Below are 144,179 nucleotides of genomic sequence, written 5' to 3' on the forward strand. Positions count from 1 at the left end.
GCTGAGGCTCAACTTGCTCCACCTGCAGAATGTCAGTAATCTCACCTCTCATGGGCTGGCTGTGATTAGACGCCCCCGTGACTGACACCTGGGCACCAGAGCTGCCTGATTAAGCTTGTGGGCTCCACGTGTGTTTGTTTATTCAGCATGTCACAGGCACAAACGCACTGCACTGAGCATCAAGGGGAGTTAAAACCCACACAGGACCCGGGGCAGCACATGGCTCAGTCTCCAAAGGGAGGTGCACTGAGAGGTGCTTGGACTTGAGGGAGCCGGGAGGGAGGGGAGTTGCCCTTGGTCTCAATGAGTCTGTGGTCAGGATCGTGATGACCCAGTAACTTTCCTCCAAGATCAGTGTTCTCAGGATTAAGTCCTAACCATCCATCCATCCATCCATCCACCCATCCATCCATTGCTGGAACATTGTTGAAGATCTACTATGTGTCTGCACTCTGTGAAAGAGCTGGGGACTACACAGGCCTTTCTCAGCCCCACCCCCGTCATCTCTGCTTCCATCCTCTCCTTGGGAGAATCCCTGTCCCGGGAGACCCGGGGACTAGGAGGAGCTGCGGGAGGCTGCGTCAGAGCTTCACGGTGTCTCTCTGCAGAGGTCCTGGCCCCTCTCAGCACGTGGAAAAGGTGAAAACCTGCACTTGCTTCCCAAGCCTGAGGCCAGTGGGGCTGGGCTCCTGGGACACTGAAGGTAAAAACATGGGTGGTGAAAACATTTCCTCTGGCACCTTCCTGGTGGGAGTGAACAGCAGAGGGTCCCAACCAGACCCCAGCCTCCTGTCTGCCCAAGGGGCTGCCCGGGCCCCTCCTCTGGGTGGAAAATTCCCACAGGTAGAGTCAGTGGTGGGTTCCGATCCCACTGTTGTGCATGGGGTTCCCCGGGAATGTGTCCTGCAACCCCGTCTTCCTCCCACTACCCCATCCTCCAGGGAGCAGATACTCTGTAGTCTATTTAGCCTCTGGACTCTCCCCAGTGGAAGGACTTTCTGATCACAGTTCCTGATTACTGAGCCCCAGCTACATCCTAGGCGACTGTAATTTGTCATTTTGTATCACCACCAACGCCCTTGGGTGGTAGATACCCATGCTGTCTCCATTTTACAGACTTGGAAACTGAGGCACAGAAAGGCTAAGCCCCTTGTTCAAGTTCACACAGCAGGTAAGCAGTGAGTGTGGGACTCCAGAGCCACATGTCACCAGAATCTTAGTGGAAAGTCAGTGCCTGGAGAGGGTTGGGTCTCAGCGAAGTGTCCATGATGGTCACAGGAAGAGGAAGGGGGACCTCAGGGCTCGAGCCTCAAGCCATCGTTCCATGGGAAGCAGCTCCAGCATCACCTCCTCCCTCCTGGGCCTGCCACCCCCCTGCTCATCTACCTTTCTCCTGGAATTCCAGGTTTTCCTGGTTGATCGCTGTGGCTCCAGGAATTACATCAGCCCATGAAGCCAGGACCTGGTCTGTCCAGTTCAGGGCCATGGCCCCGGCCCGTGTCAGTACTTAATACATTTTGGCGAAAGATCTTTGGGATCAGTTGTCAATCATTTGTGGCTCAGATGCAACCTCAATGCCGACTCCGTGAGCCTAGTAAACCACAGTCCCCCCTTCCCTGATCTTCACTTCCCTCGTCTGTAAAACGGGCTTGTCAGGCTTCTCTCGTAGGTCCTACACATACTAAATGCTCAAGGAATAGCTGTTGAGTGAACGAAATTGGAGCTGGAAGGGCCGCAGCATCCAGGGCTGTAAACTCAGACATCCCAGCATCTCAACACACAAGTCAGAAATGACGGAGTGGGTGGGGCGCTGACCATGATAGCCCAGAGTCAGCTCCAGGCACCACCTGCCAGACCTTCTCATTTCTTAAAAGAAGCCAGGAATCTGGAGTTTACGAGAAGTTTCTCAACTCTGAAGTGCTGACCATTAATCTAGAACACGTAAACACGTCTGTGGGCAGGATGTGGCTACAGGCTGTCAGCTCAAGACCCCTGATTAATCCGATCTCTTTTGCCCTTGGATGTGGAGACTGGGGCCCAGAGAGGGTGAGCCACCAGCCCCAGGTCATGGAGCACAGACAGTGGAGGGGAGGTGGCTGGTGACTCTCATCCTCTGATCGCCAGCCCAGCTGCTCAAGCCCAGGGCACAGGTGGTCCTGCTTGGCCTTGATCCCAAGGGAGGCAATGCAGCCGTCTCCTCCCAGGCCTGGCAGTTCTAGGGTGAGATGGAGGTCACGGTGTCTCTGCCCACCCCGCCTAGACCAGGCTGTATCAGGCACTGAGATTCAGAGAAGGATTCCAAGCAACAGGCTGACCTAGGAAGCAAGACCTGGGATGGGATGATGGAATAGGGGGTGGGCACGTTCCTTCTTCACTTTAGTGAGTGGAAAATCATGGCAGCAGCCTGGGCAGAACTGGGAGAGAGGCTGATCTTTTCTTTTTAATTAATTAATTCATTATTTTTGGCTGTGCTGGGTCTTTGTTGCTGCTCACGGACTTCCTCTAGTTGCCACAAGCTGACGCTGCTCTTGGTTGTGGGGCACAGGCTCTAGGGCATGCAGGCTTCGGTAGTAGCAGCTCCTGGGCCAGAGCACAGGCTTAATAGTTGCAGCCAACAGGCTTAGTTACTCTGTGTCATGTGGGATCTTTTCAAACCAGGGAGGGCGGCTCCTACATGCCAAGCCCCCTCACCAGAGGTCACTTGGCCGCCCACAATCCCCCTGACCTCCCCTACCTCCATCCCCCCAGCTCACTCTGCCACCTTCACGGTGGCTGCCCTGCTGTGCCTCGAACATACCAAGCTCACTCCCACCTCAGGGCCTTTGCACCTGCCTGTCCCTCCAGCTGGTACCATTTACCCCATTAACCGCCTGGCTCACGTCCTTACCTCCTTCAGGCCTCCGTGAAGTGTGACCTTTTCAGGGAGGCCCCGCCTGCCTGTTCCCTCTGCTCAAAACTGCAAACCATGCTGACATCCCCTGTCCTCCACCTGGCTTTATTTTTCCCCACAGCACTTACCACCATCTCATGTATCAGATGCCTCACGTGTTTGTTGGGTATGAGTTTCCTTTTGCAGCTGTAACGCATCACAATTTGGTTGCTTAAAACAATACAAATTTATCTTATTTATTTATCTTATTCTGGAGGTCAGAAGTTCAAGTGAGATCTTCTTTGGCCACCATTAAGGGGCAGGGTTGAGCTCCTCGGGGAGATTCAGAGAGAAACGTCTGCTTCTGTGTTTTTTCCGGCTTCTCCAGGCTGCCTGCGTTCCTGGGCTCGTGGCCCCACCTCCGTCCTCAGAGCTCAGAGGCGGGTCCGGTCTGTCTCCTGCTGCGTCCCTCTGGCTCTGACTCTCCTCCTTCCTTCTTGGATTACAAGGACTCTTGCAATTAAATTGGGCCCAGTAGGGATTTCCCTTGGTCCGTGGCTAGGACTCCACGCTCCCAACGCAGGGGATCAGGGTTTGATGCCTGGTCAGGGAACTAGACGCCACGTGCTGCAACTAAAGATCCCGCACGCTGCAGCAAAGATCGAAGATCTCATGTGCAGCAACTAAGACCTGGCACAGCCAAATACAGAAATATTTAAAGTAAATAAATAAAAACAGGGCCCAGTAGATAATCCAGGACCATCTCCCAGCTCAAGGTGAGCTGCACAACAACCTTAATTCTGCCTGCCGCCTTAACTCCCCCTGTGACCTCACGTATTTGCTGGTTCCAGGGATTAGGACATGGATGGGGGTGAGATGACTATTGGTCTACCTACTACACACACACGCACACACACACACATGCACACACACACACGCAGCAGAGCTCCAGGAGGACACAGATTGCTGCCCATCTGGTTTACTACTTTATGCCCAGTGTGCGGTGCTTAATCAGAGCTCAATAACATTTGGTGAGTAGATGGCCGAATGGAGCAGACTATGGGGAAATGAAGGAAAGGGAGGCGGGGGAGGCGACTCGGACACCCAGGGGTCCTCCCTATCTTACTCAGGAGACCTTGGTCCAGAGGAAGCCCACGCACTTAGGGCTGGGCACCGTGACTTAGCCCCTGGCCTCGCGATACCCACCAGAGCGCGTCCCGCGAAGTCATCCCGACCCTACAAAGAGGGGATGGGTGTGCGTGGTCTCCCTCCCTCACCGCTTGGCTCTGCCCATTCCTGGACCGGCTGCTCGTGGCTCTGCCAGGCCCAGAGAGAAGGCCGGAGGTCTGGGCAGCTCTGAGGGCGGATTGTCCCGGCCCTGACCCCATCTCTGCTTGACCCCATAATCCTCCCGAAGCCCCCTCCCACGGCCTCCAGCGGGTGCAGACAGCTGCCCTGGCCCAGCAGGACGCCATTAGTCACGTAGCAGCTGGAGATTTCTCCTCCTCCCAGCGATGCGCGCCCTCCTGGCTTCAAAGGAGGCAGGCTCAGGGCCCAGGTTTTCTCATGACAAAAAAATGTTCTGCGCCAAAGGACATGAGCAAAGGAAGGAAGCAGAAATAAATGACTTTTCAGCATAGCAGCACGCAGAGATCTTGGAGACAGAATGTTGAATGAAAGAGGAGAGAAAACAGAAGAACTTGTCTCTAAATTAAAGACACCCATGCATAAAATAATGCTCCTTGTTTTACAAAAGCACATACACGACCAGAGACAGCTGTCATGGTCCTGGGCTTTAAGGATGAGGGGAGAAAACACAACAAAACAAAGTAAAGCCATGGAGATCCCTGCTACAAACCAATAATAGCATGTTTAACTCAACAAATAAAAGGTGTCTGCCTCACTCTCAATTTAAAAACAGAAAAGTAAAAGTCGCTCAGTCATGTCTGACTCTTTGTGACCCCATGGACTAGACAGTCCATGGAATTCTCCAGGCCAGAATACTGGAGTGGGTAGCTGTTCCCTTCTCCAGGGGATCTTCCCAACCCAGGGATGGAACCCAGGTCTCCTGCATTGTAGGCAGATTCTTTAGCAGCTGAGCCTCCAGGGAAGCCCAAGAATACTGGAGTGGGTAACCTATCCCTTCTTCAGTGGATCTTCCTGACCCAGGCATCAAACCGGGGTCTCCTGCATTATAGGCAGATTCTTTACCAGCTGAGTTATCAGGGAACCCCTGGTCAAAACAGAAGTTTACTATAATAGCCAGGACATGGAAGCAACCTTAATGTCCATCAACGGATGAATGGATAAAGAAGGTGCAGCACATATACACAATGGAATATTACTCAGCCATAAAAAAGAATGGGGTCATGCCACTTGCAGTGATGTGGATGGGCCTAAAGACTGTCATACTGGGTGAAGTAAGTTTACATGGGATTTAAGACAAAGACGAACATATGATACCGCTTACGCATGGAACCTAAAAAAGATGATACACGTTGACACAAGAGCAAAAAGTGGCAGCCTGACCAAGATTCCAGTAAAGGAGGACCTCCTCATGTCTCTTGACCCCTATTTGGGCTCTGGAAATTAAGTGGGAAAGTGGAATCATAGGAAAATATATGCATGTACCTCCCCACCTTGCACACACACACACATCACTACCGTTAATGACTTTTCAGATTTAATATATGATCTTAAATTGTGATGTTGGAGAAGACCCTTGAAAATCCCCTGGACTGCAAGGATATCAAACCAGTCGATCCTAGAGGAAATCAGTCCTGAATATTCATTGGAGGGACTGATGCTGAAACTGAATCTCCAATACTTTGGCCACCTGATGCAAAGAGCTGACTCGGAAAAGACCCTGATGCCGGGAAAGATTAAAGGCAGGAGGAGAAGGGGACAACAGAGGATGAGATGTTGGATGGCATCATGGACTCGACGGACATGAATTTGAGCAAACTCTGGGAGATGGTGAAGGACAGGGAAGCCTGGCGAGCTGCAGTCCATGGGGTCACAAAGAGTCGGACACGATGCGGCAAATGAACGACAACTTAAATGCTGACATGCTTCTGTATGAGAGGTACCATGACTTGAAGTTAAACATACAACCACTTTCTTTTTAACTCAAGATAATGGGCAAGGAACTGTTTGTAGTAATAAAGGTGAGGAAAGATGTTGACCTGGACAGGCCGTGGAGACAGTGAAGTGGCCGGTGGCGGAAGACAAGTATCAGGGACAAGTGTGCAGGCGGGTAGGGACAGAAGGGAAGACGTGCCGTGATCCCATGTCCAGTGGACACCAACGCGCTGGTCTCTGTCAGGACACAGGAGACTGGAGTCAGGGTCAGAAGCTCAGTGATGGGGGTCACGGGGCTCGAGGAGTCCTGGATTTAGGGGCTGGGACCTTCAGGGTCAGAGCAAGTTTCATGGATGAGAAACTCAGTTTCAAGAGTTAAACTCCAGGTTTACACGGAGTTCTGGAGGCTGAATTCGCAGCTGGGATGTTGGAGGGAGATGATAAGATTCTAATAATGAGTAACAGCAGCGGACACTTCCTAGCACTTACTAGAAGCCACGTGCTTTAGATGTGTTAATAACCGCCTCTAGAGAGGTGCCATCATCCCCATTTCACAGATGAGAAAACTAAGTCACAGAAGAAGTAACTTGCCCAACTCACAGCTTATGGGAGATGCAGGGGGCAGGCAGGATGCACCCCTGAGCCCAAAGGAGGTCCCTTCCCCCAGAGTCCCAAATCTAACCTTCCTCAGTCCCTGCACCTCTCCTGCCACCACTGCATGGACAACTTCCATAAGCTTCCTCTTCAGCCTCCCTGCTTCCACCCTCAGCACCCTCACCAGCCATCAGCTGATCAAACTGAACATCACTAGTAAATGTTAATGATGGTTAATAATTATTTCAATAACTGGCCTGTACTCCTCAAAAACTATCAAGATTAAGGACAGAATCTCTCAGATGAAAAGGGATGAAATGAACAAGGTCTGTGTAGCACAGGGAATTATACCCTGTAGAAGAAAATGGCTACCCACTTCAGTATTCTTGCCGAGGAAATCCCATGGACAGAGGAGCCTGGCTGGCTACAGTCCACGGGGTCAAGAGTCAGGCTCAACCTAGCTACTAGACCCCCCCCAGCCAGTAGCCCCTGAGGAGGTATTTCCCTTCATTTCTGCCAGCCTAGTCATCCCCTTACAAGGCTCCGTACAATGTTTTATCCAGAATCTCCGGGTGTCCTGGTGGGAGAGACTCCTGATCGGCCCCACTGCTCATCCTCCCAGTGCTGGGAGGTGGGAGCGCCTCTCTCTCACCCCCAGGCCCCGGCACAGACCTTTGGATTACAGGCTGGGTTCCGATCTCAGGTCTCTACTCACCCCTGGGAAAGCCACTCCACTCTGCCAAGCCTCCCTTCCTTGATCTGCATGGGGACATTTCCATTAAAAAAAAAAAAAATTTTTTTTTTTCAGTTCAGTCGCTCAGTCGTGTCCGACTCTTTGCGACCCCATGGACTGCAGCACGCCAGGCCTCCCTGTCCATCATCAACTCCCGGAGTCCAGCCAAACCCATGTCCACTGAGTCGGTGATGCCATCCAACCACCTCATCCTCTGTTGTCCCCTTCTCCTCCTGCCTTCAGTCTTTCCCTTCAATCTTTTTTTTTAAATAAAACACAGATACAGAAAAGCACACGGTGCAAACACGTACCTGCGTGATTCTGATAAGGCAGCTGGACGTCCCTGTGACCACCTCCAGGGGAAGAGCAGAACTTGGGCAGTTACCCCAGAAGCCCCCACAGGAGCCCTGTCCCACTCAGGGACAGCCCCTCCCTCCTTCCAGAAGGACCCTGACTTCTAGAGTCAACGTTTGTGTTTCTTTATAGTTTTATCACTTCCGCATGTATCCCTAGACTATATTTTGTCTTGCCCATTAAAAAAATTTTTTGATGAGGAATTCCCTGGTGGTTAGGAGTCTGTACTTTCACAGCTGAGGGCCCTGGTTCGATCCCTGCTGGGGGAAACTACAATGCCACAAGCCAGCGAGGCCAAAACAAAACTGATATCTGTTCAGTCTTTCAATGTCTGCTTCCCCTGCCATTCGTTCCTTTTCCCTGTGGTTTATCTGTGGCAGAGCCTGGGCCGTCTGACTCGTCAGTTTCCCTGGGGCTGATGGCAACACCCTCTAGCCTTGGCATTTGCTGCAAAATGGCAGTCAAGTGCAGATGTTTAGGGATGTTCGTGAGGAATAAGGATGGGTGAGGAGCCTGGCGTGGGTGGAAGGTTCCCCAAGGTGCCCCTGTGACCAGACCACAGCTCCCCCAGGCTCAGCCATCCACCCTCCCTTCTCTCCGCAGCTCAGACCCAGCCGCCCCACCTCCGGAAAGTTCCAGGGCCAAGGCTGGCTCGTCCCGGTGGGAGCTGGCAGCAAACTGGCCCGTAATTTTAGCCGTTCCTCTCCCCTAAAATTATTCCCCATCTGGAGATGGTTTCCAAACCCTGCCCAGGAAAGAGTTGGTGGTGCAGGGAACATTTTTCTATTAAAAACAACAAAACGAGACCAAACACTGGATGCTGAGTTCCTGCCAGCCAGGCTCTGGAGGTCTGGCTGAGTGCCAGCTGTATATCCTCCTTGGGGGACTCTGCTCGGAAGGCGCAGACGGTGAGGACAGTTGGGCCCTGTCCCCTGCATCACCCATCCCACCCTGGATGCGTGGCCTCTGGCTGCAGGGCCCGGGGAGGGGCAGGTTGGATGAACAGTGGAGAAGGCTTTGGGGCTGGGGCTGAGCCGCAGGGAGACTTGACGCCTGTGGGCTGTTCTAGGTCACGTGGGGCGTCGAGTCCCAGAAAGGCAGGAGTTTTCTCCACAAGGATCCTCTTCAATCAGCTGCTCTGAGCACTTCAGGGAAAAGCTCCCTTGCTGCTCCCGGCTCCTCATCACCTCGGAGCCTCAGCTTCCCATCTGTCAAAGGGGGCCACTGGCAGTCCCTTGAGGTTCCTGCAGGAAGTGGGAGGTGCCTTCAGGGACCCCACGGCACCCTGCATGTCCTGGGTCCATCCCTGCCTCTCGGCCTCAGTGAATTGCACCCCAACATCTCTCCACCTGTTTCTGACTCCCCACACCCCACCTTCTTGATGCTCTTTCAGCCAAACTTGGCTGTTGAGGTTCCTTGAGCCACTCTGGGGCTTTTGTGTACACGGTTCCTTCAGTCTGAAATATCCTACTGCTTCCAGGTAGGTACCTTTGCTTCTCCTGGGAAAATCAGGTAGGCTTCCTGCCCTCCCTGAAGCATCCCCTGAGGCCGGGCCAAGCTTCCTCTCTCAGGGCCATCCCAGCTCCTCCATTTTCTCATATGGAGGACCCATGAACGCTGCAAACAAGTAATTCTCTCTTGGGCATAATATCGGCCTCCCTTTCCTCAGCAGAAGCCCTCACCCCTTCCCCAAAGGAGACCATGCAAATATCTGATACACACAGTCACGGCTCATGATCCAGAGGCGTGTGATCTGCCTCCACGCACCAAATACACATTGTGGGACAGCACTGCCTCTGGCCAATGGCCTCAGCTCTCTGGTCTCAGTTCTGAATAACGAGGCGATAACCGTAGCCACTTCATTCTGACTGCCGCGAGGGTTAATGTGTGTGGGAAGCTCTGAGCACACTGCTCAACGCAGGGCAGGAGAAAGATATCTCTCAGTAGAAGGGACCTCTCAGATCAGGGCTGGGACTAGGGCGAGGCTAGTGAGGTGCTTAGGGTATGAAATGTAAGGAGGGCTCCATCTCAGGACGGTGCAGACCAAGAGATGCTGGGAGTTGCAAAGGAACCCGGATGTCTGCTGCCCCCTGCTGATCACTCCTCAGAATGACACTTCTTTCCTCTGCCCTCAAAGGTCCCTGACTTCACCCAGGTGGCCCAGTAGTAAAGAATCTGCCTGCAATGCGGGGCACCCAGGTTCAATCCCTGGGTCGGGAAGATCCCCTGGAGAAGGGAATGGCTACCCACTTCAGGATTCCTGCCTGGAGAATCCCACGGACAGAGGAGCCTGGCGGACTACACTCCATGGGGTTGCCAAGAGTCGGACACGACTGAGCAACTAACACTGCACCCTCAGAGCTGGATGGAAGGAAGTCACTTCGCCAGCTTTGAGGGACAGGTCCTGCTTCTGCTGCTGTGGAAGCCTCAGTTTCTTCACCCATAAACCAGGGCAGGAGAGCTTGTCTCATAGTGCATGGCAAACAGGAGGCCCTCCTCAATCGTCAGCGTCCTTCTCTCAATGCAGGATTTAATGAGCACCTACTGCGCAGAGGACTAAGGAAGGGGACTGAGACTCGGGCCTTTCCCTTTGGGGTGGACAGGGGAGGGGGATGCAGGCCAGGAATGGGGTCGGAGGTACAGGACTGCCCCCTTATTAAGCGCCCACTGGGCGCCACACTGTTGTAAACCCTTGTGGAGGAATGCACCTCAGGCTTTCAGAATGCAGTGAGGAGGGTACTGTTTTTATTCTTAGGAAGCTGAGGCCCAGAGTGGTTAATGAGCCTGATCAAGGTGACACAGCCTTGGTGATGGAGGTGAGATTAAAACCCACAAAGTTCCAAGTGCCAGGCGGGAAAGGTTGGGCAGATCCATCCCCGTCCATTCAACAAATGTTTGTTGCACACCTACTGTGTACCAGGTGTGGGGCTGAGTGCCAGAGAGAGACCAGTGAACAAACAGACAGCTCCTGCCCCCAGGGAGCTGTTCACCTAGAGGAGATGAGCAAGATACTGCTACTGCTAAGTCACGTCAGTCGTGTCCGACTCTGTGCGACCCCATAGACGGCTGCCCAACAGGCTCCTCTGTCCCTGGGATTCTCCAGGCAAGAATACTGGAGTAGGTTGCCATTTCCTTCTCCAATGCATGAAAGTGAAAAGTGAAAGTGAAGTCGCTCAGTCGTGTCCGACTCTTAGCGACCCCATGGACTGCAGCCTACCAGGCTCCTCCGTCCATGGGATTCTCCAGGCAAGAGCACTGCAGTGGGGTGCCATTGCCTTCTCCAAGATAAATAAGCCAAATATATGCCGCTTGGTGATTCTCGTTGTATATAAAAAAGTAAGAGTGAGAAGGAGGGGAAAGCAGGCTGCAGTGTGTTTTGACTTTCAGTAGGAGGGCAGGGGCCTTTGGAGCCATCTAGGGACTTTGGTTTTTTCTGTGAATGAGAAGTGGGAGCCATGTTCTGAGCAGGAGAGGGACGCAGGGGTGACAGACAGAGAGGGGCTGGGTATGACGGACTCCCTGCGCTTCTGGGGCAGGCTCAGGGAGTGGGGATGTGGAGTCTGAGCTCATCGGAGTAAAATATCCTGCACTGACCTGGCACACTGCGAGTCACTGGCAAGCACTGCACGGATGTTACTGGTGTCACTGTGGCCGGGAGGCTCAGCGCCGCCGCAAGCTGGTGCAGTGTGTCATGAGACCACCAGGTGGCACCAGCACACAGCAGGCAGACCCGAGGCTGCCTTCGGGGGACACAGTGGGCTCCGCCTTCACCCCTGAGGCCAGCCTCTCTTAGCTAGCCACTTCTGGACAAGGCCTCTGTGGCCAGAGGTGTCCAGTGCACTGAGGCATCTCTGGCCTCCACTCACTCAATGTCAGCCGCATACCCTCACTCCCTAGTGAAAGTGAAAGTTGTGTCCGACTCTTTGCGACCCCATGGCCTATACAGTCCATGGAATTCTCCAGGCCAGAATACTGGAGTGGGTAGCCTTACCCTTCTCCAGGGGATCTTCCCCACCCAGGGATCGAATCCAGGTCTCCTGCATTGCAGGTGGATTCTTTGCCAGCTGAGCCACAAGGGAATATTAACTCCCTTGTGTGACCACCAAAATTGTCTTCAGACATTGCCAGGTCATGCCCTAGAGGGAAAAATCCAGCCCTGCTCTTCTCTTAGCCACTCTGTGCTGGAGACACTGGCCTCCTCGAAGCTCCTCCCACTCATCTGCATATCCCTGCCACAGAACCTTCGCACTTGCTGTTTCCCCCAGATATCAGCAGGGCTGCTCCTTTCCTTCCAGTCTCTGCTCAGCTATCACCACCTCAGAGACTCCCTGTTCCAGACACTCTCTACCCAATTGCCTGAATATTTTTACCCCATGTATCACTAGCAGAAAAGATCTTATCAAAATGTTAATTTCTTTGCATAGCGAATCCCTGCCCTCTTAGAGAGCATGTTCTGGTGAGCCAGATGGTCGGGAAGGGCCTCTCTTTGGAATGGTGGCTTTGAGTTGTGACTTGAAGGACGAGAAGGGGCTGGTTCCTGACAGAGGCAATAGCATTTGCGAAGACCCCTGGGGCGCTGCTCAGGCCCTAGTGCCTGACTTCAAGCAGGCCTGTCTGCTCGTTTGGGGTGTGGGCTCCCGGGCCAGGCACAGCTGCTGGCTAGGAGCCCTTGAGTCATCAGGAAGCTGTGTCCTGTAGACAGGGGCTGGGCTGGACCTGCCACACAAAGGCTCATTCACGGCCAGATGGGAAGGACCCAGGGCAGCCCAAGAAGGCAGCTCCCTCTTATCAGCTCCCAGGAAGCACTGGCCGGCAACATTTGAAAGTCGGGAGCTTCCCAGGAGACTTAAGTTTCCCCGGATGGGGGAGAGAAATGCATGCGGCCCAGGCACCTGGACACACAGGGCAGTCATGTGAAGGCTTTGAGGTCCCATGGCCCCACTGTAAGTCCAGCCCCCACCCCCCGCCCCCAGCTGAGTGACCTTGGCCACAGCATCCCACTCTCCGAGCTTCAGTTCCCTCACCTCTAACATGGGGTGAACCACCAGAACTTCCCTGCTGACCCAGTGGCTAAGACTCTGAGCTCTTAATGCAGGTGCCTTGGGTTCCATCCCTGGTCAGGGAACTAGATCTCGCATCCTGCAACTAAAAGTTTGAATGCCGCCACTATGACCCGGTGCAAACAAACAAATAAATGAATAAAATAGGGTGAAATACAGGACCGACCTTACAGTGAGGCGCTGGGGAACCCGGGTGTTGATAGCAGGCCGGCCATGGTAGGACGAAGTATGAAGACCAGTACGGGAGCATGGTTTTCTGGATCAGACAGCCTGAGTTTGACCCAGATCTCCGGCTTTCCAGCCTGGGGCAGGTGTGATCGCCCTGCTCCTTGCCTCAGTTTCCCCACCTGCAGCACCGGGATAATGAGAGCAGCACACAGGACGATTGACTGTGAAGTCCCAAGGATGGGGGCCTCTGGTTACAGAAGTGGGTTCAGAGGGAAGCCTCCGGAGGGCAGGTGGGAAGGGTAAAGGATGTCCCCCGATAACGGGAAGGGTTTCTGGAAAGGACCGGCTAAATGGCTGATATGGCAGAAGAAAGCATCTGGGTCAGTCTGCTGGGTTCAAGTCCTCTACATTAGCTGTGTATCCTTCAACAAGTTACCAAACCCCTCTGTGCTTTGGTGTCTTCTGTGAAATAGGGATAAAATCACCCCCACTAGGCCATGGGGTAGATGCAGCCTCAGTTTCCCCCCCTCCCAGGACCTCTTGCGTTAAAAAGCATAAAGTGTCTTCCCTCGACCCCAGCATCTTCCCGTGAGCGCCCCCTCCCCCATCCCCATCCCCACACCTGAGAAGCATCCGCACTCCCTGCCCACGTCCACAGCCCCTCCTTGTTGTCCCCCAGCCAGGCTCCCAGCCTCCGTGCCCCCAAAAGGGTCCTTGACGTCACGACCCCTGCTGCCAAGTCTGAGCATGGCATCCATGCTCCCGGATCCCCTGCCAGCGATGCTCTGCCCCCTGCCTGGGTGACCTCACCCGTTCCACAGCCTTTGGTAAACACACGTGATGAATCTCACATTTCCGTAGGCACCCTGATGCCTCCCAGGCTCTGGACTTGCATATCTAATTGCCAGCCTGAAATATCCTAAAAAGACATCGTGCGTCTCTCCAAACACTGTTCCTCTGCCATCCCCGCCCCCAACCTGCAGTCTCTGCTCCTCAAACACCCCCCGGATGGCTGAGGCTCCAAAGTTAGACATCGCTCTGGATCCCTCCCCACCCCTCACCACCACCACCTCCAAAAGGGGTCCTGAATCGTCCTCTTCTGTCCACCTCCGCGGCCACCGCCTTGCTCCAAGCCACGACCACACTCACCTGCAGCCTCCTTGCTGGCCTCTCCTGGCCGCTCTGCTCCCCATAGTAAGCCAGAGGAACTTGTATTTTAAAAAAAAACATTTTTGGCCATGCTGCACAGCCTGTGGGATGTTAGTTCCCTAACCAGGGATTGAACCTGGGCCCTCAGCACTGAAACTACAGAGTCCTAACCACTGGGCCGCCAGGGAATCCCCGAGAGGGAACTTTCAGAAATGTAAATCCAGACGTGTCACCCGCCTGCCGAAACCTTCCAATGGCTCCTGGCTGGCCTTTGGCATCGTCCCAGCTCTCGCTGCGGCTGGCAAGGCCCCGCCTTTGCCTCCCCCGCTCCCCTTCAGCTACTCTGGCTTCCTTCTACTTTTTCCAACAAGCCAAATTCTCTGCTGCCTCAGAGCCTTTGCACTTCCTCTTTTCTCTTCCTGAGACTCTCTTTCCTGGGTCTTGTCATTAACTGCCTTTCTTTTAAACCCCAGGGGAATCACCACTTTCCCAGGGGTCTCTTTCCTGACCATCCAATCGAAACAGCCCCACCGGGCGTCCTGCTCATTCTCAACCCCACCTCCCTGTCATTTCCTTCCCAGCTCTTAGCAGATCCAGAACTCAGTCATTTATTTGCTCACTTGTTAATTGTCCACTCGTCCTTCCCAGAAAGTTGGTTCCGTGAAGGCAGGGATTCATCTGCCTTGTTTGCTGTTGTAGATGGAAGCCGGGTACCCAGAGCCGTGTGTAGCACAGAGTAGATGCTTAGCAAACATCTGTTGCACGGGTGGAGGGATGGATGAATTCATACGTAGCGAGACAAATCAACCTAGAAAATGAAAGTGAGAGAAAGTGAAGTCGCTCAGTCATGTCTGACTCTGTGACCACATGGTCTGTAGCCCACCAGGCTCCTCCATCCATGGGATTTTCTAGGCAAGAGTACTGGAGTGGGTTACCATTTCCTTCTCCAGGGGATCTTCCTGAACCAGGATCGAACCCATTGCAGGGTCTCCCGCATTGTAAGCAGCTGCTTTTACTGTCTGAGCCACCAGGGAAGTCATAATCCTGCCACTCTCCTGCTCAAGAATCTTCCTTGGCTTCCCACCATCTATAGAAAAGAGAGCAAACTCTTCTTTGTGACTTTCAAGGGTTTCTGAACTGGTCCCAGACTGGGTGCTCACTGCACACCCAGAAATCATTCATATTGACCCATTAGGAAGTGGACTGGCTGGCTGTCTGCCTGCCTCCCCCACCCGGCCACAAGCCAACTGGGGTCTTGGGAGTCTTCATCTTGGTCTATTGGCATTTAGCCCCTGGTCAGCCGCATCAGAGATGTTTGATGAAGAAATGCAAGAAATAGAGACTGAGTGAGCGTGACTCGAGAAGCCAGCAAGTGAGAGGGCTCAGGACCTAGAGGCTTCAGACTGAGAACTGCACTTTTCCAAATTTAGAATACAGGAGGAGTTTCACTGTTTCAGGTCCTGGTCGGGGTTTCAGAAGTGTTTGTCAAGGTAGGGCTCTGTGATAACAGAGAAAATTTGAAACCTACCAGCAATCAGCCAGCAGTGTCTCTCAGGAAGGGCTGATTTGAATGATAACGATCAGATCCTTCAATTCTAAGAGCTGTGCAGCATCAGATTAGTAAAAACACACTCTCACGTGATTTTGACCCAAACCACGAAGACCCATAGCCTGTATGTATGTACGCAGGTCAGGAAGCAACAGTTAAAACTGGACACGGAACAACAGACTGGTTCCAAATAGGAAAAGGAGTACGTCAAGGCTGTAATTGTCACCCTGCTTATTTAACTTATATGCAGAGCACATCATGAGAAACGTTGGGCTGGAAGAAGCACAAGCTGGAATCAAGATTGCCAGGAGAAATATCAATAACCTCAGATATGCAGATGACACCACCCTCATGACAGAAAGCAAAGAAGAACTAAAGAGCCTCTTGATGAAAGTGAAAGAGGAGAGTGAAAAAGTAGGCATAAACCTCAACATTCAGAAAACGAAGATCATGGCATCTGGTCCCATCACTTCATAGCAAATAGATGGGGAAACAGTGGAAACAGTGGCTGACTTTATTTTGGGGGGGCTCCAAAATCACAGCAGATGGCGACTGCAGCCATGAAATTAAAAGAGGCTTCCTCTGGCAGGAAAGTTATGACCAACCTAGACAGCATATTAAAAAGCAGAGATGTTACTTTGCCAACCAAGGTCCGTCTAGTCAAGGCTATGGTTTTTCCTGTGGTCATGTATGGATGTGAGAGTTGGACTGTGAAGAAGGCTGAGCACTGAAGAATTGATGCTTTTGAACTGTGGTGTTGGAGAAGACTCTTGAGAGTCCCTTGGACTGCAAGGAGATCCAACCCGTCCATCCTAAAGGAGATGGGAATTGGAAAGCATTTGAAGCTGACACTGGAATGTTAGTTTTGAAGGGTTGCTCCTCCCTCTGCTGGGAGCACACCCTCAATCTCAGCTGTCATCCCTGAACGCCCTGCTCGGAGCAGCCGACTGTCCCAGTTCTGTGTTATCTTTCTTTACGTCACATCACTAGATGAATCCGTATGTTCACTGGTTTACTGTCTTCCTTCCCTCTCTACACTGTAAACTTCTCGAGGGCAAGACTCTCAGGTCTCCTTGCCCTCCAGGGAAGGGTGTGGCAGTAGATTGTTTTAAAATATGTGTTGACTGAGAGAGAGAGAGGCCTATCCAGCTATCCAGACTTCTTGACTTTTCAATTTGTCCTTCTTATAAAAATATGGGCACTTTCCTGGGGCTCCAGTGGCCAAGACTCCCTGCTCCCCATGCAGGGGGCCTGAGTTTGATCCCTGGTTAGGGAACTAGATCCCACATGCTGCGACTAAGACCTAGCACACACACACGTGTGTGAGTGTGTGCATGTGTGCACGCACATGCACTAAACCACTTCAGTTGTGTCTCCTTTGTGATTCCATGGGTCATAGCCCGCCAGGCTCCTCTGTCCATGGGATTCCCCAGGCAAGAGCATGGGAGTGGGTTGACATTTCCTCCTCCAAGGGATCTTCCAGACCCAGGGATCAAACCCACGTCTCTTGTGTCTCCTGCATTGGCATCCCCTGCATTGGCAGGCAGGTTCTTTACCACTAGCGCCACCTGGGAAGCCCTACATCGATCTATCTATCTATGAACCTGTTAAGGAAATGGAGTCTCACGGGAGTTCACAGGCTGCGGAGTTCTGTAGAAGCGGGATCCAGGTATAGAGCCTCTCTCCTCACCCTTCTTTCTAGAATGAAGAGCAGCAGATTTAAGTCTCTTTCTCCGCCACCCACCCCTCCCAGCCTCCCCACAAAGCAGGAGCTGCGATGGCCAAGAAGGAGAGAAGAACGCAGACCTGTGCTGTCTGGAGCTGCACAGCTCATAACCTCCCAGGGAAGTGTTCTGCCAGAACGAGGAGCAGAATTCATTTCACAAGAGGCATAGATTACCCGCAACAGTCTTTCCTCGAGAGACTAATTAACAGGTGACAGTGAATATGAATCATTACTCAGCCATCAGGGTCACTAAAGAAACAGCTTGTCCCTACTATAGTGTTGGGTCCTGGGGCCAGGTTAGGAGAAAGCGTTGGCATCTGTCACTTCAGGCCCGGGGTGTTATCACGGTTAGTGAGAGCGTCAGGGCTGTGAGAAGTGCCTTGTCTCTTCCCTGTAACTTCAACACCCTCAAAGCCACTCCAGATAAACACTCAACATAACATAGCAAGTTTGCTGAGCCAAGGCAGCTTCACAGAGCTGCTTCTCCTCCATCACAGCTCTGCTCTCATCTCGCCTGCACACCAAGAGATTTGAAAGGGCCTGAGAGGTCTGCAAAGACCAGAAGGCCAGCAAGACCGTCCCAACAAGCTTCGCTGCCAGGGCTATGGGTCTTTGTTCAGTTCAGTTCAGTTGCTCAGTTGTGTCCGACTCTGCAACCCCATGAACCGCAGCATGCCAAGCCTCCCTGTCCATCACCAACTCCCGGAGTCCACCCAAACTCATGTCCACTGAATCGGTGATGCCATCCAGCCATCTCATCCTCTGTCATCCCCTTCTCCTCCTGCCTTCAATCTTTCCCAGCATCAGGGTCTTTTCAAATGAGTCAGCTCTTCGAATCAGGTGGCTCAAGTATTGGAGTTTCAGCTTCAACATCAGTCCTTCCAATGGATACTCAGGACTGATTTCCTTTAGGATGGACTGGTTGCATCTCCTTGCAGTCCAAGGGACTCTCAAGAGTCTTCTCCAACACCACAGTTCAAAAGTAACAATTCTTCAGCGCTCAGCTTTCTTCACAGTCCAACTCTCACATCTATACATGACTATTGGAAAAACCATAGCCTTGACTAGATGGACGTTTGTTGGCAAAGTAACGTCTCTGCTTTTTAATATGCTGTCTAGGTTGGTCATAACTTTCCTGCCTAGGAGGAAGCCTCTTTTAATTTCATGGCTGCAGTCACCATCTGCTGTGATTTTGGAGCCCCCAAAAGTAAAGTCAGCCACTGTTTCCACTGTTTCCCCATCTACTTGCCATGAAGTGATGGGACCGGATGCCATGATCTTCGTTTTCTGAATGTTGAGCTTTACGCCTACTTTTTCACTCTCCTCTTTCACTTTCATCAAGAGGCTCTTTAGTTCTTCTTCGCTTTCTGCCATAAGGGTGGTGTCATCTGCATATCTGAGGTTATTGATACCTAAGATATGCCAGACTCACCTACTAAATGTAATTTTTTTTAACTGAATTAATTAGGCGTGAGACTGGCAAAATGTTTCCTGTAAAGGGTTAGATAGTAAATATTTTAGACTTTGCCATACGTAGTCCCTGTTGCAATTCAACCACTCAGTTCTGTCTTTGTAACCAATGGGCATGACTATGTGCCAATAAAACTTTATTTATAAAAACCGGAGGCTGGCCAGCTGGCCAGAGTTTGCCAACCCTTGAAGTAGGGTAAATATGAATGATGAAGGAGGATCACAGAATACAAAAGGAGTGCGGGAAAAATAAAGCCAACAACGTGTGCTGGCCGGTTTTTCACCAGGTCACAATAGCAATCCCGTGGAAGGAAGTCAGCAAGAGCAGCCAGACACACTAGGCTCTGTCTCCACAAAGGAAGAGGAAGTGACAGTGAAGACTGACAGATAACACAGAAACGGAAAAGCAAGCCTGACAGCGGAGAAAGGGCACACCGCAGGAAGGCCTGCCCATCACAGTGAGACCGCCCTTTCTTCCGTCCTGGCCGGCGGCTGGGGAGAGCTAAGCAGAGCTTCAGACCATGGGGGCCATGGCATTTTTGTGTCTGTCATTCGATGTCTGACAAACGTTTATGTTTCTCATCTGAACAGATGATCAAAAACAGAACACAGCCCAAGCAGTCTTTCTTTTTTAACTTACGACTCAATAAATATTTAACAAGGACCTACTATGTTAAGGGCTACCATGACTTGGAGTGGGGAATAGTCGCAGTTCCCATGGGATGAGGTTAAAGAGAAGCAGAATTTGATAATTATTTTAAAAAATTTTTAATTGTGGTAAAATATACATAATGTAAAAATTACCATCTAACCATTTTCCCATGAAGAGTTCAGTACTGTTGAGTAGATCCAGAGTGTTGGGCCACCATGTCCAGAACTTTTCATCTTGTGAAAATGAAAAGTCTGTTATCACTGAACAACAAAATTTCATTTTCCCATCCCCTCAATCTCTGGGAACTACCCCTGGTCTCTGATTTTGTCTACTCCAGGAAGCTCATATACATGGAGTATTTGTCTTTTTGTGACTGGCTTCTTTTTTTTTTTTTAACTTTTTATTTTGTATTGGGGTGTAGCCAGTTAACAAACAATGTTGTGATGGTTTCAGGTGGTGAAGGGATTCAGCCGTACATACACACGAATCCATTCTCCCCCAAACTCCCCTTCCAATCCAGGGGGCCACATAACAATGAACAGAGTTCCATATGCTATACAGCAGGTCCTTGTTGGTCATCCATGTTAAATACAGCAGTGTGTACATGCCCATCCCAAACCCCTTAATCATCCCTTCCCACTCCTCTTCCCCACCAGCAACCATAAGCTCATTCTCAAAATCTGCGACATGACTGGCTTATTTCACTTAGCATAACATCCTCAAGATTCATCCATTTTGTAGCATGTGTCAGAATTTCCTTTCTTTTTCAGGCTGAATAATATTCCGTTATACATACCACAGTTTACTAATCCAGTCCTCTGTCGAGGGACATGGGTTTCTTCCACCTTTTGGCTACTGTGAACAAAACTGCTATGAGCACGGGCGTACAACTCTTTCTCTGAGACTGTCAATTCTTCCGGCTATGTATACCCAGAAGTGGAATTGCTGGATTACGTGGGAATCTATTTTTAATTTTTCAAAGAAAGACTGTTGTCCACACCATTTGCTCCATTTACATTCCCACCAACGCCCAAGGGCTGCAGGTTTCTCCACATCCCTGTTAGCACTTAGTGGAGGCAGAACAGCTTAGAACTGAAACCTCAGCTGCACCCTGGCACTCCCTGACATGATATATTGATATATATATATACACCATGGGGTTGCAAAGAGTCAGACACGACTGAGCGACTGAACTGAACTGATACTATGAAGTAGGTTCTGTTTGTGTTTGTCTTTCTTCCCAACTGTACTGGAGAATAAGGATTCTGTTTTTCACACTGTTCGATCCCCAGTACTCAGTCCAGGACGTGTATACGGCAGGACCTAAGGTATTGTGTAGGTGCTCAAATATTTGCTGAGTGAACAAAAAAAAAATGAACCATCTCAATTTGACAGAGAAAGAACGAGGTGAGATAGGCTGGATGTAGAAAGAGCCTGACACGCTTAGCACTGAATCCCACTCAGTAGGGCCCTAAGTGAAGTCACATATCTATGATCGTTTTCTCTTTTGCAAAAGGAGAGGACAGTACTTTCCATATGAGGTCATTTTGAAGAGTAAGTGCAAAGATGTAGCTGAGTTACTTAGCACAGCGCTTGGCACATAGTCGGTGGTCAGCCCACAGAGCCTCCTTCATCACGGCAGCTTCACTATAAAGCGGATATATAAATGTAAGGCACTCTTACGATTAGTAAAGCCTGCTTCTTAAGACCAACTCACCTACAAGAGAAGTACTTGGAGCCGGGATTTCTAGTTGGTGACAAGATCGTGGACATTTTTGTCAAAAGAGTAATTGGAATGGAATGAAATAGAATATAATACAACAAAATAGAAAGATGCCATCAGATTTGCTTTCCTATCATTTAGGAATTTTTCTTTTTTAAAAATATTTTTATTTATTTACTTGGCCACGCCGGGTCTTCGGTGCGGCACGTGGGCTCTAGTTTCCCAACCAGGGATCAAACCTGGGCCCCCTGCACTGGAAACGCACAGTCTCGGCAAGTGGACCAGCAGGGAAGTCCTGGGGGCTTTTTTCTTTCACGGGATTTTGGTTGTGAATCCACCGACTAGTAAAAACGCAGTTGTGGGATCATGACTTGGTCACAGCTAGAGGGAATAGTTCATGTTTCCTCTGAGCAAAAGGATTTAGTAATTCTGGAGATTAGATTTAATATTGTAAAGATACTAAGTCTTCCCGAATTAATACTTCAATGTCAGGTCAGTTGTAATCCCACAATAATTTTTTAATAGAATTTGACAAAATGAATCTAAATTTCACTGAATTAAGAAAATGCAAGTATGGAGGCTCCTTAAAAAACTAAAAACAGACCTAGCATATGACCCTGTAATCCCACTCCTGGGCGTATATCTAGAGAAAAACATGATCTGAAAGGATTCAGGCACCCCAATATTCATTGCAACAGTGTTTACAGCAGCCAAAGCATGGAAGCAACCTAAGTGTCCATCAACAGAGGAATGCATAAAGAAGATGTGGTACATACACACAGTGGGATATTATTCGGCCATAAAAAGAATGAAATAATGCCATTTGCAGCAACATGAATGGGCCTAGAGAGTGTCATACTGAGTGAAGTAAGTCAGACAGAGAAAGAGAAGTATCACATGACATCCCTTATATATGGAATCTGAAAAGACAGGATACAATGAACTTACTTACAATACACAGACTAACAGACTTAGAAAACAAACTTGTGATTTTGCCAGGAAGAAGGATAGGGGGAAAGGATAGTTAGGGAGTCCGGGATGGACATGTACACGCTGTTATATTTAAGATGGATGACCAACAAAGACCTATTATATAGCACAGGGAATTCCGCTCAAGGTTACATGGCAGCCTGGATGGGAGGAGGACTTGGGGAGGATGGATTCATGTATATGTATGGCTGAGTCCCTTTGCTGTTAGCCTGAAACTATGACAACATCGTTTGTTAGTTGGCTATACCCCAATCCAAAATAAAAATATACATAAAAATAGCCAAGAAATGTTTAGTAATTAACAATGATGAGGTTATATGGTTATGGTCACTCTAACAATTCAAAGAGTTATTCACATATATTTATGGACTTCTCTGTATGTATATTCCACTTCTAGAAAGCTTACATCTAAAAGTTTGGAGGAGCGAATGGAAAATGAGAGGCACTTGTCTCATTAAAATATATTGTAGGGATAAATATAACCATGTAAAGCAGAATGAGACAAAGAGCTTGGTGGAATGCAAGAATCTTGCTAATGAATTTAATGTCTGAGACATATTTCAAAAAATGAGGAAATTACATATTATAACAAATGTTATGGGGACAATTAACAGTCCATTCAGAAAAAGAAAAAAAAACCTGGCCCTTCCCCCCATCTCATCTCACACACAAAATCAGCTTCACGGGATTACGATCTTCCCAGGTGGTGCTAGTGCGAAGGCTAACACCCACCAACGCAGGAGAGGCAAGAGACACAGGCTGGATCCCTGGGTCGGGGAGATACCAGAGGAGGGCATGGTAGCCCACTGCAGTGTTCTGGTCTGGAGAACCCCATGGGTAACAGCCCATGGGGTTGCAAAGAGTCAGACACAACTGAAGCGACTTAGCACGCACACACCAAGATACAAAGGGCATGGTCATGCACAGATGGTAGAAGGATTAATCCAAAATGCCTTTAAGAATATATTCATTTATTTGGCTGCGTCAGGTCTTGGTTACAACACGTGGGCTTTTCAATCTCGTTGTGGCATGCAGGGTCTCTCGTTGTGGCACGCAGGATCTAGTTCCCTGTCCAGGGATTGAACCCAGGCCCCCTGCATTGAGAGCTTGGAGTCTTGGCCACTTGGACCACCAGGGGAGTCCCCAAGCTGCCTTTTTGTAGGACAATTTGGTGTGTTCCATCAACATCTAAAATATGCAAACCCTTCACCTAGCAATTTCACTTTTTGGACTCTCAAGTTGACCTGCTTACATCAGTTCAGTTCAGTCGCTCAGTCGTGTCCGACTCTTCGCAATCCCATGAATCGCAGCACGCCAGGCCTCCCTGTCCATCACCAACTCCCGGAGTTCACCCAGACTCATGTCCATCGAGTCAGTGATGCCATCCAGCCATCTCATCCTCTGTCATCCCCTTCTCCTCCTGCCCCCAATCCCTCCCAGCATCAGAATCTTTTCCAATGAGTCAACTCTTCGCATGAGGTGGCCAAAGTACTGGAGTTTCAGCTTTAGCATCATTCCTTCCAAAGAACACCCAGGGCTGATCTCCTTTAGAATGGACTGGTTGGATCTCCTTGCAGTCCAAGGGACTCTCAAGAGTCTTCTCCAACACCACAGTTCAAAAGCATCAATTCTTCGGCTCTCAGCCTTCTTCACAGTCCAACTCTCACATCCATACATGACCACTGGAAAAACCATAGCCTTGACTAGACGGACCTTTGTTGGCAAAGTAATGTCTCTGCTTTTCAATATGCTATCTAGCTTGGTCATAACTTTCCTTCCAAGGAGTAAGTCTCTTTTAATTTCATGGCTACAGTCACCATCTGCAGTGATTTTGGAGCCCAGAAAAATAAAGTCTGACACTGTTTCCACTGTTTCCCCATCTATTTGCCATGAAGTGATGGGACTGGATGCCATGATCTTTGTTTTCTGAATGTTGAGCTTTAAGCCAACTTTTTCACTCTCCTCTTTCACTTTCATCAAGAGGCTTTTGAGTTCCTTTTCACTTTCTGCCATAAGGGTGGTGTCATCTGCATATCTGAGGTTATTGATATTTCTCCCGGCAATCTTGATTCCAGCTTGTGTTTCTTCCAGTCCAGCGTTTCTCATGATGTACTCTGCATATAAGTTAAATAAACAGGGTGACAATATACAGCCTTGACGTACTCCTTTTCCTATTTGGAACCAGTCTGTTGTTCCATGTCCAGTTCTAACTGTTGCTTCCTGATCTGCATACAAATTTCTCAAGAGGTAGGTCAGGTGGTCTGGTATTCCCATCTTTCAGAATTTTCCACAGTTTATTGTGATCCACACAGTCAAAGGCTTTGGCATAGTCAATAAAGCAGAAATAGATGTTTTTCTGGAACTCTCTTGCTTTTTCCATGATCCAGCAGATGTTGGCAATTTGATCTCTGGTTCCTCTGCCTTTTCTAAAACCAGCTTGAACATCAGGAAGTTCACGGTTCACATATTGCTGAAGCCTGGCTTGGAGAATTTTGAGCATTACTTTACTAGCGTGTGAGATGAGTGCAATTGTGCGGTAGTTTGAGCATTCTTTGGCTTTGCTTACATAGGTGCACCCAAATTTACATGTGGCTGTTCACTGTGGTATATAATGTGACCATGGAAAACTGGACACAGCTGCCACGTCCATCAGGAGCAGAAGAGCTAAATAAATCACACCCATCCATATGATAGGTTACCACATGCAACCATTCAAAGAGATAATACGGATGTATTCATTCATTCCTTCAACAGGTATTCATTGAGCACCTACTATGTGCCAGGCCTGGGCTAGAGCAGGGAACAACAGTCTCTACCTTCACGGAGATTACATTGGAATGGGGTCGACAGTCAGTGAACAAAGCGTGAACAAGCACACAGTACGATTCAGAGGAAATTTGAGAAGCAAAAGAAAGGTGAGTGAGGCCCGAGGCACTGCAGACTGGGTGCCCATGCACCGCTTCCTGGAGGAGGTGGTATTTGAACTTTACGTGCGAAAGCTCTTCATTATAGAGACAAGATCTCCAGGAAATAGTAAGGTAGAAAGCCCAAAGTAATTACAATTTATATTTCTTTAAAAATATACCTGTCTTTATCTCCCTATACTTGCACATAGGTATCTAGGTGCATACAGACATGAGCTAAACTGCTAACCTAAAGGGAGTTTCTAAGACTTTTCAGCAAACATGTGTTCAGGCATTACTTTTACAATAAAAATATCTGTGAGGTGTGTTTGTGAACAAAAGCTAGTAAGAGTATTTAGGCAAGAACTAAAAAAAGAAGTTGCATCAGAAATAGCCTGGGGGTTCAGAGCAATTACCTTGGGGTAAAAACCACACGGGGTTGAAATGCTGGGGGCTCCATTGGCTAGTTTTGTGACCTTAGGCAAGTGGTGGCTTTAGTGGCTTTCATTCCTCAACTCTAGAGCAGGGGTTCAAAGCTGGGGGATTTTGCTCTCCCTGTGGTCTCCTCGAAATGTCTGGTGACATTTTTGGTTGTCACAATTGGGAGCAGGGCATGCTATGCCACGAGCCTCTAAACAGTAGAGGCCACAGTGCGGCTACATTGCAGAGAGGACGCCAACCCTCCTTCCCTGCTCCATCAAGCCCAAGGAATTATCTGGCCCCAAAGGTCAGGGTCCAGAGGCGAGATTGAGAAACCGCGTTCTGAAAAAGGGCAGAGTTCACCTTGGAGGTCTGAAGACTGAGAGGGCAAAAGGCACTTAATTAGCACAGACCCTGGCACAGAAGCGGTGCTCAATAAATGGGAACTACTATTTTTACAACTGGACTTCCCCTAAATTAAAAAAAAACTTTCAGTGGGGAGGAAGTGGTAGAACCAGAGATCAATTCAGCTGAATTCCGATTCTGGTGACTCACTGGACTGGACCCTGGACCCTTGTTAATAGCAATAGGTCTTCACAGGAGACCTTATTGGGGATGCCTTGGAAGGACTTCTAATTCCTCCTGGTTTGGGCTTTTGCTTTGGTCTCACTCACCTGTTACTAGTTCAGGAGCATTCCTGCTGCATTATTCTCTGTCTCATATATTCAACTACCTTTCTTAGGTGGGCATCTTCCTAGGGTTCAAAGACACACTCAAGTTTCTCTTGGAAAATCAAAGCCTGCCCTGAGCCTCACATACTTCCTCCAGCCCCCAGCCTTCTTTTTTCACCCCCATACATGAAATTCAAGAAATGCCTGCATTTGCTGGTACTCCATCTCCTCCTTTCTTGGTCTTCTCCAGGGTGGCGTCCCTCACAGACTCGATTCAGCAAGTTGGCTCTGGCCTGGACCAGCATTCTCCCCACTGATAATCATTCATCTTCACGCCTCATCTTGCTTCACTTCTTTGCTTCATGCAGTGCTGCTGACCACTGCCTTGAACATCTCCCTTGACCTTCCTGTCTTGGCCACTCCTGTTTTCCTCCTACCACTCTTCCTGTCTGCCTTGCTCATTCAATCTCTTCTTCCCAACTGTTATTAATGGAGATCTTAGAGGCCTGGGTCAAGGCCACACTATTCTCCCTCTGCCCATCCTGTTCTACTCCTTCGCTAAGCAGTCTCACCCACTCCTTGCACGCATGCTCAGTAGTGATCGACTCTTTGCAGCCCCGTGGACGGTAGTCTGCCAGGATCTTCACTTACCTCCTAGTCCAGAGACGCAAAAATCCATCTGTGGTCCTGACTATTCCTTCGAGCCACCCAAACCAGCAAATGTAGAACAGCCTATTAGCTGTTTTGGTTTGGTTTTCTCAAAACTCCCTGAAGTCAACACACTCGTGATTGATCTTGTGATCTTCGTCATGAAACTGGTCCAATTCCAGTGCCCTTGTCTCAAGAAAACGGCCTTGCCATCCATACAAGCGGGGAAGCCAGAGGTGGATCCCTCCACCCCAACAGCAACGTGCGCCTGGATCCTGGATGACGTCAGCATCCTTCCATCCCACACACCCCGCCCCCACCAGGACGGCATTCTCCTGTCGGTCCCCTTATGTCTCCTTTGTTCCTCTATAATATGCCATTCTCCCTGCTGCCAGCCATCTGTTCAAATTACCCTCTACTTACATCACATCAGCTTCCCTGGTGGATCAGACGGTAAAGAGTCCGCCTGCAATGCGGGAAATGCGGGTTCGATCCCTGGGTGGGGTAGACCCCCTGGAGAAGGAAATGTCTACCCACGCCAGTATTCTTGGCCTGGGACATCTCATGAACAGATGACCCTGGCGGGTTACAGTCCATGGGGTCGCAAAGAGTCCAACACGACTGAGTGTCTAACACTTTCCCTGGTTTTCTTTTTCACTTTACATCACACAGCCTTGCTTACTGGAAATGCTTGAACCCACTGCTGTAAAGATCAAACCCAAATGCTTCACCTTGGCTCCCAGGGCCTGCACTGCAGTCTGGCCCTGTCCACTGCCCCAGCCCAACACTGACCGCTGTGCCCTTTGCTCTCTCTGCCCTCTCCTCACCAGGGTACCTGTTCACCTCGGCTCAGCTCACCTGCTGCACCTCAGGGATGCCTTCCCTACCATGCACTCACGGTCTGCAGTTACCTCCCTTATGGCACTTACTGTGTTGTCATTTAAATCCTACCTTCCATCAGGAGTGCAGGAGGAGAAATGGACAGGTAAGCTTTATGAGGCCGCTGACCTATTATTTTGCTAATCGTTATATCCCTAGGACCTGAACACAGAACTTTCCACAGAATATTAGTCAGCGGTAAACCTTCAACAAAAAAAAGCTACGATTACAACCTCCAAGTAGGCACAGACAGACGGCAAACTCTGGACTGGCCCGAGGACCTTCTGGAGGCAAACTCCATCGACCCTCCCCTATCCCTCCAGGTGTCTGATTTGACTTAATGGGCATTACCTGGGCCAATTCCTTTTTTTTTTTTTTTTTTGGCCACACCTCTGGGCACATAGGATTTTAGTTCCCTGACCAGGGATCAGGGAACTGTGCTCCCTGCAGAGGAAGTGTGGAGTCAACAACTAGATCACCAGGGAAAATAAAAGCGTTAAGTTGCTCAGTTGTGTCCGACTCTTTTCGAACCCATGGACTCCTTTGTCTGTGGGATTCTGTAGGCAAGAATACCGGAGTGGGTTGCCATTCCCTTCTCCAAGAGATCTTCCCAACCCAGGGATCAAACCCAGGGTTACCATCTGAGCCACCAGGGAAGCTCAGGCCTCCAGAGAAGCCCCTTTTTAAATCTTTTGCTGTTGTGGTCACTTGGCACACAGGATATTAGCTCTGCAACCAGGGATTGGACCTGTGGCCCCTTCAGTGGAAACATGAAATCCTAACCAAGGAATCCCCTTCCTGGGCCAGTTCTTGAATGAAGACCCAAGTGTGGGCAGATGCCCCATAGCACAGGGGGTTCAATGCTTTGGTTACATCAGCAGCATTTTTCACTCAACTGGCCTGACTGCAGGGCTTGGGTTGCAGTATTCCTCTCAGGACCACCTTGAGGTCAGCTCGGCTAAAGCAGAAGCCAAGACTCTAAGAAGTCAAACTGTCCTGGACAAAGAGAGACAACCACCAAGGTTTGGTTCTTGAATATGTATTTTTTACTGAAAAAATCATTCATAAATTAACATACAAAAATGTACAAACACATGAGTAAATAATGTAATGACAAAGGACTATATTCTTGTGAAAAGTGTTTTTTAAAACATCTTTAGATTTCAGTGCAAAAATGTACCCCTGGCACCTCTTAAAACATAAGAGCAAGCTCAAAAATCGTAGTGATGGAAACAAGCTAGTTCAATGTCATCGTCATTGGTGAGTGGATACCATCAGTCCACGTGGCTGTCGTTCAGCTATAGGTGTCCGTGGTGGAGCGGCTCTTAGGGGAGGCCCTGTGTTGTCAATATGAATAGCTTTGTGGACACTCCCTCCCAGCCAAAAAAATCAGCGTGAAAGAAGACTTTTCCTTGCACACTGCAATCGAAAGACAAGGCTGATTTAAGGGGTCATCCGTTTGGTAGCCTTAAGGAATTTCAGCTGCCAAAATACGCGCAAGGTCACACTTGGTTCTTGTTGTTTAACATGATAATTTCACGCTATCAACACGCCATCAACAGCACGTGGGGCTGGCTGCGGTTTTTCATTTTTTCTTTTACGTTTCCCCACTCAGTTTAGTGGATAAATGATTTAACAGTGCACAGTAAGAGACTTCACACAGATAAAACAAACTCACACATGATTGCAAGATGATTTAAGTCACCCAACTTCCAGCCCTGGAAAGACTTTTTCCTTTTGTCCTCAAGCCAGCATTTTCTTTGTCAAATGAGGTGTTGTTAGCTTTCTGCCAGCATTTGTTCTTACGGCAAATACGCTAATGAAAGGCTTCAAACATGGGCCATCCCTGACCAATGATCAGTCTGCCCTGGCAAATTCTTCCAAAGGACATCGTAATTTTGTCACACTGAAAGCAGCTCACAGCTCTCAGAGAAAGAAGAGGCCAGGCCAGCACGAGGCCTGGGGGCGCATGGAGGAAGGGAGAAAGAAATTTTTATTGCTTTATGCACCTTACGTCAAAGGAAAACCAAAAGAATTTCGTGTGTCATATTCCCTGTGAAGGTCTTTTAAAGCATGAAATGCTCAAAACTCTTTTAAAACATTTATGATAACAACTTACCAGCGTGCTCAAGGGCAGGAATCTGCTCTCTCATACGAGCTGGTAAGAGCTTTGCAATGCGGTTTCTTTTCTAAATAGCATCCTCTTCTTCGAAAGAACAAAAACACACATTAAAAAAACAAGGCCTGGCCAATCACTCCCACAGCTTGTGGGGATCATACGTCCATGGAACCCACACATGCAAAAACCCCAACCCACGTGTATATACACAAATACAGCCCCTACACACACATCCATGTAAACCATGAAAATTAAGGAAACTGAAGGCAAACAAGGCAATTAAAAAAAAAAACTATGAAGTACTCCTCAGAAAGTACTCTTTAGTATGGATACATAAATATGTTTTATGGAAAAGGATGGGGGAAACCTGGTATTTCTCAGAATTCTGCAGGAGCCAAAGGGAACTATGAGGTGAGGGATTTGGTTCAAGGGAAACAGAGGCACAAATTCAAATGCAATTTAGAATCTGACTTCAAAAAAGCACATGGGGGTGTGAAAGGAGCATGTGGGCTCCTGTGTCTGTCTGTCCGGCAGCTTTGTTAAGCTAATCCCAAAGCTCTGATTTGGTCTAGCCTGGATCCCAGTTGACCCGCAGCACACAAGTGTCACCTGCTCCCTGGTTAAGTTCCACATCATTCAGTTGCTCATGATTCTATATATTGGGCTGGCCAAGAAGTTCATTTGGGCTTTCCCGTATGATGGTACAGAATGACCCAAGCAAGCTTTTTGGCCAACCCAACACTAGTTAATAATGTTAACCAAAAAAAAAAAAAAACCTTTCCAGAAACCAAAAAGGGGAATATTCAGAGGAATCATTGAAGCTGGTTGGTAATTTAGGCACAGATTTCAAAAACTGTGGCCACGGTCCACAAGAGCAAGCGAAAGAAAGAGGGAGAAACAGAAAGTAGGAAAAACCAACACCCCCACTCTCTCCTGATGCCGAGGAAAGGATGAGACACCAAGGTGAGAGACCCAGTGGTGTGCACTGGGCCCACCTGAAGGGTTTGCTTCAAGCAGGACAGCACTATCCTAACACAGCTTCCTGTTCAGCACAAGGCTGGGACCGGGAAGGACTGCCCAACAGGGAAGAGAAAACCAAAGCCAAAGTCAAGAGCAACGCTTTTGGAAAAGGGGACGGGAGGTGAGGCAGAAGCAGCTGGCCACTGGTGATAATGACTGGGCTGTTTTGTTCTGCTGTGACATGCTCTATGTCCACTCCCTTCCACAGTGACAGCAACCGGGGAGATGGCTGTCGTTCCCTTTTAGCCGAGTTCCTGCATCTGCCAAACCAATACAGGATCTGATATATAAACCCTCGGTTTGAGTTGGAGCCAGCTAGAAAATTAAAAAAAAAAAAAAAAAAAGGCATTTTACATGGCTTATTTACAATTATACTTCTTCAAGAAGTGATTGTTGCATGTCTATTTCTCTTCCCCAAGCCCTCCCCCTCCACCCTCAATCCCCACCCAAAGCAGGTAATTTAGAAAAAAGAGAGAGAGAGAGGGAACACCAGATATGTAGAAGGATGGTTGTGTGGAGTTTCCTTTTGCTCTTCCTAAAACACAGCTGCCCTGCGCGGGTCTGCCTCTCTGCTCTGGAGGCCAAGAAGCTGCCCAGGCCGTTCTCGCGGGGGAAGAGGCTCCGGGGCGGCTCCGGTTCCGCTTGCGGAGGCCCGTGGCTGAGACGGGGCGGGAGGCCGGGGAGGAGGGCAGCAGGACAGACGTCGGTCAGTTCCCGGGCGCCTCCCTCCACCCCGGCGGGTCCGGACGGGGAAGGCGTTTTTGTGCGTGTGCTCTGTTCACATTTTTTTTTTCCTTGAACCCTGTGATCCTTCAGGGGGCGCTGGGTTTCCTGTTCTCTTCCTCTGCGGCGCGCCCCCCGAGACGCGTCGGCGGGCTGCTGTCCCGGGGGCGGTGGGGGAAGCCAACGACTGTTCCCTCCTCCTCTCAGTACTCAGTCACCTGAGCCAGCTCGGGTGTCAAGTTGACGGTAATGTTTTTATACAAGGCGTCGTACGTGACGTTCGCGAAGTACTTCAAGTTGTTGAGGCCGTCCACCGCTTGCCGCTCCTTGGACTTCCTCAGCAGAGCGTACCTGTGAAGCGGGGGCACAGGGGCGGCTCTGAGCCAGGGGCCGAGCAGCACGACCCGGGGAGACCACGCTCCTGCCCGGCCCCGCAGGGCGGGTCATCTGCCGTTCGGCTCCTCCAGGCTGCGCGCCATTATCAGACCTGGAAACACCTCCTATTTCACGCGAGCTGCTGGACTTTATTTAACGCGCCTGCCCCTCGGCAGAGGAGGAAACCGAGGTTCACCGTCCTAACTGGCTCGCTCGAGATCACTCACTGAGCGGGGAAGCGGAGGTAAGACGTTAAATGGCGGGACGAGAAAGTTCCGTCTGTATTCAGTGCCCTCTTACTCCCCAGGAAAACAGTTCATGCAGTCAGATCGACTGTCGTGAGGACAGTCCTCCCAACAATTAACAAAAGACAGAAAGAGCCACTCCCGAGGACCTGGAGATGCACGCCATGCACTCGCCTCTGCTCAGCCTGACCTGGAGTTCTTTTCCTTGAAGGTGTACAGGGTGATACAGCAGCTGCAGCCGCACAGAGGCTCAGGGACACCCTTCCAGAACTGAGCTCGCAGAGAGGGTGCCAAACTCTGTCACATGAGCGTCAGTTACACAGACTTTGACCCGAATGGGTTTTTCTCCAACTCCCTGAAGGGCTACAGCGCAGACAACTACAAAGCTTAAGGAGAAGGAGTGATTTCCTTAAAAGATCTGACAATCACATTTTTCACCAATAGTATCATTTTGCCCCCAAACACCTGCCTCACACTTCAGTGAGTGATAAACAGGAACTCTCAAACAGCTGTCTGAACAAGACCTTGGAAGGGGTGAGGAGCAAGCCCGGGGACTGCAATGCTTGAGGACCCTGGAAATACAGGACTTTTGTATGAGGAATAAACAAACTGCACCAACCTTCCAAGAAACTGGACCTCTCCTCGATGGTGATGAGGAATGGACTTGTACTTCCCTGTGTCACCTTCTGGCCGACTCACAGAATAGCCTGCATTCTGGACTCTGTCCAAGACAAAGAAGATGGGTAAAATGATCAAGTCTGACAGGTGAGACCAAACCTATCCCAAGGCTGAGGAACGCCAAGCTGAACAACAGTGCTTCTTTTGCATCTATATATTCAAGTCACTTTCCCTCTGGATAAGTTCATGGTTTTAGAAAAGAAGTCTACAATATGAAAAGTTTTGAAAAAGAGAAATTAAAAATTCCCGAGGTTTGACATGGGGTCTCAGTGACAGGTGCAACCATGTGTGCACACATGCCCCGCCCCCCGGTCAGCTTGTTTGTTGTTTAGTCGCTGAGTCGTGTCTGACTCATTTGTGACCCCATGGACTGTAACCCACCAGGCTCCTCTGTCCACACACTTTCCCAGGCAAGAGTACTGGAGTGGGTTGCCATTTCCTTCTCCAGGGGATCTTCCTGACCCAGGGATGGAACCTGTGTCTCTTACGTCTCCTGAATTGGCAGGTGGATTCTTTACCCTCTGAGCCACCTGGGAAGCCCAAAGTGGCACAGTATCTGCATATGACCCCCACATCCTCCAGCAGACCTTACATCACCTCTAGCGTCAACGCTATGTAAATAGTTGCTTATGGGGAGCAAGCAAGTTTTGATTTTTGGAACTTTTCGGAATTCCGCACCCCACCCCCCAATCCACAGTTGGTTGAATCCTCAAATTCAGAACCCGCGGGTGTGGACAGCTGACAGGGTGAAGATGTGTTCTCCCTCTCATTTGATAACCATGTATGAGATGCCTACTGTGTGCCTGGAATTGTGTGGGGTGCTGGGGAAACAGTCACACATTCCTGGCCTGAGGGACTCCTTGCTGAGCTGGAGAAAGAACAGGATGAGCCGGCAGAACAGATGTCCTGCTGCTGCTGCTGCGTCGCTTCAGTCGTGTCTGACTCTGTGCGACCCCATAGACGGCAGCCCACCAGGCTCCTCTGTCCATGGGATTCTCTAGGCAAGAACACTGGAGTGGGTTGCCATTTCCTCCTCCAATGCATGAAAGTGAAAAGTTAAAGTGAAGTCGCTCAGTCATGTCCAACTCTTAGCGACCCCATAGACTGCAGCCTACCAGGCTCCTCTGTCCATGGGATTTTCCAGGCAAGAGTACTGGAGTGGGGTGCCACTGCCTTCTCCAACAGATGTCCTAGGGGAGCCCAACTAGATTCAGAAACCAGTCAAACCAGTATGGAAAGGCTGCTCATCCTCACCAGGTTCCTAAGAAACCCAAATTAAAAGGATGAGATGCCATTTTTACCTAACAGACCGAGAAAGAATTGTCCAGGAGCTGCTGTGCTGAAATGGGCACAAATTTCAATGGTCGTTTATATCCAAAAGCAGGTGGTGTGCTAAGAAAATTTGTACGCTTATGTACTGTTGGTCACAATACTTTTGCAATCTTTTCTGAAGGAAAATCAGACAATACCTATCAAAATTTTTAAAGTGCGTTTACTTCTTGACTCTGCAGTTCTGCGACCAGGAAATTAACCTACAGAAATATTTGCACATGTGAACAGAAGATGCTCAAAATTAAACAACACTGTTCATCAACAGGACAGGATTAAAAATAAATTGCTGTCTGTCTACACAAGGAAATACCACATAATTGTAATAACAATGAAATGGCTCTCTGTACTGACATGATTAGAAGGGGAGAAGGGATGTGTCTGGGCTGTTTATGTATGAATAGAAAGAACTATAAAGAAACTGCTTGTTGAAATGGCTACTTCCTGGGAAGGAAACAGGGTATCAATGGGGATTAGGACTTACACTCTTTTGTTTATATGCGTGCGTGCATGCTAAGTCACTTCAGTTGTGTCCAATTCTTGGCGACCCTATGGACTGTAGCCCACCAAGCTCCTCTGTCCATGGAGTGGGTCACCATGCCCTCCTCCAGGGGATCTTCTCGACCCAGGGGTCAAACCTGCATTTCCTACGACTCCTGCATTGCAGGTGGATTCTTTACCGTTGAGCCACCAGGGAAGCCCCTTTTGTTTATACACTTCTGTATTATCTGAATTTTTACCAGCCTCCTCTGAATCCAACTTATACTCTCATTGTGATATATAGTCGTTCCTCAGTTTCCACGTGGGGGAACTGGTTCCAGCACCCGCCCTGCAGTTACTAAAATCCGAGAATGCCCAAATCCCTTATGTAAAAATGGCATAGTTGCTGGGCTGCTATTTAGTGGCTCAGTTGTGTCCAACTCTTTGTGACCCCATGGACTGTAGCCCATCAGGCTCCTCTGTTTACGGAATTTCCCAGGCAAGAACACTGGAGTGGGTTACCTTTTCCTTCTCCAGGGGATCTTCCCGACCCACGGATTGAACTGGCATCTCCTGCACTGGCAGGTGGATTCTTTACTGCTGAGCCACCAGGGAAGCCCCTACTATTTACTTACTGTACAAAAATACTGTTTGACACTACTCACACATGAGATTGTTCCTACAAACTTAAAATACGAGCCGTACCTGATGGCATGGATAAATCTGTATAACTCATATCTGACCTCTGGTTTGGGAAGGTTTCAGTGCAATGGGCTATGTGTGTAAAGTACACACCAGATTTCTAAGATTTAGTAAGAAAAAAAAAGGAATGCAGAATATCTCATTAATATTTTATATTAAAATAAATTTTATATGGATTGCATGTTGAAATGGTATTGTTTTGGATATACTGCAGTAAGTATAATTGTTAAAATATTTTTATTAATATAATAAATTAATTTCACCTTTTTCCTTTTTTAAAATCTTTCTAAATAGAGCTACTAGAACATTGAAAATTAAATACATGGCTTAATGCGTCATATTCCTACTAGACGGTGCTGGTCTGGAGAGCCTAAGGGAGTGTTTCTAGAAGACATCAGAAGAAGGGCAATACCTGTTCCACAGGTCGTCATCTTCTCCACCCCACCCCCAGAACGCGTTAGGAAAGCCGTTGATCTTCCGAAACTGTTCCACTGTTAAGCCGCTCACTCCGCCAAAGAACTCAGTATAAGGAAGCCTAAAAGGAGATGTATGGCATCAATTATCCGTGCATGAAAGGGTGTTCTCCTTTTCCCCCTAGAACAGGCCATCTCATGGGAGAACTAAGTCTTAAGTAAAGCAATACTCGCTGTGCTACTGCCCCAAACCACCTGAAATGGTTTCCTCGGGCCAAATGCATCCACCCAAGTAGCTAATTAAATTTCTTTTCTCATTTTTTTTTTAAATCACAGCTTTATTGAGACAGAATTGACATACCATACAACTTACCCATTTATTATTTAAAAAAAAATATTTATTGATTGATTGGTTTGGTCTGAGTGTGGCAGGTGGGGTCTCTGATCTTTGTTGAAGTATGCGGAATCTAGTCTCCTGACCAGGGATCAAACCTTGGTCCCCCACATTGGGGGCATGGAGTCTTAGCCACTAGACCACCAGAGAAGTCCCTAATTTACTTATGTACGGTGTAAATTCAATGGGGTTTTTTTTATATATATTCATGGAGATTTGCAACCATGGCCACAATCAGTGTTAATCAATTTCATCACCGCCCCCCACCAAGCAGCCTTGCACCCGTCATCAGTCACTCATTTCTCCCTACTCTCCTCAACCCTATGCAACCACTGTTCTTCCTTCTGTCTCTGCAGATTTGCCTATTCTGGACATTTCATACAAACTGAATCATATAATACTCGGTCTTTTGTAGCTAGTTTTCTTTCACTGAGCATATAGGTTCATCTAGACTGTCACATGTATCAGTACTTCATTTCTTCTTATTGCCAAATAGCATTCCATCATATGAATGGATATACTACATTTCGTTTATCCATTCATCAGTAGATTGCGATTCACGTTGGAGCTAATTTGATTTGGTCATCCTTGGATCTTTCATCATCCTTCTAAATTTAACCTCTTTAATTAAAAGGAAATGAAACTCACAGATACATATACTTATCCAGTTTAGTCGCAAAATGCCTTGGCATCTGTCCACATCCGTAATAGTTACGATCACTTTCTGGTATGTGATCCACGTCGTGAAAAATTAGGCAGTCCCAGTCCAAGTCCTTCATTGCTTCTTGAAAACCCACATTAAAAAGCATGGCTCGATTAAAGGGTTGGGTGCCAACCTAAAAGAAGCAGAACTTTATTTTTAAAAGGACTCTTGAAGAAGAATCTTTGCTGCCTCAGCCCTGCCTAAAGGAGACCTTATTGAGAGATCACTAGGCCGGAAGGGAGGTGGGTCCTGCCTGGTTCATCACTGACTCACCATCACTTGACCTCTGGCCTCAACTTCCTCAGGAATAAAAAAGGGTGATAAGGATAAACCTAAGCCTCTCTCTCCAAGGCCGTTTGAAGGCACAGTCAGCTGTGCAACGGCATTTAGAAGGGTACCCAGCCCCCTACACGAAAGGAAGAACAACACGGCCATTTCTACCTGCAGCCCCTTATCTCCTGGGTCTGAAATGTGAAGACAATACCCAAAGCAGTTCCAGGAAAAGCAGCCCACAAGAGGCCTCTGTTCAAGCGCAAACGAGGTTCCAGGCAGCACGCAGACCTGCTGGTACTGAACGTCTCCACGGAGGAGCGCAGGACGCCCTCTGCTCCCTGCCCCCACAGGGCCACTCAATCGTGAGTTTTCCATCTTATGGGCTCTTAACCCCAAGGATGGATCAGCCTGAAGCTCTCTCAACTGTAGTCTTGGAAAAGAAAGAAGAGGGAAGAAAGAGCCACTCACTTGCTCCACCACATAAAACGCAAACCGCAGGCGCTGGCGCTGGAGCATGGGAATGAGGTGTCGGAGCAGGACCGGGAGGTGCTCGTGGCGGTTCCGGAAGGGGACAAGGATGGCCACCTGCAGCGGGTCACAGTGACAGAGGCCGCCCAGTCAGCGAGCTCCCTCGACTACTCCCACAGCACTGGGGCCCGGCCCGCTTGGGGGGCTCCGGCGAGCTGCCTTACCCTCCGCTTCTCTGCAGTCGCCCTTTTGTCAATAGTATCTCCTGTCTCTCTATTCTAGCGCAGCTTGTTTTAGAACAACGTGGGTGTGCTTGTCCCAACCACTAACTAAGAGATTAGGAGGGGAGGTGAGATGTCTTAACACTCCTTTACATCAGAGCAAAGCCTTGTTCTGTGTCTTGTATATTCTCCAGGCAAGAATACTGGAGTGGGTAGCCATTCCCTTCTCTAGGGCATCTTCCCAACCCAGGGGTTGTCCCACATTGCAGGTGGATTCTTTACCATCTGAGCCACCTGGGAAGCCCCATATTATCAACACATGTACTAAATGAATACTTTTAACCGACATAAAAAAACACTTATATATATATATTTAACGTTGATCATTAAATTGACTTTACATCCCAGTGATGGGGTGGAAACACTGCTTTGTTCCAGATCCGCTTTGATCACTGCTGCGCTATAGCATCTCACAGGGCTGGCACGGAATAAGCACTTTACGCAACACTTGTTCAAAGAATTGACTTAAGCCACTGTCATAAGCTTGAGCCACACTACTGATGTCTCCTGATTACAGTCATGCAGAAAAAAACTAAACAATTCTCATAGTCAGGCTAGATAGTTCTGCTTTTTACTCCACTAAATTCATGGCAACAATGCCAAATAAAGCATAAAGCGCTGAATTTGTGAAGATGGCTTCTGCAAATCTATCAGGAGAGACCCACCACCCGCCTCCCCCCACTGCTTAGCCAATATTCCTGGAAGGAAGAAAAAGGGTCCTGGTTCAGTGACCAGAACAATGCGTATGTCTGCGGCTACAGCAAAGTCCTCAGGGAAACCCACTCCTCCAATATGTTTCCATCAGATGCAAATCCTTTGCAATAAGTGGTAAGTAGGGTACAAATTACCAAATGTCAGAGTGAAATCCATGGTGATTCACATGACAGCAAGTGCCAGGTAGGCTTCCCAGCACCTGGGGTCTGACCCCACCCTACCTTCCACCGAGGCACACAATCTGATGGCTTCCAGTGACCGCCAAGCTTGATGGTTGGGTCTTTAGAGAAGAGTTCATGGATGGCATCCATTCCAATCTCACTCATGTTTATGTCTATCGGGCCCTCTGAACAGAGATGGGGGAAAAAAATTAGTAAGAGGCCACGAAATTCCTACATTCAGGGCTGTAATCTCTGGAGTGGTTCAGTGCTTCTTCAGTGGGCTGTGTTTTTTAACAAGGATTGGGGGGTCCCTACGTCTGCTTCCCAACCCAGTGGGTTTCAGTTCATCCCTATTACTGGGTAAAGCGGCAAATCAGGAAATAAAGACTTGGGAGTTCTGCTTCTGCCAAGGATGTAGAAAGAAATGAAGACCAAGTACAACAGCAGCTGAACTTCTCAAAGAGGAAGGAGAAAAGCAGCTGAGCTTGGTAGCATCTCTGTGTGCTCCTGAGCCGAGTGCAGACATGCTGCCCGATTCACTGATCAGTGACCCTAACTGGTCATGGCCAAACTCAGAACATGCATCATCTCGAACTCAAGTCAGGAAGAAGATAGTCCAAGAAGCCCCAAAGCACAGGAAAGGTGTAACAGTACACTGTCATTGCTTTAGGTTACACACGAGATTCTGAAGGAAAGAGGAAGGGAAGGGGAAGAGGAAAAAGGAAGAGAAAAAAAAGATGCAAGAATTTTTCTTAACCAGCACTTTGTTAAGAAAATAACTTCCCTCATATTAAATGAGTTATACAATCAGTGTGAGATTTATAGTAAAAGACAAAGCTGGTTGCCTACACTTTCTCAAGGATATCTTAACAGACCTCAAGTTACAAAGCAAAGAGTGAAAAATGTGGTGGGAAATGGCACCAGGAACATAGGCGGCCCTGCAGAAGGGCTGGAGAGGAGCCAGGACACATGCAACCTTCATAGTTCCTATTTCCAAGGGCCAGGAGTTTATAATCTCTCTGTAAGTAGACATATCGAGAGACCAGGAACACTCTCCCTTTTATTTTAATCAAACAGAAGGACATCGGTTTTAAACGCAGAGGAAGATAAGCAAGCACTCTACTCACTCATGGAAGGGAGCCTTTCGGGACAGGTATGGTTTGCAAAGTAGGTGAAGTCTTCAGGAAGAAAAGTCGTGGTCTGTAGGAAGGATTCGCTGTGGTTCAAGTCGAGAGGATAATCTAGAGAGGAAAGAAAAGAAAAGGCAGCTCCGATTGGTACAAGTCATCATCTCTGCAATTCTCAGATGTCCACCAAACAAGGATTTTTCTAAGTCATTATCTTTCGGTGAGGCAGGATGCTGACTTAGCCCTTCAGCTAAAATTTCAATACATCAATAGAAATGTTAATCAGATGATACTATTTCACCAGTGTTTCTATTCTTACTGTTATTATAGTTTTATATGCAGTCAGTTCATAGTCAAACAACCTTGCAACATAAATAAAAAAGAGAAACCAGCATCACCTCCCATGTCTTTCTGAAAGGAAATGTCCTCACTTCTCTTCATCAACTACCTTAGTATTTGGGGCTTCCTTGATGGCTCAGATGGTAAAGAATCTGCCTGCAATGCAAGAGACTTGGGTTCGATCCCTGGGTTGGGAAGATTCCCTGGAGAAGAGAATGGCTACTCACTCTAGTATTCTTGCCTGGAGGATCCCACGGACAGAGGAGCCTGGTGGGCTACAGTCTATGGGGTCACAAACAGTCGGACACAGCTGAGCAACCAACATGTACGTATATGCATACCTTAGTATTTATCTCCATCAGCCTATACAGCCAATCTTTTCTTTTTTGGGCAGTGTCCTTTTTTTCTTTATTGCGGTATACTTGCTTTACAAAGTTGTGTTAGTTTCTGCTGAACAGCAAAGTCAACCAGGTACCCATTTACATATATCCCTTCTTTTTTTGGATTCCTTCCCATTTAGTTCAGCACAGAGCACTGAGCAGTGCTCCCTGTGCTTCACAGTCATCCATTTCATGCCTAGTTATCAGCAGTGTGTACGTGGCAATCCCGGGTCTCTCAGTCCACCCACACCCACCTTGGTGTGTATGTATATCACTCACCTAGAGCCAGACATCCTGGAACGTGAAGTCAGTGCGCCTTAGAAAGCCTCACTACGAACAAAGCTAGTGGAGGTGATGGAATTCCAGTTGAGCTATTCCAAATCCTGAACGATGATGCTGTGAAAGTGCTGCACTCAATATGCCAGCAAATTTGGAAAACTCAGCAGTGGCCACAGGACTGGAAAAGGTCAGTGTTCATTCCAATCCCAAAGAAAGGCAATGCCAAAGAATGCTCAAACTACTGCACAATTGCACTCATCTCACACGCTAGTAAAGTAATGCTCAAAATTCTCCAAGCCAGGCTTCAGCAATATGTGAACCGTGAACTTCCTGATGTTCAAGCTGGTTTTAGAAAAGGCAGAGGAACCAGAGATCAAATTGCCAACATCTGCTGAATCATCAAAAAAGCAACAGAGTTCCAGAAAAACATCTATTTCTACTTTATTGACTATGCCAAAGCCTTTGACTGTGTGGATCACAATAAACTGTAGAAAATTCTTCAAGAGATGGGAATACCAGACCACCTGATCTGCCTCTTGAGAAATTTGTATGCAGGTCAGGAAGCAACAGTTAGAACTGGACAGGGAACAACAGACTGGTTCCAAATAGGAAAAGGAGTTCGTCAAGGCTGTATATTGTCACCCTGTTTATTTAACTTATATGCAGAGTACATCATGAGAAACGCTGGGCTGGAAGAAACACAAGCTGGAATCAAGATTGCCAGGAGAAATATCAATAACCTCAGATATGCAGATGACACCACCCTTATGGCAGAAAGTGAAGAGGAACTAAAAAGCCTCTTGATGAAGGTGAAAATGGAGAGTGAAAAAGTTGGCTTAAAGCTCAACATTCAGAAAACAAAGATCATGGCATCTGGTCCCACCACTTCATGGGAAATAGATGGGGAAACAGTGTCAGACTTTATTTTTCTGGGCTCCAGAATCACTGAAGATGGTGACTGCAGCCATGAAATTAAAAGACACTTACTCCTTGGAAGGAAAGTTATGACCAACCTAGATAGCATATTCAAAAGCAGAGACATTACTTTGCCAACAAAGGTTCGTCTAGTCAAGGCTATGGTTTTTCCAGTGGTCATGTATGGATGTGAGAGTTGGACTGTGAAGAAGGCTGAGCGTCGAAGAATTGATGCTTTTGAACTGTGGTGTTGGAGAAGACTCTTGAGAGTCCCTTGGACTGCAAGGACATCCAACCAGTCCATCCTAAAGGAGATCAGCCCTGGGATTTCTTTGGAAGGAATGATACTAAAGCTGAAACTCCAGTACTTTGGCTACCTCCTGTGAAGAGTTGATTCATTGGAAAAGACCCTGATGCTGGGAGGGATTGGGGGCAGGAGGAGAAGGGGACAACAGAGGATGAGATGGCTGGATGGCATCACTGACTCGATGGACGTGAGTCTGGGTGAACTCCGGGAGTTGGTGATGGACAGGGAGGCCTGGCGTGCTGCGATTCATGGGGTCGAAAAGAGTCGGACACGACTGAGCGACTCATCTGAGATATATTTATTTATTTATTTATTTATTCTATGTCTCTATTTCTGCTTTGCAAATAAGATGATCAGTACCATTCTTTTCTAGATTCCACATATATGTGTTCATAACGTACAATACTTGTTTATTTTCTGCCTGACTTCACTTTGTATGACAGTCTCTAGGTCTATCCACATCTCTACAAATGGCACAGTTCTGTTCTTTTTTATGGTATACAGTTGATCTCGATGCTTTGTTTTTAGGTCTGTTAACTTCTCACTATGGGGGATGAAGATTTCGTACCCTTCCTCCCCTGCCGCCACCACACACATGCCCTTCCTATCCTCCAGTATCCCTGCAGTCAGACATGCTGATTGTGGTTAGGACAATCTTCAGTATTTCTATTATGATGATTCAATACGCATTCTCTGTTGCTGAGAAATGTGGAAAGGATGATTACATTTCCTTTCCTGCAGTTCCCCCCCCCCCCCCGGACTGTCTTGTTTTCCTGTTTGCTCCGTTTTACGTGGAATGATGACAGTGGGTGTCTTGCCCTTCGCCACTTCACTTCCCCTCAAGACACAGGCATCGGGTCTTCCTCTTGCTATGAAGGTCCAGCGCCTCCCAACCCACTCCAACGTGGACGGGTGTTCCTGGGAGCGTGATTCACTCGGGCTACTCTGGGATCTCCCTTCATCAGTGGCCAGGGGAGTCCATTCATCTCCCTAGAGTGTCGAACCTCAGTTTTCCTAACTTCAACTTCTTTGTTTTCACTTGGTAAAGCACAGTCTTCCAGTGGCTTCCTAAAAGCGGGGAAACGGAAGTGATTTTGAAACCTTGGATATCTGATTATTTTTATTCTTCCTCACTTGATACATGGGTTTTACAGAATTCTAGGCTGGAGATAAATTTTCCTTTGGAATTGTAAAGGTGCTGTTCCACTTCCTTCTACAGTCCCCTGGGCCTGTAAGTCCAAAGTCATTCCAATTCCCATTCTTTGTAAAAGGTAACAGTAATTTCTTTCTGGAAGCGTGAAGAACTTTCTCTTTGTTCAGGAAATTTGATATTGGTGTGCCTGCCCCACTGCGTTGGCAATGTAGTGGCCTCTGAAGTCTGGGGATTCAAGTCCTGTGCAAGAATTTTTCGGAGGTATCACTGTGGTGACGATTTCCTGCCTTCTGTACTCTGGGCTCTCTTTCTAGAAACAGAAATATGACTTAGATGTTGGGCCTCCTGGCCCTAAAATTTCTCATCTTTTCTACCTGACTTTCTATCCTGCCATTTTTCTGCTCTACCTTCAGAGAGATTTCCTCAATTTTATCTAGTCCTTTTAATTATCATTTCCTGCTTTTTTTTTTTATTTCCAAGTGTCCTTTTAATTTTCCGAAGGTACATCTTTTTCTATATCTTGTTCCATGTTTACAATCCTTTTCCTCTGACCCTTGAGAACATGTGTGCTGGTTAAGTTTTCTCCTCCCAGCAAATTGTTTCTTCCAATTTGTTACTTGTTTTGATCGCCAGCACAGTGACGCTTGGCCATCTGCTAACATTTAAGAGTGGGGCTCGGAATCAGCTAACTGGAAGCGTCTGGATGGAGGTTCTTCTTTGGAGGGTGTTCTGGTCAGAGGTTTGGATGGGAAACCTCCAGGGTCAGTATCTTTGGATCTTTCTTCTTGGTCCGGTCAGGTTTCCCAGAGAAGTCATTCTAATCTCCTGCCAGAATGGTACAGTCTTTGTTACAAGCATCCTGAAACAGGAGGAGGAAAAGCTGGGGGCACCCTGAAAAAAGCCAGGTGCCCCAGCTGACAGGCCCTCTGTTTTATGATCTCTGGCTGGGGGTTATCAAGTCTCCAGTACTTTGCCAGGCTGGGGGATAGAATATCGGGCTGCTTTTTAAACAGCTTTCAACCCATCTTTAACTTAGTTGCCACCTTTATTTTTATCTCCAGAAATACCTGATATTCTAACTTCTGAGCTTCTGAGCGATTCTGCGGTATCAACTATGGGGTGGTTGGCTTTCCTTGTTGCACATTAGCAGTGAGTCTTCTCAGGTCTGTTAAGCCCTTTATCACTGGTCCATCTGCTTTCCAACTTCCATCATTTTTTGAGGTGGTCTCCTTTCTTGCGCTTCTCATTTTTAAGGGTTTACAGCACTAAACACACATACATACACACAATATCTACTGTTATTTCAGTGATGTCTTTATTGCAAATGCCTTTTTTCTAGAGGGAGGTATGAAGGGGGTCCTCCAATCTCTTATCTTTTTACAGATAAGGAAAGTGAGGCACTGTATACAGAACTCCTATGAGGAGACGTGCCTGGTGCGAGTCTGAGACCTGATTAAACTATAGGTTGATGACCTTGACATTTGTCCCTATTGTTTAGTTGCTCGCTGTGTCTGACAATTTTGTGACCCCTGTGGACTGTAGCCCACCAGGCCCCTCTGTTCATAGGGTTTCCCAGGCAAGAATACTGGAGTGCGTTGCCATTTCCTTCTCCAAGAGATCTTCCCAACCCAGGGACTGAACTTGCACCTTCTACATTCTTTACCAGTGAGCCACCAGGCAAGTCCCATCTCAGAAGATGAGAGGCCCCAAAATACGTGGTGGTTAGTTTTTACGGGCTTGGTATTTCATGGGCTAATGAATGGGAGGATTATTGCAACTATTTTCGGGAAGGGGTGGAGATTTTCAGGAACTGGGTCACTGCCTACTTTTTGACCTTTTATGCTCAGCCCCAGAACTGTCATGGTACCCATGGTTTGTCATTCAGCTTGCTGATGAGTTACAATGAACCACACTGAGGCTCAAAGTCTAGCGCAAGTCGACTCATCCACCATCTTGGATCCAGTTGGTTCTAACCAGTTTGTGTCGTATTCAACAGCTACGTCATTCTTTTAAAGGCTGTGCCCTGCCCCCTTTCCTCCTGTTTCATCAGCAGCAAGCAGGAAACAAAAGACCACTTATTTTTTTTCTTCCAGCTACTAAATTAATAATGTCATTGTTAAGAAAGCCTCAAATATACAAGTCCTGATTGAAAGTCCATAACCTTGCCCTACACCTTGGAGAACCCCCACCCCACCAACCCTAATTCCATCAATTCTCATTTTCAATTCTTTACGTAAAAATTTAAACAAAATCTACCTTCCCACTAGCAGTAGAAGCCTTTTAAAGTGGAAGAGGCAGAGAAAATTAATTGCTCATGACATGGCAAAGAATCAGACATGACTGAAGCCACTTCACACGCACGCACGCACGCACGCCATGGTAAAAACTGTGTCTGCTTACTGTGGGGCCCTAGTTCTCTTCCTCCAGCTGCCTGGAAATGGGAGGACTGTATTGCCTACTCTCCTCAGGGGTTCCAAACACCAATTTCTTGGTCTTCTAAAGTACAACCCAACTGAATGAGGGAATCGTTGAGAGAAAAAGCCAGCCTGCTGAATTTCTATGACCATGATTTTACTTTTTAATTTAAATCTAAACCATATTGAACCAAAACATGTTCTTCAAGCAAGGGAGGTAGGCACCAAAGAAGGCAACTGTTTTTATAACAGAGGACATGCTTCCTACCTGTAGATTCAAACAGCCTACTTGGTCAACTCTGCTTTACATCAGTGGTTTGGCAGTCCTGGCTGAATATTAGAATCATCTAGGAAGCTTTTTACCCACTCCAGTACTCTTGCCTGGAAAATCCCATGGACGGAGGAGCCTGGTAGGCTGCAGTCCATGGGGTCGCTCAGAGTCAGACACGACTGAGCGACTTCACTTTCACTTTTCACTTTCATGCATTGGAGAAGGAAATGGCAACCCACTCCAGTGTTCTTGCCTGGAGAATCCCAGGGACAGAGGAGCCTGGTGGGCTGCCGTCTATGGGGTCGCACAGAGTCGGACTTGACTGAAGTGACTTAGCAGCTTAGCAGCAGGAAGCTTCTTAAATATCCTTGTGCCCAGGCTATACCCTAGACTTATTAAATAAGAACTCTGGGCATGAGGTGCAGACATCGGTATTTTGTAAAGCCCCCAGGGAAGTCCAATATGCACTCAGGTTTATGTGGCTACCCCAATATGTGGGGGTGCTAAAATTCTGCTTTCTCCCTCAAACTACCAAATCCAGCTGAGTGGGGACTTCACAGTGCTAACCAACAGATCCAGGAGGAATCACTACTTTCTCTTCCCATTTGCGAAAAGGCCAAGCACCTGCCTCTCTGTTTGAAAAAAGTTGGGGGGGGGTTGGAATACACATACACTCACACTTAGAAAGATGTCATCCGGACATCTTTAAAAGTACTTGTAATATACAAAGAATCTGCATTCTTTGGGATTTAGCCCACTTAAGAATGACTACCTGCTGGGACAGGAGACATTACGACTATGGATTGACCACCCAAAACCAGAGAGAAGGAAGTTAAGAACATCCACCTCCTTGAATACAGTACAAAACATCCTGGCAATGACTTTATCTGTCTACAACAACAGACCTGTTTTGAAGGATGTGGGCAAGAGGACGTTTTTCTGAGTATGTAACCAGAAGGGGACTCAGGTCATCAGTGTGGGGACTCAGGTCATCAGTGTGGGGAGGCTGGTGTGTATGTGCTCGTGTATACAAAGGGAAGAACTGTCTCTCTGGGTAGAATGGTGCTTGGGAATTTGTATTTAAGAATGAGAAATGCCAGGCCACCCCACCACTCACCTCAAACACATGAGTAAAGTGGCTGGCCTGGATGAACCCAGAGAATTCTCTCCTGATGCCAACAGTCTCCTGAGCATCTCTCTCAACCACCCAGAGCAAACCGTGCCAGACTCGCAGTCTCACATACCCATGGCTTTCGGTGACAAGAAGCTTCTCCACGTCATTCTGTGCATACGCAGTCGTTTTAGTCGTGCCCCATCTTCTGCGACCCCATAGACTCCAGCCCACCAGGCTCCTCTGTCTGTGGAATTCTCCAGGCAAGAATACTGGGGCAGTGGCCACTCCCACCTCTAGGGGATCTTCCCGACCCAGGGATAGAATCCGGGTCTCCTGCATTGCAGGTGGGTTCTTTACCCACTGAGCCACCAGGGAAGCCCTATTTCAGGCTATTTCCAGGTAACGGTCCTGATCTCTTAAGGTATGTTCTTTTTTGGCAGCAGCCTTGTTTGCTTTCAAGGGTGAAGAAAGCTGGCATTACTTCAACGATACACTAAGCTTTTCAGCCACACTTGGCCTCCTGAAGACCTCTGAACGTGGAAGTGTTCAACAGCACTTTTTTCGGGGTGGGTCAACACAGTTCACAACTATCTCAGCCAGGCCACTCTCACCAAGCCCCTGGTGAGAGTGGCCGGGTCAGCAGTGATGGTCATCTGGCTATCTCAGCAGCTTTAGGTCCCAAACGCTCTCTCTGACTGTGCTAGGCAGAAAACGACTTTGAAATGAATTTTAAAAAAGAGTTGGTTTTTACTGGATAAGCTGCAATGAAATGATATTGCCTCTTCAACATTTAGTCACCAAGGATGTGCCAATAACGCAGAGGCCAATCAAGATGGTAATCTCAGATCTAGGTTACAACATTTAAAGGTGGGTTTCCTTGTTAAATCTATCCACTTGTGCACTCAAAAATCATTTACTCTGTGCCTCCTGTGTGTGAGGCAGGGTACCAGGCACAGGGGGCACAAAGACGACACAGGCAAGGAGGGCGCTGCTGGGGTTCAGAGGTCAGTGAGTCCCAACCCCGCCATGGCGCGGAGTCCTAAAACTCATGTGCTCTGACCCCTTTGCCCCTAAAACGGGGACACGGCGGTTATCTTCCTGAGCTCTCGTGAGGAGGCCATGAGATAATGCAAACAAAGTGTGAACCCCATCATAATCAGGTCCCAACGACAAAGACTTACAATTTACGAGGAAAAGAGACACGTTAAACTCAAAATGGATGCTTACCTAGTCTGACCCAAGTGATGCCGGGAAGAGTGATTTTAGCGGATGGTTCTTTAGAAGGAATGATGCTGAAGCTGAAGCTCCAGAACTTTGGCCACCTCATGTGAAGAGCTGACTCACTGGAAAAGACCCTGATGCTGGGAGGGATTGGGGGCGGGAGGAGAAGGGGACGACAGAGGATGAGATGGCTGGATGGCATCACTGACTCGATGGACATGAGTTTGAGTGAACTCCGGGAGTTGGTGATGGACAGGGAGGCCTGGTGTGCTGCGATTCATGGGGTCGCAAAGAGTCGGACACGACTGAGCGACTGAACTGAACTGAATTTGAAGATAAACACGTGCAAGTTCAAATAATAATGGGTCCCTGGATAAGCCTTCCAAGAGGCTAACTCACTCTCTGCTCAGCTTCTAGGGTGACAAGCCCTCAGGGAATTAACATGAGCTTGTGTTGCAAGACCGGCAGTGGCGGGGGGACAGAGACCTGCTCCACGCCCTCTAACTTTGAGAGAAAGCAGACCAGCTCGTCAATGGCCCAGCGAGAAGCCCCAGCACGCTCTGACCTTGGAGAGGCCTGAATACTCGGACAGAGTAAAGGTCAGGATACCATACTCACTTCGTTATCCAGAGTGACATGGGGAAAGAGCTCTGAATGGCTTCATTCTTCAGTCAAAAGAGTCATCACACAACCAGAAGCAGGTTTGGGGCGGGATTTAGGGACAGTCACGTGACCAAACCACACCAACACCCCCAAGATTACGTGTACATGGGAAAAATGGAAGTAAAATCCTGCCTACCCAAGGGAACCATACGCAAATCAAGCGAGACGATGAGTGTGGGATCTTTTTCACACTGAGTGCCACAAACGATGAACCGTGCTCAGCTTTTCCCTTGACTTCAGGAGCTACAGTGACTCCTCTTCTAGGCACGGGGCAGGCCTCAGGCCATTCGTCCTGAGGCCATAACGTGGCTGGAAAGTTCTGAAAAGTTGACGGCCTGCTCTTTGCAAACTTTTAAGAAGAAAGAAGGGCTTCCCAGGTGGTGGTTAGTGGTAAAGAACCCACCTGCCAGCGTAGGAGACCTAAGAACCACAGGTTGGATCCCTGGGTTGGGAAGACCCCCTGAAGGAGGGCATGGCAACCCACTCCAGTATCCTTGCCTGGAGAATCCCCATGGACAGAGGAGCCTGATGGGCTAGAGTCCGTGGGGTTGCAAAGAGTCGGACATCTCTAAAGCGACTTTCAGCATGCACGCCAGAAGAAAGGAAGTATCGAAGCTTATCAGTTTACTAATCTGTGGTGCTTGGTCACTGCTAAACCGGCCAGCAGGGCAGACTGATACATTAGGACGTGGTCAGTTCTCAGGACTGAACTTCCCTTTCAGAGGCAGTGCTTCCTCTTGAGATCCCAACACCACAGAATTCTCATTTGCAACATTTGCAAAGCAATTACACATTCTTCAGTGAGTTCCGGATAATCTTAGAACTTACTAGAGAGGAACAAAGGGTTGAGTTGGAGCAAAGTATTTTGAAAAATGTATGTGTTTTATAATTCTAGGCTTGAGTGAGATCAGTAAGAAGCCGCAGGGAAAGCACATTAGTCCTCAGTTAAAGAAATAAGAGGTAAATCATGAATTCGAAGTAAACTGAAATTTCAAAATCCATTTTCTAAATAAAAACCATCCCTGGCTGGAGATTGGAGATGCTTCACGAAGACCCATTTAACCATCTGGAAATACTTCCTCTGTTCAATTTTTGGAAGAGTTAAAAAGACATAAAAAAAGACAGCTTTCTCTCAAAAAGAACTTGCTATGTATAGTCTTTTGTAAAAAATAGCTAAAGTCAAACCTACAATTCAGGTTCAAGTTCTAACAATATAATGTTAGGCAAGCCATCTAACCTTGGTGTTCTTTTTCTCTCATTACATAATTAGCACTTAAAAGATAATAAAAGCTACAGGTCCAAGTTCCAAAAACTGAGGCGGAAATGTTCAGTCTGGGGTCTGTCACTGCTGCTAAGCTGAATAATCTGAAAAGCCTTCTTCAAAGCTAAATGAGTCTGACCACCAAACACGGGCATGCAACTGGCATTCAACCACCAGGTGAAAATCACACCTGACCAAGGAAGGCAAACTAGGTGATCCATTCAATTTCTCTTCCTGAAGTCACTTTTATAATTTGTGGAACCTGTCCCAGACTGCCTGATGATTACGAAATGGAAGTTTGTTAAGTTTCAACTAAAGCATTTAGACACAACAAGGTGAACCGGGCCTACTGGGCTGGCCAAGTTCGAGGAGCATCTGAAGGAAGGGACGAGATGGTGCAATTCTTCCTGTGTGGCCGCCAGGACCAGACTAGCTCTGAAAGCACCGTGGGCACACCAGCACCACATGGAGTGCGAAAACAAAACCAACGAACCCCGCAGCGCTAACCCGTAAAATAACTGCAGGTCAAGTCCAACCAACAAACCCCGCAACGCTAACCCGTAAGATAACTGCAGGTCAAGTCCAACCAACGAACCCCACGATGCTAACCCATAAAATATGTGCAGGTCAAGTCCAACCAACCTATTTTTCCTCACAGGCTGTATGGATATATTTTTTGAAATCAAATTATTTTCTAAATATTTTTGGTGCTCCTGCCTTTCTGGTGCCCTAAAGATTCATGCTTAATCTGCCTACTTAGGGCAACTACACAAAAAGGGGGGCTCTTGAAAGATACTCTTCACGAAGTTAAAGTGGAGTCAACCGGTCACCCTTAACATACTGTCCACAGAACAAACAAGGACTCCTTTGGCAACAGCTTCTTTTGATGATAACCTAAGACTCAGTCAAACCTTCCCCTCCTCCACAATGCACGTTTTTTCCATCGAAGAGAATTATTTGACGCACATGTCCCTCTTCTGGGAGGAGACATTCTGAGCAGACCCCCTTTACTGAAACGCACCTGAGTCATTCACACTGCTGTTCCTCTTGGCGTAGGCGCTTCGGACCACCTGCTCGTACACCTGCGCGCCGATGGTCCGCATGTTGTCCCGGATGAGGATGCCTTGGGCCTGCATCATGAAGAGGTAGGTGTTCACTGTGGAAACAGAAGGGGACGAAAGGGGGTTAATTCAGAAGCAGTCAGTAACAGAAAACACACCAAAAAACCGCATTACTCTGAGTTTCTTTCCTTTTCCCCCTTTTCTTTCTGAAACGTCTTTAGGCGCTAAGGTTCTACAAGGCCATAACTTCTCTTTTCCATACTGGGTTCTAAGTTTTCAGGGCACTGATCTTCCTTGGGTAGCTAGTAGGACTTAGGGGAATATCTATCCATATTCGACAGCTTTAAAAAATTATATTCTACCTGAACTTCAAATACCCAAGCAGTATTCTAGCCCTGATATGATCAGAAAGACCTTTTGGATCAATTAAAACATTCTGAAAAAGATCTCTGCTCTTTTTAAATTCACATTCTCAGACTCACTGGTTATCCTCAGAGAAAGGAAACCACCAACTGCCCTGCCTTCTGGAATCACTTAGATGTAGGTCTGGTCCTGGCTATCTTTTAAAAGCAGTGATGAAGGCTCCAGCTACTTTTTTTTTTTTTTTTTGCACTATTTGGAGAGAAAGAAGATAATGAAAGAATGCTAGCAAATGCTAGCAGTCCTCACTATCCATCCGCCTCAGCCCCAAAGTTCACAGCAATGGAAAAGGAGCAAGTGGCTTGATCTGGGTGTCAATTAAAACAGATTTCCTTCATGATACATAAAAACATCCATCATGTTGTGCATCTGAAACTAAAAGAATGTTATATGCAAGTTACAGCTCAATAAAAACAAGGCGAAACAAACAAAAACATATACTCAACAGATTAACTGCCCAATCACCATCATCTTTGGAAAGCAACCTCCCCTCGGGTTTTCCTGAAGTCTCTCTACAGCATGAAATTAGCCCATCTCTAGTATAATTCCTGCACTCTGTCTGCAATCTCAAATGCTATGTATTTGAAAGAAACTGTAAGGTTTATAAACATAGCTTCTTCACCAGCCATTCTAATTTATTCACGTTTCCCTCACCAGTCACTGTGAAAGGGGCTGAGGGGACGGCATGTTTCTAAGTCTGGACTCTGGCGTGTGCTAGGGCTCGTCTGAACACTTGGCTGACCTCCAACCAGGCTCCAGGCAGGTACGCAACAGACAGCCCCGGCCTCTCCTCCAGACTCAATCCACACGGCCTCAGGCGGTCCTGGCTCTTCAGCAAGACATGTTTTGTGGACACTGTCTCATTATTATCACAGTGTCCTGCACATAATGGGCAGTAAATAAGGACTAAGTGGATGAAGCTTAGAAGTCAATTTATTTCCAGCTACGTGGTCGGTGCTTGTGCTGGCGATGGGGGGCGGGGACGGACAAGTCATCCGGCACAACGCTGGATGTGGAAAGCCCCAGGCGGCCCACTGTAACCGGGATGTAAAAGCTTTTGATCTTCTCTAAGGTAAACCCAGAGCCGTCGAATAATTAACAAGAGAAGTCAATGTTCAGAAATGAGGGAGCAGTTTCACATGAGGCCTGGCAGTGACCGGAAGACAAGGGCATGCTTAACTCTTGGCGTGGCCAGAGAGATCAGACACAGTGTTAACTCTCTTGTAGCATAAAAAAGTTTCCCGGGTCGGGGCGGCAGGGGGTGGGAGAGTGGGGGGAGGAACAGCTTCAAATCCTCAAAGAAAGTACAATGCTGTGAAGCCTCAGCAAACAAAGAGCAGCACCTCACTTTCTATTTACGAGAGAGCAGCTTGCCTGGCCACAGTAGGCAGGCAGTTAAATCTAAGATTTAAACTTCATCCAGTATCGTATTTCTCATGTGGTTCTGCAGTAAATATATATTTTTTCATCACTTAGGCTATATGTTATGTATATTATACATATTACACCAAATCTTCCTTCCATCCCCAGCATACTATTAAACCAGCTGTCTTCAATAATATAAAGACAAATATTTATTGAACACCTGTGTAAAGCTGTCAGGCACTGCAAAAAATACACACTACCTCTTTTCCCCCAAATTTCATCTTCTCTGAGCTTTTTATCCTCTCCACTGTAAAGAATACCATTGTTAGCCCTTCTTTAAAAAACTCTAAACCTATGACTGATCCATGTTGATGTATGGCAGAGAACAATACAATATAAAAATAAATAAATGAGGGGGGAAAAACAACAACAACTCCCTCCCTATCTAGTTCTGTTCGATTCCCCTAGGGCTGTTCTCAAACCTTTCCCTGCCTATCGCCTGGAGAGCCGGTTCCTACACCTCCCACCCACCCCCAGACCCTAATTCCCTAAGTCTGAGTGGCGCCCATGAACTTGCGCCTGTAACAAGCTCACAGGTGACACCCATGTGGCTGGGCAGACGAGCACGTTTCCAGAATCACCGCTCTAGGTAGGGAACTTCAGCTACATAATCAGTAATAGTGAGTAACACATATTGAGCACTTAAGTCTTTATCTCACTTAATCCTCATAACCTAAGAGGCAAGTAATACTATCCGACTCAGGGTTGACTTCTAGGCTTCAGTTTCTCCACCTTGCTTCTCCAAGGTCACTGAGGGATGGATCTGAACCAGGTCTAACTATGCTCTAACCGCTAAGCTTAAGAACTTGCTCATCCGTGTTCTAGCCACCTGTCCTTCAGAGATTTCACACCCACATGACTTAAACTATAGCTCTTAAGAAGATGGCAATCAAGTCTTTATCTCCTACACAAAGCTGCCGGGCGGATCTTTCTTAATTACAGATATACCCACACAGCTCCTCCTCAAAAGCCTTCTGCGTCTCTGGCCTTCGTGCCTGGGCTTCTGCTGATCTCATTAATCCTTCAAACCCCAGTGTAGCTACTTCTCCAGGCTTCCCCTTCTAGGATTTCTGTGGTATTCAAAAATGTGCCTTTTGTTTATATTTTGTCTTAGTTTGCTAACAACTGTCTCATGTGTTCATCTTGTCATTCAATTAACAAATTACACAAACCACATATTATTGATGCTTTTTGTAAACTCTCCACAGGAATTAGCAAAAGGCTAAAAAAAAAAAAGCCAGAGAAGCAAATTTTTGCCAAAGAAAATAATCACAGATTCATAGACTCAGGGTTGGATGGGATTTTAAAGAACACTTTTCAATACCTCCTCAGACACACCACCCAAAAACTGTGTCTTCTGAGAACGCAGTCAGTCTGTACATTAGAGCCATCTTCAGAAAAAACTCCACCTTGGGTTGGGTCCAAAATGTTTTCCAGCCGCTTTTAAGCACTGGTTCTCATCCTGCCCTCTGACGGAAGAGTCAAGTTCCTTTCCTACCCTTCAGATATCGGAAAACAGACACTGTTAACCAGGCTCACACCCACCCCGCCTAACCTGTAACTTCATGCTAAACAGCCCCGCTTCCTCTGTTAACCACCCTACCCGCTCTCTTCCTGGAATCACCATGACTTCACTCACTGTCCTGGGCTGCTCTGGATTTCAGCCCAGGGGTCCACACTTGACGAAGAGTGTGTGGCCCATGCCGACAGTGAGCCAGGTGCAGTCTGATGGGCCCAGAGCCATCTGTTACCAAAGCGCTGTCAACAATTCGAGCCCCCTCTTGGAGATGCAAATATGCAACAGCTCAGAGCCAAAGAAATCCTACGACAGAGATGCTGAATTACCTAATCCACCGTTGCCCAGGGCAGCTCCCTTGCCCTGTGATACATGCTAAAATAACATTTACTACAAATTCAGGCTTACTTGTAGCTTTTTTACACTTTCATGAGAAATGGTAATTACTGTCCTGCCCCCGCTTCTAGATTGAGGTATCTCCTGTGATCATAACTCAGCTGAGAGAATAAGCCCCTTTCAGGTTTACATAATCGGAAATTTCCATCCAGGTGCCCATGGAGGCAGCCTTGGGCCACGGTTTTAACTGGAGAGCTTCCGGGAGCAGAGCAGTGGGCACCCTAATGGAAAGGCATCCTCTCCTCCCTCCATCAGAATTCCAGGCGGCCTCCACATCCTTAAGAGTCAGGGAACACCGTTTTCACTTGAACACACAGGTTAATAAATGACTCTGACTCATAAAAAATTCCTCACTAGATAATGAAATCTGACATTTCGGCTTAAAAGCAAAATAAATTGACACAATGAACCCAAGAGGAATTGACACAATTAGAGGAGTCTATATACTGGAGTCTATATACTTAAAAAGCTCATAATTTTAACCTAAATGTGTATCGTTAATGTTCATTACATCTGGCTGGGTAAGGTAAACAGAATTAAGAAAGCCATCCCTTTTTCTTGACTACCCTTTAAAATCTGTGTCTTAACGCCAACACCCAACACGTGTGTGTGTGCACCCCCCATTCCTTTCCGGCTTTATTCTTTTATTTAACATATGACACCTTTTCTTAATCTGTCGTGTTATCTCCCTCTAGAATGTGAGCTCGGTGAGGGCAGGATCTATGCCGCTGGTGGCAGGAACAGTGTGTCTGGAACACAGAGGATGGAGAATAAGTACTTGAATACATGAATATCTAAGTTGGGACAACGAACAGTGGAGCCTTCTGAACTCAGCTGTGCATGGATATGGGATTTCAAGCTTTTCTCTTGTGATTAGCTCCCTACTCCACTATGAGAGGAACTTAAAATGTTTTGAGTTAACCAGCTTCATTACATGAACCTGGTCACGAAGAAAAGTTCAGCAATTCCTTTGTACCAACCGAGCAGAGCTGCCAAACAGATAACATTTTCCCTAAAAATGTTCTCTGGTACTCTTGCTCCTGGTAGCTCAGCTGGTAAAGAATCCGCCTAAAATGCAGGAGACCCCGCTTCAATTCCTGGGTCAGGAAGATCCCCTGGGGAAGGGATAGGCTACCCACTCCAGTATTCTTAGGCTTCTCTGGTGGCTCAGCTGGTAAAGAATCTACCTGCAATGTGGGAGACCTGGGTTCGATCCCTGGGTTGGGAAGATCCCCTGGAGAAGGGAACGGCTACCCACTCCAGTAATCTGGCCCCAGAATTTCAAGGACCGTATAGCCAAGAGTCGGACACAACTGAGAGACTTCACTTACGCTTGGTCCCCACTAAGTTGCTTGGTTTTGTAATGCTCCTTAACACACTGCACTGCTGCTACTGCTAAGTCGCTTCAGTCGTGTCCGACTCTGTGCAACCCCAGAGACGGCAGCCCACCAGGCTCCCCCATCCCTGGGATTCTCCAGGCAAGAACACTGGAGTGGGTTGCCATTTCCTTCTCCAATGCATGAAAGTGAAAAGTGAAAGTGAAGTCGCTCAGTCGTGTCCGACTCTTTGTGACCCCATGGACTGCAGCCCACCAGGCTCCTCCGTCCATGGGATTTTCCAGGCAAGAGTACTGGAGTGGGGTGCCATTGCCTTCTCTGACACAGCCACTAGAAGAGATCAACTACAACTATATGCAACCACACGGATGCGTCTCTCATGCAACACATGAATTCTATGTACACAGGGCCTGAAAGAGGCATGACTAATCTGTAGTGTCAGAAGCCTGGGAAGAGGTATCTAGGGCAGGAGTGGGGGTGTGTTGGGGGGGTGGTTTGGGAGGGGGCTTCTGGTCGCCTTTTATTTCCTGACCTGGATACTGGTTTCACAGGTATACTCCTTTTGGAAAAAGTCATCAAGCTGTTCATTTATTTGTGCACAATTTAATATGTATGCTATACTTTGATAAATTTACGAAAAAAAAAAAAAAGGATTGAGGAAAACCCATGAACTAATTTCTAGGATATATTGTTACCTGGAAAAAAGCAAAGAGCAACAGCGTGTACGTATGTGTGTGCAGGTGCGTGCACATGCGTGTATGTCTTATGCTGATACAGAAATACGGTGAACTTTTAGGCACATACATATTTTATAGGAAGAAAGAGATGAAAGGCAAACCAGGTAAACATTATACCCCTGCCACATGCCAGGAACCGCCCTCTACTATGTGAAAAGAATGGTAATTATAAATAAGATGCAGTCCTTGCCAGAATCTTGAGTGACAGCCAGACAAGGAAACTGCAACCGGTGCTCACTGTGAGGGAGCCCGGGTGAGGAGCTATAGCTCACACCGTGAGGGTGGCGGGGTGTCAGAAAACACTCCCGAGGAGAGGTGACCTCTAGGAGATGATCTAGAAGTATGAACGCTGAAACAGGGAAGGGAAGGGCACAGATGCAGGGGCACACAGCGAGAAAGAGGCATCTGAGGGACGAAAAGCAGTTGGGTATGGCAGGAATGAAGGGTACGTATGGCAAAAACAGGAGGCTGGGGTAGGCGGGGTGGAGAGGAAAGCAGAGGGGAGCGGATCACAAAGGGCTTTGGCACTGTACTTAGGGGCCTGGCATTGAAGAAATAGTCCAGGATCAGATTTCAGGGGGGCCAACTAGTAGGAATCAGTCAAAACCAGCAAATACACACTCCCTGCTCAAACTCACGGCTCTGAATCAAAGACTGAGCTTTTCAGCAGACAGAACTCAGCTCCTTAACAGGAGGAACCGCTTTGGAAGAACTGAACAAGGCACCGTACGCAGAGTCCCATTTGGTTACTACAAGTTGGGTGCCAAATCTCACCAAAAATATATTTTCTCTCTAGATGAAGCAGCAGGAGGAATCATTCCTCTGTCTGCCAAATCTTGAAGTGGGCAGATGGAGGGAAGACGTCAGGATATAAAGCCAGTACTACTGATACCGGTCCCATTGCTTCATGGAAAACAGGGAAAAAGTGGAAGCAGTGACAGATTTTATTCTCTTGGGCTCCAAAATCACTGAGGACGGTGACTGCAGCCACAAAATTAAAAGACGCTTGCTCCTTAGAATGAACTCTATGACAAACTTAGACAGCGTATTAAAAAGCAGACACATCAGTTTGCCGACAAAGGTCCATCTAGTCAAAGCTATGATTTTTCCCGTAGTCACGTGCAGATGTGAGAGTTGGACCATAAAGACACTTTGGCTGAGTGCCAAAGAATTTATGCTTTGGAACTGTGGTGCTGGAGAAGACTCTTGAGAGCCCCTTGGACTGCAAGGAGATCAAACCAGTCAATCTTAAAGGAAATCAACCCTGAATATTCACTGGAAGGACTGATGCTGAAGCTCCAATACTTTGGCCACCTGATGTGCAGAGCTGATTCATTGGGAAAGATCCTGCTGCTGGCAAAGACTGAGGGCAAAAGGAGAAGCAGGCAGCAGAGAGCAGAGGATGAGATGGTAGAGAGCATCACTGACTCAATGTACATGAATCTGAGCAAACTCCAGGAGATAGTGAAGGACAGAGGAGCCTGGCATGCTGCAGTCCACGGGCTCACAGAGTCAGACACGACTGAACAACAACTCCTGATACACAGCTGGGGAGAGCTCGTGGGGGCGGGGCGCAAAGGTGAGTCTGGTGTCCAGTGTGGGCCCATCAGACTAGGCGTTTTCTGGGGATTGGCTCACGTCTGGCATCTTTCTTCTGAACACCTCCTACAGCCCACCCAATGTGTGATTTCTAACAGGGTCGAGTACATTCCAGGAAAAGAACGGAACAGATCTATGAACCAAGGCTTGTACCCCATTCACATTCATGTGACTTCAAAATAAAGGATGGGGAAAGGGAGAGAATATAAAGGGAACAGAGCAGAAAAGGAGTACATAGAAGAAGACAGGAAGGCCGCTCACTCCCTCTTCCTGCCCCGTCCATAAAATACCCAAAGGAGACACAACAAAAATCAAGGGGAAACAAGGACTGAATATGTCACGGGAGCGCTGACGTCTGATTTCTGTCATGCTAGACCAGCTGCAGAACTCGCACAGCCTTTCTGGACCACGATTTTCTGAGATAAACCAGAACCTGAAAAATAAACTGACTGCTCCCCCCAGATCAGACGGTCAGTGCCCACTGCTCCACACACAGGTGTTCTGTGAAGAATGAGCCAACTTATTCTGCTCATAAAGAGATGGATTCCTGTAAAAAGCAATTCGTGTCTTGAGTCTCTGTGTGCCAGTGCCTTTCTAAACGCTTCATGCCTTATCTCATCTCATCCTCACAGTAAACGGAGAAATAGGTTATTACTCTCATTTCATAGATGGAGGGACTGAGGTGTGGATAAGTAACTTGACAATTTGGAGCCAAGACTTCCCAACAGCTCTTTGCCTCCAGAATCCAGGTTTTTAGCAAATATGTTCCCTTGTCTCCCAGGTTCTAGACGCCCAGGGACGCTGCTGTCATCACACTTTGCTCACTGATTCTTTCCATCTGAATCTTTACGTCAAACTCTTATAAGTGACTCGCCTCCAATATTCCACTTCAGTGGTGATACCATTGACTATGGCATAGTATGGTACATCCCCTAACATTTTATTAAAATTGTTACCAGTTTGAGGCTCAAGAATGAATCCCAAATTTCTGCTTTTCAGATCTACTTAAAATGCTGGATAATCATACTATACAGACAGAGATGAAGATCCAAAATTGTGGGTACAGTGACAAGCACTGAAGAAGGAAAAGAAAGCTGTTTTTTTAAGACACAAGGAATTTTTTTTTTGACAATAAATTTACACCCTTTGGCACATCTATTTTAATGTTCTGGAGCAACTGTGTGACAATTTTCACACATAAAGTATTTAAAGAAAATGGGGGGCTGGCAGCGAGACACATTAACCGTAAGGAATCCCAACAGTTATTTGAGGAGAAAAATTTCATTTGACGAATTTTTTGCTTTCCCGGTTGTTCCCACTTGAGGCAGACAAACCACCAAATCAAACACAGGTTTTGTTTTCCACCCTCTCTAATTATTATCCCCAGCTATTCAAAAAAAAAAAAAAAAAAGTCCAAGTGGTAAAAATTAACAGCTTTGAAATACCCTGTAAACATTTCCACTGACCTGTTAGTCTGTTAGCTGTTAAATTATTAAACTGTACATGAGATTAGAAATGAAAGTGCTGCCTGAGAGATATTAGCTAGCTGAGTAGCCTACGGTGGTCGCTTAACTTCAGCTTCCCACCCCCAATTTTTCTTCTAAAATTTTAAGTTCTTAAAAAATAAAAAAAAAGAGTATTTATTTATGTTACGGCTGTGCTGGGTCTTTGTTGCTGCGAGTTTTCTCTAGTTGTGGCGACCTGCTACTAGCACAGCTACTCGAGCTGTGGGGCATGGGCTTCTCGTGGCCACAGCGCCCCTTGCTGCAGCTCACGGCTCTGGAGCACAGGCTCAGTAGTTGTGACACATGCACTTAGTGCCAAAGCACGGGGGATGCTTCCCAGAGCAGGGATCGAACCCGTGTCCCCTGTGTTAGCAGGCAGATGCTTAACCACTGGACCACCAGGGAAGTCCCTCCCCCCATATTCTCAACAGCATGGTGAGTTAGCAACCTCCAGAAACACACACATGCAGGAGAGGCTGAGCAAACAAGGATGTCCAAATTTGTCTCAGAGACGATCAAAAATGACCTTTCTGGGGCCGTTGGCACTGGGTTGCCTGCACAGACTGTGGCCGTGCCCTGGGGGTAAATGTGCAGAGTGAGTAGACGTGTCCCGGGTGGGAGCCTGACTCTGCCCACCTCCTGGGCCTGAACAAGGCTCTCTGGCCTCAGTCCCACCGGCCAGAGAGCAGAGCGCCTCCTGTGGCTACTGACGCCTGGCCTCTGTACGAATGCGCTTGGGTGACACCTGTTCACACAAAGAAGCTTTAATGGCGCTTTTCATTTTTAATGGTGCTTTTAATGGTACGTTTTCCTGGTACCATCCCACCCCCAAGACTAGTCTTGGGTGGTCTGGATTCTTTCCCAACTGATATATATAAACTCTTACCATGATCCCTATAAATGTGAGCTTATCTCTTCCAGCAGGCTATAAATTCCTTACCAGTACAGACTGTCTTACTTCTTCTCCATCTACAATGTCTGATAAATAGGAGACACTTATCTGTTTATTAAATTAATGAATTACAGCTCAGCACACAGCTTGCTGCTGTGGCCATTTGGTGGAGGAGCCTTGTTTTCTCAAGTTAGAAGCAGACTGGTTTTTCTGCAACCATACAAGAAAGATTCTCTAAGCCAGGAGATGACATAATGAAACTGATACCTGACAAACTTTGCTGGTGTGAGTGTAAATCAGTATAACCCTTTGGGAAAACTATTTGCAAGTTCAACAAAAAGCCGTAAAAATACTCATATTCTCTGATCTAGCAATTTTAAGGCAATTATCTGAAATACAAGGACATTCTACGCACAAAGGTTTTAATTCTGTTATTCCTAAAAACAAAAACTTGGAAAACTCAAAAACTCAAAAGCAACAACTAAAGAACAGACATATATACCTGGTAGAATCTTGTACAACCTTAAAAGTAAAAGCTATGAAATGTTATAAACAGAATAAAGGTAGAAATTCTTGCAGTAACCAAATCTGTTCAAATTGATCCAAAATTACGAAGTTTCCAGAAGTACTGAGAATGCCTTTTTCACACAGCACCTATGTAATGTCTAGGAACAGCCTCTAGGAATGAATGCTGCCTTGGGACATGGTCTTTTTCTTTCTTTTCATTTTTGTAAACAATGATCGTACATTTATATGGGGTGAGGCGCACAAAAACAGAACCAAGCTTTTGCCTTATTAAGGATCCCCCCCTTTTTCCTGCTCCAGACCCAAATTATCTTCCCAGTTGCTGCTACTGCTGCTAAGTCGCTTCAGTTGTGTCCGACTCTGTGCGACCCCATAGACGGCAGCCCACCATGCTCCGCCGTCCCTGAGATTCTCCAGGCAAGAACACTGGAGTGGGTTGCCATTTCCTTCTCCAATGCATGAAAGGGAAAGGTGAAAGTCAAGTCGCTCAGTCGTGTCCGACTCTTCGTGACACCATGGACTGCAGCCTACCAGGCTCCTCCATCCGTGGGATTTTCCAGGCAAGAGCACTGGAGTGGGGTGCCATTGCCTTCTCCAGTACCAAACCATTATTCTACTTTCGCCTACCTCCAAATGATTTTTTATCATCCTAAAACTTCTGGGGCTTCCAGTCATAACTTGACCAAGCAAGTTCTCTCTATCAAGCCCACGACCCCAAAGTATTTTCCCGCAGACAGCCCTTTGGTCCCCCCTCCTGATCCTCTTTTGGAAAGGAGATTATTCTCCATGTCCCATGGGGATAATATACGATAATCATATTATTTTTAGCCTAGAAGATTGTAATAGACTAATAGGGTTATCTACTCTTTGGGAATTTAAGTGTTTCCAGAAGGCAACGTTCTAGCTGAAATGAGCACCCCGGTTGTCAAATACATGGAATCAGAGCCGTGGTTTCTACAGAAGGTCAAAAATTATCAAAGAAAGCACATGGAAATGCCTTGACTCGGAGGCATAAACATTCAGCAGAATAAGGTCTTTCCTTAACACCCTGTGGGTATGACGCCCTTCCTCCAGACCAGATGGTCCGTCTTTAGCAAACTCAAACTGTAGTGCTAGAAAGGGGTCTTCTGAGCACTCATTTTCTGTCATCTGTAATAGCGGCTTTGTCTTTCGCTTGACCCAGGATGAGCAGACGTTAACTCTTCTTTCTCCAGCTAAGTGACGCTCACGTGCTACAGCAATGCAAGGCCCACCAAGCCCACAGAAACATGAGGGCCAACCCACTCCATGAGGGAATGCTGTAGAGTGTCAACTGCGGTCAAAGCTCGAGAGACTACTCTGGAACATTACACACACTTCCCACAGGTCACCTGATGGCTAAGGGCAAAAATACACGTTTACAATGGGGAGAGCCGACCGGCATTCTTGACCAAGAGATCAAAGTGGGCACCGCTAACATTAAAACAAGGTAACATTACCTTTAAGAGTATTCCTGCCAAAAACTTTTAACCTACATCTAATCAAGAGTTCCGATCTTCCGGTTTATAAAAAATACAAAGGATTAAGGAACACATCAAATGGACACCAGGCAGTTCCAGATTGTAGGACATTCTATGAAACAATTGGCCTAGACTCTTCAAAAATGTACTGGAGGTTGAGGAGGGGACAGGCAGCTACAGACTGAGACCAAAAAGACATAATCAAATATGAAAATACGCGACTGGGGGGGCAGCTGTAAATAATCGAATATGAAAATACGCGACTGGGGGGGGCAGCTGTAAATAATCGAATATGAAAATACGCGACTGGGGGGCAGCTGTAAATAATCGAATATGAAAATACGCGACTGGGGGGGGCAGCTGTAAATAATCGAATATGAAAATATGCGACTGAGGGGGGCAGCTGTAAATAATCGAATATGAAAATACGCGACTTGGGGGGGCAGCTGTAAATAATCGAATATGAAAATACGCGACGGGGGGGGCAGCTGTAAATAATCAAATATGAAAATACGCGACGGGGGGGGGGCAGCTGTAAATAATCAAATATGAAAATACGCGACTGGGGGGGGTAGCTGTAAATAATCAAATATGAAAATACGCGACGGGGGGGGGGTAGCTGTAAATAATCAAATATGAAAATACGCGACTGGGGGGGAGGGCAGCTGTAAATAATCAAATATGAAAATACGCGACTGGGGGGGCAGCTGTAAATAATCAAATATAAAAATACGCGACTGGGGGGGCAGCTGTAAATAATCAAATATGAAAATACGCGACTGGGGGGGGCAGCTGTAAATAATCAAATATGAAAATACGCGACTGGGGGGGCAGCTGTAAATAATCAAATATGAAAATACGCGACTGGGGGAGGGCAGCTGTAAATAATCAAATATGAAAATACGCGACTGGGGGAGGGCAGCTGTAAATAATCAAATATGAAAATACGCGACTGGGGGGGGCAGCTGTAAATAATCGAATATGAAAATACGCGACTGGGGGGGGCAGCTGTAAATAATAGAATATGAAAATACGCAACTGGGGGGGGCAGCTGTAAATAATCAAATATGAAAATACGCGACTGGGGGGGGGGGCAGCTATAAATAACGCTTTCAGCACCACTGGGGCAGTTGGGATATGGGTTAGACACTGGAAGACATTATGAAAGTACTGTTAATTGTGTTAGTTGCAGTAACAGTAGTGTGGTTATATAGGAGAATATCCTTATTTTTTAAAGAGATGTCTGCTGAGGTATTTAAATATCTTGATGTCTACTTACAATTTAATTTTACATGGTTCAGAGGAAAAAGAAAGCCAGACTTAAATAAAAGCAAAGTGGTAAAAACTGTAGACTCTAGATGGAGGGTCATGTGTTCACTGTGTGATTCTTTTAACTTTCCTGCATGCTTGAATTTTTTTCATAATAAAAATTTGGGGGCAAAGTCTGATTTTGGATGTACCTAAAATGCCAACTAAATCTAAGTTATAGTAATACTGCACTAAGAATTCTCTAAACGTGTCATAAACTATAATACAGGGATAAGTACCTTGGTAATGGTCACATACAAACTTAGAGCATTCAGTGGCTATTCTATGCCCCTCACTCCCCAATTCTTTATTTTTGGAACCCAAAATTGCACTTATTCTTTATCTCAGGAGAACCGAAGAGAAATTATACGTAAATCTTCCTGTTGCTCCCTCACTTAATCTCTGAATGGCTTTCCACAGCCTTTAAGGTAAGTTCTAAATTCCTTATGCTTAGGTGACTCAGTGTTCATAAAACCTGTCCCCTGTTGCTGCAATTTCAGATCTTGCCACGCCCCAATTCCAGCCACAAGGGACATCAGCAGTCCTCCAGGATCTCAGACAGGGCTGCTTCCACTGCCTGGACCTTCACTGAGAAAAAGCATGTGTTTGGGGTGAATAGGGAGGGGAGGAGAAAAGATTTCAGGGAAGACCAAACCCAGCTGTGCCTCCCCTCTCCCTTCACACATTGTGGCTCTCTTCAGTTACATTTGAAGGTTCACCAAATGAAAAATTGACTAATTTCTGAGATCGGATTTATTCTCTAGGCCAATCGCTACGCGTGCACACCCCACAATAAAAAAACTGCAGTTTTCCCCAAAGACCTTAAGACACTGACTCTCTGCTGTGAGAGTTGGATCATAAAGAAGGCTGAGCGCCAAAGAATTGATGCTTTTGAATGGTAGTGCCGGAGAAGATTCTTGAGAGTCCCTTGGACTGCATGGAGATCAAACCAGTCAATCCTAAAGGAAGTCAAACCTGAATATTCACCGGAAGGACTGATGTTGAAGCTAAGCTGCAATACTCTGGCCACCTGATGCAAAGAGCCGACTCGTTGGAAAAGACTCTGATACTGACAAAGATTGAAGGCAAAAGGAGAAGGGGGCATCAGAGGGTGAGATGATTAGACAGTATCACCGACTCTGTGGACATGAATCTGAGCAAACTCTGGGAGATAGTGGAGGACAGAGGAGTCTGGCGTGCTACAGTCTCTGGGGTTGCAAAGAGTCAGACACGACTTAGCGACTGAAAGACAGCAATAGTTCTGCTTGGCAACCATATAGGACTGAAATGTCATGAAAATTAAATTAAATTAAATTGTCCTCTGTAATAGATTTAGCACTTTAAGTATTAACAAGACTGCCAGAGGGAGTAAGTTTATCAAGGGATAGGAATCCTAGCAGAGGCCAATTACCATTTCCCACCACGCCCAACTACACAGGCTCTCCAGGCCTTCGGAGTTGCTTATGACCCTGTGGATTTGTTAGTAGGTGCCTCTGATGACCCTGTGGATTTGTTAGTAGGTGCCTCTGACCAAAAACTATTACAGTGGATGCACTAGGGGTTCAGCGTACCGGGAGGAAAACCTGAACCGTGAGCGAGAACTAACTGAGCGAACAGTACTGCCTGGGTTTTCTTTTTTGGTCTTTTGCTGTCTGACAATCCAAAGCCTAATGTGCCCACTTGGTTTTCTGTCTCTCTTCTCACCTTGGTTTTCCCTTCTCACAGTTATTTTTTAAATCAGCAAATGCCCAACATTTGTAAACCGTCAGTGGCCATCTGTGCTTTTCACAATTAGATCCCTGTTAAAAGGAGCATAATTTTCAGCTCCAGACTTGACTTCAGCAATCAGGCAGATCATTAAAGGAGTGAGCGAGTGACTTCATCTTAAGAGTAGGGTCGCTGTACTCTGAGGCCACCCTGAAACAAACCTAGTTCTTGAACTCAACCGTAGGCCCTGGATCTTTTGACTGAAGTTTTATTACTGCCTTGCCTCCTCCTACCCCAACTCTAGCTCCCCAGACAAAGTCTTGCACTTTCTGGATCCCTGCTCATAAAATGACTCAAGTCTACAGATGGGGTCACTGGCAAATTTTTAAGGAATTGAAATATTATCAGGTAAGAAGTGGGTTAAAAAAAAAAAACACTGTTCTAGTAGAGCAATGAATTACATAAGAATAAAAGAAAAACTCACCCAAAAGAAAAAAAAAAAAAATGCAGGAGTTCCAATGGTCACCTTCTACCCATATGACCTCTCCAAGTGGATCCACAGAAGAATTTCTTAAAGTGTCTTCTGCTAATCTGTGGTTAGAGCACAACATGAGAATATGATGCTCACAGCAGGATACTAATGCTAAGTAATTTTATGAGATTATGCCTGCCTTTGCATTAAATAATTTATGCTGGGAGTGGTAATAAAAGCAGAGATGAAGTTAAGCTACTGACTGGAGATCGTACCAACTTTATCACCTTCGCCCGCCACCAAAAAAAAAAAAAAGAGAGAGAGAAAGAGAGAAGGATGAATGAGTCCCTTCAAGACCCAGTGTTGACTGTACATGCGAACTGATCTCCTCCTTTAAAAAGCCCCGCTGCTCTCCTGAGCACACTGTTTGCCCCTGGCAGCTGCGCGGGGCTGTGAGGTCTGTGAAGGCCCTCTGTACTAGCGCTAGGGCTGCCACACGCAGAACGAGTAGGAAGCTGGCTGGAGGGGAGGCAGGTGAAGGGACACAAGGCTGTGACCAGCCTGTCCTGGCCCCATCTCAAAGGAAGGAGAGACAAAAAAGCCAAGTAACAATAGTCTTCACCCTTTAAAGGAACCACGATGGCATTCATTCTCCAAGATGACTAGTCCCTGCTGCTTTCTGGTGAGTAAGGAGGGAAAGTCATCCAGGAAAGCAGAGAATTATAATACTTCCATGTTCCTCTACAACACAAAGGCATCATCGCTCTAATTCTGGGGCTGTGCCCTTCTAATAGCAACCTACGAGGTGTGTGCGTGCCTATTTTTTTAAAAAAGATGCTTCAGTTTTGACGACGTCTTTTTTCCCAGGGGCATTTACGCAATCTTTTCAGAGGCACTTTGAAGAGTATCAGCCAGAAAACGCTATACCTTTCTGATGTCAGTCAGGGAGCGTGGGCTAGAAAGGGAACCACCGGCTTCAAAGATGACCACAACCACACCACCTATCGTGCGAAGATGATCCACACTCAGCTCCAGCACACGTTCGTCCTGGGTATGAGAACTCTTCGAGTAGTCTCCCTCCCCAGAGTCTGGCCCTGAGGTCACACGGTAGGCCCTCCTGGAAAAAGGTTCTCGAGGTCCTTCCACCCCTCCCCACCCCCCAGCACGGCGACTCCACTCTAGTTTCCCCAAAGCAGTGTTTCCGACAACACAAATCTTCAATCCACCAGCAACTTCAACACTAACTAAAGTGCACTAACATTTCTACCTTTTTCTGAATCCCATTTCACACCGTTTAGACCGTAAACACACAAATCTCTAATCCTAAATGCTAGGTGGAAACCCTTGGTGATTATGTTAAAGTCAAGCTTTTTTAATTTTATTTGATCCTTGTCTGATTTCTGAAGTGGAACTGTCTACTGAGGAAAAGAGTTGAAACTTTTTTTTATTGTTATGCAGCCTTTTATCGTTTATTATGCACAAAGAATAAAATATAACCAGAACACGATACAAAATAAGTCACACTCTCCAAAATTACATACGGATTTGATGACAGGAGAAATATCTTTTAAAACAAATGTGATCATGTGCTTTAAAGACCGTTTCCACCCTAGGACTCAGAATAAACAAATTTTATTTCTTCAGAGCCAAGAACGGCCCGGTAGAGAATCAGACGGCACTGGAAGAGAGCCTAGATCTTACCCCTGCCCAGATGCCAATCAGATAGAGCTGAGGGCTCCTGGGCTAAATTAGAAGATGAAGGTCAACTTGGTTACTCATTTCCCAGAGACAGCCCAAGGGAAGCAAGAAAGAAAAGCAGAACCTGGAACTCAGACAGGATGGAAGGCATGTCATGGCATTAATTAGAGCCCAGGACAGGTGGAATATAATTGGGCTGAAAAAGAGTTTACGCCCTTTCTGAGTTTCTTCGCCTACTGTTCTAAGGAGGCACGTGCGTTCCCAGTGTAGCCACCAGCTAGACGCCAGCGGGGCATCCTTAATGGATACACCCTTTGGTACTGGCGGGCATGCCTCTGAAGGGCAAGACTTATAATCAGCTGACCACGAGGTCCTGAAAAATGCCTCCCAACGTAAGGCTGCTAAAACACATAATCGCTGAGCCCTGGAAGCCATCCAGGAGCTCCCCAGGTCTTTGGAAGGGTGAAGTGATACAGATGCAACAGGGTCAGAAGGACACGCTCCCTCCCAAATCCCTCCTTGCACAAGCCTTGATCGAGAAGAAAATGAAGGGACCAGAGGGTTTCATTTCATTTTGATCAAGTAAGTATTATTATTTCCATTTTATAGAAAAGCAACCTGGGAGTCCATCACTGCTCTGACCTGGCTTAAAAGTTCCCATTCATCATGCTACTAAGACGGTGGAGACCCTTGGCCTCCATATATTCTTCAACACACGCTGTTACTGCTGTTACTGCCAACAGGGGTAAAAATGAAAAGTTCTTGGGTTCCTGGAGCCCCAAGCAAAGGCCCCTCCAACCTGCCAGATACAATAATTTCATCCTTTGCCCACTTGATAAAAGAAGAAAAAAAAGAATTTAAAACCTAGGGCCAAGACCCTACTGGAGAAGGCAATGGCCTGGAAAATCCCACAGACGGAGGAGCCTGGTGGGCTGCAGTCCATGGGGTCGCCAAGAGTCAGACACGACTGAGCGACTTCACTTTCACTTTTCACTTTCATGCATTGGAAAAGGAAATGGCAACCCACTCTAGTGTTCTTGCCTGGAGAATCCCAGGGATGGGGGAGCCTGGTGGGCTGCCGTCTCTGGGGTCGCAGAGAGTTGGACACGACTGAAGAGACTTAGCAGCAGCAGCAGCAGCAGGGCCAAGACCCAAAGCCAACTACGATTCAAAAGGAAAGAACAATGGATACTTCGATCATCCTTTTCACCTCTCATCATAGCTGACTGTTTTCAGCACTGCTGGGATGAATTATGGGAAATGACCTGAAAGATCCGCTGTAGCCACTAAACTGGGACTGTGTCTTGAAAAAGACCTCGTCTCCAATTTTGTTCTTCAATTTTTTTTTTAAACTAATCTGTTCTTAAGGCTTTTCTGCAATTGCCAATTCTGAAGTCAAGGTGAACATTCATTTTCATTCTATCCTTCATTGTTCTCTTCTATCTGTCATTCTCTGCTGCTACAGGCAGGAACATCACTGAGCCTTACCAGTGAGACCTGCTGCTGCTGTTGCTGCTGGCTGCTGCTAAGTCGCTTCAGTCGTGTCTGACTCTGTACGACCCCATAAACGGCAGCCCACCAGGCTCCTCTGTCCATGGGATTTTCCAGGCAGGAGTACTGGAGTGGGGTGCCATTGCCTTCTCCGAGTGAGACCTAATGCTGGTTAAACAAATATCACCTTGCTCACATGTGGGCTGAGCTCGCAGTGGACTTAACCCCCAAGCTCAAAGGACAGCCAGATTCTTCCTCAATGCACACAGTGCCATAAACACTGCTGTCATCAGGCAAACAGTGAGGAGGTAACTCAGGAGACGCGGCAAATGACACTGTAACTGCTTTGACGGGAGGGGCAGGCTTACAGGACCTGCCCCCAAGCTCAGCAATTTGTCAGAGGAGCCAGTTGAAGAATTCCACTCCCTCAAATACCTCTCCACCCTCTTCCAGAAGGAATCTTGACCATTTCCTTTATAGTGCCACTTTTTCAGGTTTTCTATCTATTCCAAATGAGACAAGCTTAACCTGTGATTAAACATGCCATACAATATCATCAAGTCATGTTGGCCAGAGAGAAACCGTCTCTATGCACTGCCATGGTCACTGTCCTTCCTCTAGCACAAATAAAGAGGGCTGCACAGGCTGCAGAAGTCACTCACCAACCCTCCAAGTTCCAGACACAGGGACCCTGGGTGTTCTGGATGGTAAGGATGGGTTTCGAGACTGCTGTGCAGCAAAGAACTCCTCTTAGAAATAAGACTCAGTACAAGAAGTCTGTATTAACTATTCCAAGAAGTTTCAAAAAGTAATAACAGCACTGACACATGCTATGACAAGGATAAACCTGGAAAACATTCCGCTAAGTCAGAGACAAAAGCACAAACGCCGTATGATCTGCTTACATGCGGTACCTGGGATAGACAAACTCAGAGGAACAGAGTGGAAATGTGACGACCAAGGGCCCGCAGAAAGTGGGGCTGCGGACTTGTTTTAAGAGTGGAGTCTCTGGGATGATGAAAAGGTTCTGGATATGGACAGTGGTGGTGTCTGCACAATACTGTGAAGGTACTTAATGCTGCTGGATTTTATACTTAAGGAGGTTACAACAGTAAATTTTAACTTTGCTTGTATCACAATTTTTAAAAAGCCGTATGTAAAAAAACAGAATTATAACAATAAAATTATAGGTGATAAATAATAAACCGAATCAAAGGGGCACAAGTTTTCTCTAAAATTCATTTAAGGTCAATGAAGGACCCTCCCTACTGTATACCACAGGGAAATATACTCAGTATTAGGTAACAACCTATAAGGGAAAAGAATCTGAAAAAGCACACACACACACACACACACACACACACAATTGAATCACTGTGCTATACACCTGAAACCTACAAGATACTGTAAATCAACTACACCTCAATAAAAAAAAAATTTTAAACAATATTAAAATCAAATCATTTAAGAGTTGAAAGAGTCAAAACTCCCAAAGTGTCGAAGCAGTGCAGACAAAGCTAACTGCTGCTACCATGCTGCTTTCCTTATCCAGCCTCAGGACCTCACATACCACATGTAAGTTCAGCCTGGAACGCTCCCTGAACACCTTGTTCGTATACCAATCGCATCGTCCACGTCTCCACCTGGATGTCCAAACTCAACTGGTCCAAAGCCAAAGCACGGTCGTTCCCCCACGAACCTGCTCCACTGTGGTCCTCCTATCCTGGTTAATGGTAACTCTACCCTTTCACCCTCATCACCCCTTCATAGGCAGGGATGTCAAGGCAGGCAGCAGGATCCTTTTGAAACAGCAGTCAAATGATCTCACTCCTCTATTCAAAGCCCTCCAGTGAATTCTCATTTCACTGAGAAGAAGTCCAACTCCGGACAATGGTCTCCAAGGCTCTAAACCAGGAGTCAGCAAATGTTGGGGGCCACTGCCTGTTTCTATAAATGAAGTATTACTGGCACGTGGCCAGCTGGTTTCTGTATTGTCTATGGCTGCTTCAGTGCTACAAGCTGCAAGGCGGAGCGTGGCTACCATAGGGACCACAAGGCCTAAAACTCACACACTTGGCCCTTCACTGAGTCGGTCGGCCCATCCCGGCTCGCAAAGATCTGCATCTCATCGTCACCCTTCTGCCACCATCTCTTTTCACTCTCTGCCTCACTCACCGCGGCTTCCTTGCTGTTTCAAGGGTACCAGGCAAGCTGGCCCCTTGAAGCCCTGCCCACGTGGCTCTCTGGTGGGGCTGCTCTGCAGCAACCACACGGCTTGCTCATCCAACTCGGGCAGGACCTGCCTGAACCAAACTTCATTTCAAATGGCAACCCTCCCCCGTCTCAAAAAACCCCCACATACCCACGCCTTCCCCCCACCAATTATCTTTCTCCATATCACTAATCATCTGATTCATGATTTTCTTTTTTTGTCTGATTTGACCAACTACACATTAGAATATTAGCTCCATGAGGGCAGAGATTTTTTTTTTTTGTATGTTTTGTTTATTATCCCAATGTCTACAACAGTGCCTGGCATACCGTAGCAACCCAATAAAGATTTTGTTAAATATGGTTCAAAGAGCAGGTGTGGTACAGTTTGTTAGCCTATGGCCAAATTCAAGATTTCTGTTCTAATCGTTGGGGGTAAAAATCAAATAATTAACAAAAGAGATGGGGGGAAATTAGGATCCATACTTTAAAAGAATCTGAAACACAACATTGGCTTCTAACATTTCAAACAGAGACAAATACTTCTAAAGCTAAATTTCTCAATAATCGAAACACCAGCCTAGAGTTTCAATTAAGTAATAAATACCATATGTGCTCACAATTCAAAACCTGTTTTAAGCTGTAAATCTTCAATTTATTCATATCCTATTAAACAATTTTTAAACTTCAAAAATCAACATTTTAACTTATACATTTCTGGTTATTCTATTCCAATAGCCCATTAACATTTCCTTCCATTATCACCCTTTTAGCTGAAATGACCAGAACTAGAGGAAGAAAAATCCTGTTTTAAAGAAGTAAAGAAATGACGTTTGCCAAAAAAAAAAAAAGAAAAAGAAAACCAACAAAAAAATCGACCAACCCTGTGCTAACAAAATTGGAAACTCTAGTTTTTATAAGCAATATTTTAAAGAAGAAAAATGCATCCTGCAAGTAAAGTTTAAAATGTTAGAAAGATGGTAACTTTTTTCCCCCACTATCAAAAATACCAAGGAAACCTGAAATCTGTAAGAACGCCAGGTTTTGAATTTATCCAGTAGCAAACCAGCCCTACTGGTAGAGGGTTTAACAAACAGTTTTGATATTTAACAACACTAGCATACCTGAAATGACTTAGAAGTAAGTTTGTATACAACAGATAAAAATTGCCAACTAAGAATGATTAAGGAAAGCAATTATCTTAGAAATAAATTGTTTTCATCTCACAAAAAGCTAAGGTTCAGATGAGAAGCTGCAAATTATCTACACGCAGATGTGTTGTCTGGCTGATCAGACTTCTGGTTTTCCTTTCACTTTCGAACGTGATTTAACTGCCAGACAATTTAGTGGTTAAAAGTAACAATTTCAGAAGAAAACTACCTAGGGATAATTCCCAGTCAGCTAAATGACCTTGGGCAAATTAAAAAAAAAAAAAAACCATTCTGTGCCTCAGTTTCTTCATCTATAAAATAAGGATAATAATACTCCTATCTCATTTAGGATTAAATGAGTTAACATTTGTCACATACTAAGAATAAAGCCCAGAACATAATAAACACTAGATTTATTTAAATATTTGCTATTATTATTATTCAATCCAGATTTCTAGATTCTCTTGAAATTTCAGTGCTGCGTAGCCTATTGGCTGTCCCCTTTCAACAGAATACATCTTCTAAATTGACTCTAATCCTCCTCAGGGCCTGTCCAGTCCTTACCAGCATTTATACCCTCTCATCTACCTGAAAAAGGAAAATATGTTCTAAAATCAGAGTTTCATTCTCCCCAGCCTCCAAGGAGTTGCTTTTATATTCATTAACGTTTTAATCTAACCACTCATCAATATTTAAGCTTCTACTACAAAGCAATGGGGATCCAAACACATTAAAATGGGACTATATCTTAGCATTTAAGAGCCTGGCCTCCAGAATAAGATAACCTGGGCTTGCGTGCTGACTTTAATCAAGGACTCCTCTGCCTGCCAATGCAGAGGACACAGGTTCGATCCCTGGTCCAGGAAGATCCCACATGCTGTGGGCAACTCAGCCCGTGAGTCACAGCCACTGAAGCCCGAGAACCCTGGAGCCCGTGACCCGTGACAAGAGAAGTCCACAACTGCAACAAGAGCCCGGCGCACGGCAATGAAGACCCAGCACAGCCAAAAATAAAATCAACCAATTAAAGAAAAAAGAACCACGGTCAAGTCACCTAGACTCTCTATACCTCAGTTTCCTCACCTGTAAAATGAAGGAAATAACACCTACCCCATCAGGTAAGGAAGAGGAGTAACACCCACAAAGCTCGAAGAGCAGGACCTTGTGTATGGTTGGCACTCACATGCTAGCTTAGAATTTCTTTTAATTAAAAAAAAAATTGGTCCCTGAACTGATGGAGGCCACATACAACACCAAGAACATGAGCGTGCAAATTAATGATGTGCTGTGCAATATTATCGGTGCTATAACAGAAAGCGGTCAAGGCTTCCGTGTAGACTTAAATGACACACTGAAGAGCCGCTTGTTCAAATAACGCTATCTCCTTTCTCTGTGAACAGAGAGGAAGCGAAATGGGGTAGGATTAGCCTTCCATTCAGCTAAGACCAATGGCTGAGTCTGCACCCAGCTCGGCCGTGTGGTCTGCAGCTCAAGACTGGGCATCTCACAGGCCTGCTGAAGGTTGGAAAGAACAAATCTCAGACTCCAAAGTTAGCGATTAGAACGGAGTGGGCCTTCCGCATGAGTCCCAGTTGTTATTTTCGTAAGCCTTTTGTTTTAGGATAATCTTCCAGAAAAAAAAAAAAAAACTGTGATGATTATTTGTGAGTTTACACTCGAGTATTCTTTTTATCCATATTGTTATTTCTGATTGTGAAGAGAGGTAAATAACTTCTAAGCTACCTTTAAAACCCGGGGTAACAAAGAGGACGATCATTCTGGGGAAATCAGCATTTAAAAACGCACCGCAGCGGGTCAATAAACTGATTTAACGAGTTTGTTCAGATGTGTCGTGGTTTAAAGGCTGACTTGAGAAAGAGGCTGCAGGGCATGTCCAAGCCCTCGCCAGCCCTTCCCCACGTGACTGCCTGCACCAGAGCGGCAGCAGGTGTGCACCCTCGCTCTCCCCTCCACCTGCACCACAAACCCCGAAGCTTCCACAGTTTCTCTGTTCGCAGAGCCCATACCAACACGGCCACTTCCTAACCGACCAGAAATAAAACTGTGGCCCGGACAGACCTGCCTTTGACAACCACAGGCACAGCAGTGGCTGGGCTCTCAAAGGTCAGGCTCTGAGTGGCCATCCAGAAGGCCGTGGGCTGGCAAAGGGCGGGGAGGAAAATGTTGGCTCCAAGCCTGCACCCGAGTGCTCCCCGGGCAATTAATTACTTGTCCCGTTCTTTTACGTCTGTCTGACTCCTAGCAGCTGCCTATAAAAAGGTTAGGCGAAAATATCATTTTAAATCGTACAAAACAGATATCAGGGATCTCAGGATCGACGTATCCAGGCAACAGCTAGAAAAGTGCTGAAATAAAGGACAGTATTGTCCCAGAAATCAAATGCAGTTCACATTAACATTCAGACCAATTTTTTTTTCTTTTTCAGACCCAGCTTTTTAAGAGCTCTCAAAAACCTTCTGTCATAGACATTTCCGGATAGTTCTGAAAGCCTTTAAGAGAAAGAAAAGAGCAACCTCTGAACAGGAGGTTTAGAGTAATTAAGGTGAGAGCGGCTTCAGGGAAGAGGGCAGCCTTTGAGCACTGCCTCGGGGCTTCTCTCCATGGCGCTGAGCTGCCGCAACAATCTTCTCTGACTCAGCACCTAAGAGGCTCGATGGGCAGGGAGTACCAGAAAAAAAGCCATGCATTATTAATAAGAGCCTTGGCATCAAAGCAGAATGAACTGGAAAACAGTAAAATGTCTGCAAGTAAGAGAAAGAGAAGCAAAAAGCTTAAGTCATTTTTGCCAGTGTCAGAAAGTCCACTCCAGCTCACTTTTCTTCTAAGCTGTCTTTTCTACTTTTACCCCTTAGTTTCAGCCTTAATTCTGATCTCTTTGTGCCCTTTGTCCCTTAGATTCTAAAGGGCTGTTTACATTCTGAGCAGACTTCTCCCTGTTAATTTGCTCCTGTCAGATTAGACTGGCCACGTGTGAGATCACAGTTAAAACCACGTGTGAGATCACAGTTAAAACAGATGGCCACAGTACTGTTCTGCAGAAGCCCAAGGAGCCACCACACACAGGCTGGACCCCTTACCATCACCTGCAAGTCAAGAGTCTGTCTTCAAGAGTGACCTATGCTCCCAAGTCACAACAGGCAAGCCAAGGGTGATAAAATCTATATATTCTTTTTCTTTTTTAGGTGGATGTTCTTATTTTTTATATTTATTTTTAATTGGAGGATAACTGCTTTACAATGTTGTGTTGGTTTCTGCCACATCAGGACCTAAACCAGCCATCAAGTATACTTATACCCCCTCCCTCTTGAACATATTTCTTCTTATAACCATTTAAGGGCCCCAGGGTCTACCACTGAATGATTAGGCAAGAATGCAGCTGGAAAACAGTTCAGTGGTGAAAGACAATAACTCCAGTAAATCAAAATTCAATTCCACTTCTCTGGCAAAATATCAAATTAGGATAACTAAGCCCTCCTCTTAGACCAGTGGCTCCCAACCAGGAGTGACTTTGCTCTCCAGGGGACACCTGGCAGAATCTGGAGACATTCTGGGTTGTCCAAGCTGGGGGAGGAGGTTGCTAGGGGATCTTACTAAGTAAAACGCCAGAGACGCTGCTATACATTCCAAACTGCACAGAACAGCCCCCAGCAACAAAGAATTACCCAACCCAGTATGTCACTGGTGCAGGTATTGAGAAACTCTGCCTTACATAAACCATTTAACTTGTTTGTGCCTAAGACTAATGTTTCGGAGAAGGCAATGGCAACCCACTCCAATATTCTTGCCTGAAAAATCCCATGGATGGAGGAGCCTGGTAGGCTGCAGTCCATGGGGTCGCTACGAGTCTGACACAACTGAGCGACTTCACTTTCATTTTTCACTTTCATGCATTGGAGAAGGAAATGGCAACCCACTCCAGTGTTCTTGCCTTGAGAATCCCACGGACAGGGGAGCCTGGTGGACTGCTGTCTATGGGGTCGAACAGAGTCGGACACGACTGAAGTGACTTAGCAGCAGCAGCAGCAGCAAGACTAATGCTTATAAGTGTTATAAAACATTTATTTTCTTTTTTTATAGTCAAAACTATGGTTTTTCCGGCAGTCATGCAGAGATGTGAGAGTTGGACCCTAAAGAAGGCGGAGCACCAAAGAATTGATGCTTTTGAATTGTGGTGCTGGATTAGACTCTTGAGAGTCCCTTGGACTGCAAGGAGATCAAACTGGTCAATCCTAAAGGAAATCAACCTGAATATTCATTGGAAGGTCTGATACTGAAGCTGAAGCTCCAGTACTTTGGCCACCTAATGAGAAGAGCTGATTCACTAGAAAACACCCTGATGCTGGGAAAGACTGAGGGCAAAAGGAAAAGTGGGAGGCAGAGCATGAGATGGTTAGACAGCATCACTGACTCAATGGACATGAATCTGAGCAAACTCTGGGAAATAGAAGAGGACAGAAGGGGCTGGCATGCTCCACTCCCTAGGGTCACAAAGAGCCAGACAGGACTTAGCAACTGAAATAAAACACTTTTAAATTAACCATTAATACTGTTAGACAAAAAGCACGCTAGTGATGAGAACTTACTTATATATTCACTTTTAGATTAATCAACAGGTCATATTTCTTTTCAATTCCCTTTGAACTGGACATGTCTTCCTTAAACGGAGCAAAGACTAATACCATCTTTTCTACAAAATAAAGAAAAACCACTTGAGCAAGATTTATATAAACAAGTGTCTGCTTCCAACTATTACTAAGTAGCTACTTCAGACCAGGAATTCCTCAGAGAACAGCTAGAAAAGTCAAAAGAAAAAAAGAAAAAAAAGTTGAAAACTTCAGAGAGTTGCTGAGGTAACCAGGACTCAAGGAGACAAAATCCTGGAAAGGGGAGAACCCCTTGGCAGTGTGAGCCCAACAGAGTGAAGCTGGTTTGTTCTTCAGGGTATTTGCCAATTCTGGGTACCAAGAACACGGCTGAAAAAGGAGGCAGACAGTCTGGGCAAAGGAACGAAGACACCACGAAGAGGCAGAGGAATCAGCAGAGCTCCTGGCTGTTATCTCAGATCTAAAGAATCGAGTCTTAAGGGGCCAGGATCCCAGTGAAAAAGACTGCACCAGTTTTCCCTTTAAGAGATTTGCACAGTAGAATCCCAAAGGTGCACAGGTCCAGAGGCTGAGAGAGCAGAAAGCTTCTGAAGAGCACAGCTGGGTTTTTATCCATCCCCTCTGCTGAGGATTCAAAGATCAAAGTTCAGGCCACATCGTGGAGGACGGGCCAAGGTAAACAGCCCAGGTTCTCAGCTGGAACTCCTGCAGGGCTACGACCTAAGAGCAGGTGAGCAGAAGTAAACCCCACCCTAGCTGTGGTCAGCTAGGCACCCGGCAGGATAGTGGGATCAGCTCCCATCCGCTTTGCCTAGCAAATGAAGCGAGCCTTCTCTGCTGCTGCTAAGTCACTTCAGTCGTGTCCGACTCTGTGCGACCCTATAGACGGCAGCCCACCAGGCTCCTCCATCCCTGGGATTCTCCAGGCAAGAACACTGGAGTGGGTTGCCATTTCCTTCTCCAATGCATGAAAGTGAAGTCGTTCAGTCGTGTCTGACTCTTAGTGACTACATGGACTGCAGCCTGCCAGGCTCCTCTGTCCATGGGATTTTCCAGGCAGGAGTACTGGAGTTGGGTGCCATTTCCTTCTCCGGAGCCTTCTCTGCTGCTGCTGCTGCTAAGTCGCTTCAGTCGTGTCCGACTCCGTGCGACCCCAGAGACGGCAGCCCACCAGGCTCCCCTATCCGTGGGATTCTCCAGGCAAGAACACTAGAGTGGGTTGCCATTTCCTTCTCCAATGCATGAAAGTGAAAAGTGAAAGTGAAGTCGCTCAGTCGTGTCCGACTCCTAGGGACCCCATGGACTGCAGCCTACCAGGCTCCTCCGTCCATGAGATTTGCCAGGCATAGGATAAATCATGTAAGGCCAACTACAGTTTTTTACACACAACAACCAATTTTCAATTGAAATTATCAGGCATGCCAAGAGACAGGACACCAGATGATTGAATATCAGAAGAACCAGACAACAGGAAAAATAATCCACAGGGGATACAGGTATTGGAATCATCAGTCATGAGTTTTCAAAATAAGTACATTTGAGAAAAGAGAGAAAAAAAAATTAAGAAAAAAGATGGGGAGAAAAAAGAATTTCACCATAAATTGGAATCTTTTTTTTTTTTAAGTATAAAAATTCAAAAACTAAGAAATTAAGAATTTACTATGTGAGTTTAATATTGGATTCAGTTCAGTTCGGTCGCTCAGTTGTGTCCGACTCTTTGCAACCCCATGAATTGCAGCACGCCAGGCCTCCCTGTCCATCACCAACTCCCGGAGTTCACTCAGACTCACGTCCATCAAGTCGGTGATGCCATCCAACCATCTCATCCTCTGTCGTCCCCTTCTCCTCCTGCCCCCAATCCCTCCCAGCATAGACACAGCAAAAACAAAAGGAGAATTAATGAACTAGAAGTCATGACAACTGAAAACATCCAGACTGAAGCTTGCAAAGTAGGGGAAGAGACTAGAAAAATATAGGTTTGAACTGAGCACTAGCCTTAGAAAGTGCCTTAGCAAAGTAGTGTTTATGAACCCACTGGATATTATATGTAGAAATGAACACTGGTGCTACCTTTGACAATTATACAGCGTTTATGTTACTTGGCCATTTCCAGGACAGTAGGATAATCAGAAAAATAATCTGTGGACTCAGTGAGAGAGACTGTGAGTGCTTTCATGTGGTGAAGACACAGAGGTTAACAATTCTTCACTTGCTCTCCGTCGGTCTCAAAATTAAAATCATCAAGTCAGTGGTCAGATTCAAATGGCTCCACTTCTGCCCTATGGTAACTACAACCTTAAAAATACCAATTTATAACATTTCCAACCAATATTTACTGCAAAAAATTTCAAACATGCAGCAAAGTTGAACTTTACAGTGAACACCCAGATACTCACCATCTTGATTCTACTTTTTTTTCTTTTGAAGTATATAGTTGATTTACAATGTTACATTAGTTTCTGGTGTACAGCAAAGTGATTCAGTCATACACATATACATGCATATATTCCTTTCCGTTATGCTTTATTACAGGGTATTGAAGATAGTTCCCTGTGATATACAACAAGGTCTTGCTGTTTATCCATTCTCCATATTATAGTTTGCATCTGCTAATCCCAAATGCTCAGTTCATCTCTCCCCTGCCCTCCCTTACTCTTAACTTTCTCATCACAAATACATCCATCTACCTATTCATCAATTCATCTTATTTTTCCATGCATTTCCAAGCAAATTACACAAATCAGTATACTGCCCTCTAAATACTTCAGCATACATATCATTAATAAGAGATCAATATCAACATAAATATTCCATAAAATGAGCACACGTCACTTGCTGAGTTCTCACAGATGCACATACCTGTGTAACCCAAATCCCTATTAAGATATGAAACACAACCATCACCCTTCAAGTTTCCCTGAGACCCTCCTAGTCAGTCCCCATGCTCACTCCCCAATCCCAGAACAACTGCTACTTTTAACCCACTATTTTTCAGAACTGCATTTAAAACATCTTCAAAAGCTTCTAGTGTAAAGAGTCAATCTTAGAACAGTAATGTTTTAAGGACAAAAATTAAAAGGATGAATATTTTAATTATACAATATTAAATGGAAGCACATTCCTGAAGTTAAATGTATCTACACAAGTAGGAAAGAAAGTGATATCTTTCAATTCCAATAAACTAAAGTGTGATATTAATAATAGCTAATTTACTGCCAGTATCTCTCAGTATGATCATATTTAGCTCCAAAGAAGACACATTGATTGCCAAGTCCAACGTATATAGCCATTATTTAACAACCGTTCTTGTTTTCTAAAATTCTACTTTTATGAATCTAGGGAAGCACAAAATATTCTAGGGAAGAATCCTTACCATCAGACTTCCATTGTATCTATAATGTACATTCCATGAATATTTGGCTTTCCTTTCTGCATGTGACCAAAATGAATTTCTTGTGGCAAGAACTGATTGCTCTCTCTGCTGTGAACTGGCGTTACCTGGCGGTATCTGGCAACCAGTTAATTTAACATAAATTAACAGATTATGCTTGTACTCTGGTCCTGGAATATTATTAGACAGATAGCAGACAAGAGCTGAGCAAGTAAGTGACCAAATGGTGCCTGTTGAACCAGGCAAAACTTCCTTGAGGATGATTATCTTTTTCATTTCTGAGCCTTCCAATCAGATCAGATCAGATCAGTCGCTCAGTCGTGTCCGACTCTTTGCGATCCCATAAATCGCAGCACGCCAGGCCTCCCTGTCCATCACCAACTCCCGGAGTTCACCCAGACTCATGTCCATCGAGTCAGTGATGCCATCCAGCCATCTCATCCTCTGTCGTCCCCTTCTCCTCTTGCCCCCAATCCCTCCCAGCATCAGGGTCTTTTCCAATGAGTCAGTTCTTCCCATCAGGTGGCCAAAGTATTGGAGTTTCAGCTTTAGCATCATTCCTTCCAAAGAAATCCCAGGACTGATCTCCTTCAGGATGGACTGGTTGGATCTCCTTGCAGTCCAAGTGACTCTCAAGAGTCTTCTCCAACACCACAGTTCAAAAGCATCAATTCTTCGGCGCTCAGCTTTCTTCACAGTCCAACTCTCACATCCATACATGACCACAGGAAAAACCGTAGCCTTGACTAGACGGACCTTTTTTGGCAAAGTAATGTCTCTGCTTTTGAATATGCTACCTAGGTTGGTCATAACTTTCCTTCCAACAAGTAAGCGTCTTTTAATTTCATGGCTGCAGTCACCATCTGTAGTGATTTTGGAGCCCAGAATAATAAAGTCTGACACTATTTCCACTGTTTCCCCATCTATTTCCGGAGGAAATACGAGTCGTTCGGATAAAGGCGAAGGTGCAGTACAGACAGGCCACTTCAGACGTCGCTACTGTATGCAGCACCCAATAAAGAATGTTCTTCCACGCCAGGTGGTGAAGTCCAGATTTCCTCACAGGACTGAGACACGACAGCCACTTTGCTTCTGGATTGTTTTAATACTTGAAGTTAGTATATCAAACTGTACATATCATATGAGGTCGAATATGTTTTTAAAATATTACACACATACAAAAAAAAAAGAGAGAGAGAAAGAATAGCACAAAATGTTAATAGCATTTTATCTTTGGGTTGAGATCTTAGGCTGTCTTTATTTTCTTTGTGCTTTGCTGTATCTTCCAGATTTAAACAGTGAATGTATTAGTTTTACAATCCAAAATAAATACATACTTAAAAAAATAAAACAAGCAAAAACTATAGCAGCAACTGACCTGTAACAATGCCCCATCTCACCCTGGTTACAGATCTACAATGCCCTTTGTATCTGTTTTATCTTTCTGCTCACCTGCATATAGCCTGGTTCTCCCAGCAGCAAACCAGTATGACGCCCTACCTAGCCCATGTCTGTAGGGGCAGCAGCGATGCACCTGTTTTACCCATGTCCCCCTGCAGTCACGCTTTCTATCTTTGGTGCAGTCCCACCTGCCAAGTTTTTTTTGTTTTTTTTTTTTAACTTATTCACTGTAGTCTGCATTATAAAAAACAATAGGTATGTTGAGTGTGCTTTTTCTATTTATACACAAACCTCTCTGCCTCATCCCCCACCAAAAAAGAAAAAGGAAAAAAAAAAATCCTGGTATCATCATAGCACCATCATTCAATGCCATGTTTATGAGACTCCCTGATAAAACTGATGAAAAGTCCCCAGAATTAAGAGACTGAGAATCAGCTCTAGTCTTGGTATCGCACAGAGACTGAGTCAACCCTGTAACGTCTCTCAGATTCCATCCCCCACTTGTGCAACACAGAGGCTGCTGCAGTGACCTTGAACGTCCTCTCCCACTCTTTCACGCTGTGACCCTGTGACTGTGACTTAGTCCAGAAAACACATCCAAGATTACAATCTCCCAACAGGCAGACTATCCACCATCGTAGCCGGTTAACATTTATTGGGCATGTTCACCATCGCCAAGGACCTCACTAAGCGCTTCACTGTGAGGTAGGAAACTGACATTATCCGGCGAGGAAACTGAAGGAGGTACAGAATGTTCAATAAACTGGCCTGAAGTCACAAAACCAGCAGACTGCAGAGGTGGGGCAAGAGCTTAGAAGGTGTGACTCCAGAACTCATTGTGGGTTTGTATCTCCCGGGGCAGGCAAATTCTCGTCCTCCTAAACAGGACACAACGGCAGGCGGAACAGTGTTACTCTGTTTCTAAAGGCCTGTGAGAAAGATGACTGACTGGCTGATGGAGACAGACAGGAAGGCGGGAGGGAGGAGCAGTAGAGTGAAAGAGGGGGAGAGAGAGGAGAGAACGAATTCTGTACCTGATTGCCAGCGCTCTAGGAATTCTAAGTATAAACATCCTCACTAGTCTCATGGTTATACATTATCAAGAAACAAGCTTCCTTTCCTCACCGTCTTCCAAAAGCCTGACTGACTTGACTGTGCTTGTGCTCTGCCGTTAGACAGCAGTGCAAACGAGGTTACGGTGCCAGTCTGACCCCCAGGGCAGGCCTGCAGCTTTGCGGACAGAAAAACTCTGAGCAGGAGGAGGAGCCTGGGGTGCAGCGCTGTGCTGTGCTGAGTTGCTCAGTCGTGTCCGACTCTTTGCAATGCCACGGACTGCAGCCCGCCAGGGGATTCTCCAGGCAAAAACACTGAAGTGAGTGGCCATGCCCTCCTCCAGGGGATCTTCCCCACCCAGGGATCGAACCCAGGCCTCCCTCACGGCAGGCAGATTCTTTACTATCTGAGCCACCAGGGAAGCCCTAAGGGAAGTCCCCCAGTTCCTGATGTGTTCCTCATACTTAACACCAGTCACGAGGGAGAGCTAGAGTAATGGGGACAAAGGCACAAAACAGTCTCTGTACCTGGAAAATAACTCAAAACCACAGGATGGAAACCCACTGTCAACCTGACAATTAGCCACATCATTCCATTCGCCAAGAAATGACGGCACAGAGATGGCCTGATAAGTAAGAAGTCTAAGCTGCTCTTCCTTAAAAAGCAACAGACAGTTTAAAGTATACTTTGAAGACCTTAATTTTCACATTAGTTTCCAAAGAGAAGTTCAAGAAGTTTTGATCCTCCTACTTCAAAGTCCCTTTCTAAGTACAAAGAGATGAATTGTGCCCAGATCAGGGGAAAAAAAAAAAAAGAGGGCTTATCTAGGCTTCACACCCACCACTTCTGTGGGCCTATTCCAGTAATACAGTCATTTAAGTGTCAGTATTTCCACACAGCTAATGACATCTATTTCTCTTCTTCGAACTATAAAAAGTTCATACTTCCTCCTCCTAAATCAAAAGGAATGAAAAACGATGCCTGGAGAACTCAGTATAATCAAGTTCATCTTCCTCCTCTAGGGGCAGCGTCACGGCTGCTGGGTATGTCGGACTCTGGGACCCCACGGACAGCGGCGCGCTGGGCTCCTCTGTCCTCCACTATCTCCAGGGGTTTGCTCAAATTCATGTCCACTGGCAGCATGGGATTATCCAAGAGCATCACCTCTAAAGAAAAAGCAGGCGTGACCTCAAAACAAGTTCTATGACCTTGAACAGATTATTTAACCTCTCCAAGCCTTGGTCTCCTCATTTCTAAAACATCTATGTCTCATGGAGCTAGAGTGTCAATTAAGAGGACAATAAATGCAAAACACTTTTAGAAAGGCTCAACAAATGGAAGTGGCACCTGCTGCCATGTGGCTGGGAGACAGAGAAAGACGGACTGCTGAGCTGGGAGACAGTGAGCCAGAAACACAAGCTACTGCAGAGATAGTCACTTCTGCAGAAGACGGTTTCTCCAACACCCAGCCCCTCAGTCAGAAGAAACACTCAAGAGGGAAAGAAGAGTCATCACAATTACATGGGCTAAATGTCATTTCGTCAGCCTCTAGTTAGCTACATATGTGGAGTCTATAGGAAGAAATCAAGAGTAGCTTGTGCGTCAAGAGACATAGAAAATAGTCTAAAAAGAAATCCAGACAGGTATAGTGACACCATTTTCAGTATGCAAAACTCAGGTGACATGGTCAAGGCAAATAATTTTTTCCAAAAAAATGTGAATTTACTTATCAAGAAGTTTTATACAGTGCCGTCTCCTTTCCCTTTCCTTCTAAAAAATAAAAATAAAAAATATTTCCGTCCTAAGGGAAGCCATTAGATGGGGCCAAGCTAAATGGGACTTCCCAGAAGCACCGTGGTGAAGAATCCACCTGCCAGCGCAGGAGATGCAGGTTCCAATCCCTGGGTCAGGAAGACCCCTGGAGAAGGAAACAGCACCGTACTCCAGTATTCTTGCCTGGAAAATTCCATGGACGGAGGAGCCTGGTGGGCTGCAGTCCCCGGGGTCACACAGTCAGACACGACTGAGCACCACCACCACACCGAGCTACGTAGATGCCTGTATCAGGGACAGACAGGGGAGACGCAGAGGGATGTCTGAGCCGAGCAGGGTGCGGACACTGCCCTGAACGGAGTGTCAGAGCCAGGAAGGGTGAGAAAAGCATCCAACAGAGGAGAGGGGATGCCAGGGTGCGGTTCCAGAGTCCAAGCAGGGCTGGAGGGAGTAGCCTGGGGCAGGCTTGTAGAGAACCCAAGTGCGATGATGAGGGAAGACAGCCCAGCCAAGAGAGAGAATTGAACTATGTTCAGGGTGAGAAACATGTCCAAACAGGGACTGGACACAGAGGAATATAGGGTTACATAGTGATAGTGAAGTCGCTCAGTCGTGTCCGACTCTTTGCGACCCCATGGACAGTAGCCAACCAAGCTCCTCCATCCATGGGATTTTCCAGGCAAGAATACTGGAGTGGGTTGCCATTTCCTTCTCCAGGGGATCTTCCCGACCCAGGGATCGAACCCAGGTCTCCAGCATTGTAGGCAGACGCTTTACCGTCTGAGCCACCAGGGAAGGCCAGGGTTACATACAGGGGATTAATCAAATAAGTAAATTTTAATAACAGCAAGGAAAACGGGAGTTAGGACTCTCACTGTTAGAGAAAGGAGTTACAAATATAGAAAGAAAAAAAACAAAACAAAACTAAAATGAACCCTGAGATGTTAGGTTTAAATTGTGGATACTGCTGTGAACTCACCATTTTATACACACACACACACACACACACACGCACACACAGAAATAAATACAGATGTAGTGTGTGGGTGTGTAACAGTGTGTGTGTACCTACATATATTCCAGAGCTCTATGCATTGATAAGAAAACCTAGAGGTCACAACACTCCAACAGCAATGAGTGCATCCAGAAGCAGGATCCTGGCTTCTAAGAACCCATTCTCCATTAAAAAGCACCATGTTTTAGATAAATAGCTGATTCCAGGTCTGGGATAAAGAAAGCACAAAGTGTGCCTAGAACAACTTGTTATTCCGGAAAGTAAGGAAGTACTCGAGAATGAGAGAGACAGAAGGACCGACACCAGGGCAAGGGAGCCCCCCTGGCCTGATCAGACAAATGAGCATGAATACAAATAATAAGAGTAAACAGATTAAAGCCACACGTCCATGCTGATAACACATTTTTCATATATATATTTCATATATATTTATATAAATAAATACATGGAGAAGTCTGATGAAGAACAATATTTATATAGTTTTTTTCCTTTCTTTTCCTTTAAATTTATTAAGGACCTTCCCACAAAATACATACTGAATACTGAATACAGAAGGGAAGAGAGTCACTTTATGGTGGAAACCCTCCTCAGAAACCTCCTCAGTCGAGGGATAAGAGCAAACATCCTCGGCGATGGGGCAAATCACATTCCTGTGTCCTCCGACACCCATCACAGGGACATTCACACCACTTCTGCGATTTTACCGCCAAAGATGCAGACCCTGGATCTAACCACAAGGAAACATCAGACAAAGTAAGAGACAGGCTACAAAAGAGCTGGCTTGTCATCCTCAGAAGTGTCAAGGTCATGAAATTCAAGGAGAAACTGAGGAAGCCTTCCAGATCTTCCTGAAGGAGACCAAGGCAACGCTGCGTGGACACAGTGGGTGATGCTGAACTGCACCCTTTCGACACAAGGGACACGACTGGGGCCGCCTGGCAAAGCCTGAGTGGGGTCAAGGAGTCGATGGCCACGGAGGTAGAGCGTCAGTGTTCACGGGTGGACTGTCCTTGGCTGGAATATCCTTCTTTGTTGAAAAACACACTCTGATATTTGGGAGTGAGGGGACATAATGTCACCAGATGGTTCAAGAAAAAGTCACTAAACTACACATGCAACTCTTTTGGAAGCTTGAGATTTCAAAACGTTTTTAAAACCATATTTTTAAAGAATGTCTGTATGTGTATAACTGAGTCACTCTGCTGTGCAACAGAGACTGGCACAACATTGCAAATCAACCGTACTTCAATAAAAAATCTTTTTTTATTTCACATATTTATTCAAATCCCATCGTTATTTTGTCTTACAGTCGGTTCCGCTATCAGACTTATTTTGAAAGTACACATTTGTTCCAACACAACCGACGTATTTGGGAACAACCTGAGGAAAGCTGGAATTTTGTGTTGCTTGTGTGCGATTTAGTCCATGAGCGATACCCAGAAAACGACAGCCGACTGAACAGACACACACCTATGTCTAACATCGGCCAGCGACCTTGGTTCATCTCGAGCGAGCATCCCATACACGCTGGATGTTACACCATCCGATGCTCTTTCAGCACACTTCACAGGAACTCTGGAGCTGCAATTCTTCGGATTGCCCACTTCCACCAGCAAATTTCAGGTCTTTTTCAAAACAAAGTGTCCTATTTTTCGGTGTTTCTTAACCATTTAACCTGTGTAAAACTGCTGGTTTCATTAGGTTCCGTATTTTTTTTGTTAATACGACACTAATTTAGTTTTTAAGTGTTGTGTGCCTAACCCTATCTTGCCCATAAGCTCTATGGTTTTTATTCAACAGTTTTGTACAGCATAGTGATTTTTAGGAACATGTAAGTCATGTTACAACAGAACTAACTGCATTTGATATAATCATCTTTACCAAAAAGAATAAATTGCGTGACATCAATGGTGTTCCCCTTATGTACATATAGGAATGGGGGAAAAAGAGGGTGGAGAAAGAAAGTTTGGTTACTCTTGACAAACTGGAGAAAAAAACATCAGACTGGAGAAAAATAACCAAGTACAAGTAGGGTTTTTCTATATTTCTTTTACTTATTTATTTAGTTGGCTGCACTGGGTCTCAGTTGCAGCACTCGGGATCTAGCGCCCCGACCAGGGACTGAACCAGGGCCCCCTTCATTAATGAAGAGTGTCTGGACCACCAGGGAAGTCCGTTAATAGGTTTTTAAGAAAGATTTTATTTCTGTTTTGTAGAACCCAATCAAAGGAGGAGATATAGCAAATATTACGCTTTTTCATTAAATTAGCCACATTATAACATTTAATAAAATGTGAGGTCCTTCTATTTTAACTTTATTAATAGTGTTTAGGAATGAGACCACACTGATGTGACGTCACAAGGGCTAGGACTTCCCATCAAGTTTTCCACACGTTTTCTTCAGAGCTTTCAAGAGTCATCTGCCAGAAATAATCTTATATAAAGACGTTATGTTTAGTTAAAATGAGAGAAACAGAACTAACCAGGAAAAGATATTACAGCAAAGAGATGGTACAAGATTATTCCAACACAAACACTCAAAGCATTCATTTAACTGCCGCCACCCTTATAACGTCAATTCTCTCAGCCTAGCAACTCCTAAGGTATAAAATTTTTAAATACCTGTTCGTGTATATAAAGAGAAGGAAACAATGACATGAAAACACTTGGGATGAAAAGATGATTATGAATAAATTACGGTAAACTTCTTTATCATCCTTAAAGTTGATTAAATAGCTCAAAAATATTGCTCAACAGAACAAGGGTGGTAACGTTTGTTAGATCCTAAAAAACATGATTCATTCTGGAATGCTTCTGATGACACAAGCTTATTAAAATAATCTACTGGTGAGTTTGTTCAAAATTCATAATGAAGAGTCAGTTCTTCACACAAACAACAGAACCCAAAACTATGGCTTCACCTATGCCGACTGTTTTACTCTTTTAATGACAGAACTAATAAATTAATATAACTAATATTATAATTAAATCAGTGGTGGTGTTCGTGTGTGGTTACTGGAGAATGTTACTAAACACAAATCACAAAATCTGTGCCAACACAAGTCCTAAAAGTAGTATTTTTGCCATTCGTTCCTTTGTGAGGTTGGCACCTGGCTTTGGTCAAGTTCAGTTCAGTTGCTCAGTCATGTCTGACTCTTTGTGACCCCATGAAATGCAGCATGCCTGGCCTCCCTGTCCATCACCAACTCCCAGAGTTCACTCAGACTCATAAATAGCTGCTGCAAACCCCAGCAATATATTCTCAGAAAAACAGGCCAAGAGACCCACAAGAACACAGGTGGTATACACGTGAGCAGCAATCGTCTGCTCCCAGGGCACCTCGGAGACTTCAGCATCCTCAACCACACCACCTGCTTCTCAAGCTCAGCGCTGCCTTCGAGGTATCACCAGAGCACAGAAAGGTCTATTCTTGGCAAAATCTGACCTCTGTTCTTCCAGCTCTAAATATCCAGGGTTTGAAAGAAGGATGCGATAATAGAAAAACAGATAAATCCTCTGGAAACTGCACTGTAACCAACTCTCTACTGGGTACAAGTTCACCCAGTGTCCCTTCCCCTCCCTACTCCAGTTGAGCACTGTTTGAGGAACTTTGAGAAGGCAAGGGGACAATTATCTGTTCAGCATCTACCTGGTACCAAACCACGCAAACTCTGACAAATACTCTCTCCTTTAATCCTCTCAATAAGCCTATATTTATAAACTTCTAGTCTTCCCTTTCTATATATCAAGAAACACTCATTTAGGTAACTGGATCAGCAAACAACTGAACAAAAATGAAACTCAATTATCCAAAGGTTTTAAAAGTACAGGTTATTAATCAGCCTCAGCTTAGGCTTTTGTCTTGTTGGGGGAAGGGGCCATTTCACATTCACATTTTTCACAAATATAAAGGTCACATCGAAAATCACCTTTGTTCATGGGAGTCCATTATACTATGTACTCTACTTTTGTATACATGTTGTATTATGTATATAATGAAATAAAACAATTAAGGGAAAAAATATCTTCGTCATTCAGTTCAGTTCAGTTGCTCAGTCGTGTCTGACTCTTTGCGACCCCATGAATCACAGCACACCAGGCCTCCCTGTCCATCACCAACTCCTGGAGTTTACTCAAACTCATGTCCATCGAGTCAGTGATGCCATTCAGCCATCTTATCCTCTGTCATTCCCTTCTCCTCCTGCCCCCAATCCCTCCCAGCATCAGGGTCTTTTCCAATGAGTCAACTCTTCTCATGAGGTGGCCAAAGTATTGGAGTTTCAGCTTCAGCATCAGTCCTTCCAATGAACACCCAGAACTGATCTCCTTTAGGATGGATCAGATCCTGGTTGGATCTCCTTGCAGTCCAAGGGACTCTCAAGAGTCTTCTCCAACACCACAGTTCAAAAGCATCAATTCTTCGGCACTCAGCTTTCTTCACAGTCCAACTCTCACAACCATACACGACCACTGGAAAAACCATAACCTTGACTAGATGGACCTTTGTTGGCAAAGTAATATCTCTGCTTTTCAATATGCTATCTAGGTTGGTAATAGGCTTCCTTGGTGGCTCAGAGGATAAGCGTCTGCCTGCAATGCAGGAGACCTGGGTTCGATCCCTGGGTTGGGAAGATCCCCTAGAGAAGCAAATGGCAGTATTCTTGCCTGGAGAATCCCATGGACAGAGGAGCCTGGTGGGCTACAGTCCACGGGGTCTCAAAGAGTCGGACATGACTGAGCAACTTCACACACACACAGATTGGTCATAACTTTCCTTCCAAGGAGTAAGTGTCTTTTAATTTCATGGCTGCAATCACCATCTGCAGTGATTTTGGAGCCCCCCAAAATAAAGTCTGACACTGTTTCCCCTGTTTCCCCATCTATTTCCCATTAAGCCAACCCAAAAAGTAACTCTTACCTAAAGTTAATTTCCCACAGTGCCAAATGAAATTCAATTAAATCCAAACCTTCCAATTCACACAGACCTGAAGATTTCTGGATACTTAAAAGCAGAATGAAAAAGCCAGGCATGCCAAGTCAACAGCGAAACAGAAAAATCAAGCCAATACCAAAACTAAATGTTTCGCTTCCTCCCACTCACATTCACACACTCTCTCTCTCTCTCTCTCTGGGATTCCAGTTGTCCCTTGCAGACAAAGCAAATGATGGGTGCCAGCCTAACACAAGTCAGCTCAAAATAACCTTAGCAACAGAGGCAAGGTTATTTCCACCTTCCACCCATCAGCAAGACTAGCTGCTTAGGAATAACAGACTTACTTTTCATAACAACCATATGGACTGCCAATTTCAGAAAGTGTTTCTTCCTTATCACTCCTCGGAAGAAGTAAAATATAAAACAATTTCTCATTGCCTAGGCAAAAACTACCTCTCAAATTAAATGCTGATGCGCATACTCAAAACAAAAAGTATAGCTTTGATCACAAATTTGAAAACACCAAAACCACTAACCTAAATATTTTTCTAATTCAAAATTAGAAACAACGCCCTTAGCAATATACAAGAAACTGTATCTACTTCTTCCTAAATCAGGACTGAGTGTTTTCCTGTTTATCGATTTTTATTTTATCTTCATTTTTTTGGCCATGCCATGTGATTTCAGGATCTTGGTTCCCCAACCAGGGATTGAACCCAGGCCCACAGCAGTTAAAGGGCTGAGTCTTTACCACTGAACTGCCAGGGAATTCCCTGTTTATCATTTTTTCATCTAGATTTCAAGTTAAGGAGCAAGACAAACCATTAATACATTCATTTGTGATGTGCAGGTTCGAAGCGTTATCCTACACATACCATGTAAGATACGAAGCCTCAAAGGGTTAAAGTCCACACTGAACCTCAAATGGGAAACTTTAGAGCCTACTCGTCATCTATACTGAACCTCAAACAGGGAACTTTAGAGCCCACTCGTCATCTGCCCACAAAGCAGCACCCACCCACACCCCCCAGCTCCAATCAGACATCTGACTCAACTGGGCAAATTAATCTGCAACTCAGCTAGGAATCATACTTTCTATTACAATTAATATCTCTACAAATCCATTGTGCTTTCATTTGATCCTTTTTAATTCTTCACCTTGAGGTCTTAATAGCACAACATGCCCAAATGAGCAGAGAATCAGCTAATTGTACTTTTTAGGACCGCAGATCTGTCCACCTCCACCTTACTTTATCAATTTAACAAACAGTATTTATTGAGAACCTACTTCCCTGATGTCTCAGACGGTAAGGAATCTGCCTGCAATGTTAAGAGACCCAGGTTCGATCCCTGGGTCAGGAAGATCCCCTGGAGGAGGGTATAGCAACCCACTCCAGTATTCTTGCCTGGAGAACTCCATGGACAGAGGAGCCTGACGGGTTACAGTTCATGGGGTTGCAGAGGATCGGACACGACTGAGCAGCTAACACTACCGTGTGCCAAACCAACGTTCTAGGCAGGGGGACAACAGTGAACAAGAAAGACGAGGCCCGTGCATCTGACACCGAATTACAGATCCAAGGACAGGCAGGAGTATTTGCATCAGCCAGAGAAACGCTTAAGGGAAGAGCCTAGTCTTTGCTGGAAACCAGGCAGGAAGTCCATGGGGCTGGAGGGAGAGAAAAGGCATAAATGAAACTGAAGAAGAAGGTAGAAGCCAGACCACAAAAACTTTTCTAAGCTACCATAAGGAGACTGAACTTTATCCTAAAAGCCATGAAAGCCACTGAAGGGTAGAAGACAGACTAATCCTTATCTGACAAATGCTCTCTGAGAACTTTCTCTCTATGGCACTGAGAAAGTACCAGACGTCTGTTCTAAAACTGATACTTCCAGGTGGAAAGGAAGAGACCTCAGCATATAAACACATCCTCCCTCTGCTGGTCGAGAGCATCTAAGAAACTTCGTTATAAGAAATGAAGTGGTCACTGCTCACCTCCATCACCATGACTCTGTTCAGGAGATAAACATCGGAAACATTCCATGTTTAAATATAAACACCCCCGGGTGGCTCAAGGGGAAAGAACCTACCTGCATTGCAGGAAATGCTGTCTCGATGCCTGGGTTGGGAAGATCCCCTGAAGTAAGAAATGGCAACCCACTCCAGAATTCTTTACTGGGAAATCTCATGAACAGAGGAGCCTGGCAGGGCTACAGTCCACAGGGTCACAAAAGTCTGGTGTGACTTAGTGACTAAAGAATAACAAATATAAACACCACCAAAACCAGGTACAACCAACAGGCCCAGCCGGGGGTGGGTGGGGTGGGGAGGGTGTTAAGAAATGAAATGTGTCTTCATGAATTTCTTTAAAAATTTTGCTGCCTTAAATATCTACAATAAAATATATCCACTATTATTCTTGGCAATTAAGGAATGTTAACATCAACTGACCCTTAATTAAACACATCCTCTGGGAATATAAAAATCACTCAAAATTCTGAAAAGCTTTTACTAAAATGAAGCCATGCTCCCTTGTTGAAGATTTAAAAGTAACAGAGCTATGGTGTTCAGATTATTCATCACTGTATCCTCAGACCTAGCACACAGTAAGAAGTTAACACAGAGATTAAGTTAGCTTTAAGAAAACAGCCAAATCAAACAAACGCAAAGTCAAGTCTGTAAATTTTTTCTTTTATTACAGGCTCCAAAACACAAAAATTTCCCAAGGACCCACCTGTTTTAAGTCACTATCATTATCACTCACATTTGGATAAGTACACTGGAGACTCAGCTGATACCAGAGGGAAAAAAAAATTCAAAGTGCCAAATTTTACTATGTCACTGCTGCAGAAGTCCAGCAGGTTCTACATGTTAGACTCTTCTATTTCCTCATTCTTAAACATTCTCTTCGTTTTCTGATAATATTATAAAGGAAACAGGAAAGAAAGAAATCACGTGTTCCTATCACACACCTCCTAGTCAGCCAGGCCACCCTCCTGGCAGGTCGCTCGTCATCACCGCCTGCCATCCTGTGCCTGTGCCGAGGACTGGGGAAACAGTGCTCTCCTGAATAAAGAACCCCTGGTATTCAAACAATCAGAAGGAAAAAAAAAAAAAAAAAATCACATTTACCATCAAACTCAAAGCCATGCATCCAGGTCTACGCTCTAAGCATCACCACATGTTAAACAGCAAAGCATGAAAAGTGCTGATTAATCCAGATCTGAGGCCAACAAAATGCCAAGTGATATTTAGTTTACTTTTCACTTTCGTCAAAATCAACATACACTTTCATTTCTGTATGGAAGAAAGAGTGAGCCCAGTGTTTCATGGACTATGCTTATCAATCTATAATACTTTCTAAATTTCTCTTCTAACTCTTATGTTTAACCACTAAAGTGTACTGTCCCCAACACCAAAATTTGGTGTTCTAACAGCTGGCCCTGTCTTACATGGATTTTCAGAGAACTGCGATTAGAAACAGAAAATACTTAAATGCAAATGACATTTTGGTCTTACTGAGCAAAATAATCAACAAACTTCAGAAAGATTTACATTCCCCCCTTTTATCAGAAGAGTCATAGGACTCTTCAAATACTTGAAATATCAAATGGAATCTGCAGAGCGTGTCAACTTGGGCAAAGAGAGTAATCATTTTGAAGACCAAGAATCAGAAATCAAGAAACAAAGATCAAACTTAAACGAGGGGGTGGGGGGGAAAGTAAGAGAATGATAAACCAAAAAACCTTGCCTCCTGCTTTCTCAAAAATCAGCTCAGTTGCTCGTGAAAGGCTTCCATAAGTTACTGACAGGCTGCCTATGGAAACCTTTCTCAAGCAAAAAATAAATAAAAGAAATGGGTACAATGTCGGGAGCAAAATTTAAGTCATAAAACTTACCCAGTAGTATATTTTTTAAAGTAAAAAGGGAAAATATAAATAAATTTATATTTATTATATAAATCTGAATCTTATTCAAGTTAAAAGCTTTTGCATATCAGATGACACCTACCAGTAGAGTGCAAAGACAACACGCAGGATGGGAGAAAATCCCTGCAAATCCTGTATCTGTAATGGTTTAATATTTTAACAATATAAAGCGCTCTTAACAATAGACAATCCAATGTAAGGTGGGTAAAAGGAAAAAAATAAATAAATAAACAAAAAGGGTAAGGGAAGCTGAACAGACCTTTCACTAAACAAGATATACAAATAGCCAATAAACACACGCAAAGATGTTCAACCTCATTACTCACTAAGGAAATGCAAACCACAACTACATGGAGCTACCATTTCACACCTAAGGGATGCCCTACACTTAAAAAATGCACACTCAGAAAATGAGTGTTGGCTGCAAGACTGGAGAACTTAGAAGCCTCACACATTGCTGGTGGGAGTACAAGACGGCGCCGTGGAAAGTCTGACAGTCCTCAGAGAACTAAACAGGATCGCTGTTGCTGCACGGTTACTGTTTAGTCGTTCTGTCATGTCCAACTCTTTTGCGACCATGGAATGTAACCCGCCAGGCTCCTCTGTCCATGGAATTTTCCGGGCAAGAATACTGGAGTGAATTGCCATTTATAACTCCAGGGGATCTTCCTGACCCAGGGATTGAACCCACGTCTTTTGCTTGGCAGGCAGATTCTTTACCACTGAGCCACCTGGGAAGCCCTAGAATTACCACAGGACCCAACCCTTCCACTCCCAGGTAAAGACTCCAAGAATCGAAAGCAGGGACTCAAACAGATACGTGTGTGCCCACATTTGCAGCAGTGCTGCTCACAACAGCCAAAAGGTGGAAGCAACTCAAGTGTTTGTCAACAGATGAGAAAACAAAATGGGGTATACACGGGATGCAATATTATTCATACATAAAAAGAATACAGTTCTGACACGTGCTATGCTAGGAGTGAACCATGCAGACATTCTGCCAAGGGAACAGGGAAGACACCAAGCAACAAATATCCTAAGATTCCACTTACACGAGGTGCCTGGAGCAGCCACACTCACAGCGGATTAGCAACTGGGGGGTGGGCCCGTGGATGAGGAGTTATTGCTTAATGGGAAGCGAATTTCTGTTTGGGGCAACAGAAATTTTTGGAAATAGTGGTTCTGGTTACTTAACATTGTGAATGCAATTAATGCCAATGAATTGCACATCTAAATTACCAAAATACCCGGCAAATTTCATGTCAGAAATATTTTACCACAGAGAAATAGCAAGGGGAAAAAAAGGGCAGAGTTGTTTCGGGCAAGGTGAATATAAAAATCACAAAATCACTGAATAATTTAAATTGGTATCTCTTCTCAAACTCCCTCCCTTCAACCCCGTTAAAACTCAAAATAAGGATTAACTGAAGATGCGACTCTTTCCCCAGGTCAAACGCAATACAACAACCAAGAGGCCAGTTTGACCACGCGACAGTTTCTCCATTCATTTCAATTAATATTTCAGTGCATCTGGTGTGCTGAGCACAAGGACAAGACAGTCCAGAGAACCTCCCCATCATGACTCCAGAGATTATGAAGACAGGGATAAAACGAGTTTCTCTTTCAAAGTTAAATGATTAAATGGGTTTATTTAAACACAAAGATTTACAGTAAGCACATCCAGAAGCCTGAGGTCAGTCTGCTGTCGCCTCAGGCCCACCTGGTTTAACTTTCCTAAATTGGCAATTTTTTTTTTCATTTTTCTGCAAGAGAATAAAGGATTATTTTTTTTTTAACTAAACAAACAAGACCACAACACAACATTTAAGAAACTACTATTTTCTGACCTTTAAAAGCCAATAGTCTACCAATCAGAAAATACTAATAATCATCACAATCGTGAGTATAATTTAAGCTTAGTGCTTAAAAAGCACACCTCCTCACAATGGGGCAACTAGCAGTTCCATGAGCAGTAAAAAAAAAAAAAAAACACCTGTTTTTCCATCTTTCCAAGTATACAGTTGTTCAACACTGAAAATTAAGCAAAAAGTTTAAGTGTCTATTAATCATACTTTTAGGACCACTTGGGGTGAAAAAAAATTCCTTCTCCATGGATATTTAAATGTTTTACAGCTCTTTAATAAAAATAATAAACTGCTGTGCTCACTAGCACAACTCTAGGTTAAGTTTTAAAACACGACACTGAACTTTCCTACAATCTACACGTCCCTGTACGTGACACTCCACAACATTTTTCATCATTATAATTACTAATTGCCTCAGAGAACTGCTCATAATTGATGATGGTAACTAAGGTACTTCAGAACAATGACCAGCTTTCCTTCCAGTTGTGGCAAAGTACCTGGGTATCTCTGTCACCTGGGAAGGAGGCGGAACACTACTTATAGTCTAATAATTACTGACTCAGACTAACAAAAGGGGTGGGAAGGGGTGGAATCTGAGAAGAGACACCACTTTAAATTATTCAGTGTGATTCCCAGGCTTGGGAAAACACTGGATTCATGGGATCAGCAGGAGGTATGAATGCTCTTCGCTATAAGCCACAATATTAAAAAGAATCACTGGGTCAAAATGTAATATTCATTTTTCATTTAACATCCAATTACCTAGAGGACTGAAGATGGAGCAGAAGCTAATGAGTCCAGGGCTCCGTTTCATGCTTAAAAGCTAAAGTGTGAAGCCAGAGGGGAAAAAACTGATTTAGCAGATTAAAACTTAAAGGATTACCCAGGGGACAAAAAGGGGGAAAAGAAAGAAAGAAGGAAAAAAAAAAAGCTGTAACATCCCAAAGATATTTCCATAGAGTTCTTTAGGGTTTTTTCCCTTTGACCATTCTTTGTCACAATGATTTCAAAGACAGACTTTGGTGCAGACGTTTCTAAGTCTTATTTTCAGGGCAGATTGTCCTCATGATGGTTACACACTTACAACTATGTCTGATGTTACACGGACACTTCACGGAACCCACCGCTCAGTGTTTCACTAATGGTGGGAACTAAGTGAATGAGAGGTCTGAATTTTTTAATTAATAAACAGGGTATCTTTACTTGACAGAACTCATTACTCCTTCCCCTAAAAGGTTCAACTCACACTTGCTCAGAACAGTGGAACTTCGGGTCCGAGAGCGACCCTGGAATCTGTACTTGAGTTCACTGCCTCAGTTTATAGATGGGAAAACTAAAACTGAAACACAGGCTTCCATCTAGGTACTGGTCAAGCTGGACTGGCACCCAGTCCTCCTCTGAGTTTAGCACTAGCATGAGGCCAAGAGGACATCTCCTATGGCTACAACTGTTTACACAATTGTTACACGACATCTCCTACGGTTGCAACAAAATGTAACAATTCTGGGCCTATCCAGTGTTGTGCCCAGCTCTGTGCCAAGCCCCCTTCCATGCACATTCCACTCAATTCTCACAGCAACCCTGAGGAAGATGGTATCCTCCACTGGGCAGATGAGAAAACTGAAAATAGTTTGCCGACTCAGTCAGAGTTGACTCAAATCCAGGTCTGACTGATGTCTAACAGTTAACTCCAGTGTTAGTGGAGGCCGACTCTTTGTGACCCCACGGGCTGTAGCCCACCAGGCTCGTCTGTCCACGGAATTCTCCAGGCCAGAATACTGGGGTCGGTAGCCATGCCCTTCTCCAGGAGATCTTCCCAACCCAGGGGTCAAACCCAGGTCTCCTTCCTCGGAGGCAGATTCTTTGCTGTCTGAGCCTCTAATTCACCTTCATCCTAGGCCCTTGCCCCAGCCTACAGGCTCCTATTCGGCCTGACCCCTCTGTCTTTCTAAGCTCACTTCCTACCACTTCCCGTCACTTCTAAAAATCCAGCCAACCTTCACTAGGGGTTCTGCCTCAGGGCCTTCACATACGCTTGACACCCCCATCACCACCCTAATCTCCAGACCTCAGAGTGACCAGTTCTACCCTTTAAGTCAAATATTACCTCTTTAATGAGGCTTTCCCTAACCACTCAGTCTAAAATAGACCCTCAGTTACTCCTACCACTATCCAAAAATACCTTGCATATTGGCTGTCTCCCCACCAGAATAAAAGCACCACAGAGGGGAAAAACCTCCCACCAGAATGAAAGCACCAGGATGGCAGAAATGTTCCACCTTACTCATCTCTAGACTGCCCAATACCCAGAAGAGTATCTGACAAGAGGGGCGGCAATCAAAACACACTACCTATTCAGTCAGTGAATGAACGCCTATGTCAGAACTCAGCCTCATTAATAGCTAGCATCACAGAATATAGAAATCGATTAGCTGGTTGTGGTGGTTTACTCGCTCAGTCATGTCCGATTCTTGCAACCCCATGGACTGTAGCCGGCCAGGCTCCTCTCTCCATGAGATTCTCCAGGCAAGAATACTGGAGTGGGTTGCTACTTCCTTCTCCAGGGGATCTTCCCAATCAAGGAATCAAACCTGGCTCTCTGCCTTGTAGGCAGTTTCTTTACTGACTGAGCTACAAGGGAAGCATCAATTGATTACATACTACCTTCAATTTTTCTCTAGGTGTTTCTCATGATGAACCTTATCTTTTCAATCATGTGGTATGTGCCTCAGGGATATTTTGTAATTCTCAACTTTGGACAAATTAATGACTCAATCTGGGCTTATAAAGCAGTCAAAAATCTAGAAACTAAAGAATAACTCAAACCAGTCCATCCTAAAGGAAATCAGCCTTGAATATTCATTGGAAGAACTGATGTTGAAGCTGAAACTCCAATACTTTGGCCGTCTGATGTGAAGAACTGACTCATTTGAAAAGACCCTGATGCTGGGAAAGACTGCAGGTGGGAGAAGAAGGGGACGACAGAGGATGAGATGGTTGGATGGCATCACTGACTCAATGGACATGAGTATAAGTAAACTCCGGGAGTTGGTGATGGACCGGGAGGCCTGGTGTGCTGCAGTCCATGGGGTCACAAAAAGTCGGACACGACTGAGCGACTGAACAGAACTGACAGAATAACTGTTCTTCACTAACAGTGTACACAGGCCTGCCTCTTCTTATCTCCTTGAACTTCTTTGAAGCCAACACCCAATCTGTTTGCTTCTGTTTAGCCTTCTGCTTCTGATTAACCTTCAACTCCGGGAGGTGGTGATGGACAGGGAGGCCTGGCGTGCTGCAGTCCGTGGGGGTCGCAAAGGGCCAGACGTGACTGAGTGACTGAACTGAACCGAGCCTTCATCTTGACCAGTGCTAACCACTAGCTCTCTCTCATCTCTGGCAGGCCTCTGCAGCACCACAGTATCCACTTCTCGCCTGCTGAAGTTCTGTTTGCTTTGTGCAGCTGGACGTGCACAACGTATATTACATGATCTAAAAAGCTGCTGGGACTTCCGTGGTGGTGCAGTGGTTAAGACTTCGCCTTCCAGTGCCGGGGATGCGGGTTCGACCGCTGGCCAGGTATGCGGGTTTGACCGCTGCTTGGGGAGCTAAGATGATCCCACATGCCTCATGGCCAAACAACCAAAAGGTAAAACAGAAGCAAGGTTGTAACAAATTCAATAAAGACTTTAAGAATGGTCCACACCAGAAAAATCTTTAAAAAAATAAAAGCTGCAAAATTAGTGTTAAGTCGCTCAGTCGTGTCCAACTCTTTTGCAACCCCATAGACTGTAGCCTGCCAGGCTCCTCTGTCCATGGGATTCTCCAGGCAATAATACTGGAGTGGGTAGCCATTCCCTTTCTCCAAGGGAACCTTCTCCACCCAAGGATCAAACCCAGGTCTCCTGCATTGCAGGCAGATTCTTAAGGAAGCAAGTAAATCAGCAGCACTTGAGCTTCTATGGCTTTGGTGTTCCACAGTCTTCAGTTCAGTTCAGTTCAGTCGCTCAGTCGTGTCCGACTCTTTGAGACCCCATGAACCGCAGCATGCCAGGCCTCCCTGTCCAACTCCCGGAGTTCACTCAAATTCATGTCCATCGAGTCGGTGATGCCATCCAGCCATCTCATCCTTTGTCGTCCCCTTTTTCTCCTGCCCTCAATCCCTCCCAGCATCAGTCTTTTCCAATGAGTCAACTCTTTGCATGAGGTGGCCAAAGTACTGGAGTTTCAGCTTTAGCATCATTCCTTCCAAAGAACACCCAGGGCTGATCTCCAGCTCTAAAGAGTCCTGGCCACACAAGAAGACCCTCCTTCCTGCCATATTATAGGTAGCTCCCACGGGCCTGTCAAGCTCACTGGGGGAAATGTCAGGGTCGGAGGAGAATTAGCTACTGGTTGGAGTATTGAGGCCCTGGAATGGCAACTGATACTGTCTGAACACTGCTTCCCAAGTCTGTCTGGAACCAGCACATTTTCACTGTTCAAGAGACTTCAACTTCAAACCTAAGACTTTGTTTCCAACATAGCAAACTTCTGCAGAAAGACATAAAACATCACCAAAATCCTGGTCAAATGTGCCGCTGTTCAGTTTTATAACCTCAATCTGCTCTCCAAATGTGCTTTCCTTCTAAGACTGATACAATGTAATACTCAGAGGAAATATCTGAGTGAGCCAGCCAGTGGGGAGAAGCAGGTCCTTTAACAGGGTGATGCCTTTTTTCTCTAAATAACCCACATTCACAGTGCGTATTTCACTCCAGAAAAGCTCAGGAACTAAGTGCACCAAAGCATTTTGAGGCCACTTGCATGTGAGGATCAACAATTTTTATACTACACTTAGGAGGGGATCTGAAATTTTCCTGGGGTTACTAGAAAAGGTTGCATTTGATTATATAAAACATGTATCTTACCTAGAATCTTAGGTCCAAATCTCGTATAGAATGTGCATGAATTATCAACTTTCTATACAAAAAAACTTCTCACTAGAAGTTTGGCTAAGGCAGTTCTAGTTTTTCAAACAGCTTTGTTTTGTGGCCAAGGATAAGATCAGAGAATCAAGGGAACTTGCTCAAGGTCGTCTGGTCAAATCAGGTGGGACTGAAATGACTGATTTCTGCCTTCCAAAAGTCAGCCATACATCAAACTTGTCTTGGAACTAAGCAGGCCCAAAGGGAAAAATCACTCCTCCTTTCCTTCCCTCAACAAAAGCAAAATTAAACAGAGGAACTTTAATAAAATGTCCTCAGTATATAGACTATGGCTCTAACAATGCACGGGCATGTCTCAAAATCAGTAACTGAAACGATTTGCAAACGTGAGTAACTGCTGTAATAACCTTCCCGTGTGACAGCACCATAAACTTCATAAGAGTTTAAAAATCAGCCCTTCAAAGGTACATCCATAAATACTTCACTTATCTTCCAAAAGACCCGGTCAGACTGGAACAGAGGGACTCTGAGCTCTTGGATTTTTCCTAAGTTAAAAGATCATAAACATGTCCAAAGTTCTCTTCAGAATTCTGAAAGGAACAGGGATATTTCAAAAGTGCAGGTAAGACAGGTGATGAAATCAACAGTAACCACTGAGGCTGGAGAGGGCAGGGGGCTGCAGAGAAAGAGGCACGTATGCACTTTCATAACCACATTCCTTTCCTCTTCCTTTTTCAAAACCCCTACTTCCCTGACACTTCTGCCCCATCCTTTTCATTTCTACTTTTAAGCTGCTAATGTTAAAACACTACTTTTGATTTAATAACAAAAACATAATGGCCAACGAAGCCGTCTTTTTAAATTACTTAAACCGGATCAGCATGGGGATATCAAAGTAGCTAAGAGCACTCTGTATTTGTTACAAACACATTATAGCCCTATTTAGTGATCCTCCTCACATCCAATTTTCTAAGTCAAATGGTACCAGGACCCCCATTTCAGATGGCCCTCAAGCCCAGGAAAATTTCCCTTCGCTCTCAGACTATACGGGTCACTGATATTGAGAGCCAGCGTTAGATCTCAAAAATATTAACAATAGTTACGCTGGAACTGTAGCTGGGCTATATTACATGTGAGCAACTTTAAAATATTTATAACTAACGTGATTTTTCTCACATCTCAAATTCAAGTCTGCCTATTTCTGAGTACAGCTGTAACACACTCTTGGATTAAGGACTTCACTTTAGCCCTTGAGCACAACGTGGCCACAGGGTATACAATGCAAACCAAAAGCAGGACTGGAAAAAATTAAACCTGGAAGGAAACACAAGTCTGATACTTCCCGTTATGCCAGAACACAGAATTGTCATTAGTTGAAAATGTATTAGGTTGAGCTACATCAAACTGCTGACATACAACTGGTTTTGACCTGCAAAAATGGAAATTTCACATGAATATCATCTAATATTATTTTCTAAGCTCATTTTAATAATTGTCTCAAATAAGGTCTTCACAGCCCAAGGCATATAAAAAGCTTCTCTTTCTCTAGTTTGCCTTAACCTTTTGAAAAGATTTGCCACCTTCTGTCCAAAGCTGATTTTAAAAAATTAAGTCAGTTAACAGGAAAGCCAAGATAAAACTACCAAACTCCTCAATGTGAGAACCCGAAAATCACTCCACATCCTTTCAACCACTCCCCTTTTCCGACTAACAGAATTTGAATCCTAAATTGATCTGCCCTTTAGAAGACTTACACTTAAGGAGAAATTAGTGACTATTTCAGTGATTTCCATCTTTTTCAGTTACCAGTGAGGTAGGAACTGAAGTGTGGTAGAGCCTACTGCTTTACACTGGGGTTCCAATGACCTGAAAATCTACCTCTGAAGAATTTTAATTAAGTTGATAAGTTCCATTTTGTTTCAGAATCCTGCTTCTAATCTCTCTAATCAACAGGGTGATTACCAACCCAGTGGGATATATTTTTCCATTTAGACATAGTTGATATATGCAACCACACCAGGAAAAAACCTGTTTCTTTCACAAAAGGGCTTATGGCTCCAAGATTGCCTCTGGGTTCAAATCCATCATTTTACACTCATTTTTATTACAGTCTAATATCCAATATGCTAATGAACTCTTTTCTCAATTACTTCCCCTAATTACTCACCTATTCTTATTCTGCCCAAATTCCTACCTCCTCACCCGGCCACCCAGTTCCTTCCCAGAGGGACACGCTTCTTCTAGAACACTGTCACAGCACCCTGATGTTAACTGTTCTAGCTTCGAGATCAAGTTTGCAGTTCAAGTCATCACTATTAGCCAAATGAAATATGCTCTTCAAAAAAAAAAAAATCAGGAAAGAATCTTTTGCTGTATCTGGAAATTTCTCTATTCAGCTAGTTCAGTGTTGACAGGTCAACAGAAAGGCACTAATCATTACTACAATCCTAAAGGGTTTTTCTCTAGAGTTAAACCATCAACCCTTTCCCAACATCCAAATAATCCAGACTTTTTACAGCAAAACTGCCCCACTTCCAACAGCATCTTCTGTCATTTTTCACCTTAAACTGAGGTTTTCTTATGGCCCCATGGTCATGCCAAGTCAGGCAAATACATACATATATACCTTAAACTTTCCATCTACTCTCTTCTTTCTCAAAAGCTACATACAATAGTTGTTTATTTTAAAACTCTCTAAGCATCAAGTACAATGGTAAGCGCCTTAAAAGGGTATTTATCTACTTCTAGCTTTAAAACCCTATGAGGTTTTTTCATCCTAATGCACACCCCCATTTTACAGAGGAGAAAAGCTGAGGCTAAGTAACTCGCTCAAGGTCATACTGGGAAGGGACCAGAATCCAAGTCTGACCTCCAAGTTCCCTGACCTTAATCCTCACCCTGCTTCTTCCTTCTGGTATCTTTCTTCTCCTCCCTGATGTCTGCTCTGTGGTCTTAGACAGCCTCTACTTGGGCAGGGCTCAGTTTCTCCAGAGCCGCCTTTCCTTTAAAGGCTAAGCCTTTGAGAGAAGAATCAGTACCCATTCCATCTTTTCTCCACGCTCCTCCTTCCCACCTGCACCATTTCCCCAAGGCTCTCCTCACAGCTCCTCCTCTAGGGCCGTCCACCCCCGCCCCGGCGCCAGAACAGGTCCCCTTCTACCCTTAACGCCAGCAGAGGCCAGAAGTGAAAGAAGGGAAGAAAGGAAGAGGCGACACAGCACCCCTTCCCCCAAGACTTCAGTGGAGAAGAAACTGGCTGAGGACCAGAGAGGGGTGGTGAGGGCTGGAGAAAGATAGGCAGAAGGGCAGGCAGTGGGAATGACAAGGGTGTGCCCTTGGGGGTAGGCGGGGCAGGGGAGGGGATGGAGTGGCGGCGTGGGACGCTCCGGGGCTTGCAGATTGAATGGGGGGTGGAATTCCGGGGGGAGCGGGGGGATGGCACCCGGCGAGGAAAGGGATCTGGCCGTTCGGAGGAGGATGTGTGCGTCGGGGCGGAGGACTAGGAGGACGTAACGAGGGAAAGTGGAGGGAAGAAAGGGCAGGGAGGGGGAGCGAGCAGGAAACGGTAGAGTCGCCGGCGAGAGGAGAGGAGAAGGATGGATGGGAACCGGGATGGTGGTACGCCGGAGACCCCAGCACCGGGGCTCCGCGGGGAGGGGCGGGCGGGCTGCGGGCGGCTGGGGGGTTCGGGGTCCGCGGAATGCCGGGAACCGGGGCTGGAGGAGACCCCGGGGCGGGAGTTCCCGAGGCGAGCAGCGGGAAGTGGGGGTTCTGGGGAGGCCAGGCCAGAACAGGGGGCGTCCCAGCACGACGAGGGTGTGTGTGTGTGTCGGTGTGCGCGCGCGCGGAAGGCACCGTAGGGTTAGCGCGGGGATACGAGACTGAAGGAGGGCAGAGGGTGGGCGGGAGGCTGAGAGTGGGGTGGAGGCTCCGGAGCCCGTCGGGGTTCAGAGGGCGGGAAGGTCCTGGTCCCCCGAGGGCCCGGCGTGTGGCGGGGAGAGGGGGGGGTCTCCCGAGGATCGGGCCGGAGTCCCCGTAGTCTTCCAAGCGCCAGGCTCCAAGTCGCCTCCCAGCCGGGTGTCCTCCGAAAGCCGGGGTCCCCCGGGGCGGGGCGGTGGGTTCCCGGAGTCCCCCCCCCCGCGGAGATCAGAGCGGTACCCCCCACCCCGGGGCCCCGGATCCCCCTCCTACCTATACCCGGCGCCACATAGACGAAGTAGAGCAGCGAAGACGACAGCGAGAAGAAGAAGAGCGCGGCGAGCAGCGAGCGGCGCGGCAGCCGCAGCAGCCCCCGGCGGACGCGCATGCTGCAGCCGGGCCGCCGCTCGGGCGCCGGGCCGGGCCTGCTCCCGCCGCTCCCCGTCTGCCGCCTCCCGGGCCGCCGCCGCCGGCGCCGCCGCGCGGGCCTTGGCCTCCTCCTCCCCGGCCGCCTCTTGCCGCCGCCGCGCCCTCCCAGCCGCCGGCCGCCGCGGGCCCGGCCACATGAAGCGGGCGGGGGCCTGAGCGGCCCGGCGGAGAGCGCAGCGGCGGGGGCGGGGCGGGGCGGGCCGCGGGGGCGGGGCCAGCGCCGCCGGGCACCGTCGCAAAAGACCCGCGCGCGCGCTCACCGCGCGCTTGCCCCGCCGTGCGGCCCCCCCGCGGCGGTCCGCGGGGAACGTCGCCAAATGGCGACAGCCCCTCTCACCGGAACGGCCGCCGCCCTGGCTTTTGGGGAGCGTCGCTGAAGTGCCCGTCGGACGCCCCCAATCTGAGAGCCCAGGGACAGTCTGCAATGTCTGACGCGGCTCGTCACCCACTGCGACAGGAGAGCGCGGACTGTAGGCAAGGGGGCTCAGTACACACTTTAATTCAATTCGGTTTACCGTTTATTGCAAGTCAGACGGGTGCGTGAGCATGTCTTGGCGCTCGGGATGCTACATAGGACAAAACAGGCAAAATCTCTGTCTTCTTGAACCTAACACTCAAATGGAAGGAGAAAAAGAAAGATCAATTCATAATGTCAGGTACTGATAAATGATGTGAACACAATAAAACAGGAGAATATGTTTGAGGGGGACTAACGTCAGGGAAGCCCTCCCTAAGGAGTCACATCAAAGGGTGAACAGCAGTTGCCAAAGCCCTGAGGTTAAAAAAGCTTGATCTGACCCCAGGTTGACTCAAGACCAGCATGGATAAAATCCAAGGACAGGTTGTAGCTCTGGGCAGATTCCACATCCCAAAGACTCCTAAGGAGCTTAATGATAACAGTCATCAAAGGGAAGACTTGCCCTTAAGAGACTCTGGCCTTTACTTACCTTATTAAATCACCCCCAACAACCTTGAGATGTGTGCTCTTATTATTCCTATTGTACAAATGAAGAGTGAGGCTCCTGGATGGAGAAGCAATCCACCCAAGCCTTGTAGTAAGGGATTAAATAAAAAATGACTGGTCTCAGACTTCCCTGATGGGACTGTGGTTGAGAATCCACCTACCAATGCAGGGGACATAGGTTTGATCCCTGGTTTGGGAAGGTTCCACATGCTGTGGGGTAATTACGCCCGTGCATGACAACTGCTGAGCCCGCACCCTAAAACCACAGCAGTAAGAAGCCCGTGCACCACAATTTAGGACTTCCCTGGTGGCTCAGATGGTAAAGCGTCTGTCTACAATGCGGGAGACCTGGGTTTGATCCCTGGGTCGGGAAGATCGCCTGGAGAAGAAAATGGCAATCCACTCCAGTACTATTGCCTGGAAAAATCCCACGGACAGAGGAGCTTGGTAGGCTACAGTCCAAGATGTTGCAAAGAGTCCGACACGACTGAGCGACTTCACTTTCACTTTCAAGAAGCCGGTGCACCGGCTGGGGAGTAGCCCCCTCCCACCGAAACTAGAGAGAGCCCGCATAAGCCAAAAATGAATCAATTAATAAAAAAAGTTTTAGGTGATCCATCTCTCAAGGTACCCTTGACCAGTAGATTGTAGATTTTAAGTGCCTCAGCATTCCATCTGGACCCTAATTCCTATCCTGAAGACAAATTGATATCCTCCTGTGTAGAATAGTATGTGGCCATATCCAAACAACGCTTTACAATCAGTCTCAGGCTGGAAGGCCTCTGAGGCAGTGGGCACAGTAGAACCTGCCTCAGCCTCAGTGGGCTGCCTGCTGAACTGGGGAGCCAAGTATCCCCTTGGAATGCCAGAGCAGTCAGAGGAAGAAAGGACTTTGCAGGGATTCTGTGAAAACCAACAGTTATCCTGCTTTGTATTCCTAAAGTGGTTTATACTTTTCACAGTGTTTCTTTGGCTCTTTAAATGAGGGCTCTAGAGTCAGATTGTCCTGGTCCATCGACTCCTGTCTCCCGCATTCTCAGCTGAACACGACCTTAGGCAAGTTACTTAACCTCTCTGCCTCTCTGTAAAATGGTGGATATTATCAGTAAGGACTGCATCAGATTGTTGTGAGAATTTGAGTAATACATGCACACTAGTTCTCAGCTGAGCAGTACCCCTGAGAAATGGGATGAGAAAGAAGAGGCTTGAACAACAAAAGAGAGAAGCAAATATTTTGACTCGGACAGACATGAATACAAATCTTAACTTGGTCTCAACTGGCTGTATGACCTTGAGCAAGTCACTTCACCCCTTGAGCCTCTATTCCCTACCTGTGAAACGGGCCCAGTGGTGCCCAGCCTATAGGGATGCACTGCAGGGTAAGTGAGGTACAGAGGTGAGGCCTTAGACCAGAACTCTCAGACTAACTGGAATACTCTGACCTGCCATTTCTTTTGCTTGGACCATGCAACGCTGCCTCCCTCCCAACTCTGTCTTTAATGAATGTTTACAAACACACAGAAAAGTTCAAAGACTAGTACAAGGAACAACTGTACACTCTCCACCTGGACTGTTCTTTTTCCAGATTTAAAAACAAATTTATTTGTATACAATTTTTAAATGTTACTTTCCATTTACAGTTATTACAAAATATTGGCTTTGTTCCCCATCTTGTACAATACACCTGTGAGTCTATCTTACATCCAATAGTTTATTCGTCCCACTCCCTCATCCCTACATTGCCCCTCCCCCTGTTTTTTCAGATTTATCTATATTCACATGTAGGTTTTTTTCTGAATTATTTAAGTTAGTCGCTGCCTTATTGGTACTTCATGCTTCAATACTTCCACAGGAAATCCTAAGAAAAAGTACATTTTCCTACATAACGACAAAAATATTATTACACCTAAGAAAATGAACAGTTATACTACAGTGAACTCTAATATCCAATCCATTCCCAAATTTGGACAGGGAAGCCTGGTGTGCTGCAGTCCATGGGGCTGCAAAGATCTGGATATGACTTAGCGACTGGACAACAACAGTAATTCCCAAATTTCCCCCTGGGTTTAAAAAATCTCTTTGGGACTTCCCTCGTGATTCAGTGGTTAAGACTCCACACTTCCACTGCAGGGGCCATGGGTTCATTCTGGGTACTAAGATCCCACCTGCCCCATGGTGCAGCCAAAGAGAAAGAAGGAAAAAGCTAGAAGACATGCAAATGGCCAATATGCCCATGAAAAGATGCTTGCATTTATTTGTCATCTGAAAAATACAAATTAAAACCACACCTTGATACAACATTGGCTGCTGGTTCAGAGGAAAAAAGGGAGTGTCTAGGGCCAAGCCTGGAGGAAGTCTACCTTGAATGGCAGAGCAGGAAATTGTGACTCTGCCAAGGAGTCAGAGAGGTTGGAGGCTGGGTGTTCTGGAAGCTGAGGGAAGAGGTGCCCCTGAATTTGTGAGTGGGATCAATAACCATCCTTGGATGAATTATTTGGAACCCGTCCCTGCATCACTGCACATTGGTAAATGACACTCATAGGACTGACTTCCTCAGAGTGCTGCTAGGTGGAAAGATCTCAGGGACTTGAGTACCTCTAACCACGCTGGGACAGGAAAAAAGAGAGCCCCTCTGTGGGCTTCCCAGGGGGTGCTAGTGGTAAAGAGCCTGCCTGCCAATGCAGGAGACATTAGATCCCTGGGTTGGGAAGATCCCCTGGAGGAGGAAATGGCAACCCACTCCAGTATTCTTGCCTGGAGAATCCCATGGACAGAGGAGCCTGACGGTATATGGTCCATGGGGTTGCAAAGAGTCAGATCCAAAATGGGCTCCAGTTAGGAAGTGGGTGGCAGGGATCTAGCTGACTCAGAACAAGTGTCCTCCACAGTTGGATTCCCTTACCATCCATCTCTACCCTAGCCTAGGTGGGCAAGGAATTCCCCTGTTCCCCGTGAAAAGAGATAGGGTGACCCTCCCACATCTGGACTATATACTGATGACCAATCTCCACTCAGATTCATCTGAAATAACAAAGCATTGATTGGTTACTTTTTTCAAATGGAAGAGGGGGAAAGATGGTAAAATCTTTCCTCCACACCTCCTTTCATCTCTAAGTCAAGTTTCCAACTCACTCAAGCATTCATTCATTCATTCACTATCCAGTCTCTGTGTCAAACAACCTCACTGCTTTCTGGTCTCTGCTCACATGTTACCTCCTCCAAGAGATTTTCCTCTAAAATATTTTCCTTCTCCCACCCAGAACTCTTTATCTTCTTCAGTTCTGTTCAGTTCAGTCGCTCAGTCGTGTCCGACTCTTTGCGACCCCATGAATCGCAGCACGCCAGGCCTCCCTGTCCATCACCAACTCCCAGAGTTCACTCAAACTCACGTCCATCGAGTCAGTGATGCCATCCAGCCATCTCATCCTCTGTCGTCCCCTTCTCCTCCCGCCCCCAATCCCTCCCAGCATCAGAGTCTTTTCCAACGAGTCAACTCTTCGCATGAGGTGGCCAAAGTACTGGAGTTTCAGCTTTAGCATCATTCCTTCCAAAGAAATCCCAGGGCTGATCTCCTTCAGAATGGACTGGTTGCATCTCCTTGCAGTCCAAGGGACTCTCAAGAGTCTTCTCCAACACCACAGTTCAAAAGTATCAATTCTTCGGCACTCAGCTTTCTTCACAGTCCAACTCTCACATCCATACATGACCACTGGAAAAACCACAGCCTTGACTAGACGGACCTTTGTTGGCAAAGTAATGTCTCTGCTTTTGAATATGCTATCTAGGTTGGTCATAACTTTTCTTCCAAGGATCAAGCGTCTTTTAATTTCATGGCTGCAATCACCATCTACAGTGATTTTGGAGCCCAAAAAAATAAAGTCTGACACTGTTTCCACTGTTACCCCATCTATTTCCCATGAAGTGATGAGACCAGATGCCATGATCTTCGTTTTCTGAATGTTGAGCTTAAAGCCAACTTTTTCACTCTCCTCTTTCACTTTCATCAAGAGGCTTTTTGGTTCCTCTTCACTTTCTGCCATAAGGGTGGTATCATCTGCATATCTGAGGTTATTGATATTTCTCCCGGCAATCTTGATTCCAGCTTGTGCTTCTTCCAGCCCAGCATTTCTCATGATGTACTCTGCATAGAAGTTAAATAAGCAGGGTGACAATATACAGCCTTGATGTATTCCTTTTCCTATTTGGAACCAGTCTGTTGTTCCATGTCCAGTTCTAACTGTTGCTTCCTGACCTGCATATAGGTTTCTCAAGAGGCAGGTCAGGTGGTCTGGTATTCCCATCTCTTGAAGAATTTTCCACAGTTTATTGTGATCCACACAGTCAAAGGCTTTGGCATAATCAATAAAGAAGAAATAGGTGTTTTTCTGGAACTTTCTTGATTTTTCGATGATCCAGCAGATGGATGTTGGCAATTTGATCTCTGGTTCCTCTGCCTTTTCTAAAACCAGCTTGAACATCTGGAAGTTCACGGTTCACGTATTGCTGAAGCCTGGCTTGGAGAATTTTGAGCATTACTTTACTAGAGTGTGAGATGAGTGCAATTGTGCGGTAGTTTGAGCATTCTTTGGCATTGCCTTTCTTTGGGATTGGAATGAACACTGACCTTTTCCAGTCCTGTGCCCACTGCTGAGTTTTCCACATTTGCTGGCATATTGAGTGCAGCACTTTCACAGCATCATCTTTCAGGATTTGAAAGAGCTCAACTGGAATTTCATCACCTCCACTAGCTTTGTTCGTAGTGATGCTTTCTAAGGCCCACTTGACTTCACATTCCAGGATGTCTGGCTCTAGGTGAGTGATCACACCATCGTGATTATCTTGGTCGTGAAGATCTTCTTTGTACAGTTCTTCTGTGTATTCTTGCCACCTCTTCTTAATATCTTCTGCTTCTGTTAGGTCCACGATTTCTGTCCTTTATCGAGCCCATCTTTGCATGAAATGTTCCCTTGGTATCTCTAATTTTCTTGAAGAGATCTCTAGTCTTTCCCATTCTATTGTTTTCCTCTATTTCTTTGCATTGATCCCTGAGGAAGGCTGTCTTATCTCTTCTTGCTATTCTTTGGAACTCTGCATTCAGATGCTTATATCTTTCCTTTTCTCCTTTGCTTTTCACTTCTCTTCTTTTCACAGCTATTTGTAAGGCCTCCTCAGACAGCCATTTTGCTTTATCTCCTTACCCAGTTTCTTTTTCTTCATGTTACTTTCATCCTTGACACCACATGTATGTCTTTATTAGCTCCTCTTCTGTCTCCCACCTTGGAACATAAGCTCCATGAGGTCAGAGATTTTGTTTCCTTCTCTGCTGAATCTTTACACCCAGCACTCAGTCGTGTCTGACTCTTCGGGACCCCATGGACTATATAGCCCACCAGGCTTCTCTGTCCATGGGGTTTGCCAGGCAAGAATACTGGAGTGGATTGCCATTTCTTCCTCCGGGGATCTTCCCAACCCAGGGGTCAAACCCTTTGTCTCCTGTGGCTCCTGCAGGCAGATTTACCTGCTGAGCCACTTCCCTGGTGGCTCAGACAGTAAAAGCATCTGCTTGCAATGCCGGAGACCTGGGTTCAATCCCTGGGTTGGGAAGATCCTCTGGAGAAGGAAATGGCAACCCACTCCAGTATTCTTGCCTGGAAAATTCCATGGATGGAGGAACCTCGTAGGCTACAGTCCATGGGATCCCAAAGAGTCGGACATGACTGAGCAATTTCACTTTCCAGTGGGTAGGTGTTCAATAATTGTTGAAGGAGTGCTGAATGAGTAGCAGATGTGCACTGAGCGCATCTGGGCATGACAAATGCACAGGTGACTGAGAGGAGGGGCCTGCAGCCCGTGGCCAGTGGACAGGAAAGTGAGTAACTGCGGGACAGTGTGGGACTCACGAAACCAGCAGTCTGGGGAGGTGGCCGTGAGACTACACGGCCTTTGAAAGGGAGTGGAGACCTACTTGCTCGAGGGGCAGGGCGGGGAGGCCAGCCTGCCTGGAACAGCTGGTCCCTCCAAGGAAAACGGGCCCTGACCCTGTAGCTCAGTAGAGGCCTCTGAGTCAGAAAGATCTTGTGACCAACCAGTTCTGCCTCTTTTTGACCCTGACTGCATGACCTTGGCAAGTCATTGCACCTCTCAGAGCCTCCATGTCCACATCTGTAAAATGGGGATCGTAGCTCCTTCTTCCTAGGGTTGCTGTGAGGACTTGAGAGAGTGTCTGTGAAGAATCTGGCATGTTTCAGGCTCTCAGTCAATGGGAACTGTCCTGTTCTTACAGTCCTGTTCTTTTTTTTTTTTTTCTGTGGACCACAGGGAGCCCTTGAAGGTTTTGGAGGAGAGGAATGACCTAAAGATAGGTGGAGGGCAGTGGGGCCTGGGGGTCCCTGGAGAAATTCCAGGAGAGTGTGAGTTGGGCTTCACATGTTAGTCAACACTCCGTTACAGACTTGCTGGAGTAAAACACATCAAAGGATCTAGAGCCTAAAGTAAGTCAGAAATAGCACTATGCCCTCCCCAACCCCTCAAACTCTCCTGTTCCAGGCACCTGCCCTGAGGAAACCATTGCCTAATCCATAAATGCTAATCACCAGTGGTGTGATAACATTACGCAGCAGTAACAGCTGAGTTCACCCTCCCAGGGGCAGTTGAGTAGATAAAGATCGCTGACATGTTCTAACTGCTTTCCAGGCCCCAGGAGTCTTGGCATCGATTACTTCTGGTGCCAGAAACCCCTGCTGAGGAAACCCTGACTGGGAGGTTCCCCCTGGTAAGTTCCAGCTAGGTAGTCCATCAGCCCTTCCAGAAGAAACTGAGGCACAGAGCAGAAGAAACAGACATCATTTCTTGCCAGCAGCTTTAAGAGCCTGTGGGTCCTCCCGCCCCTCCACCACAGTGCTCCACAGACCAGCTGCCCCACTGGTTGGGTCCCAAAGAGAGGAAAAACTCCCCTGAGCCCACCGGGCGGGGATGAACCTATAATCTGAGCAAGAAATAAGACTTTCTTTTAAGCCTCTGAGATACAGGGGCTATTTGGGTTTGCTTTGGTTTTGTTTATTTCAGTTCAGTTCAGTTCAGTCGCTCAGTCGTGTCCGACTCTTTGCGACCCCATGAATCATAACACGCCAGGCCTCCCTGTCCATCACCAACTCCCAGAGTTCACTCAAACTCATATCCATTGAGTCAGTGATGCCATCCAGCCATCTCATCCTCTGTCGTCCCCTTCTCCTCCTGCCCCCAATCCCTCCCAGCATCAGAGTCTTTTCCAATGAGTCAACTCTTCGCATGAGGTGGCCAGAGTACTGGAGTTTCAGCTTTAGCACCATTCCTTCCAAAGAAATCCCAGGGCTGATCTCCCTCAGATGGACTGGTTGCATCTCCTTGCAGTCCAAGGGACTCTCAAGAGTCTTCTCCAACACCACAGTTCAAAAGCATCAATTCTTCGGCGCTCAGCTTTCTTCACAGTCCAACTCTCACATCCATACATGACCACTGGAAAAACCATAGCCTTGACTAGACAGACCTTTGTTGGCAAAGTAATGTCTCTGCTTTTGAATATGCTATCTAGGTTGGTCATAACTTTTCTTCCAAGGAGTAAGCGTCTTTTGTTTATTTAATACCTATGTATTTATTCATTTGGCTGCGCTGGGTCTTGGTTATGGCACGCAGGACCGTCGACCTTTCTTGCAGCATGCAGAACTCTTGCTAGTTCTCTGACTAGTGATTGAACCTGGGTCCCCTGCATTGGGAGCTCAGAGTCTTAGCCACCCGGCCACTAGGGAAGTCCCAGGGGCTATTCGTTTTACTTGAATATAATCAGGCTTATGACTCGGTGGTATAGAATCTACCTGCTAACGCAAGAGCCGCAGGAGACACAGGTTCAATCCCTGGGTCAGGTTCAATCCCCTGGAGGAGGAAATGGCAACCCACTCCAGTATCCTTGCCTAGAAAATCCTATGAACAGAGGAGCCTGATGGGCTACAGTCCCTAGGATCGCAGAGAGCTGGACACAACTGAGTGACTGTGCATACACACATGCACCCTGGCTTATCCTAGCTGATCTCAAATAAACTCTTGTGCAATTTGCTTTCCCTGGATGTGTTTTTATAAGATACAACTGCAATGAAACATGTGGCAGGAGTTTATTCATTTCTTAATGATGTTTATTTTGTTGTTTCCTTTTTTTTTTTTTTTGCTATTACTGGTCCATGGATCCTAAGCCACAATTCAAAATCTAGAAAATCTAAAACCTAAATGTTTCTTCATAATTTACTTGGCAGTAAAACTCAACCTGACTTGAACTAGTGACAAAACTTACCTTAATAGACAGAAAGCTATTTGTAGTCTTAATCGCACTTAATATGAATATTCCTATGTTCCTATATGAGGAAATACTTAGATTTTTACTTAGAGGTTGACCCAGTCCTCTCAAAGTATGTTATGCAAATGTTCAGTGTATATACCATATTACCTTTCAAAATTCTGAGATTCCTACAAAATTGCAAACCACATCAGACCCCAAGGGGTTTGGATAAGGGATGGTGGCCCAGTACAAACATAGCTGCAATGAGCATCTCTGGCAGGATGTCACTCACAAAGGTGGCCCCAACAATATTTCCCACTCCCGTGTTCTTCTGGAACTTTCTTTAATTCGCCTCCCTTTGAATCCGGCTGGGACTGTGAATCACTTGTAGCCAAGAAAAAGAATTGGGAATGACAGCACTCATAACTTCGGAGGAAATACGGCTTCTGACGTGTTGGTTGAAACACCCACCTTGGGAGCCTTTAGCTACCACACTGAGGACGTCCAGCCACGTAAAGAGGCCGTGTCCAGGTGCCATGGTCAAGGCCCCGGCAGAGGTCCCCGCTGCCAGGCAGCAACAGTCGCCAGATCCTGGAGAGAGCAAGCCTTCAGACAGTCTAGCCCCCAGCTGTCAAGTCATCCTCGTTTACACCGTGAAGTCCGGGGCGGTTTGCTGCACAGTAGGATCTGTAACAGTGCCGCTCTGCGTGTGCCCCGTGCACTAGGGCAAGACTTTCTCCAGAGCACATTCATGTGAGTGCAGTGTGCTGAGCAGTAGGAATGCACCTCTTCTGATGAACTATTTCCAAAGTGTTCTCTGAAACGAGTGTGCCAACTTACACTCTCCGTAGCACTGAACAAGGATTTCATGACTTCCTGCCTCACCCACAGTTTCTATGATAAGATTGTTCCAGGGTTCTGTCCCTCTGCCATGAAATCCCTCTGGAGAAAGACAGTAAGATAGGAGGAACTGGCATAAAAAGTTAGCAGAAGTCCTCCAGTAGCATTGATTCTATAGAGCACTTTTTGCCATCAAAAGACTGATTCATTCCCCCTTTCTACATTCTGACGCTTTTTTTCCTACCCTGAACGGCCTGGCCTAGGGCATGCCTGGGTCGCTTTGAGTGTCCAGTGGTAGAAGTGATTTACATCTATTAAAGTAGGTGCCAGGCATTTTTCTAAATGCTATGAGAAGAAAGGGGAGGAGGAGGAAGAGAAGTATAGGTACCAGTATTTACTAAACTTTTTTTTTAGCTACTTAACATCCATTACAGAGAAGGCAATGGCACCCACTCCAGTACTCTTGCCTGGAAAATCCCATGGACGGAGGAGCCTGGTAGGCTGCAGTCCATGGGGTCGCTAGGAGTCGGACACGACTGAGCGACTTCACTTTCACTTTTCACTTTCATGCATTGGAGAAGGAAATGGCAACCCACTCCAGTGTTCTTGCCTGGAGAGTCCCAGGGACGGGCAAGCCTGGTGGGCTACTGTCTATGGAGTTGCACAGAGTCGGACACGACTGAAGTGACTTAGCAGCAGCAACATCCATTCACTTCTGCAACAGCTCCAATTTCCTCCTCCTCTTGCTTTCAGTCTGTTGGGTTCTCTGAACTCTGAACTCCATTTTTGACTCGTTAGGTGAGCTAGCCTGGTTAGTCAGAATATTGTATTCCTCTGGTAGTAATAATTGGTTCAGGGTTGGGTAGACCCATCAGAGCCAATGAGACTCAGTTCCTAGGCATTTAAATTTGTGCTTTTGGAGAGCCAACTTTCCCCTTCATGTTAGACATAAATATGAAAGGTTGTGAGGCTGGAGCAATGGCAGCCATTTTATCAACATGTGACCCCTAGGGATCAAGACAGCATGTGGAGAGAAACTGATGCAAGTAACAAAGAGAAACTGAGTCCTGATGACATAATTTCAGTCATGAATCCACCTAGTCCTGGCCTTCCATTCGCTCCCCCAGCCCTGTCCCCTCAGTTGTCTACCTGCTGAGGTTTTTCTGTTTTGTTTTAATTGAAGTATAACACACACACAGAAACATACACATATCACAAATGTTTAGCTCACTGATTTTTTAAACCTGAATATAGCCATTGAACAAGCACTTAAGAAAAAGAACATCACTGGTTCTCACTTGTATAAGTAGAATCATAGAGCATATTCTTTTATGTCTGACTTCTTTTGTTCAGCATTATATTTGAGATTCAATCATACTGAAGAGTGGGGTTGCAAGTCATTCATTTTAATTGCTGAATAGTATTCCACAGTTTCTTATCCAATCAGCTGTTATCAGGAATTTGGGTAGTTTTGAGTTGGAGGCTGCTATAAATAATGCTGCTGTAAAATCTTTAGTATAGTTGCTCTGATACTAGTAAACTACTCTCTTGACATAATGTATAAGTAGGACTTTCAACTCAAACTGGCTTAAAAGGAAAAAAGGAATGTATTGCCTTACATGACTATAATGGCGTGAGGCAAGTTTACATGGCTTCAGGCATAGCTGAATCCAAGGGCTCAGTGTAATATCATCAGCACACAGTTTCTCTCCATATATTAGCTCTGCTTTCCTTTGGGTTGGCTTCATCAGATTCATCTGTTGACCAGCCCCTGAGAAGGTGGTCCCCACAGATCTGCACTCAAAAAAGAGTATTTGTGATCAAGTCTAATTGGCCTGCTTTCAGTCACATGATCATCCCTGAACCAATTGCTGGGACTAAGGGGATGGAGTGTGCTGATTGGCTGGATCTGGCCACATGCCCACCCCTAGAGCCAAGGAGCAAGAGGAGCTTCATATGAACCATGTGGCTGATAGTGGAAAAGGGTGACTTGCCAAAGGCAGACCAACTGTGCAGTTGCTCCAGTGGAATAGGTGCTGAGCAGTGACAGCAACAGATAGCTGTGGACTACACTAAGCTTTCTTATGCCTTTGTGACTCTACATACTTTGTTTCCGCTTCCTGGAAACCTTAGGTTCTCATCTCTCTTCATCCTTTGAGACCCAGCTCAAATTTGTTTCCCTATCATGAAATCTCCCAGAATTCTGGGTCTGGATACTCAGATAGGTGCTCTTGACCTCGATTTCCCTCTCCTTCTATTGCAAGAGGCTCAAAAGCTTAAAATGACATTTACCAGACTCTCCTGCAGCAAGGAAGTCAATGGTAAATTAAGCTCTGTCAACTAGATGCATTTGCATGAAATCTGAAGGGTGAAAGAGAGGCAGTGGTCCTCTCCCTGTGGCTGTGACAGCTGGCCAGCCAGTCCTAGAAGATGGGAGGAGTATGGGCTGTGGATCTACCATCTAGTCCCCAGTTTGGAGGGCGCAAGGAGTAGAAGGTGGGTGGTGATGGCAGGAGCAGCAGCAGTTTGGTGACTTCTGAAGCATGGCGTGGTAGAGGAACCTTGAAATTAAGTCACCCTGACTACTCTTCCCTCCCTCCTGGCATTTTTGCAAGCACCAAAATCCTGTATCAGATCCTTTTTGGGGACTTCTCTGGTGGTCCAGTGGCTAAGACTCTGTGCTCCGAATGCAGGGGCCTCAGGTTCAATCCTTGCTCATGGAACTAGACTCCACATACTGCAAGGAAGACCCAGTGCAGCCAAATAAACAAATATCTATTTTTTTAAAATCTGTTTTTGACTAAAATACCTGGAGTGGTTTCTATTTCCTGAACTACCTCCTGACATAAAATTCTCCTATGTAGAATAGTCAGACACGTCTATGAGAGCACCAATCACACTGTTTTATATGCACATATGAGCATGTGGGTGTATATGCACATGTGTGTACATAATAAAACAAGCACTTAAGTAGCACTTACTCTGTATCAGGTGCTATTCTAAGCACTGTGTGAAATAGAAACTTACTTAATCCTTACAATAACATATTGAGGTAGATATTATCACCCTCGTTCACAGAAGAAGAAACTTAAGTCTAGAAGGACTAAGGAACTTGCCCAAGGTCACACAGCTGGTTTTGTATGAGTTATGTGATGGTTATGGCTAGATTATACATTTCCTTGAGGACAAGAAAATGTCTCTTTTTCATCTTTGCACTCTTTGGAATAGTGAGGAATGTGCTCAGGAATAGTGCACTCTTCACTCTTTTTATCAAAAAAACTTCAGTGGCTCTCTCTAGCTTATAGAAGAAAGTACAATCTTCATTTGACCTGCAAGACACCCACCCCACCCCCCATGACCTGGTCATTTATCTCTTCCCTCTCTCCAAGGTGTAAGTGGGGATGGAGAGGAAATATGTCAAGTTCTATACTGAAGAGTGTGCTTAGGTAACATTCCATGACTCTACACAGGAGACGGGGTTTCAGCTAACATTCCTTGAGTTTATACAGATGAGGAAGGTCTATAGACCTTCCATAATGATAAGCAAAGAGGCTCTGCAAACATCCAATAATTTTACAGAAGCAGGTGTTCTGCAAACAGTACAAGATTCAAACCACAAAAAGGGACTCTGCAAACATTCCCTGATTTTGTATATATAGGAATGTTCCTCAAAAACAGTCCATAATTCTATACACAGGAAGGAAAAGTTGATCAAACACCCTAAAATTCTATACACAGCAAGAGCTCTGGAAACATTTTAGGATTTCACACCTGAGAAGAGACTTACAAATATTACATAATTCTATAAATAGAAAAGAGCTGTGTGACTCTCCCTTGATTTTCCAAGGTGTTTTGCAAACTGTAGGTCTTCCCAGAGAAGGATCTGCAAGCAATTAATTATTCTACTTAGAGAAAGGTGTTCATTTCCCAGATTCTAGCTAGAACAGGGACACTCTGTAAAGATTGCATGGCACCAAACACAGGAGACTCTGTGTGCGGTTAATGATGCTACAGATAGGAGGGTGTTCTGTACATATTCCTTGATTTCACACAGAGGAGGGAGCAGTCTGCAAATATCTCTTGATTTTATATGTAGGAGGGGATTCAGAACACATTCCAAGATTTTGCACAGGTGAAGGGAGTCCAGCAAATGCTCCTTGATTCTGCTGAGAAGACAAAGAATCTCTACAAATATCCCTTGATGTTACACACAGGAGGGTTTGGAAGCAGTTCGTGATTTAATACACAAGCGAGTGCTTGGTGAGTGTCTGGGGATTCTGAGGGCTTGGCATTGGGCTTGGCAAATCTCATCTTATGAAGGAAAGCTGGGGGATGGGCAGTTTTATCAAGGAACACCAAAGGCCAAAGCCCAAAGTCCGTAAATGTTTCAAGGCGCATAAAGATGTTTGAGGCCAATACCGACTCCAAAATATAAAAAGAAAACAGTAGAAAATGAAATTAACATTTAATGAAAATATCTACAAAATATAATATTAGGGACTTCCCTGGTGCTACAGTGAACAGGAATCCGCCTAGCAATGCCAGGGACGCGGGTTCGATCCCTGGTCCAGGAAGATTCCACAAGCCCTGGGGGCAACTGAGCCTGTGTGCCCCAACTCCTGAAGCCTGTGCTCCACAAGAGAAACCCTTGCAGTGAGAAGTCCACGTACGGCAACAAAAAGGAGTCACAGCTCACCACAACTGGAGGAAAGCAGGCCTGAGCACAGCAACGAGCACCCAGTACAGCCAGAAATAACTAACCATTAAAAAAATACATATAATGTTAGGTCCACCAGTCATCTGCCTCTGAACTCTCCTGGTTGCCTCTGATTTTATCTACTGAACCATGGGGAGGCATTTTGTTCTGCTTAACAGGATGTGAATGGGGCCTTACAAAGTAACAGTGCCAGAGGCCCAGGAAAATCCTAAAATGACCTGACCCTAGATGGGAAAGTCGCTGGAAAGTTCCCGTGGGAAGGTCAGAGGACTCTCACGTCCAACCCACTTGCTGCCCGCTGCCCGCTGCCAGCCCAGCTTCTGAACAGAGCACTGACATTCCAAAGCTGGGCTCAGTTCATTCTCTGCTGAGATGCGAAAATACCCCAACTCCCAGGAGACAGACACAGCTCCAAATATCACCCCCGGGTTGGAGGAAAGGCCACCCATGTCCGCAACAGGGAAAGCCAATTAGCCAAGGGCATTATGTTGCAGCAGGTGTCTGGAGCAATCAGATATTGTCACGGGCTCGGAAAGGAAAAACAGCTGTGTCTGCCTCTCCCCCACTTGCATCCTCTGAGCCAGCAGCAGTGCTCTGAGCAGAGTGATGGGAGTCAGAGGGAGACGCTGTGGCTGCAGCTACGCCCCAGGGTCACAGGCGGGGATGAGGAGTCTTGATCAAAGGCAGTGAGAGATCACCTGAGTCTGGGGTCTAAACATCCCGGAGCCTGGCTGTAATCAATCAGCCCATATGGCAGCAGATGTAATACTGCCCTGAGCGAGAGGCTGCAGGATGGTCAGAGCTGAGAGCTGTTCCTCCACTTTCTGAGCCCATGCCCAGTTTCAGAGAACAGAAAAGCACCTCCATTTCCTTGGGCATCATTTAGATTTCAAAAGAATTTTTTTTTCCCTCAAACTCTAAAATGATTAAAAGAACATATGAAAGAATATCTTTAAGATCTTGGAGAGCAAGGGATTTCCTAAACCAGGCATGAAAGGCATAAAGGAAAAGATTAGCCTATTGTACTATTAACACATCAAAATTGAGTATCCTTCTATGACAAAGGACCCCATAAAGGGAAAAGACAAGTGACAAGCCAGAGAAGATACTCACAATCAATCTAACAAAGAAATTATATCCAGAATTTATAAAGAATTCTTACGGATCAATAAGTTAAAAAAAAGACCATCACCCCAGTGAAAAAGGTCTAAAGGGTTTGGAAAGCATTTCCGAGAACAGAGGTAATCCGAGGGGACCGTAAACATGGAAAGATGCCCACTCTAGAGACAGAACAGTGAAATACAAGCTAAAGCCAGAGTCAGGTACTGTTTTACATGCAGAGACTGACAGAAATTCTGCTTCTAGATACACACTCCAAAGAAATTCTGCCAAGGGAGCGTGAGGAGATACATACAAAGGTGTTCATTGTAGCACGAAGTGTAATGATGAAGAATTACAGGCAACCTAAATTCGCTATTAGGGGAGCTGGGGGGAAAAGCGGTTTTATTGGTCACATAATGACATACTATGCAACGGTTAAAATGAATGAAATGAAGCTTTGCTAGAGAGAACAGCAAATGAGACATGCAGGAGAACATTTGGCAGAGTTTAAAACATATAAACAATGGAACTATAAATACTAAAAAAAAAAATACGAGAAAGGGCAATCTAACTATGATTCAATGTCCAGAAGCCATAAAAGAAAAGATTGAGGACTTCCCTGGCCGCCCAGTGGTGAGACTCCGGGTTCCACTGCAGGGGGTTCAGTTTCAATTCCTGGTTGGGGAAACTAAGGTCCTGCATGCTGTGCAGTGTGGCTAAAAAAGAAAATTTTTTTTTTTAAAGATTGATAAATTTGACTATGTTAAAAAAAAAAAAACAACTTATGGCAAGGAGAGAGAGAAAGAGAGAAAAAGAAAAAAACCCACCAGATGCAGTCAAAACACAACTGACAAGCCAGAAAAAAATCCTTGCAACTCATCCCACAAAGAACTACTCTCCCTCATGTAAGAAGAGCTCATAGAGACAGATAAGAAAAATGGACAAAGGATGTAAACAGTTCATAGAAAAGAGAATTTGAATGCCTGTTAAACATCTGGAAAGCTGTTTAGCTTGTCTCCTTCTAAGTAACGCAAATTAGAACTACAGGAACCACCATGGTTCATCTATCACATTGGCAAAGTTCCAGAAGCTTGATAACACAGAGTGACAGTGCGTTGTAGTTCCTGGTTGGTGGGGTATAAGCTGGTTCAACCTCTCCGAAGGGCAATTTGGCAAAATCTATCAAAATGGTAAATGCATATACATTTTGATCCTGCAAGTTCATTTCTGGGAATTCATCCTACAAATAACCCTGCATATGTGTGAGATGACATTTGTATGGAATTATTTATTTTAAAAAAAAGTGGGTCACAAAAGCAAAATAAAAACAAAAAAAACACTACCCATTAAGAGGAGTGTGCATGCTTGCTAAGTCGCTTCAGTCTCGACTAATCTTCCCAACCCAGGGACCAAACCCAGGGTTCTTATGTCTCCTGCATTGGCAGGCAGGTTCTTTACCACTAGCACCGCCTGGGAAGCCCTAAAATAAAGTGTGATCCATCCAGTAACAGAATATGATGCAGGAGTCCAAAAAAAAAATGATGAAGCTGTCTATATACTGATATGGAAAAATCTCTAAACTACATTGTCATGTGAAAAAATAAGTGTGATATCTACTGTATATAAACACAGTAGGAAAGCAAGACTATGTATTTGTATTTGCATGAAAATAAACAGTAAAGCTTGTTGCGGGGTGGGCAGAACCATAAAAATCATTCATTAAAGTGAAATCGCTCAGTCGTGTCCGACTCTCTGCGACCCTGTGGACTGTTGCCCACCAGGCTCCTCCGTCCATGGGATTCTCCAGGCAAGAATACTGGAGTGGGTTGCCATTTCCTTTCATTACCCATTTATTAAATGGGTAACACACACATACACACACACATACAAATCAGTTCATGCTCTTTCCCTGCTTAAAAACCTCCAATAGCCACCCCCTTGACGGAGAAGGCAATGGCACCCCACTCCAGTACTCCTGCCTGGAAAATCCCGTGGATGGAGGAGCCTGGTAGGCTGCAGACCATGGGGTCGCTGAGGGTCGGACACGACTGAGCGACTTCACTTTCACTTTTCACTTTCATGCATTGGAGAAGGAAATGGCAACCCACTCCAGTGTTCTTGCCTGGAGAATCCCAGGGACGGGGGAGCCTGGTGGGCTACCGTCTATGGGGTGGCGCAGAGTTGGACACGACTGAAGCGACTTAGCAGCAGCAGCAGCTACCCCTTGAAGTCACAATAAAATTCAACACCTCCCTGAGGTCTATAGACCCTGCAGGATCAGGTACCAACCAGCCTTCCCCTCTGACCCCCGCTGGTCACCCTATCCTCAGCTTTCTTCTCTTTCTCTATATATGATCATATAGTTGTGTGACTGGAAAAAAAAGTATAAAAAGCTATCAGTTCAAGCCCTCGTTCACAGCCTAGAAGGAGTGGAAATGGCACAGCCACGTTAGAAAACAATTCGGTAGTTCCTCAATCCGTTAAACATAGAGTTACCACACGACCCAGAAGTTTCACTCTGAGGTATACTCACAAAATATGTGAAACTGTGTGTCCACGCAGAAACCTGTACATAAATGGTCATAAGAGCCAAAGAGTGGAAACCTGAAATGCACATTACTCAGTGAAAGGAACGAATTTGAAAGGGCCACATACTGTATGATGTCAACTATGTGACATTATGGAAAAGGAGCTATGCAGACAAGAGGGCTTCCCGGGTGACTCAGTAGGAATGAATCTGCCTGCGAGGCAGGAGACGCAAGAGGTGCAGATTCCATCCCTGGGTCAGGAAGATCTCCTGGAGGAGGACATGGCAACCCACTCCAGTATCCTTGCCTGGAGAATCCCCTGGACAGAGGAGCCTGATGGGCTACAGTCCCTAGGGTCGCGCAGAGTCTGTCACAACTGAAGCGACTTAGCACGCGTGCATATGCCATTGTGCATTTCTCCAAACCCATAGGATCTGCAATAAGAGCAAACATACAAATCTAAGGTAAACTGTAGCCTTTGGGTGATTATGAAGTGGCCATGCAGGTTCATCGTAATGTACCTTTCTGGCCAGTGATGTTGACAACGGGCAAGCCTACAGATGGCGGGGGTGGGGTGGGGGAGTTTATGTAGATCTCTGTACCTCCCTTCCAGTTTTGTTCTTAACCTAAAACTGCACTTAAAACAAAACAAAAAATTAACATGCACCCAAACACATTCCTCAGGAGGGAAAAAGACATAATTTTAAACTATATATAGAGTTAGAGTTACTGACAGAGGTGGAACAGAGAGTCACCTGGAACCCCACCAGATGACAAGTCAGGAGCTCCAAAGTGCTCCCGGGAAGGAGTGAGTGAGCGGCGGAAAAGCCAATTCGAATGTGTCCTTCCACTGCTCAAACTCTCCCATAATTCCCAGGGACCCTCGAGAGAGAACCCGAATACTCTCTGACAAGCCCCGCGTGGCCTGGCCCTGCCTCTCAGTCCTCCTCACCGCTTTCCACTCAGTTTCTTTTCTCAGGAACATGGACCTCACCGGTTTTCTCTATGTCCCTTGCATGAGCCTCTCTCTCCCTGTCTTTCTCTCTCCATCCCCCCACACCCCCTTTTCTCTGAAAACCTCCCCTCTTTTCCCACTCTCTTGAGCTAACATACACCCACACACCCTGCCAGGCTCAGCTCAGAGCTCACCTCCTCCAGGAAGTCCTGGGAGGTTACAGCTCCCACAGAAGCCCGGGGAAGGGACCCAGCTGCCAGTGCGAACAGCAAGGAGGCAGCCTATGTGGCTGGAGGGGAGTGAGGGAAGTGAGTGACCGCTACCAGAAGCCATGTGGGCTGGGGGCCATCGCAGAAGGGAGGGGAGTGAGGGAAGTGAGTGACCGCTACCAGAAGCCATGTGGGCTGGGGGCCATCGCAGAAGGCCCTGCTGATCATGAAAAGCATTTTACTCTGAGTGAGCTGGGAGCCTGGGCAGTCTTTGTGCAGAGGGTCAGCATCTGACTGAGGATTCCTTTGGCTACTGGGGAGTGGCCGGCAAGGGCAAAAGCAAGAAGACCTAATACCCTCAATCAGAATTAACCTCTGCTTGATCTATGCCCCCAGAATACATGCACGGACTGCTTTCAACAAGCAAAAGCCTTCACTTCTGTTTCGTGTTCTAGCTGACTATAAGCCACAGGTGCTGAAACATGGTGGTTAACACATCTGGGTTGAAAAGTCCAGCCTCTCCGCCTAACAACTGGGTGTTATTTAGTTTGTTTGGAACCTCAGTTTTTTCATCTGTAAAGTGAGGTTGATAAATTACACTGACCTGACTAAAGCTATCATGAGAATGAAATGAGCTAATCCATGGAAAGCTTGCCTGCAGCATGGTCAATCTCAGTAGATATTAGCTTTGATTATGAAGTGTCTGTCTGCATGACTGTAACAAGAACTCTGTGTGGATTTAACCTGGGTGTGCTGAAGCAGCTCTCAGGCTAAGTTTGCTGGAGGTCCAAGCCTCTGCTGACTGCAAGTGGTCTCCCCACCTCCCCAGTCCTCCTCCTCCGCCCCCTCCTTCCTGTCCTCCTTTTCCTTCTTGGGTTGTTGTGATTCTTGCAACAGCTTCCTGCAGAGTCTTTATGTGTTAACACTTCCAAAGGACTCCAGTGATCCATGGGTTTCCTGGACAGATGAAGAGACTGGCGGAAACATCAGCTACCGGATGGAGGGGCTGCGGGTGGGGTCTTATCTAAGGCGCATCAGGATAGACAAAGGGGGGCAGAAAGCTTAAGCCACTAGGCACAGGGTGCAAGGGTTAGGGACGGAACTGGGGCAGCTACCCAGGTTTCTTCTCTCCAGGGCTGAGGTACTTTGGTTTCCTTTTATAAATTTTTAATTACACAAGTAAGGCAGTCTCCTCATTTTAAAAAAATTCAGGTAAATGTAAAAAGGGTCTTTTAACAATCACCCCGTGCCATCTGCCAACATTCTTTATCCAGGCGCCTGCTTTGTTTTTCACCGAAGCCTCAGTTTCCACCTGACATATCACCCACTGGAAAACAAGAGGGCAAGTAGTTTGATCTGTTTTACGCCTAGCTGTGGTCCCGGCGTAGTGCGGGTATAGAGTCAGGGCTCAGTAAACACTGTTCCCTGGCAGTCAGTCCAGTAGTTAAGACTCCCTGCTTCCAGGACAGCGGATGCAGGTTCAATGCCTGGTCAGGGAACTGAGGTCCCACATGTGGTGTGTTGCAGTCAAAAAAGAAAATAAATAAATAGAAGAATAAATGAGACCCTTGCCTCCTCCTCACAAGGCAGCCGCTATTATCAGCTTGGCCTTTTCACCCATCTAGACCAGCACCATCCAATAGAATGTTCTACAGTGATGAGCTAGCCTGTGTCCACAATGTCCGATATATTAGCCACTGGCCACAGGTGACTTACGAAGCCCTTGGGGTGTGGCTGATGCCATGGAGACACTGAACTGTTTATTTAATTTTAATTAAACTTTTTAAATGAACGTATGTTTAAATGTAAATAGCTACGTGTGGCTACTGACAACCATCTCAGATGGCGGCGCTGTCCCAGACATTTTCCCTGTGTATTTACATATTTATGTTACTCACAGACTGTTTTGCATATTTGTGCTTTACATCTGTGTTCCTGTCTGTGTATCCTTCAGCTTCTTGCTTTTTGTCACTGAAGATTATATTTTGGAAGTCTTTTCACTTCAGGCTGTACAAGTCTGCCCCTTTCTTTTGAACTGCTGCTCAGAAATCCACAGTGTGGGTCTACCATTAACTTGTTTAGCCATTCCCTACTGAGAGATATTTAGACGGCGTCCCATTTGCCATTATTAAAAATAATGCTTCCATAAATGCTATCGTTCCTATCTCATTGGGCACAAATGTGACCTTTGCTGTCTGGTGAATATGAATAATAATAGCTATTTAAAATAGGTAACTAATGAGAACCTTCTGTATAGCACAGGAATCTCATTGCTCACAGGTGACCTAAATGGGAAGGAAATCCAAAGAAGAGAGGAATATGTATACATGCGGCTGATTCACTTTGTGGTACAGTAGAAACGGACCCAACATTGTAAAGCAACTATACGCCAATAAAAAATTTAGAAATAATAATAGTTATTACTGTAATTATAGTAAAAATCACTCGCATTTATTGAGCCTTTAGTATGTACAAGACATTGTGCTAAGCCCATGCATTAAATGATTCAATTCTTAGTCCAGTCTAAAAAGGGAGGTTTTGTTATTATCCCCATAGTACAGATACAGAAACTGAGGCACAGAGAGGCTCAGCAGCTTGCCCAGAGGCACACAGTCAGTAAGTGGCACAGCCAGAATTTGAACCTGGGTGAGCTGTGTGTTCAACTTCGGTTTTCCAAGCTCCTGCCAAACCACCGTGTGGAGGGTATGCATCAGTGTACACACAGACGCGGGCCTGGCACCTGCAGGCCTGAACTGCCGCCTCAGGGTCTCTTTTCAGAGCGGAGAGCCTGCGTGAGACACAAAGCCCTGCAAACTTGAGGGCTCGGCCAGGCGGCCGTTCGGATCTGTTATCCGGGCTTCGGGGGTGTCCCCAGCAGTGAACTCCCAGGGACACGCCCGCATCTTGCCCCCTCCCCTGAGAGGTCCCAGGTCTTCCTCCCCGACCAGCAGTGAGCTGGATGACATAAAGATGATAGCAAGAGAGAGACGCGAGAGTGGCAGGCGGACTTACGCAACCCGGTGGAAAGCATACAGGCCGACTTGCTGATTGGAAACAAACAGGAGTCAGGCAGAGGTTTCCTGGAATCCAGGTCCAGGAGCTGCCAAACGCGGGCCTCCTCTCCCAGGAACAATTGAATGTCACTGGGGTAACTGAACACTGCTAGAGACAGGCCGCCTGCCCACAGCCTCACAGAGCAGCCTGTGTGAGCCAGGCCAGGCTCGGAGGAAGAAAGGGCCTGGCGAGGCGCCCCGCGGGGCCATCTGAGGAGACGCTGTAGTCTCCAGACCCGGAGACGCTGCTGGCCCTGCCTCTGCTGAAGCCCAGCTGGCGGGCCAGCGGCTGGGGGATTCCCAGGGCGAGTCTCCAGCACAGCTAAGGAGCAAAGTTCTAGCCCAGTGTGGTCGTTCAGTCACTCAGTCACGTCTGACTCTCTGCGACCCCATGGACTTCAGCACGCCCGGCTTCCCTGTCCTTCACCATCTCCTGGAACTTGCTCAAACTCACCATTCAATCGGTGAGGCCATCCAAGCATCTCGTCCTCTGTCGTCCCCTTCTCCTCACGCCTTCCATCTTTCCCAGCATCAGGGTCTCCTCTAGCTCGTTGGGCAGGCCCTGAACTCAGAAGCCAGGATACCTGAGTATCAGGATGAACTGGGGAATGACCCCGGGCCAGGCATAACCTCTGAGTCCTCTCCTTAATGGAAAGAAAATAAAAACAGGAGAGCAGATTCAAATGGGATTGCTACAAAGGGGATAAAAATGTTATAAGACCCTAATATGACTGAGGTCCACAAACGTTTTAGATAAAAGTCACTTAGTAAATATCTGAGGGCCACACAGTCTCTGCCATAACTGCTCAACTCTGCCGTCAGAGGCTAAGGTTACCATAGGCAGCAAGAAAACAAATAGATACAGCTATTTGTGTGCCAATAAAACTTTATTTTTATATACTGAAATTTGAATTTCATATCATTTTCACGTGGCACAAAATGTTGTTCGGCTTTTGACGTTTTTTGACCACGTTGATCTGCTTGTCGGATCTCAGTTTCCCGACCAGGGATTGAACCCTGGGTCACAGCAGTGAAAGCCTGGAATCCTAACCACTAGGCCACCAGGGAGCTTTCAGCTTTTGAGTTTTGTAAACCATTAAAAAATGTAAAAAGAAACCTTAGCTAAAAAAAAAAAAAAAAAAAAAGGAAATCTTAGCCCTAGAGGTGTACAAAAACAGGTGATGTCCTCTCAAAGGACCCGGCTTTGGTGTGCAGGCAAGCTTTTAATTTATATTCGACCATAAATATGTCACTGAAGAATCAAACTATAAATCTCCCATCTAGGAAAACAAGCAAACAGGCAGCGGGCTCAGCACAGAGTTAAACACAGTATCTGGTATATATAAGTGCTCCAGAACGTTAACAATGATCACACTGAGGGGAACACTTGGAATATGTAGAAAGTAGGTACAGGGGACGGTAAGACTGTGTGTGCACGCACGCAGGCTAAGTTGCTTCATTCGTGTCCGACTTTACAACCCTGTGGACTGTAGCCTGCCAGGCTCTCTGTCCATGGGATTCTGACCCAGCAATCGAACCCTTATCTCTTATGTCTCCTACATTAGTGAGCATGTTCTTTACCACTAGTGCCACCTGGGAAGCCCCTGTAAGACTTTAGCAGGTATAATAATAATAGTATTTAAAAAAAAATTTTTTTTTTTCCGGAACTGAGAAAGGTTTGTTGCAAGAGCCATGCAAGGAGTACAGGTGGCCCATGCTCAAAAGACCTGAACTCCCCTATGGTTTTTGGGGAAGAATGTTTATAAGCAAAATTTGAGAAGTGGTCTGCAGGATGTGTGATCTTCCTCTGATTGGTTGGTGGTGAGGTAACAGGATGGTGTTCTAAGAATCTCAATCATCAGCTTTCTGGTTCCAACCAATCTGAGGTACAGAGCTTGTGCTCAGCCTGAAGTTATCATTATGCATCTTGATGGGGGCTTTAGTTCATGTAGAAGAACTCAGAGATACGTACCAGATTGTCGTATGAGTATGTCCTTGAGGAGGAACCAGGACCCTTCCCCATCCATAGCTAACATTATTAAGTCCTTGCTCTATGCCAAGCCTTGTCCAAAGCACTGTACTTATATGTATGTATTCACCGATCACTATAATCCTATTCTTAGGCCCATTTTACAGATGGAGACAGAAGAGAAATTAAACAGCAAGGCTAGAAGCTTCACCCATAGAATCTAATTCCAGAGCCCACATTTGCTTACACCCAGTGATATTTCTAGGCACCCTCTGCTCTGGGGTGGGGACCATTGTTATAACCATTTTACAGAAGAGGAAAGTGAAGCTCATAGCAGTCAAGTACATTGACTTAAGAGTATATGATGAGAAAGGGGCCTCCCAGGTGGCTCAGTGGTAAAATAATTCACCTACCAATGCAGAAGACCCAGGGAACAAGGGTTCAATCCCCGGATCAGGAAGATCCCCTGGAGAAGGAAAGAGCAACCCACTCCAGTATTCTTGGCTGGGGAATCCCATGGACAGAGGAACTTGGCAGGCTACAGCCCATGGGGTTGCAAAGAGTCAGACACGATTGAGCACGCACATATGCTATTTATGGTTAGTAAACAGTAGAGTCAGGACTTGAACTCAAGAAAGTCTGATTCCAGAGTCTATGATCTTAACAACAATCATGTAATATATATAAATATAGCTTTTCCTAGCACAATTTGTGATATCATAATTGATCAAATCTCCTTTCAGAGACATTCACATTATCTCCAGGTTTAACTTTCCGTGTTGTGAAGCACACCTTCAGTTCTTAAAATAAACCTTTGACCTGGGATTTGCAGGTCAAAGAGCATCAGCTGGGAGCCTTTCCTTGTATATAATGTTAGCAGGTGGTGGAGCATGGACGTGTTCTTATTGCTGAGCAGGACAGGTGGTGGTTAAAGGCCGGGCTGCAAAGTCATATAGATCAGGGTTCAAATCCCAGATTGGCTACCCACTATGTGGCTAATTTGGGGCAAGTCACTTCACCTGTTTGAGCCTCAGTTTCCCCATCTGTACAACGCTGCCTTCATTGATCCTCTCCTCACTTCTGGCTGATTATAATCCCCTCCTCAGAGATACAATTAAAATTGTCATCATTTGACGAAGGGGAGTTCCAAGCTCTCTTTTTCCCAGACAGTTTCTCAAAATAGAAAGTGAGGAGAAGGAGAGTCATTGGGAAAGGAGTGGAAGCATGGTCATCAGAAGAGAAACTCAATTCTAATCCTAACCCAACATCTTTAAATCATCACTGTTTAGTTCAGTTCAGTTCAGTCGCTCAGTCGTGTCCAATTCTTCGCGACTCCATGGGCTTCAGCACACCAGGCCTCCCTGTCCATCACCAACTCCCAGAGTTTACTCAAACTCATGTCCATTGAGTCAGTGATGCCATCCAAGCATCTCATCCTCTGTCATCCTCTTCTCCTCCCACCTTCAATCTTTCCCAGCATCAGGGTCTTTTCAAATGAGTCAGCTCTTCGCATCAGGTGGCCGAAGTATTAGAGCTTCAGCTTCAGCATCAGTCCTTCAAAATCATCACTAGCTCAAGTGAAAAGGAGGAGCATTTCATTTATGGCAGAAGAAACCAACAAAAAATTGGGTTACGCAAAAAGAAAAGTCATTTGGTTCGCTTAATTGAAAAGACCAGCTTCAGGCACAGCTGGATCGAAGGCTAAAATGATGCCCCAGGTGCATTCCCTCCATCTCAGAGGTGAGCCTGTCCTCCTGGGAACAACGTGGCACCAGTGGCTCCAGCCCTCTCAGCAACTGCAGGGTCAAGCGAACCTGTCTTCTCACTGCTCCTAACATCCCCAGAAGGAGTCTCATTGGATCTAGCTGCGTCATGTGTTTATTTCTGAGCCAGTTACTTACCTTCAGGGGATAAAATGTGATTGGGCCAGCTTAGAGCCACATGAAGACAGAATCAGCTTTGCTGAACATCATGGACAGAAAGTAAAACAGAGGTGTTTCCCCTGGGAAAATCAAAGTCCTATTTTTGAAAGAGGGGAGAACAAGACCTCAAAAGCTCAGACGATAGGTGTCCACTCAATCACCCAGCTATCTTTATGTGAACACCAATGTTATATCAAACAGGAGAATAGGAAGGGCAGTGGCTTCAGACATTTCTCGAACTAGCATCTGAAAATCCACCAGGAATTCTGGTGCATATTTTGTGCTCCTCTGCCACCCTGCCCACAGATTCCATCACCTCTGTTTCTCTCCCCCTCCTCCCTGCTTCTTCTCTAAGCCTGTGACCAAATACGGCTGCCTCACAGCACCTGAGTGCACGACCCCTTTCTTTAAGCAACTACCCACAAAAATCACTAGGTCATAATCCCAAATTCACAGGAGAGAGGATCTGATTGGCTCATCAAATCAAGTACCCACCTTTATCCAGTCAATTCTGGCTTGAGGGCAGGGTTGTGCAGTTGTAAGCATGGCTCTGGGGTGCCCACCCCTGTTTCAGAGAGGAAAGTCGCCATGGACTGGTAGGTGCCACTTAATGTGTTCATGACACTCTGCATCCAGATGAGGTACTCTGAAGCCAAGACCCAGGAGCAGCGCAGGACATCAGGAACGTGTTCCCTCCGGACGGGACCAATCCTGGCCTCTGGGGAATGGATGAAAGTGCTTGGATGGACGAGTGGACCCAGGTGTCTGGGTGGAGCTCTGCAGGGTCCCTGGAGAAACATCCAATCAGAGCAGGACCAAGAGGGCCTGATCCCATCAGGAAGCTGCAAGAACACCTACAGGAAATAATAACCATGGCAACAACACAAAACAGTGCTAAGAGGAACCTTAGCACCACAGCCAGGCATCACTCGGGGTGCTTTAAATGTACAACGTATTTAATTCCCACAGTGATACAGCGACTTAGGCACTTATTTTCCTCACTCAGAGAGCATCTGTTGAATGATTTAGCATTAACTACCCACTTACCTCACTTATTCACTTAGTCACTCACTCACTCTCTGAACATATTTAATGAATGCCAATTGTATATCAAATTTGTGTGCTGGGTGTTGGGATCACAGTGGAGGGCAAAAATGATCTTGCCCTCGTGAAAGTTACGGTCAAACGTTGGAGGATCTGAAGGACAGATAGCCATTAATTAGGCAAAGAGGAAAGGGAAAAGCGTTGCGGGCAGAGGGAACAGTATGTGCTAAGGCCCTGGAGAGGGAGGGAGTGGGTGAGGCAGGAGTGATGCCCGTGATTCAGGCAGGCAGCGAAACGAGCAATTTACATCTGCTGCTTCAGTGGCAGGAGGGTTCTTTACTCCGTTCTTTACCATGGAGCCACCAGAGAAGCCCCAAGTGAGGACTTTTAACTGTAATCATCAAGACAGCTCTCTCTCCACCTCCTCCATACTCCTTGCCTTGGCACCAGATGGCACTGGGGAAGCATGGGCATTTGGGGGCAGGGTCAGTTAAAGAGAAGCTGGACTGGGGACATATTCAGTCAGGGTCCAGTAGATGTGATCACAGAGTTCAAAAGCTCTTCCTTGCAGAAAGTACTGCCGGCTGTCCTGGCATGGGAGTGGCTTCTAGAATATTCCCATTGCCCACACTCCTGATTCATCCGCTATCGAGACTCAAAAGTACAGGGCCAGAGGTCACACTGTCAAGGCCAGAGCAGAAAGAGGGAAAGAACCTAAATTCTTGGCAATATATTATTGATCCCTTAAATCAGTGGTTCCCAACATTTTTGGCACCAGGGATCAGTTTCATGGAAGACAATTTTTCCACGGAACGGTGAAGGAGGGAAATGGATTCAAGAGCATTATATCTATTGTGCACTTTATTTCTGATCTAACGCCTGATCTGAAAGGAGGTACTGGTCTGGACCTGGAGGTTGGGGATCCTAGCCTTAAAAGAACCAGCTTAAACACTGTTCTACATACATGTGTCTTCCAAGTAAATTGTATGCTTGTAGGCTGCATGTTTTGCGGCCCAAAGCATCTCAATAGGTACGATAATATACGCTTATATATGTCTCAAGTTTACCTGGAAGGAGATCCGTAAGTGTGACTGTGAATGACTGTGGGGAAGGGACCAGGAGGCAGGCAGGGGGAAGAAGATGAAAGGAAGACTTGCTTTTTCCGGATATTTTCATTCTGCTTGAATGTTGTTTCTCTGGGGTCAGCTTTTAGCATTTCAAAAACTGGAAAATAAAACTTCAAAAGCCAGGGGAACAATTGAGTTTTACATTTCTTTTAAAGGCATGAAATAAATAAATTGGATCTGGCCAGCCCGGTCCTTACTAAAAACGGTAGGACAGCCAAAAAAGCGATGTTGACAGATTCAGCTACTGAAGGCCTGGAAGGTGATCTGGGACTCCCAGGGCAGAGCCTGAGGGGCGTTCAGAACGTCTCCTGCCTGCCTTCCTGCCGCCGAGCAGCGCTGCCAGCCCTGCCCCATGTTTCAGAGGGTTTCCAGGAACCAGGCACCAGTTGCACCCCCTTGAAGTTCTTTTTGAATATCTACTTCAAGTGCGTTAGCCTGCCTCTTCTTCAGTTCAGTTCAGTTCAGATCAGTCGTTCAGTTGTGTCCAACTCTTTGCGACCCCATGAATTGCAGCACGCCAGGCCTCCCTGTCCATCACCAACTCCCGGAGTTCACCCAGACTCATGTCCATCGAGTCGGTGATGCCATCCAGCCATCTCATCCTCTGTCATCCCCTTCTCCTTCTGCCCCCAATCCCTCCCAGCATCAGGGTCTTTTCTAATGAGTCAACTCTAAAGACTACAAAATGCTGCTGGTGGAAAAAGAAAAAAGGGCTTCTCTGGCAGTCCAGAGGCTAAGATTGTGCGCTCCTGACACAGGTTGCAGGGGACGCAGGTTTGATCCCTAGTCCGGGAACTAAGATCCCACATGCTGAATGGCCCAGCCCCCCGCCACCCACCCCACCAAAGTGCTTCTGGTGGGCTGAGGAATCTCAAGACGGTTTCATCGTCTTTCATACAAGTCAGGACACGGAATTTTTTTTTCAAGGTCAAACACAGTCAGTTCGTGACAGAGTGGGAGTTGCCAAGGGTTCCCCTGCTGGTCTGAGTGCACGAGGTTTGGCCCCTTCAAGATCCTGGCCAGCACAGGTTTCTTATCTCTTCTGAGGGAACTCCCTGGTTTGCAGTGTTAGCACTCTGGAGATCCCCTATGTGAAAATGACCTTGACATCCACATTCTATGAGTTTGGGGAATGCCGCCTTCTAGAAGCCCCACCTGGAGGCTTACAGAGCACGTTAGCAGGTTAAAGTCTCTGGAAAGTCCTGCAGTAAAGGAAACTACTATTTTAAAAAAATTTTCCCCAAACAGAAGCTCTGGAGTCAGCTGGCCTGGGTTCAAATCCTCACTCTTACTTCCTAGGCAGGTGGGCGGGGAAACACACACTGCGGGTCTGACCCTCAGGTTCCTCATCTATAAACTGAGACTGCTGATACTCACAGAGTTGTCATGGGGATTGAGAGCACAAGTCGACAAACCATTATCAGAAATCAGCGTTTCAAATTTTGGAAAGTTTTACATTTCAGAAAAGTAGTCAAACCCATTGATAGGACATTCCTGAATATTCACACCAAGTGGGTTCAACAAGCCTGTACATAACCTCAGATCACGTGAGGGTTTGTTTTCAGATGAGTTTTGGCACCAACCAGACTTTGGGAAGCAGCTGTTGGTTTTCATCGCTTTTTAAAAAAAAATTTCAGGATTGTGGCTAAGAGAATGAGGACTTGTGGTGAAAAGAATAGCTAATATTTATTGAGCATTTATTGAGCCAGGTCGTATTCCAAGCACTTCACATGAATTAACGTCACTGAATCCACAGAACCACCCACTGGGGTTGACACTGTCATACGTACCCATTAGGCAGATGTTCTCACTGAGGCACAGAGGCACTAAGTAACGCACTCAAGTGGCATAGCTGGGATTACACAAGGTAAGGAATATGCATTGTTTATCACACTGCCTGGCACATAATCACCACCCTGTAAATGTCACGTGTTGCTATATTAATCTCATCCTCATCAATGGTGTAAGAATTATGACTGATTTTTTAAAAACTTTGTGCATATGTGTTTAATTTCTAATTTTACCATAATGAAAATAGTCTATGTGTGGGGAAAAAATATTTTTCTAAAAAAACTCAATTTCTGAGCTGAGCTTAATCTCACAATTGTTCTGATTCCGTCTGTCAAGGCTGATGCTGATCTGGGCAAAAATAGATTTCTCACCTCAAAGTTGACTTTCTTATGATACAACCAGACCAGGTCCCAGGTGCCCTGGAGCAGTCCTAGAGGGACACAGCTTCAAGGAAGAGCACACTGCTCCCTTGTGAAGAGTGCAGTGAGCGGACAGCCTCCAGCGGCAGTGTCTTTGGGGTCAGTCTAAACTTCAAGCCAAGGCCAGTCTCTTCCTGAGTAGCCCCCAGGCAGTGATTGAGTACAGTGGGGAACTTGGGCTAGCCATCTCTCTCTCTCTCTTTTTTAAAAAATATTTATCTATTTGGCTGCCTTGGGTCTTAGTCGCATCATACAGGCTCTTCCATCGCAGCACGCGGGCTCCGTAGTTGTGGTGTGCGTGACTTTAGTTGCCCAGTGACATGTGGGATCTTAATGACCCACCAGGGATCGAGCCTGCGTCCTCTGCATTGCAAAGTGGATTCTTAACCACTGGACCCCCAGGGAAGTCCCCAGGCTGGCCATTTCTGTCCTACCTGGGGCTTTTCTAATCAACAGGCTTTGCTCTGGCGCTCCCCAAGGTGTTGATGAAGACTTTGTCAGATCTGCATTGGAGTCCGAAGCTCCCTCGATCAATTCTGCTGTCTCCCATACTCTGTCTTTCATAAGTACAGTACTCCTCCCACTTAACTATAAACCTCTTGCCTTCTTACTCTTATTTATAAAAAATTTTTTTATATATTTTATTGAAGTATGGTTGACTTACAATGTTTCTGGTGCATAGCAAGTTGCTTCAGTTATACATACATACATATATTATTTTTCAGATTATTTTCCATTATAGGTTATAACAAGATATTGACTATAGCTCCCTGTGCTATACAATAAATCTGTGTTGCTTATTGCATATCTATTTTTTGAATTAGAAATATAACATTCTATTCATATTAAGTCAAACAAGTGGAATCAAAATCTGATGAATTTTTTAGTTAGGCAAAAATCCATAAGTTTTCTAAAATATGTGTATATTATACATACTATTTATATTTGTTGTTGAAAAGCTTATGCCATTCTTTTAGAGGTTGCGCCCTACCCCTTTCCTATCTCACTGCCTCCTGGCTTCCCGGAGCAGATTCCTCATTCTGTGGCTCAATGATGCAAAGAAATGTAGCCCCTCAGAGAAGGCTCTGGGTGTCCTTTAATTTAAAATACAAAATAAGGCCCTCAACCTCTTGCCTTCTTAACTCCACTTGAGCATCTGCTTCACAGAGGACCTGAACAGATACAAATCCTCCCATGATCCACCTCTGCTCTTAGGACTGAGTTCAAATTCCTCCTTATAAGGACCTGCAATCTGGCCCTGTCTTTGCTACCCCACAGGTATTTGCATTCCATTTCCACATCTTTCCTTCCCCAGAAATCTTGATTTGGGGCTTAGCTAAGGGACAGAAATCCCTTGATCTTTGAAAGATAGGTTGTTTTCCAGCCCCAGGTGATAAATCATGATCCATCTTAAGTAATCCCATTCCCCGTTCAACAGTGATTGGTCCAGGATGGGCACATGATTCAACTCTTAGCCAATGTAAGGTCAGGGGAAATCTGGGGGTTAACTTCATTAATAACACAGAATTCGGGGAGGTGAGAGTCTTTGGCCCCTGCCCCTTCCTTCCTGTTTTGATCAGTGTCCGGCAATCACTCGACACAGGGCACTGGAAGCAGCTGTTGTGGGCGATGAGTCTGAGGACAAAAGCCAACTGCTGGAGATGACAGAACAGAAAGATGAGAAGAGCCTAGGTCCCTGAGAACACCACCAAGCCACTGCAACAGCTTTGGAGCTGCCAACCTCCAGACATTTTGTTATAAAAGATAGTAACATTTGTTTCTTTACTTAAGCCACCATGAGTCAGGCATGCTGTAACTTGAAGTTGAAAATATCATAACCAACATGGTCACCTTCCCAATGTCTTATTGCCCACATTGCAAGGAAGGAAACCACAGCTAGCAAACCCTTGAAGGTAAAGGGTTTTCAGAGTTCCAAGTGAAATATTTGTGCTTTTCCTAGAAAGGAGATGTTTAGAAGACCCTCCTGTCTCCAAATCGCCAGCGCTGAAATATAACACTTACCTCTCCCTTGCTACAAATCCTCCCATGACTCACCTTTGCTCTCAGGACAGAGTTTAAATTCCTCATTATAAGGACCTGCAATCTGGCCCCTGCTGGCCTCAAGCATGACCCCTAACCCTTCTTACTTCATACTTTGGTCCTAGCCAGATTAAATTACTTTTAGCTCTCTTATATCTTACCCTGGCTCTAGGCTCTTGCATGTGCTAATTCCTCTACTTCCCCCCCACCCCCCATTTCATCTGGTCCTCCCTTCATTCTTCAGGTCTCAGCTCAAATGTTGTCTCCTCTAGGAAGATCTTGATTTCTAGAGAGGATTCAGCCAGCCCTCAGGACTCCATTGCACCTTATGCTTTCCTCTGTTAAAGCACTTTTCAAACTAGATTGTAACTGTCAGCTTTTATGACTGGTGGACTTGTCCTTGCTCTCCACTATGGCGCTTCCAGCTCTTTTTCCTGACTGCTGGCCCTGCTGACCAAAAGGCTTAGGCCCATGGCCAGACTCGGCTACAGACTCAGAGGCAACTGTTTCCCATAGATCTCTCAATGAACTCCCCTGGTCTCTCAATTTGACTGACGACTCCTATTTGAACCGCTGAGTCCTCTGGCAAGCCTTCAGCCCCCTACTCCTCCCACACTTGTAGAAGACTTACTTCCTATACTAAATCTCTTATCCTATGGGATAGTCACTCACAGTGACTCTGTTCCCCTGATTGATACACAGTCGAGCACAGGCACTACCTTCTGGCTTTTGGGTGGAGTCATGATCCAGGCCCCCATCCAGGTAATCCTACTTTCCTGCCCGCAGTGATTGGTGCAGGTATGAGCTCATGACCCAATCCTGGCCAAAGAGAGCCCGCACCAGGATTTACGCTAGAACTGGAAGGTAGAAGCCATCTTTCCTTTTCTGTTACTGAGCTGGTTGTTTGCAAATCTGGAGCTGCTGGCGACCATCTCCCCACAATGTGGAGAGGGCTCCCCAGAAAATGAAGCCAACAGAAAGAAAAGCAGGATGAAGACAAGGAGAGGCATAGATTCCATGTATTATCACCCAACTTTACCTGAAGCTAAACCTATCTCTGGAGAAGGAAATGGCAACCCACTCCAGCGTTCTTGCCTGGAGAATCCCATGGATGGAGAAGCCTGGTGGGCTGCAGTCTGTGGGGTCACACAGAGTCGGACACGACTGAAGCGACTTGGCAGCAGCAGCAAACCTATCTCTGGACTTTTTCTGTTTATGGTTCAGACTAGTATGAATAAAGTTCCTTCCAACTGAGAGAGTCCTGGTCAACATGGGTAAACAGTAAGTATTTATTGAATGAATGATTCCAAAATTGTCAGTGACTATTTACTTCTACTATTCTTTTTATTCATTTTTTTCCTGTTAGAAGAAAAGAAGGAAAGAATTGACAAGGTTGGTGTCATATGAAAAATAATAGTAGAATCCTAGGAGGGGGTTCTAATCAACCCTCTTTTGTTACATATAAGGAAGCTGAGGCTCAAAGAGGAGTATAACTTGCTTAGGATAATACGGCCAGGTTCTATATCCCTGGGTTGGGAAGATCCCCTGGAGGAAAGCATGACAACCCACTCCAGTATTCTTGCCTGAGAATCCCATGGACAGAGGAGCCTAATGGGCTACAGTCCATAGGGTTGCAAAGAGTTGGACATGACTGAAGCGACTTAGCAGAGAGGTAGATTTATTGGGGTGCTTTGGGCTACAGATACTATATACTCTGTTAAGAGGGCCTTAAATTATGAAGATATTTTTTATCTTGGGTAACAATAAGCTAACAAGTAGGATGTTTCAAGGTTGGATAATTCAGCATCTCAGTATTAGGACAATGAGTCACCTTTTGGAGGAGTCCCTTGATCTTTCCCTCATGATCTCAAAATGACTGCTGCAGCTCCAAATGTCACAACCACATCCAAAAGCTATAAGAAGACATCTGTGAAAGAAAAGAGACTGGGGGACAAAGCTTCTCTTTCTTTTTTTAAAATTAATTTTATTTATTTATTTTTGACTGTGCTGGGTCTTTGTTGCTGCTCAGGCTTTCCTTTAGTTGCAGAGAGCAGGGGCTATCTCTGGTTGCGGTGCACAGGCTTCTCATTGTGATGGCTTCCCTTCTTGCAGAGCATGGTCTCTAGGGCACGTGGGCTCAGCAGTTTCAGCTCCTGGGCTCCAGAGCTCAGGCTCAGTAGTTGTGGCACATGGGCTTAGTGGCTCCTCGGCATGTGGGATCTTCCCAGGCCAGGGATTGAACCTGTGTCTCCTGCATTGACAGGGCTTCTCTTTCTTTTAACAGGGGGGAAAATCCTTCCCAGAAGCCCTCAGCAGACTTCCCCTCCTGCCTCACTAACCAGGACTGGGTCCTAAGCTTACCCCAAGACCAAGACAAAGGGAGACAGGATAGTCGTGGCTGGCTTGGACCCATCAAAAACTAGGTTCTGTTGGCAAGGAAGAAGGGGAATAAAGAAATCCACAAAGCCTGCTTCATGCTCTGATGGTGTCCTGATTGGGCACCTTAGCTCTCTTTTCATGATCTGGACCAAAGGGCAGCTTGTACCCACCCTCGAGGGTGCCAAGAAGTCTAGAGTCCCTGGGCAGGTTGGGGAGGTATAGGACCTAGGACAGCGATTCTACACGGGAAACAATTGCCCTGCCTGTCCAGCATTCAACTCTTGTTTGCTCACAGCATCCAGTATTTCTTTGGTTAACTCCCCTCCCCCATGTCTAGTCCCTGCAATTCAGGTGAGGCTGTCTGTATCCCAACAGACATGTGACCAGACCTGGACAATCGAAGCACTGGCATCCTTGAGTGACAGGGATTCGTTCTGAGATGGGCCATGACCTAAATCACTGCAATCAGAGTGAATGCTGGAACTTCAGTAGAGTTTCCAGGAAACGATCCTCTTTCCCACCAGACTATTAACTGGCAAGATGAGGCTACTGGTTACCATCTTGTCAAGTGGTGACTGAGAAGGGAGCCAATGTACCAAAGAGCGAAGCCAAGACATGGCAAGAGGCTGTAGCTGGCACGTAGCTGGCACCTTCACTTGGGCTCATGATCCAACCAGGCCTGAAAGCCAGAACTCTTCCATTACTTAAGCCAGTCCTTTTTTGGTTGCTTAAGTCAATAAATTGCATTTTTCCATAAGCCAATATCAGATGGTTTTCTGTCATTTGCAAATAAAAGAATCCTAACTTTCTCAGCCTTCGCAGACACTTGTTCAAAAGGCGAATTCCAAAGTCCGATTCCCCAAAACTGTGAGTGGGTCACCTGCACTGGGACCTGAGACTCCACTTTGGAACAAGCTCCTCCAGGCCCCTCAGTGTAGCCGGTTTTGCCCACCACAATCTGAGATCCTGACCTGGGGAAAGAATGGCCTGTAAATTCCATCCAGGGGCTAAAAAATATCCAGACCTTTCCATCACAAAATCCTGGCTACCTTCTGGGTCAAGAGTCAGGGAAATACCTTTCATTCTTTCCCAATGAACCTAGAGTTGATTTCTCATGTTATTTCTTCTTTAAGAATAATAGAAACCCCAGGTTTAGTTGTGCATGTGGACACTGGAATACAGACTACATTTCCCAGTCTCCCTTAGTAACTAGCTGTGACCATGTGACCATGATCTGACAAATGAGATGAAAGTAAGGATAGTGTGTGTAACTTTCAGAATATGTCCTCATAGATGGTGGTGAGCTTTTTTTTTTTAACTGCTAGCAGGAATGGAAACATGATGGCTGGAGCTAAGGCAGACATTTTGGGCCATGAGGTGAATCCTTCACATTGTGAACAATGTTATTGTTCAGTTGCTAAGTCATGTCCAGCTTTTTGTGACCCCGTGGACTACAGCACACCAAGCTTCCCTGTTCTTCACCATCCCCCAGAGTTTGCTCAAACTCAGGTCCATTGAGTCGGTGATGCCATCCAACTATTTCATCTTCTGTTGTCCCCTTCTCCTCCTGCCTTCAATCTTTCTCAGCATCAGGGTCTTTTCCAATGTGTCAGCTCTTCACATCAGGTGGCCAAAGTATTGGAGCTTCAGCTTCAGCATCAGTCCTTCCAAGGACTATTCAGGGTTAATTTCCTTTAGGATTGACTAGTTTGATCTCCTTGCAGTCTAAGGGGCTCTCAACAGTTTTCTCCAGCACCATAGTTTGAAAGCATCAATTCTTTGGTGCTCAGCCTTCTTTATGGCCCAGCTCTCACATCCATGCATGACTACTGGGATAACCATGGCTTTGACTATACGGACCTTTGTCAGCAAAGTGATATCTTTGCTTTTTAATATGCTGTCTAGGTGAATGATGACTGAGGGGTAAACCAGCAACTTCAGAAAACAGAGTCACTTTCACTGAGCTGTAATACCACCTATGTATTAACCTCAAGCTTGCCACACAACACAACCAGGAGTAAAGGCCTTGGCAACCCCTGGCGGGCAGCAGGCTTCTTCCAGTGGGTCACACACAGAGATTCTGGCACCACTGCCATCTCCCCACCAGCCTTTACACAGAATAAAAGAGCTCTCTCTAGTTCTCTGACCTTCTCCACGCCCCACTCTTAACTCTGTTTTACTAAACTGGGGAAGGTCTTCCCTGATAACTCAGCTGGTAGAGAATCCACCTGCAATTCAGGAGATCTGGGTTCAGTCTCTGGGTTGGGAAGATCCCCTGGAGGAGGGAAAGGCTACCCACTCCAGTATTCTGGCCAGAAGAATTCCATGGACTGTATAGTCCATGGGTTGCAAAGAGTCAGACTGAGCGACTTTCACTTTCGCTTTTCACTGAACTGGGGATGGCCTTTATGTTGTGGGCAGCTTTGTTGATGTGTGATAGTCGC

The 144,179-nt window shown here is 46.1% G+C and overlaps 1 protein-coding gene and 1 long non-coding RNA gene across 2 annotated transcripts; both read right to left on the bottom strand.

Annotated features, from left to right (window-relative positions):
• Window positions 1-403: 403 nt before the first annotated feature.
• On the bottom strand, window positions 404-17,286 carry LOC133259873 (uncharacterized). The gene is made up of 3 exons (XR_009740559.1): window positions 14,629-17,286; window positions 12,858-13,038; window positions 404-8,875 (listed from the first exon to the last, which is right to left on the bottom strand). It is a non-coding gene; the product is annotated as an uncharacterized LOC133259873 (long non-coding RNA).
• An 11,376-nt stretch (window positions 17,287-28,662) lies between these two features.
• B4GALT5 (beta-1,4-galactosyltransferase 5) lies at window positions 28,663-106,436 on the bottom strand. Its single transcript, XM_061437923.1, has 9 exons — window positions 106,217-106,436; window positions 51,183-51,317; window positions 39,845-39,958; window positions 38,778-38,902; window positions 37,562-37,678; window positions 36,766-36,953; window positions 35,723-35,845; window positions 32,741-32,842; window positions 28,663-31,852 (listed from the first exon to the last, which is right to left on the bottom strand). Exons 1-9 carry the CDS (start codon window positions 106,329-106,331, stop codon window positions 31,705-31,707), a joined length of 1,167 nt encoding a protein of 388 aa, XP_061293907.1. The 5' UTR covers window positions 106,332-106,436; the 3' UTR covers window positions 28,663-31,704.
• Between the last annotated feature and the right edge of the window lie 37,743 nt (window positions 106,437-144,179).

The sequence above is a fragment of the Bos javanicus genome, chromosome 13 (assembly GCF_032452875.1).
Source record: "Bos javanicus breed banteng chromosome 13, ARS-OSU_banteng_1.0, whole genome shotgun sequence".
NCBI lineage: Eukaryota > Metazoa > Chordata > Mammalia > Artiodactyla > Bovidae > Bos > Bos javanicus.

Coding starts and splice junctions, on each gene's coding strand:
- B4GALT5 (XM_061437923.1), bottom strand. CDS start 106,331: ATGCGCGTCCGCCGGGGGCTGCTGCGGCTGCCGCGCCGCTCGCTGCTC. Junction 51,318..106,216: donor CTATGTGGCGCCGGGTATAG/GTAGGAGGGGGA, acceptor CTGTTTCCACAG/TGAACACCTACCTCTTCATG. Junction 31,853..32,740: donor GAGGTCCAGTTTCTTGGAAG/GTTGGTGCAGTT, acceptor CCCGCTTCACAG/GTACGCTCTGCTGAGGAAGT.